Source organism: Chaetodon auriga, chromosome 13, assembly GCF_051107435.1.
Source record: "Chaetodon auriga isolate fChaAug3 chromosome 13, fChaAug3.hap1, whole genome shotgun sequence".
NCBI classification, from domain to species: Eukaryota; Metazoa; Chordata; class Actinopteri; order Chaetodontiformes; family Chaetodontidae; genus Chaetodon; species Chaetodon auriga.
In genome coordinates, this window is record NC_135086.1 from 22,425,707 (window position 1) to 22,555,306 (window position 129,600).

Sequence of the window (129,600 nt, forward strand, 5' to 3'; positions counted from 1 at the left end):
ATGCTACTCACAGCTGATTTTTCAGGTTTGTGTCAGTCAGTCTTGAGCTGAGTCTTTGTAAGAGTCACTTTTGAAAAGAGCTGCTCTCAGTAGTGGGTCGTCCCAAGCAGAGATGCAAACTCCTCAGGACGCACGTACAGTTTCTAGAACTGGAGCTGAGGGAGGTTGTTGAGCTCGTCATTGGTTTACAGCTCAATGATTTCATGTTGTAGCTTGTCAGACACATCAGCTGGTTCCACATTAAACAGCAAATCTGTTAAATTCCTTTTCTTGACTTTTCACGTCCTGAAACCTCTCACCAGATGCCTGAAGGAGTTTTCACACTCAGCAGCAGATTCACATGTCATAGCAGCTTTTGTTCTCTCAGAGCAGGAAAATGCAAAGTGTTTCCTCATTCCAGCTGCTGCAGCTTTAATTTCACTTCAGATGTTTTCACATTTGAAAGCAGAGAGCTGAGAAGCTGCTGGAGCTTCAGGTTCAGCTCTGAGAGGTTCTTGGTAATGTCCGTCATGAAGGCCAAATCACACAGAGTCTTTCTGTCACTGAGTTTCCACGTCAGGTTTTTCTTCATCTCTATGAATTATTCCAACAAACTCACACTTTGGAGCAGTTTTCCTTTGTCTGGTGCTATCAGCTCCGTGGCAGCAACAAGGCTCTCCTTCACAAATTCTCCTTCTGAAGGTTTCAGTTTCTTAGCTATTAGCTCGCTCACCTCAAAACTCGCCTGTGTAACACTGTCTCTGTCAGAATATGCCCAAACTCCTCTGAAGAGTGTTAACTGACTGTCACAGCTACCATGATGCATGTTGTAAAGATGTGACAACAAGGTGATGTTCCATGCGTGTGGCACTCAGGGGCCGCCTGGGAGGGTGTGCTAGTCTGCTATTTTATGTTGTTTTCTTTTATGGCAGAAAAAAGTAATTACTTGTTGTTCTGGGTTGCTTTTGTTGTATTTATGAATTGCTTCGTAGGCTGGATCAAACGGTCTTGCGGCGCATAAGGCCCGGAGGGCTCCCCCTACCCCTGACTTAAAGGCTTCTTAATAGGGTCCCTTGGTGATTGTGGGCCCTGGGTGGGCTGTCAACTTGAAATCTTGTTCATACATGCTGTATATTATAAACCTTGTGCCACATTGGCAGTTCTGAACCTAATTATGGTCATGCCAATTTAAAAAATTTGAATATCACACGGAGATTTGCTGCTCTTTGCACAAAACATGACAAGATGCAAATCACTCCAATCACAATGATCCATATACAGAAGCTACCCATAGTGTCAGTGAGAATGCATCCATTACCAACCTGCCAGAGCACTCCAAGCCCGTACCATTTTTGTTATTTCAAACAAAGTTATCTGAATTCACAGACGCACGTACGCTGCTGCGTGCACGGCTTTTCTCTGTGGATCTTTGCTGTTGTTTTGCATTTTTCCAGCGGTGCTTGGGCATCGCGATGCTCTTCTTCTGCCAGTAGACTGAAACACAGAGAGAGAGAGAGAGAGAGAGAGAGAGAGAGAGAGAGAGAGAGAGAGAGAAAGAGAGAGGGAGGGAGAGAGAAGGAGGGAGAGAGAGGTGGGCTGTGCCTCGCAGAGTGTCGTCGTGGGAGCGGTTTGCTCTTCCACAGCAGACTCCTTCTTACCCTCCGTGCTGGAGGAGCGAGGAGGAACCTCTCCTCTGTTTTTCCTCTCTGCGGACACACGGATAATACCGCACCACCGCTGGGAAGATGGTTTTTCCGCTGCGTATGGTTACCCTTTATACCCTGAGCGTCTTTAGCGGAGCATCCGCCGCCACTCTCTGTGAGTATTTTACCTAAGCTCACCTGTAAGCTCCTCTGCTCTCCAGCCTGTCAACGAGAGCAGATGCACACAATCAGACAGAAGCTGTTCAAAGCAGCCAAGTTTGCACGGCCGCCTGCTACCTTTGTCTGTCCAGCGTTGCAGAGCATCGTGACTATTAAGATGTAGCTTGCGCGTTTGTTGGTCGTTATGAAGTCGACTTTGAACTGTGGGCCTACTTGAAGACTTGAATGCTTCCTTTGTGTCTGTATGATGCGGATAAACAAGTTGTTGTCATGTCCTCGCCTGTGTTTCTGGACTCTGGGCGTGCGATGAAGGTCAAGCAAACAGGTTCATTTGTGTCCATTCATAAGTCCGCCTGCGCGCTCGCTCTGCAGCCTCGGCTGACTTCCACTCACACTTGGTGTGATATTTTGAAGAGTCGCTCTTTGGACATGTTTTGCTGATGTGTGTTGGAGGACAGAAACTGCTGACTGGTCACAGCTGTACTGTACAGACGGCTGCTGTTATCGGTCGACTCCTACGTGAAAATCCCATCCAGTCACACAGGCTGCCGAAGCTTCCACTAAACACAGATTGCTTCTCCCCAAGGGCTGTCCTCTAAAATTGAAGCTGGGCAGCTTGAGCTTTGTGTTTAACAGCATCACTGCCTCCAATCATGTGTGTGTTGACTGATGGACATTCGAACAGTTTTGATAAATCATCCATAAAGTCTTTTCAGGCATAAGTGACAAAAAAATAAATCACTGTTTTCAGCCTCTCCAGTGTGAAGTTAAGTGAATGTTATTGGGTTTTGAATGTTGCTGATGGGACAGAAAAAGCAAGGAATATTGCCTTTTTTTTCCCACTATTTTTTAGATTTTATGCACCTAACGATTTTTCAATTAACCGAGAAAACAATCAGCAGATTAATTGATATTGAAAATAATAGCTGTGACCCTTGTGGCAACCCTATTATCGTGATGAAGAAACTGTGTGCATATCATACACATGGTTGTTTTTAATAGATATAGAAGTGTGTTTTTTTTTTTTTTTTTTTCCATCTTTAAGCATGTTGTAGAAATCCTTCCTTTAGAAATCTGCAGTGGGAACAGTGATCACAGCTAACATCCAGGTTTAAATTCCTCATACCCAAATCCTATGGATAAATAGGCCACTGTTAACAGTTTATTTTCTCATATACATGCTGCTCCCTTAGCTGAGGTGTTCCTGATGATGGACACGTAACAGGAAGTTATTTTGTGTTTTAACAAAAAAAAAAAAAAATAATAGTATTTTTGTTTCAAAATAATTAAAATTCAATAGCTTGAGTTTCTATGGTGGCCCTGAGGGTCAAACAACATTTCACAAAACACAAGGACATTTCAGATTATGAGAGTGGGACAGCTCTGTGATTGGAGGTAACCCAGTCAATTCAGAGATCCGTGGATGTGTGAAAGTGAGCTGGTGCTAGATCAGTCTTGGAAGCCATTAGCTATTGTCTTAAGACGATTTAGCCTCCAGTGTAGCCGGCGGATATCTGGATAACAGATATGCGCAGCAAGACTTCCTCTTCTGTGAGCCATTTATTGTTAACAGTCTGATTAGCAACTTGAGACGCTTTCTGACGACATTTCTGCTCACACCTAGAAAGAGATATCTGCATATGAATGCAGATAAATAAGAAAAGATAATAAAAGCTAAACTGCCATCAGAAGATTGCTGATGGGTTCCAAGATTGGGTTCCTTCTCTTTTGCTCTCCAGAGTTCACCTGCATGCAACCAACATCCCCCCAAATGCAATTGGTCAATACTCTTCCGTCTACAAATGGCTTCCAATCTTCTCCCTTACCTACAGATTCTGCTTTCATACGCAAATATCTGTTTATATAAGAATAGTGGTAGAAGAGGTCAGTCGGAGGATGCTCTACACCCTGCTGTGATTGGTTGTTTTGTTGTCACACAACTGATGACGCTCTGACCATGTGTTAGCGTGCCAACTCATCCAGCTCTGATAAACCCTTATGATGTCACTTGCAGAAGAGCTAGTGACCTGCCTCCTTTGTCCTGATTCTGTTAGCGTGCTTTCAGGGTTCTGCGGGTCAGTCATCATATGTTGAAAGCATATGAAGAATTCCATCATACGAGTGGTTGAAATATTCTGTTTTGATTTCAATCGCCTCTTACATTCTTTTAAAAAGGAAACTGCTCAGAGTAGTACACAATAGAAGATGGAAATGTCATTGAAGTGTCACAAGGGACTTGGGTTCTGTCAAATCACAAACAAGAAGCATTGTCCTACCTTTTCTGTAATCTGAAATGTTGTTGTGTTTTCTCAAATGGCATGCTTTGTGAAATGTTGTAAATGGTAAATGGACTGTATTTATATAGCAACTTTCTTGTCTTAACAACCACTCAAAGCGCTTTCACGACACAAGTCAGCATTCACCCGTTCACACACACATTCATTCACTGGAGGTGAGCAGAGGTGCACATGCTCACACCGATGGCGCAGCATCGGGAGCAATTTAGGGTTCAGAATCTTGCCCAAGGATGCTTCGACATGTAGAGTGCAGGGGCCAGGGATCGAAGCACTGACCATCTGAAAAGTGGACAGCCACTCTGTTGTTTCGTGAAATGTTGTGCTTTCTGAAATGTTGTGTTTTGACCCTCAGGTACAATGGTTGACAAGGGCAAACACGCGGCAACAGCCCAAAGCATTTCCATTAGGAGAAATGTACTGCAGCTTCAGAAATGATGCCCATTCAGAAGCACAAACAACTCTGAAAACAAATGCAACAGAAAAAAGTCAACACACCTGAAGTCCTCCAGGCCTCTGGGGGGAGTGCTAAGTGTTTCTCCTCATGGAAATGTTTTGGGCCATCGCGGTGTGTTTTCCCTTGTTGTCCACTGTACTGAGCGCTACCATAAATCACCACGACTGAACAAAAAGAAAACTTGACCAGCTCAACCCTATATTTAATGGGATACCAAGGGATCAGATTTCCAAGACATTTCCTGTGGATAGTCTCGCTCATGTCTCCACTTTGACACAAAATCTAATTTGTGGATTGCCAAAATTTACTGATTTAAATTTTACTGAGCACAGTCCTGCTCCCCAGAGGATGAGCCTTTCCATTTTGGACACTCTAGCTCCACCTCCAGGCCACAATGTCAATTTCGTGCTCAGTGATACATTGTATGTTATTTAAAATACTGATCTTATGGTCATACCTTAGTGTTTCTTGGTGAGCACAGTCTTACATGCTTCCAAGAGGATAAACATTTTTTAATGAGCCCATAACCTCTCCCTCTAGCTGCTCCCTGAGGACAAAGTTTTCATTTCCAGTCGTACGACTCAGAATAACAAAGTCAGCAGTTTCGTGTTCGTGTCACACAGCATTTTTTGGCGGAATGTAAAAATTTTGTCATGTCAAAAATGCAAAAAGCGATTCCGAGCAATAAATACATTTGTTTGTGCTCTCTGAGGACGAGTGTTCGGCTTGTGTTGTCGTCTTCACAGTTTTTATAAAGGCGAGGAGCTGAGCTAAACTGAGCTGTATACTCATTTACTCATGAGGTTCTTAAATGTGTGCAGTGATCTGCTCTGACATACTGCGCTGAGATGAGATGGTGAAATGCTCCTGGAGGTCAAAGAGCTGCCCTCATATTTACCACTGAGAAACAAAAGACCAGACATGTGTCATGGCTGGTTTGAGTGGCTTTTATCAGGTGGCAGCCACTTCCTCTCAGAAGTCCTCCTGCACTTAGTTTGGCTTTTCAAAGAGACAATGGCAGCTACGGCATCGGATACATCAACATTCAGTCTGTCATTTTGCAGCGGGAGTTAATTGACACTGTATTGGCATGACCTTTACACTAATGGCCAAATAACTGGCAGCAAAGGAACTATTCACAAATTCACTATTCACCAGCAGTTATACCAGTGAAAGTGCGACCATACAGGGGTTGAGGGCTGTCTTGAAACATGCATTGATCTTTTTATGCAGTTCTATGCACACTCCCGCCACTGCTTCCAATTTTTCTTTTATTGACTTTACTGGCAGTGCTGACCTCTCTAGCTGGAGTGGCTTTGTATGAACAACTAAGACGACCATGTCAGGAAGTTGAATTGTAAGTCAGCACGCTTTTTACTAGTGCTAAACAAGCAAAATGCAGAATATTCTGGCAAGCTTAATGGTAGTGTAAGGGACTACAATTTGAATTGCGTTAATGACATGACACTACTTAACCCAGTAATATGCCTTCTTATAGTAACCCCCAAGTTGTGTCTTCTCTCACTAGCCAGTGGTAAACCTGTACATGAAGTTTGCTGTGATTAATCAATTAAACATTTGATTTATAGAAAATGTCAACAAAAGCACAAAAGAATCACCATGATCATGTCTTAAATTTGCTTGTTTAGTCTAGCAGACAAGTCTAAAAACAAAATGTATTTAGATTTCTATAATGTCAGATAAGAACAATCAATAAATGCTTAAAAATGGAGAAGCTGGAACCTGCAGGTGGCATTTTTTCTTGAAAATGTTTGAACTGATTAATCGATCATCAAAAGAGTTTAGGATTAATTTTCTGTTGAACAGCAATCATTGATTAACAGTTTTATCATTAACTTCATGTTAGTATTTTCAGCACGTCTAGACACAGACGTGATTTTCACATCCTCTTTGGCATTGCTGATAAGGATAATCAGCGTCCTTCACCGAGCACATCACCTTTATGCACACAGCCGAGGCCTCACTGTCGGCCAGTGTGAGGTATTTTTAAGGGAATGTTTCCTGCTCTGAGTGGAAGCGCGAGTGTTTTAAAGTTTGCTTTTGGCTGGAAAAAGCCAAGGCTTTCATTACCAGATGATATGACACTCTTCACCACAGGTCCGTGGGAGGAATATTGCTACGCTCTCAGTGATTCCCTCGCAGCAGGTGGAGACCGCTGCACCATGCATCCATCTTTAATAAGCTAGAATCGGTTTCCGATGTGGCGAAGAGCCTCACACATATATTAACTTAAAATTTCATGCTTCAAGTTAGCTCAGCGAGTAGATACTTCACAACTAATTATTTCCCATCTGAAGCACCTAGAACGTGCTGGTGCAGGGCTGGTAGAGATGACGGCTGGTGTGTGTGTGTGTGTGTGTATGTGTGTGTGTGTGTGTGTGTGCGTGATAGAGAAGATGCACCTGCAGATTCACTCAGCTAATGAATGTGAAGCAGGCGCTCAAGGAACACCTACTGCTGTACATATTCAAGGCCTGATGAATTTATCAAAAGGTAAATGAGGCAGAACACTGCGATGTGACAACGCAGGCACTTTTCCTCATGTTTAAACATACAGTACGTTTCTTCTCAGACAAAACCAACTGAAAGGAATGTGCAGTGTACACATCCAGACTGGCTTCACAACGTCATATAATTGGCATTACACCGCGTGAAGACATGATGCAATGTAGAGACAATAGATCCAGAAATAGCACAGTATGATTACATGACGAGGTTGCTCTCCGCTATTGTGATCCAACAGGAAGGTGAACTATTCCTACAAAGCAAACAAAAATTTTGTTTGATATGTATGACATGTCAGCTGAATTTGAGTGTCATTCTGACTGCTTTTAGAGTTTATTTTTATGTCTTATTAACGTCAATTTTTATGTCATCTCTGAAAAACTGGAATAAAAAAGTAGTGGCAGTATTTTCATACTAACTAGGAGCAAACTAAGTCTGGTATGAAAACAAAACAAACAAACAAACACAAAAAAAAAAAAAATCAACTGGCAGGTATGGAACCCTTAAAGCTTCAGGAGAGAGAACCAGTTTCAGAAGTAACTGGAACACAGTTGTTTCACAAATTGCCAATTTGCTAACAGTGCACATGAGTGCAGTTGCTACCCCACACCCCCCACCCCCCCGTATGTTTTACTTTTAGATGGGACTGCGTTCAAATGTTTTTTTGGTTCTGGACAGATTACTTGTGAAAACTTGTGAAAAACCAACAAGATTACATTTTCACCCCAATTAGTCTCCATCAGAACGGCTTCATATTGAATAAAGAGCACTGCTGCAGAGGGCTGTGTTTATACAGTTAAATTGAGTAAAGACAGCATTTCAAAGCTCTCTGCATGATCTGTGCCTGATGCAGCTCTACAGAGACATGAAATGAAGAGACTTTAACAGTTTTTATTTCATCTTTTCAAAGCATTTTGTATCCTCTGACGCACTTCTATTGAGTTATTTGGCTGTGTGGTGTGGAGATGAGGCATGGGCAGATGCTGCTGTCTTCACACTGTTGTTTCAGGTCTTCTGCTCATTATTTGAGTGCTTGAAATGTTGGTGGTAAATTCGTTTACTTCTACACCGCAATCAGTGTGGCATCAGTGTGTTTACAACACAGTGTTTATCTTCATATAATACATTTTCTGGAACATTTATTTTGAATGATTTTTATGAATAAAATAACCAGGCATGAATGTCTTTTTAGCAAATCGTGTAAATTAATTAAACAGCTGAAAAATTAAACTGATTATTTACTTTGACGCAATAATCTTGAATAGAACTCACTGATTTCCAGCATTGTTTACAGTATTATACCATGATATGGCAAAATGTTTGACAGAAGAAACATTTACATCATGTCACAATATTCATGATCATATCAGCTACCTTTATTGGATGTAAAGTGGTTAAGTGGCGTGCTGTTTGTGGGTCTCTACGCTCAGAATTCAGTCTTCAGAAAGCTGATGGTACAAAGACGCTGTTCCACTGCAGTGCCCTGCAGATTCAGTGCACAGAACAAAATGTTTTTTGATTGTAATGAGAAAGAAGAAAACACAATGGACACATGATATGAGACTATTTAGAGAAATAATTTCTGCCCGGTCCCTCAGGAGCAGAAAAAATCTATTGTGATAAATGTGGCGCCAGTGGAGGCCTTTCCATTTGCAGCTGTGTTGGTCATACAGTGATGCTGCAGCAGCGCCCAGTCGACAGAGTGCAATGAATATGCTTCAAATAGCCATGGAGTCTGTAAGTTTTGTCCTCTATTTATTTTCAGTGTTACTGGCAGATGGTTTGAAAGGATTATCAACACCCACTCTGTATCGACTGTACCAATAAGATTGATGCAATAATCAGCAAGAGACGGTTACAGTGATGAAAAATGAAACCCAAAAAAAAGGATATTTTTTTTAGCATTCAGACTCCAAACTTTGAAAAGGATAGATATAAAACAGATTTCACATTCTTGGCACAGTTTATTATTTCATGTAATTGCATTGTATGATTACCCGTGAATTAGACACAGGCCTTCATGTGATTCGATATTGATTATGATGCGTACGCGGGGAGCTGAAACAAATTATCTGAAGGAGCTGGTACACAGCAATATGCCGAGTTAAAGAAAGGGAAGCTGCACTTACAGAACCAGGATGCAGTGTTTCACATGTCAGCAATAGCCAAAAACAGTCACCTTTAAAATATGTGCAGCAGTGTCTCCAGTCAGAATATTACATGGTTGTACAGAAAGCATAAAAACTGAAGCCTGTGGGCGGTGCTATGGTCTAACAGATTAGAAATCAATCTAGTTTTCGGTTCAGTATATTTTCTGTTCACTATTTAGACACTGGCCATCAGGAAGTGACCACGTAGGATGTTTTCTAATGAGATAAAAGACATCCAGCCGTTCTGGAGTGCATGGAAAAACAACAAATCTTGTCATTTGATTAGAATGACTTGTCGCATTTGTCAGCAACCAGCAGTTGATATTCTTACTGTGAATGAGTATGGTTTTTCTGCATGTTGTTGTGGTGTATTCCACCCTTTTTCAGCCCGTTCCAGCAGCTTTCAACCCGTAAATATCTCAAATCAGACACTGAGACCAGCACAGTGACACAGGCATCATATCTCTAAATGCATCTTGTCTTGAGTGACTGCCCATGCACCACCACAGTCACATACACAATGCGATGTAAAGCCATAAGAGCAAAAATCAATCAACTTCTTGCACTGGTGTGAAACTCCCTGAACCCCCATGAAGCATTTACTCAAGACAAAACTGCTGCTTACGAAAGCATGCCACTCCATGGGAACCACTTTCTACTTAGACGTTTTCCTCTCGTCTCAGCTGAATTAAGCCTACTGAATCAATATGGGTTCTTTTTACTTGAAGCTAAATGATGCTTTTATATATATATATATATATATATATATATATATATATATATATATATAATTGCAAACATTACTATGATGTTTTTACTAAGATGCCCCCCCCATCTAATATTACCCTATTACTTAGATTCAACCATAATATCATCATGCTGTTCCTGTTATTAGCTCCTAATTGCTGCCACCTTTGTAATTACTACAGCCGTCCCCACTTTCACCTGTTATTATCCCTTCGTTACAAGATATTATCCATCATTACCATGTCTTTGCCAAGCTGTTATGCACACTGCTCCCAGCAATCCTACAGAAAATCAACACAAATCCTGTTTCACTACATTCCTGAATGAGGGTTGAATAATTAATGTTTGGTAGATGAGATGTGTATAATCACTAAAGCTGTCGATAGCCCAGTAAAACACTCACAGGCTGCCTGTAAATGCTTATAGGTCCCTTTAGAGTATATGCAGTGTTCAGAGAAATGAAGTGCTACAGTAAACCAGGCTGTGTTTCTCAATCATTTGTATTGATGTGTGCTTCCTTGAATTCAGCCAGCGTTTGGGACTAATTGTCAGCCGATACCTCGGCTCTACTCAGGCTATCGCTGAGCAGAGGTCACTGAGCCCCCCAGCCTGTTAGTCCATGCAAGGTATCATATGAAGCTTTATCAATACCACACAGAGGTCTGAGGCCACTCTGTTACCAGATACTATCGCTGTACCCTTTGATATTATTGACTCTGTGGTCTGTGTTGACTGAACTTACGCACCCTCCAACAGACTGCCTTTGCTCTTGTGGGGTTTATCACCGCTATAAAGGTGCTATACGTATGGTTTTGAAGTGTTTTATGGCCCCACAGCAGAACATTACACATATTTTGACATTGGTTGCTTATGTTATGACAGAATAAAAGCAAGCCATTAGCATAACAATGCTTATCTTGTGCGTATCAGTGGAGCAATGGTTGAAACCACTCCACAGGTGAAGAATGGTTGAGTAACTCATTTCTTACTTTTAATAACCTCTTTCTGGCCTGTAGACTTTACTCTGTGTTGCTGACACATTAGTCACTATAATCACTCATGGAACATTAATAGATGACAACTTTGATAAATCGCTTAACTCATTTATCAAGCAAAACAATACAAACAGTCTTTCATCTCATGGCCTTGTGAATTAAGGTTTTTGTGGACTGTGTGTCAGAAAAATGGAGCTATTTGAAAATATTGGCTGTGCCAACTTCGAACTGAGGTCACCCGTATTGCTGCGTTGCACATTAATGCTCGTTTGATGGTTTTGTTTTTGTTTTCTCTGTTTTATCGTGATCCTTTATTTCGAGTTTGTGTAAATGTTGGATTTTTTCTTTTGCTTTCATTGTCCTGTGTACAGACAGTGACCATGCACAACTGGATGCATTGGACCACTGTGTAGAAATGCAGTAGTTCTTGAACTTTTTCTGGTGTTCTCCCATGCAGAAGGTGAGAAAAGTTGCTACCTCACCCCCCCCCCCCCCCACACACACACACACAGTTTGTATCAATCATTAGCAATGACAGGGACACAACTAATAGAACAGGATCCAGGTTGAGGTTTAATGAAATAACGGTCAGCAAGTAAACATCAGCAAGCTCTGATTTGTTTATATAAATCATATATATACACAGTGGTGTGAAAAAATGTTTGCCTGATTTCTTATTTTTTTGCATGTTTGTCACACTTAAATGTTTCAGATCATCAAACAAATTTAAATGTTAGACAAAGATAACACAAGTAAACACAAAATGCAGTTTTTAAATGAAGGTGTTTGTTATTAAGGGGAAAAAACATCCAAACCTACATGGCCCTGTGTGAAAAAGTGATTGCCCCCTGAACCTAATAACTGGTTGGGCCACCCTTAGCAGCAACAACTGCAATCAAGCGATTGCGATAACTGGCAATGAGTCTTTCACAGCGCTGTGGAGGAATTTTGGTCCACTCATCTTTGCAGAATTGTTGTAATTCGGCCACACTGGAGGGTTTGTGAGCATGAACCGCCTTTTTAAGGTCACGCCACAGCATCTCAATGATGGCTGGACATTCTCCTTCAGGATTTTTTTGCTAGACAGCAGAATTCATGGTTCCATTTAGCACAGCAAGTCTTCCAGGTCCTGAAGCAGCAAAACAGCCCCAGACCATCACACTACCACCGTATTTTACTATTGGTATGATGTTCCTTTTCTGAAATGCTGTGTTACTTTTACAGCAGATGTAAGGGGACACACACCTTCCAAAAAGTTCAACTTTCGTCTCGTCAGTCCACAGAGTATTTTCCTAAAAGTCTTGGAGATCATCAAGATGTTTTCTGGTAAAACTGAGACGAGCCTTTTGTTCTTTTTGTCCAGCAGTGATTTTCGTCTTGGAACTCTGCCATTTCTCATGGTGGAGTCACAAACACTGACCTTAATCACTTTTTCACACAGGGCCATGTAGGTTTGGATTTTTTTCCCCCTTAATAATAAACACCTTCATTTAAAAACTGCATTTTGTGTTTACTTGTGTTATCTTTGTCTAATATTTAGATTTCTTTGATGATCTGAAACATTTAAGTGTGACAGACGTGCAAAAATCAGGAAGGGGGCAAACACTTTTTCACACCACTGTATATAGAAATCCTGGTCATCCACACACACCCCTGCAGTGGCTCTGTGCCCCCTCCCCCACCCCCAGGGTGCCTCTCATCTTGAGAACCACTGTAAGAATGAATAAATGATTGATTGATTGTTATGCTAATTGAAAAAATATTTGCAGCCCTAGTCATGAAACATAAACATAACACCGGCTGCTTTTAGAGGATGAAAACTGCTTTTCAGCTCTTCAGTAATGGAGGACTTTATGTGCAAGGACACATGGAGGCTTTGAGAAATCCATTTGAGTTATTCACAATTTAAATTTCATTTTCTTTACTTTAGGCTTTACTGTGCTGTGTGCAGTATTAAAAAGAAGTAACCAAATTATTCACATCTTGTAAGAATATTATGACAAAAAAAAGCACGGTTTTTCTCAGCCGCTTTGGTACATTCCTCAGATCAGAATTAAAATTCTCAATCCTCCTCCTTCAAGCTCCACATATTCTTGTTACTTGTGCACATCATAAAAGCAATTTTTCACTCTTTTGAACAAATTACAAATGCTTTAGTACACTAATACAAATGATTATGTGCAATTTTCTGCTGCTTGCCACATTATCAATCGCTTATATGACATTGATCAAAATGTATTATACTGATTCCCTCATTGAATAGTCTTGTCCCCTAAAACATGTAGCAGAAGTCATTTCATGCAAAATGGTTAAACCAGTTGTCATAATCTGCCAAGCATGTTTCCTGTACATTTCTATTCCACTTCATATGTGTTCTGAATTGATGAATTCCTCGCGGGTGAATCTTGACTTTAGCTAACGAGGGGGAATGTGTGAAGCATTACATCAACCAATGATCAACCACACATCTAAAATAGCTCACGCTTGCATCTCCCGAACCTTCAATTGGCAAGCATGTATATACAGAGCACGATGCAGAGTTACGGTATCTGATAAGAGGCTCTCCACGTTGCACTGAAGGGAAAGATATCTGTTGTGATGTGAATGAGAATCTGTGGCCTGACAGGCAGGAACGTCAGGAGGTGCAGAAAGACCGCACTGTAATTCCTGTACAGCGCTGCCTGTGCACGTCCGGCCACGGGGTGTTTATTATCTTTACATTTCTGCCTTTTTCCTTGGTGCTTCACAGTACTGTAAAGCAGACTTCTTCTTTCTGTATCGCAGTGTCGTAGTCTGACAGCAAACTCCAGTACAACCCGTAAAGAGTCTCTCACAGACAGTAATGTGTAACTTTGAGCTGTTGAAATTGATATGTACCGTACAGAAAGAGTGCAGTGTTGTGCATTTCCAATCATTGTCATCTAAACCTTTGCCATACTCAGGAAATACCTGACAGAGTTCACTGTTAAATTGACAACGCGGCTCAGCATTTTAACTCTGTTGTGTGTAAAAAGGAATTGTCGTTCTGATGGCACTGACATGTATGTAAATACATTATAATAACATAAATATTAACCTCTGAGAGATGATTTATCGCAGGTAATCAACAGTGTGGTGCTGTTAGAGGTGCACTTAGTGGGTGTGAAGAATGATTTGAGAAATGGACCAAAGCTTCTGAGAAAAAACTGTCAAATCTGTTTTCATGTAAGATAAGATTACAAGAGGACAGCAAGAATAAAAAGATGAGGTAGAAAAAAAAAATGGAAAATACAAAATGAAATCAACTCCACAGACTATGTAGATTAAATACAAAAGAGCATAGAAAATATATCCTTGTGAAGAATGACTCAATTTCACAGTGGAAAATCTTGATTTGCACTCGAGTATGATATGAATAATAAAATATTGCACCGTTGGACAGTAAAAATAAATAGTGACAGTAAAAAATATATAGCACAGTAAAAATATGTAATGTTGCAGATGTAATGGATACAAGCAAATGTTGGCATAAATGAGGGAGTAGTGCAGAAAGACCCTTTGTGATGTTGTGATGTGAAACAACATCAACACAGTGTTACATGAAGTGATGCTGGAGTTAAACAGTCTGACAGCCGCTGGAATGAAGGACCTGCGGCTGTGTTACTTCTCACACAGCGGATGCGGCATTAAACAAGCACTTCTACACTGCACATAGATACGTGTTTTTATATCTACTAAAAGTAGAAATGCAAAAACTTTAAGTATACTCCATTACAAGTGAAAGACACGGATCAATAGATAGACAGAACCCAGATGTCTGTAACAAATCAGGATGTCTCTGAAGTATGTGTTTGTACGGATATGAGTTGCATTCACATTTTGCAGCTGTAACTTTAATCACATGGGTTTGATCCACCCAGAGAAGAGGATCAGGTCAGACTGAGAAGCCTGCTCTACCCTGTCTCTATTGCAGGTTCTATTTTTAGGAAATCCCTTTGGCATTTTTTTCATATTCAACTGTTTGCGCATTTCCTGAGACTTGATATCCAAGGAAACTCAGGCTTCCTCATATCTGGTGAGCCAAGTTTATTTGGTTGGGACGTGTAGTCGTCTTCAGGTGCGATTATGCCTCTTCAGTGAGAGCTTAAAATATCCATCCCATGTGTGCTACAAATGGCACTTTGTTGTCATAATTGAGTTTGATTTCTTTGTGGCGGAGCATCTGTTTTGCACTCAGGTTAAGATGGGCTTGCTAATGAGAAGAGGAGAGAATTGGAAAAAGGCGTATATGTACAGCATGGCTTCAGTCAAGTCATCAAACTCTGATTCTTATGTATAGCGGCATAGAAGAGGATGAGTGAGTAGTTTCAAAGACCTGATGTTCTCCTGACTCAACGTGAGACCTTTAGACAAACAGTGTTTCTCTTTCACTTTTCAGATGTCTGATGGCCTTCCTTCAATTCAAAAGATTATTTGTATTAAAGTGAGATATTTTTCATTCCATATGAGACCCATTCTGATTTTGATGAGTGACTTAAATAAGTGATGAACATCTAACAGGCCAAAGAGCAGAGTGAACGCTCACCCTGAATCAAAGTGTGTGTGTGTGTGTGTGTGTGTGTGTGTGTGTGTGTGTGTGTGTTTGTGTGTGTGTGTGTGGCACTGAATGGTTAAGAAGAGGAAATCTTCTGTTTATTAAATGAAAGGACAGTAAGTCATGCGAGGATATTGACAAAGAGCATTAAAGGATGAGGCTGACAATATTCTATGTTTTCTTCTTGTCAACTAATCTTATGAAAAGACATCAAGCTAACAAAGAATAGATCCGACTAATAATTATTGTCTTTGTAAACAAGCCTGATGTAGTGCAACTTACTCCTCCGTGCTATGGAGCTCTATTGTTGTCCAAAAAAAACCCCACATCAATGCGCTGCACCAGAATATGTTCCTTCATTATGGTAAATGAAGGCACTGTAGTTAATTTTAGTTGATCCCACATCCAATACCCAGTGCTGTAAATGCTCACTACAGCACCAAATGTGTATTAATCCACTTCTGAAAATAGTCCCAAAGAAATACACCGTCTTGTTTGAGTAACCTTTGCGAAAAACTGTAGCACCCAGCTGTTTCGGGAAATTGCTGCACCTTTTTAGACACAGCACTGTATGGATGTTTGCCATATTCAAAGCATCATGCATTCAGTAGGAACCAATCATCATAAGCACTGCTGATTTTGTTTTATATGGGATGCAGAAACACTCACTTTAAACTGCAAATGCATTTGACAACATTTTGATTTGAGTCAAAACTACCTCAGGTTAAGTTTGACCACTAAATGTGCAGCTTGGAGTGAGTGTGCAGGCAACGCTCTTTTCCATCCATTATTTTTATCGCAAACACAGCCAGTGATAACCTCTGGTGCGCTGACAACCCACGAGTGTCAACACGACACTTCTGGGCCGGCCTGCTGTTGGTCATCCTAGCCCTTCTGTGACTGAAGCTGAAAGCTCTTGCTCTATAGCAGTATGCATTTATGATTTCAAGAGAGATTAAGTGTCCCTCTCTGCTGGCAGTTGTGTGCATGTGTTTATGTCCATGCATTCAGATGCACATCTGGGCTCTTTTGGCTGAAAGATTCAAGCCCCTGAGCCTTGTATAGAGATCGTAAGTCAGCTTCACAGGATTTTCAGTTATCCCACAGGCCAAGGAGCAGCTTTGCAGACAAATCTTCCATCCATAAGTCTTCCTGACTGACAGCCAGGCATTTGGCTCAAGACCAAGTCTGTAAACAACAACAGGGTCTCTAAGACACATTTTGCGCATGGAGAAACTTTCACTGCACTCGATCAGCACCTGAGATCACCTGTCCATTTGAGAACATGTTGTTTTATGTGCTGTGCTTTCAATATGTTGTTGGTTTGTTTCGGCTTGTCTAATCTGTCCAGGTCTTATATGCTCTCATACGGTTGCATATGGTCACGCAGAAGCTGGATTGAATGGAGAGAAGTGCTTGCCCAGGCTTTTGAGGTGAACCCTAGCATCAGTGGGGTTTTATCAGCTCTTCAGCCAGAGCTGCATCCTGCAGGAAAGGATGGATGGATACAGATTGAAGAGGAGATTGGAAGCGTGACATTATCCTTTCAGAATCAAAAGTAGGATCTTGAAGACTTTTGATAGATTAAGAGTGCTGTGCTTGCATAATAACCCCAGTTCTAGTAGTGGAGTGTTAAGATGGCATGCCACTGTTCTCATTTCCCCGATGAACATCTGCAACTGCATTGCAGCTCAGCCATAATTTGAGTCTTGGACAAAACAGCTTGATCCACTTTAGTCACACTTGAAATCAGGATTAGAGAAATCTCTTGGCAAGCGATCTGAGAGCAGTCAAATCAGGTCAGTCAGAATTCGGTGGGACGCCTAAAAGGAGAACGAGATCATGCTGTCAGTTCTGCTGTGCTCTTGTCTACCAGATGGATGGCCAATTGCCACTCCAGATGTGCTCAGAATCCATCTGAACTTGAAGTAGAATGGCATCCAAAAACAAAAAGCCTCTCGCACTCAACGGAGTGAACTGCATACTGATGGAGAGAGTACAGGGATAATTGTAATCAGGCTGGTGCCAGTTTTCATTACGTCGCCAGATACGGGCCTTAATGCAGCTCTGCAGTCAAGTGAAACGGCGGAGAGGCTGTTGTTGTGTGACTCGCTGCTCTTCTTGTGGCAAACAGGGTGGATCAGAGGAAGATGAGACTGACAGGTTTAGATCACTGGACTCTTAATCTGTTCCCGCCTGTTGGACGTGATGTAATCTCACACTGTGGGATTAAAAAGAACACACATGCACACAAAAGGAGCCATAGCATTTTCTGTGCTATTTTCAAGGGCCACTGCATGGGTTAATAGACTGTTTGAGGTATCTGAGAACTGGATAAGTGAGGCGGCCCTGTTATTTTTCCCACTCCTTGCTTTAAAACTCAACCACGGACAGGTAAAGATGCACTTTGAACCGACATGTTTTACTACTCAAGGACGCATTTTCTATTATTAATGTCAGATGAATAAATCCAAGCATGGCAGTCAGCGAAACCTCTTCAGAGCCATTCTCCAGATAGCCAGATTTGGTTGTGAAACACAAACATGAATAACATGCAACAATATTTAAAAAACACATTTTCATCACCTCTGAATTATCTATGCTTGTTTTTCTTTCACAGATAATTGCAATGGTCCTCTGGTATCCACGTTACCCCATTCATCCTTTCAGAGCTCCTCTCAGTCCTCCGTCAGTTATGCTGCTTACAACGCCAAGCTCAACAGAAGAGATGGTGAGTACAAGGGAGGATGTTATTGCATGGGTTCAATATTTCTACATGCTTTGGATACACGTTACCATCCACATGCTGTGCCTGCAGTGGACCACAAAATGCTCATATTAACCATTTTTGTAATGATTATACGGGTTGATTTTGAAGAAAATGACAAATTAGCAAAGAGCTATGAGGACTTCAGAGGAGCATCATGTCATTATCTTGAAGAGATGAAAAAGAGGTGTAATTACTGGTAGAGTGAAATAAAATATTGTTATACAATTACAGTGGCTGCTACATGGCAAAGAAAGCCACTTAATAGTTTTATTAAAATGACAACAAGTCCTGGCTAATAGGAAGTACTGGCTTCCATTGAATAATGGGCCGCAAGGGAGTCCAGGGCTGTTGTCACAGGGGCACTGGCCCCTCTTGTACCCATTCCAGGTGTCATCTGGGCATAAGCAAGATAAGATAAGATAAGACTTTATTGATCCCACACTGGAGAAATTTAGTCATTACAGCCAGCAAGTATTACAAAGAGCAAGCACAGTGGCATAAAGAGGTCAAAATAAAAAAATAAAAAAGTATACAGGGTACAGTAGGTAAGACAGTTTCCAAAAGACCCACGAGTCACACTCAATATTTTGGAGTACCGTGTGGAAAGGAGGCTGGCTTGTTGAGCTACAAGGATTCTGCTCTCTACAAGTTCTTAAGCGAGGCTGTACACATTCCAAAATGAATCAGCTATTTGCCAATAACCGAGGCCCTCCACTGTGGCGCCCACAGTGCAACCTCACCTTGAAGCCTCTCATACACAAACACTCTCTGTGTACACATCAGGACTTTCTACATTTTTGCTATCAGAGCCCAGAGGCGACAGAGCACAAACCACAGCAATCCACTGTTAATGGACAACATCGCTGGTCAGTGGATCTTCTGACCGTATGTCTCTGGCCTCCTTCAGGAGCAGGAGGCTGGTCTCCCATGGTGACTGATCAAGAGCCCTGGCTCCAGGTGGACCTCAGGGAGCAGATGGAGGTGACGGCTGTGGCCACACAGGGACGATATGACAGCTGGGACTGGGTCAGCAGTTACCTGCTGCTATACAGCGACACGGGCCGGGCCTGGAAGCAGTACAGGCACGAGGACGGCGTCGGGGTGAGTCTCCGCACGGATGTTTCATTTTATCAGCTTTCTGGATGAGTTCGAATTCATCAGTGAGTTGCTTTATAATATTTTACAACCAAACAGAATGGAGATTTTTTTGGCTGCTGCGTAAGGCTGTGACACTGCTGCATTCATATTGTGCAGGTTTTTTGTGTTCACTTTCAGCTCATTAATATTTACATTTGGCCTCTCTGTTACATGAGATATCATCCACTGTTAATGCTCCGTTCCACCTATTGATGACGTCGCAGGTCAGGTTGAGATAACACATCCTCTCACTTTTTCCTGACACATTTCAAGGTGTGGGAAGTGTCTGGTGTCAAGGCAATCATTAGACTGTTTTTTGGTCCTCCATGTGATGTCACAACTTGTTATGTCAGCCTGTACAAGGACTCAAGGTCTAAGAAAATAGCCCTATGTTGGCACATGTCATTAATTCTTTATTGTGTTTGCCCCAGTTATGTCAAGGGCTGCTCCAAGATGTTAAATTGTTTTTCTGGGACTTTTTCTGCCTGGCAGTCCAATTAACACAGTGTGTAGCTGCCCACTGCTGCAAAGTGGTCTTTTTTTTTTTTTGCATTGTGGTTGAAATTTAAAGAGCACAGAAATGTGGGGGTGAACATTATGTCTAGTGTTGCTTTTAATTATTTATTGTCCTCCATCTTTTTAAAAATACATTATCTACCGGAATGCAAAATTAAAGATGGAATAAAACATCATGACGCTGAATCTGTAAATAAATGCTGTGTTCAATAATATGTTCCTGTCACTAACAGATTTAATGGGGATTAATCCAGGACTGAAAATAGTCCCAATAATCCACTGTTTACACCTCTGTTTGAGGACCAAGCCTACAAGGATTTTTTTTATGTATTTACTCTAAAAAATAATTACTTTAAAATGTGCAAATATTTCCTTCTTTATAATGGAAGGTTGAAATATAACAACAAGCAGAACTCAGCACTATGAGCACAGGTTTTCATGTATGTAAATTGCCCATTTTTGGGGCCCCTAATGAGCACGGGGCCTTAAGAAGCGGCTCAGTCAGCTGATGGCTCAGACCAGATACTGAGTAGGATTTTATGTACCATCTGGCAAAAGATTGCATTTATTTATGTAAACGAGGAACATTAATTAGTGCCAAAAAATACATAGATATGCACAGTTCGCCACAAATACGCTGAAATATTTACAGAGTGAAGTTTAGTGAGACGTTCCCTTTATGTGTTATCCAGTGATGGACTTGTTGAAATATCATAATAAAGAGCTGCAGCTCCTTCCACACACTGTCAGTCCTCATGCAGTAGTTATGTCTGAAAAGGGAAATGGAGCTGCTGTGCAGTGAGAAGAGCAAACATTATGTATGGATATTACCAATGTGACCTGCAGCTATCACGCTTTGTAAGTGACCCATCAGATAGGGAAATAGAGTAAATTGTGTTATTTCAAATGATGAAATGCATGTGGCACTCACCCATCGCATACAATGATGTATCACAGCAGTCAGAACAGACATCATCCTCTGAAAATTGGCATGCATCAAAACTGGGATTTATATTTACTCATGTGTACTAAATGCACACTCACAGAGACAATTGAAACCACATGCCTCCTCATTCTTCTTTGGTGTTCATGGGAGCTCAGACTTAAAGATGTTGCAGGAAGAATGGCAGCCAATTAGTCTGCAATCTCTAATGAAACTCACACCCAAGCTGACTGACTAACGCTTTCACCAAGACCTTGCTGATAGTAACTCACATCCGTCTGGCATTTTAACAAGTGAAGCTCAAAGGTAACGGCTCGCTGCCAGAAACTGAACTCAGGGGGACTAATGAGAGAGCAGCAGCTGTTGATATGGCTGCTAGCTATAGCTCAGCCACTCTGAGCTAATGCCGAGCCAAATTAGATCCATAGAAGAATTAGCTGTGTACCAAGCTGAGCTAAAGATCGACCATCCTTCTGGCATCTCCAAGTGCTGCAAGGTTTTAAGACGAATGGTATTGAAAATCCTTCTAGTAACAAATAAATAAACAAACACACACACACACACACACACACACACACACACACACACACACATATATACAGATGATCAATGAAGCTGGGCATACACTATACAGTTTTAGGGATGTTGTTTAATTCTACCTGATAATGATTCGAGAGAAGTCAAAGAATCACCAAAATCAATTGCAGCCTCCCTGTGAGGAGCACTGATCTCCAAACTAAATTTTATGGCAGGCTGGACAGTATCTATGGACATATCTTGCTCTGCATCCATGTGTTTGGCAGGAATTACTGACCCAGTGACATCTTCATTCTTAAGCTCCACCAGCAGGGATTAAAACACTCAAAAACAATTAAAGATGCCGAAAATGTAAATAAAATCACGTATAGACTTTGACATTTAGTAAAACATAAATCCATCCAACCTTTTCTTTCAGTGCAAACATTGAAAAGTTTACGCAGTTTCTCCTTTTGTTTAACTTTGTCTCTGCAATGATTCACTTGCTTGTTTGTTTTTTCTTACCTCAGTAACAGCCGAACTGACATCACTGTACCTGCAAAGAGCCTGTTCTGAGCAAAGCCTGTTTCACAAGAGGAGCATGTGCAACAACAGGAAGACACTCCTCTACAAGCTCATAATAAGCTAATTATAATGAAAATAACTTACGTCTGTGCAAGGAATGCATCAGGTCTATGTTACCTTCATTATCCTTGAAAAGCAAGCCTTATTTGAAAATCTCTTTTTTTAATTTGCCTGTGAATCGATCCTTAAGGGGGAAATTTAAACACTGATTTTCATGGTTGTAAACTCTTCAGGTAGATGGGGATATAACAAGGATTCAAATATGTTTGCTTGAGTGATAATTTGTGTTTCATCAGAGTAATTTTCTGCTCCTGTTTTCATTTCTTCACGGGATGGCGATGTCTGTCTGTTACTGAAATATCTATGTCCAGACTGTGTGAAAATGTCGCCTGTAATGTTGTCCAGGAACGGACCGGACCCAAGCGCAGAAAACACACCACCTCTAATTTCAGACATAAGAAAATCTCTATATTTCTTTGCTGAATTCAACACAGAAAAAGAAAAGCTGTTAGCAGAATAGAAAAGGAGACTAACTAAATAAGTCTGCATGTTGCAAGATGAACAGGTGAAAGCAGGCAGACTGCGAGCCCTTCCTCTCAGCTAGCAGGACTGAGCCACTGGTGCGAATGTCATGGAATACCCAGCACGGCTCAGAATCAGCACCCTGGACAGCAGTTGTGACAGCTGCCATGTTGATGTTAACATTTAGCTCAAAGCATCATTGTGCACAAATACAGCCTCACAGGGCTGCTAGCATGGCTGCAGACTCTTGTTTTACATCGGAGAAAAACCTTGGCAGTACAAAATTCCTTCATCTCACTGAACCCAAAATTGAACTCATTAGGTAAAGTACAGATTTTTTTTGTTGAACAGAAATATTTAAGACCCTCTGTTAAATAAGATATTGAAGAAACAGCAAAGGCCTTGTTGATCCTGGTCTGAGGACTTCTCACTGACTGACTGGTGATCAGGGATTGCTGAAGTATTTTCACTCATGGCAAGGTCATGCCCCCGTAGCTGTCTCTTCACTGTGAGTTCCCGTAGGCTGTTTAACTGGCCAGTGACCTTTTTGGACATATTCTATCGTCTTCATCGCTGGCAGCAGGATTTATCCCCCAGTGAACTGATTAAAATAAACCTATGTGCCTGCGCTGTACGCAACAGAAAGGAAAACTGACTCAAGGGAACTCATCACTGGAGAGGAAGAGTAAAGAGTCTTAATGAATGAGGAGAGAGACTGTTACACAGTGACAGAAACATAAATAGAAATAATGAAGTCACTGTGGGGTTAGGACTGTTTATGTGGATAAGGACTGAACTCGGTCCTCTGGACCTCTGGAAAATCTTCTGTACCCTCAGGCCCTTTATTCAGAGACTTTACTTCATCTCCCAGCTGGAACACACAGGATGTTCAGTAGCAAGTTTTTCCAAAGTGGAAAAAAAAACATACGTCATAGCTCAGGACAGCCTCAGCGGTGTTGGTATTACTCTTGAATACTAATGACTCATCATGATGTGTCTGGGTTTTGTTAGCTAATGGATAGTTAGGATGGCAGCACTGCAGCCTGTGTCAGAGTTAATTGGGTTCATTAGATTTTCCAGACGTTCAGCTGAGAGTCAAGTGGAAAGACAGGGTTAATAATTATGAAAAAATTAAGAAGCAGAGTTTCAGGAGTTGTATAACAAATATATACCTGCATATACACTGAACATATATATATATATAATATATATGTGTGTATATATTGATTCTGACCTGAGGGAAGAGAAGTTTTTTTTCCCTGTAAAGTGCTCACTTTCTTACTATGCTCAACACAGTTTGGTTGTTTCACCTGATGGATTTTTGTATTCCTGTTCTTGTCATTTTTGCAAAAAGCTGATGTCGTCTATTAACCAATCAGAGTTCAGCAACATTTGGATCCCACTGCATGACAGTGGCCTGTTTGCTTATGTTGCCAGCAGTGTCAGTCAGACCAGTCCAACCACACCCACACAGTCCTGATGGAGGGGATCAGCCAAGTTTTTCACCAACAAATAATGACTAAGCTGAGCTTTATGTTGAATATTAATTTTGATTGTTGCCACTCTAGTCATGAACACTTTATATGAATATGTTATAAAATAATGCTGAGAATTTGAAATCGCGTTTCAGGGGATTTACAGCTTTTTAATGCAGAGCAATCAAATAGTCTTCCACTGCAGTGTGTCTCACACAAAAGCCTGACAATAATAAGGTCATGGCAAGAGCCGTGTATGACAAGCACAGCGGCAAGTTTTCATCAGCCTGATTCCCAATAAAACACGAGCGAATGCATTAGATTTTTTGGCTGAAAGCATTTAGAAAACTCAACTGTTGTGAAATATGCATGTCTTGGCCAATGTGGTTCTCTTATTTCATTTGGTCTAAAAGCTGTTTGCAGTGCTAAAGTAATACATTTGCTTTGACCAAATGTTTAAGCCCCAGTGCCATTTGTTAATCCCTCCTGTGCAGACGTGAATTACTCTGCATGTGTAAATAAGCCTGGCTTGTGCGTGAGTTAAGATTCAGCCACAAGGCTCCACTCAGGAAATGGCTCAAAATGGGAAAGCGGTGGCATAAATCACAATAACAACCTTAACAGTCGCACAGTTGCCTTGATTATCTACCAAGAGGCAGCATCCTGATGCATTCAACGCCACGTCTGCTTTGCAGTGTCCTAAAAGCACTGGGCGGTCATTTGTGCCGGTGGTCATTGTGTTCCTGTTGTTGTGGAAAGTTGAATTATTGGCCTCGTCTGTCTGTGTTGAACTATTCACAAAACCCCGGAGCTCCACTGTCACTGATCTATATTTTCAGTTCTTTATAGTCCGATTACTTATTGATTTGATATGTCACCTGCCTAGAATTTGTTATGAAGAAGCTGGTAATCAGTCATTTAAGAGGAGAGGTTGTTTGTCTCCTCTCTGTCTCCATCTCCCTCTCTCCCTCTCTTGTTTATGTCCCCTGGCTTTGTCTGGTGCAAACTGAAAGCAGGAGAGGGGTGGAAAAGAAAAAGAGCAATGCCATCTCACCGTTGTCCTCCGAGGTCTTTGTTTTTAGCTCTGCAGGGTGAAAACACAATATGAGAGGCCTTATTCTGCCTCTGGCTGCCTCAGTGGTGATTTTTCCTCACATGGACCTGTTTGAACGGATATTCTCATATTTCTACACCACACAATGATTCTTATCACTTTACATCAAGTAGTATGTTCAAGGATAGGAAGAAGACATTGCCCTTGGCTTTGCTTTGTCAGCACTTTGCTGTTGTCTGTGCTGTTCAAGGATTTAGATTTTTATTCTGCTTATATTTCAAGTGTTCAGCTAAAAAAAAACCCAGACTGTTCTACTCCCGGATGAAAAAAATATTACTACTCGCTTACTATCTGAGGCCATTTGTTGTTTCTCAGTGGAGCCTTGGTCACTTGCTTTACATCACTTTCATGCTGCCACCATAACCGCACTCTTTGTCCCTCTGTGCTCCTGCAGAGATTTGTTGGAAATATGAATTCGGAGGCTGTTGTCCAGAACAAGTTGTCCCACCCAGTGAGGACACGTTTCCTGCGTTTTGTCCCTCGTGACTGGAACCCCAGTGGCTGGATGGGCCTCAGAGTAGAGGTGTACGGCTGCTCCTACAGTGAGTAACACACACCGTGGACTGAATACCACACTCTGAAAGCACTCAGTCTCCACATCAAACATCTGTAGTTACACCACCTAGAAGGATTTGATCATTTGTACACCCGGCTTTGGTGCTCCGCTCCTGATGGAGAGTAATGAGGACTATTTTCTCTTGACTTGGTTTTAACACGCTGTTTGATACTCCAGACAGCAGTGAAATGATGAATCACAAACACGACAGCCAGGGTGTGCAACATATATCTGCAGCGATTTCACATTCAGCACTTCCAGAATAAAACTTAGAAGATTAGATCCACTAAGCCAGCAGATTAAGACAAATGTTGCAACATCTGGTGATGCTGTGGCTGTGGCTTTCAGCGGTTGGAAAAATGTTGGTACAATTAAAATCCGCATCATCTTGTCACAGTGAAAGGGAATGTGACTTTCGTTTTGGAATTTTTATGCTCTTTGAGGCTCTTTTTGTTCTTCCTCTGACAGGTCTGTGCTGGTTTAGATAACAGCTATTTTATAACTGTTATTTTATGATTTTCTGTAGCTGCTACAAACAGAAGCAGTGAGAGGATTTTCTAAATAGATGCTGCTGCTAAGTAGAGAATGATTAGTAACAACTACAGTGATCCACAAACACACAAAGTGGATACGGATAATGTAAAAACATGTCCAGTGCAGCTTTGTTCAGTACATTGCTGATAGTAATCCTGATGCCTTTAAAGATGACAGTATTACAACACATGTGAGACAATTAATGCCAAATTCATAATTTCGAATACTCTTCATCATCATAACTTAATTATCTCCTTGTCTCAATGAAATGTCTTCCTGAAATAAATGCCTCATTATCTCAGGGCGACATGCCACGACAGAAAAAGTTTAGTTACATTTTCCATGTAACTATGGAAGCAAATAAACCCTTGTTAATATTTTAAGCTCGTGAAACGGTGTTAGCAAATGATTTCTCAGCCTGCAGTTGTAAATCACCTTTTGTGTGCATGTGAAAAAGGTTGTGTGCATTTATCTGAATTTGTAAATTTGTAAAAAGTGAACTAAAACAACCAAAAACCAAATAATGTGTACAAAGTTTTGTAGCTCTAGAAAAATTTTGTGGATGTGGGATTAAAGTTTGTGCAAGAATATTTTGGATAATGAGGTTTCAGAAAGTCTGAGAGGTGGACACACAAATTGCCTATCGTTGTATGTGACACTAGCTACAAGGTACAAGCTACGAGCTTTTACCATGATCTTACAAAACTAGCCAATTAGCTGAGCAGACTAGCCAATTAGCATGTGTGGACAACATGCTAATTGGCTAAAAACATTGTCAAAATTCATGCTTGTAACTCGTAGTTTGTAGCTTGTATACTTCAGTGTCAGGTGCACAGATGGGACATTTGTGTGTCTGCCTCTCAGTCTTTGTGAAACCTTTGTTCAAAATAATCCTGCAAAAATTTTAATCCCTCATCCACAAAATATTTCTACAGCTACAAAAACATTCTGTGCATGTACAAATTACACCTGTGTGCACGAAAACTTTTCACACATGCACAAAATATTCCTACAGCTGTAAAACACAGTTGCACATTCACAAACAAATCCACACATTCAGATAAGTGTATACCATTTTTTTTTTTTTTTTTTGCATGGGCACCAAAAGTGATAAACAGCTGCGGGCTGAGAAATTATTTTTTAACACCACAAGCTCAAGATATTAATGACCCTTATTTGCTTCCATATGTAGCCGGCACAGTAACGATGACAAAGGAGTGGGCCAACTCTGAAAATTGCTAGTTCTTGGATTATCAGCCCGTGAGGATGCAAACCAAGACGCCGCTGCTGTGTGGGCTCATGTAGAAAACAGCAGCGGCAAGTGTTTTAATGCACATCACACGCCACCAGTGTGTGTTCCCTTTAACGCTTAACACTAAGTAACGTTAAGTGAATTAACTCAAGATAATGAAATCATTTTTCATTCATTTTTTTTATTCTCAAAATAACACGGTTCAATTATTATTTGGGAGTAATTTGCATAAAGTACTGAATCATAAACAAATCTATTAAAATGGCTTCATAGTTAACAGATTCCATACTTCTGTAGTGAACAAATGAGACCTCTGTGACTACGCAGCTGATAAAAGAAATGCTGTTCAGACACACAGTAACATTTATATCCTGAGCAGTCCTCTATAAAATCCATATAATGGGGATTCACTGACACAACTCTCCCACGCATTGTGAAGCAGCGCTAACTAGATGAGCCAGTGAATTAATGCACTGTGAAACACAGTCAGAATATCCCACAGTGGTCAGTTTTATGATGTCCAACCACCACACAGGAGTGAAGTGTATTAATGTTGGATAAGCAGGTATAAAACTAATACCGCCTCCTTCTTCCTGCTTTGGTCAGTCTATTTTTGGATTCATGCATCTGCCTACGTATAGAACCTACTGAAGAGATGAATTACTGATGAATGACGTACGTTACAGATGCCATTAATCTGCCAAATCAGACGGAGAAAGAGACACAGGCAGGTTACATGCTATGCAGCTCATTCTGCGGCATTACAGACTGTAATCTATACAGGAGTGTCCCTCTGAAGCAGGATGATATAGAGGTGACACTGAGAATGCCCCCATACTATTCACTGATCTCAGATGTATTCTTCAGGACTGCCTGAAATCTATTGCATATAAATGAGGAGAGTGAAACAGGCCGATTGTAATATAGATTGAGATTCTCTCCATTTGGACAGGTGGCTGGTTTTTGTGCCATGAGTAGAGCAATTTGACTGAGTACGGTCCTCCTTTCCTTTCTCCCTCAGATTACTGTTTAACAGCCGGGCTCCCAGCACTGCTGCAGTGTGACAGCACAAAGTCAGACCACTTTCAAACAGTGAGCTGCACGTCTCACGACAGACTGGTTGACCCGAGCAGTTATTTGTTATTGACTTCACTGTGCAAAGACTGTGCCGACTGTTACCAATTCCATTTTTAATCGTTTGATTGCTTTGATACTGGTGCTTAATGAATAATTTTGTATTGCACTGAATTTAATTACTGCAGCCAGAGGCTACGTTCTGCTTTAAATCAAATGGCATGTCCAAAACAATTATTGTGGGATCACCCACCCCGACTTATCACAACAGGAAGCCACTGAAAGGGTTGCAGTCATGTGCTTTATCATTTCTTCTTGTTGTTCCTCTTATTAGTACAATTGCTCAGAGAGATGTCTCATTTTTCTTCCATTTCTCTTTTGCCACATTAAATCCCACAGATTTGAGATTAGTTTTGACAAAAGTAAAGAGTATTTTCAAGAGCTATAATCTAAGTGTGTCATCTTTATACCCTAAACTGGCCAATATTATTGTAATTGATTTTAAAACAAATCCAAATTTAAGCCTTTAACATGCAAAACTTTGTTAATATTTAATGTCAAAATATAGATTGACGAACAGGAGACTGCTGAAAAATCGTGTACAGTGCAAACTTCTTAAAAGCAATTACACATATAATGTTTTCAGTCCAGTCTGATGGAAGTTAGAATATTAATCCAAAATGATGTGGACTTAATTGTGAAAGCAGTTCTTCAAAACATGACACTGTATTAATTACTTTCTAAAAACAGTGCAAGCATGCAGACCATTTTCTTAGAATTCACTGGAAATCCAGTGTTCAGTACTGATTCTTGAGTTATTCTGATTGTCTTGTAGAGTCATATGTGGCAGATTTTGACGGCAGAAGCTCCTTGCTGTATCGGTTTAACCAGAAGTCCATGTCAACGGTGAAGGACGTGATCTCTCTGCGGTTCAAGAGCCATCAGGCCGAGGGTGTTTTACTGCATGGAGAGGGCCAGAGAGGAGACTACATCACCCTGGAGCTTCACCGAGGCAGACTGGACCTCTATCTCAACTTAGGTGCTTTCCAGAACTCTCCCTCAAAATTCCATTTTTTATGTTTACAAGAATATTGTCTCAGAGAAAAGTGTGTCTTCGTGGTGATTTTGAAAATCTGTGCCAGATTGAGAAGGCATGAAGCCCTTAATGTTTATTTTGAGGTGGATGTTTCCATGACTGGGATGTATCACAGCAGTGTGGTGGTTATCACCTCATTTCCAACTAGTAATGAGTTTTCTCACAACATACCAAGACCAAATTTATTTAGTCTTAAAAGCCAGACTGCTGTTTTCCAAGCAAAGGCATTCGATTCCCAACACTGTTAAGAGATCATAAGAAAAGTGCAACTGTTTTGACATTTTTTATACTTGATTAATGATTTCAACAATTATTTGATAATGAGAATGAGAATTGCTTATTTTTCTGATGGCAGGGTTATTAACTGTACTACTATTTAAACAGTACATGCCAGCACACATCACCTGGGTGAATGGAGGACACACTAATTGTGTGTGTTCATGTTTTTGAGCGCTGCCTATCCGCCCTCACACATTTCTGGGCGTACTATTGAAGAGGAAAAGCTGCTCAGTGTGCTGTTTCCTTTGTGTTTCTCCAGATGATAGCAGGCTGAGGTTCAGCAGCAGTCGTGTTGCCGTCACTGTGGGCAGCCTGCTGGATGACCAGCACTGGCACTCTGTTCATATAGAGCGCTTCAACAAGCAGGTTAACCTCACCGTGGACTCCCACACACAGCACTTCCAAACCAAAGGAGAAGGACATTCACTGGAGGTGGACTATGAGGTGAGTTCATGCAATGATTGAGTAACATAAATTGCAGGTGATATATCAAGAACAGCCTTGTAAATACGAGTATGTCTATAATTTATCCAGTGAGGGCCAGACAACCCTATCATTACTAACACGGTGATGAAAAGTGGAGTTAGTAATAAGCCGTAGAGTACCATGTTAAATAGAGTCTAGTGTATGCAAGCCCTGGGGAAGGAGAATGTTTTGAAATTACATCTCTGTAATGAATGACAGCGAAGAAAGAACCAGAAAAGTAGCAGAGAGTTATTTTTGTTTTCTCAAAGGAATAGCAGACTGCCAAGAGGATCGTCAGTCTCCAAAAACATCACATACTTCTTTTTTATCCCAGTTCCAAACCATATTCTTGCAAAAGAGATTATGAGATATGCCCTCTTGCAGTAATTTAGAGACCCATTCATGGATTATGCACTAAACCCCTCCCTAGGACAGCAATTATCCAATCACAGTTGTTGGCAACCTTAATGAGGCACAGCAGGCCTGTCAAGCCTTGGATTTCTCAACAGGAGCGGTATGCATGGGGCGCTAAGAGCGATTCTCTGTGAAGAGTTTAAAAGATAGCACCTTTTTAGCATTTCCAAAATCATACTATGTGAGCATGCAAAGCTTGACAGGCGTAGCAGTGGTAACTAAGGGGACGGGGCTTAGCTAAAGGTCAATAAAAGAGCAAATTTGCACAATTGCAGCCAATGTTGAAATTACTCCTGGATTGACCAGATGTATGTGGATCCCCAAACATTATACCAAGATGCAATGATTGTTATTGTTATCCCAAAATGGACGTTAATCTGTTGCTGTAACTGCCTCCACTCCTCCGGGAGGGCCTTCAGAATGATTTTGGAACCTGGTTGCAGGCATTTGTTCCCATTCAGACACAAGAGCAGCAACACTGATGATGGCTGATAAGGTCTGGCTCACAGTCAGAGTTCCAGTTCATCCCAAAGGTGTTAGATAGGGTTGAGGACAGGGCTCTGCGCAAGCCGGCCAAGTTCTTGCACACCAAAATTGCAAAACTGTCTCTTTAAGGACCATTTTTTAGTGAATGGGGGCTTTGTCACATTGAGAAAGGAGGTCTTCCCCAAACTGCTGTAGCATTAAGATTTCCCTTTGTTGGAACAAAAGGACGTGCACCAAACCATGAAAAACAGCCCCAGACCTGAAGCACACATACTGTATCCATACAGTCATTGTACAGTGTGGATACAGTGAGTGGGTGGTGTTTTCCCACTTGCTGAATCACCGGCTCAGATGTTCATGCACTAACTGTTGAGAAGAATATGCAGTTTTGATGGTACAGTAAAGTACTGAACAGAATGTGAATTTCATTTTATATGTTTTTTAATGAAAATGCCATTGATAAAGATACATTTTTCACCATTATATATTTTATTATATTACTATTTTGGGTCAATCTCTGCATCTAGTGCTAAGGGGTCGTTCTCTTCTGCTTTCCTTTCATCAAAGCTGAGTTTTGGAGGCATCCCACTGCCTGGTAAACCTGGCACCTTTTTGAGGAAGAACTTCCACGGCTGCATGGAAAACCTCTACTACAATGGAATCAATATTATAGACCTGGCCAAGAGACGAAAACCACAGATACACAGCGTGGTAAGTTTAGAGTTTTCTGGTTTTCAGGCAGTGCACATGTACTGTCAAATGTGTTGGATCTTCCTTCTGATGATGTGTCCTTCAGTTTTAACTTAAAGGATAATATTAAATTTGATTACTAATCACCAAGAAATGTACTGAGCTAGACATTTAAAATGAAAATAAACTAAACTAATAGTGACACATTTCAATGTGACAGTGTCTTTATACTTAACAGCGACATATACACAGATATATGTGTGATAAGCCAATGTCAGCCTATATATCAGCCTGTTTGTTGGCTCTATTGCTAATAAAGATGAATGTCCTTTGTGCCAGTTCAGGAAAAATCTTCAACTTCCCCCACAGATCCAGGTTGAGTCAGTCCAAATGACTTCCTGGAGCTCGGTACAGTCCTTGTGCTTTTCTTCCAAGAATAGATTTACTGCCTTTAAAAGCGCAGAGATGTGAGAAAGCACTTTGCCATTTGAAAGCCATCTTACACAGCAGAGAAACTGGAAATGGATTTAATGATATTTAAAGAGAGAAAGTGGGAGAGCATACTAAAAGGAGACAAGTGAAACAGTGTATATATATATATATATTGCATAAATACAGTATACGCGCGCGCACACACACACATACACACGCACAGTATACAGTCGCATGCTAACAGTCTTTCAGTTCTTATTTGGGGGATTTTTGCGCATTCTTCCTGTAAAAGCTTCTAGTTCTGTGAGACTCTTGTCCATCTTGCCTGCACTGCTCCTCTGAGGTCTATCCACAGATTGTGGATGGGGGACGGTGAGGGCCATGTGAAAACCTTCAGCTTGTGCCTCTTGAGGTAGTCCATTGTGGATTTTTTTGCTGTGTTTCGGCTCGTTACCCTGTTGTAGTTATCGTTATCCTGTCTTCATCTTCAGCTTTTTTCCTTTTGCAATAAATGTGAGTTGACTGTACGTTCATATACATCTCCTGTCGCTAATGAGAGGTTTTGTTCAAATGACTCAGGAAGCCAGCTCACTTCAGGCAAGTATGTAGAGTATATATTATATGAATACAGTGATTGAGAGTGAAATAAAAAAGCCAGCAGTACATGAATGAATGAAGCCTTTACATAAAGGAATAGTGCAGGTTTCAAGCTGTTGCTTGTCTGTAAATGACTGTAGGGGAATTACCTCTAAATTAATGTTACATTCGTTAATATTACTAAGGGCACCAACCTTCCTCAGCTAAGAAGGATTTGTATATCATATCTTGTAATGCTGATGTAGTGAACGAATGAACCAACAGTAGATCAGTCTGATAATCTAAGGCGTGAACTCTCAGTACAGGGATTGCTTATATCCAGCTCAAAAGGACACCGTCTGACAACGACTTGTATGCAAAAGATTATTTATTAAACACAATAATAAAATGAATATGAATCGTGAATAATACGATAGATTATATGGATGAGGTAGATTAACACAAACACTGCACAGAGGAACTTATGGCAAGAGAATGGTAAAATGAGTTTGGCGATAGTGAGAAGTAGGTTTTTAAAGGGAAATGGGGACGCGAATATGAAGTTAATTTGTTGAATGAACAATTTAGAGAATTTAAACAAATTGACAATATCTCAACCTCACGGACCAACTCTTATTCAAGACCGCTTAAATATGCCTACTTTGTCAGCGACGTTCCTAGATGTCTGCTCCGAACTGACACGAAGAGGCTCCGCGCCGTGGTCCGTCACTCTGATCTGCACAGCCGTCTGCCAGGCGAATCAAGCGAACCACTGTTGAGAGCCGGTGCTGGACAGGGATGTCTCGGGAGCTGAGGGTCTTCGTTGTCAGTTACAGACGAGGAACGGCTTCCGATGGTTTTTTTTAACCCGGACCAGCGGGTTAGCAGCAGGCTACAGGTCTTCGGTGCGGTCAGTTAGTTGTTGGCCGTTTGGCAAGGCTTTTGATTACTAATAATAAGATTGAGAAACTCTTCGATGGCCGGTCGAAAATGTCTTCAAAATCATTATAACGTGACTAGACTTTAACAACAAAAATAGGAATTGTGCGGCTTGGCGTGGCGAGCAAAGATGAAAGTTTCACGAAAATTAGAAAAGTGCGTTTTCTGCAGAATTAAATCAGGCCGCTCTGTGTAGTTGTGAGCAGCAACAAAAAGACTGAGAAAATGACGGAGCGGAAAAATACTTGAAAACTAAAGAACAGAACTTAACACAAACTAAGACAAAACGAGACGAAAGAAAAACGAGACAAGAAGAAGAAGAAAGACAAAACAAAAACTGGCGTCCGTTGCACGCGGCTAACTTTATCATCGCTCCAGGGCGTGTCTAATCAACAGGACGTCACGCATGTGGGATAGTTCGCAGACACGCAACGTGATTTCATTTCACAGAGCGAGAATTAATTAATGATTCATACGAGGGCTCATCTGCTTCTCACTATGGTCAATCGAATATATTTTAAATGATCAATTTTCAATGGCACTACAACAACAACATGCGTGTTCACTACATGCGTTAGACAATTCTTATGAATAACGACAACATTAAACAATGAACATGGTAACATTTTCTAATACTAGTCCCAATAAACATGATGACTAAGGGTATAACAACTTTAATATGATGAAGGAATAAAGAAGGGCAGACTATATTTGCCGAAATGATTATCGCTATTATAGTTACGTATTAATAAATGTCTCCCGCTAAGCACATTCAACCTAACCGCTATGAACCTCTAGATGGCAGTATGGGTACATGGTAGAAACTCAGAGAAAACCTTTGAAATAGTTAAATTCACAGTTTCGTCATCCTGTAAGTTAGAAACACCAGGAAAGCATTGTTATTGTACAGATCACGAGCTTAGCAATGTAATAACGTCTACGGTTAAATCAAACATTGAGATTTGGTTAATTTGGTAGGTTAAGCAAAAAGGCACACAGACATACAGAACAGTTTGCTTCAGGAATATTTAATTTACAACCCATCAGCATTATCTGGTTTGAAGATTCCTTTGAGACATGGCATTCGTCCATCCAGGCAGTTTTATTGTCCTTAACTCCCATGGGCTATCAAGAAAGAGTTAGCACCTCCATGAGAACGTCTTGACCAGATGTAAATTAGAAGTAAAAGTGTTATCAGTGACTCTTGTTGCCCTGAAAGGGTGTGAGAAGAGGTCTCTAAACCAGACATCCTGTCTCTGCCTGGGTTCACACCTTTCTGTGAACCTTCCAGATGGTCAGTAACTCTTAAAAGTCTCATTGTTTTATCACTACACTTCTCCTGAGCAAAGAGAGGAGAAGAGGGTCAGCTACAGACCAGTTCTGCTACATGACCTTTATATTATTGCGGAAGCTTTTCCTGGTGCTACTTTGTCCTACTGCATACATTTCACAATAGTCTGTCATACTGCATGTTCGATTTTCAATGTCAACATGTTTTGGCTCCACTAGTGAATTATAGGAAGACTGACCAAGACAATACAAAAATAAAACACAGGCTGTAGAAACATTCAGTAAATTTTCTTTCATGACTCAGCACAAAAAGACTGATACTGACAAGTGTCCCATGTTAGCAGTTCTGTGAGGCTGTACTTAGGCACAGCCGTGCTTTGAGCTAAATGCTAACGTTGGCGTGCTAACGTGGTGCTGATGTTTAATGTTGTCCGTGTTTGGCTTCTTTGTTTAGCATGTTATCATCGGCTAACCAGCATTAAACACAAAGTACACAAGTTGATCAATTTGTAGGTCTTTTGTGATACAGTTAACCAAAGTGTTGGCCAAATTCAAGTTTTGACCTCATGATGGCGCTAGATCACTTAAAGTCAGCTGATCATGAAAGTTGTTATAATTCATCCAGGTGGGAAATGAATGTGTCCCAGATGTCCTGACATGACATCCAATACTCAGTGAGATGTTTGTGTCTGGACTATAATATTACACTGACGACCAGTAGATTGTTTCCATTCTCACGGCCATGCTGCTCGTGTGGTTCAAACTGATGATTTGATTCTATTTCTCCTCGCTGTGAGGTTTCACATTTTCCTCTCAGCTGATTCGTGATAATATTTGATTAGTGAGATTTAAGGCATTCTGGTCAGAAATTGGAAGGAGTGAATAATGTGAAAACAATCATGACACCCATTGTGATCCTAACTACTATATCATTAAGTCCAAGTGTGTGAATGGATTCATTTGGAGAGTCAGCCTCCCGCACAAATCAGATTGGTCGGCCAAAGAGCCACAAGCCACTTCTCATCTGAGACATCCTCTGCCTTTAAGGTCTGATTGCTGCGTTAAAAGGCCTTTACTGACAACAGAAGCAGAGAGGTGGAGAGAGACTGTCATGATGGAAGCTGTAATGGAATTTCAATGGGGCTATCTCCCTGAGGTTGATGGGAAGGAATCACATCGAGAGTCAAAGAGCTGTGATTGCTCTCTGCTGCCCTGCAGGCACCGGGGCTGATGGGACTCTGACCTTAGCAGACACAACCAGTGTGTGTTTAGATGTGCCTAACACAACCTCTGCACTGTGCAGAATTAAACTGAAATGTAAATGTAACTGTTTTTTATTTGATGTCTCTGCCCTATTGGTTTGGAGCAAAAGAATTTCATGCATTTATCTCGGATCGAGCTGTTTCTGCTTACTTTGGAGTTTAGACGGCCTCTGAGCCGGGTGGGCGTCATCACTCTCGCGGCGAAAATTGGTCCTAAGTTTACACGGAAGTGCTAAGTGACAAGAAATGGAAAATTGAAATTGAAATATGCATGTTCTTACTCTTATTATTTCATGCCAAAAGTTAGATAAGAAGCTTAATACCACTCTCACAACTGGATGTTAAATAAGAAGCTACACCGAACATCCGATTGACTTACTGATTGAGCTTAGCATAAAGACTGGAGACAGCTAACCTGGCTCTGTCAACCAGCAGCTGAAAAGCTCTCGAACATGTCAGATGTTGTTTGAGATGTAACCTGTCAATTAATGAGCTTCAGAGGTGCTGGAGGGCTGAATTTGTTACCTTGGGGCTAGGCTAATCTATTTGTTCACCTTGTTGCCAGCTTTTATGCTAAGCCAAGCAAATCATCTTGGATAACACTTATGATGTGACAGATATAAGTTGCTATCAATATTCTCATTTAACTCTTGACAAGAAACAAAACAGCATATTGTCTTTTTTCATTGAAATTGGTTACATTTTCATCGCACACACAATGTGGCAGCCCCTTCGTATCATTTTTATGAAGTGATATTTTCATTTAGGTGATATAAGTTCCTGCTTATGGTTAATTGATAGCTGGTGACAAATAATTCAGTTTAACTGGTTAAAGGTTACATTTAAAGTCAAAGTTTTCCTCATGGTTCTTTAACCATCTGCTGCCTTTTTGTGCATATCGACATTTATTTCCAGACGTATCACAATGAATTTCCCTTGACACCAGCTTACGCTAACATGTAGTTGAGGACGCATGTAAATCTCTGTCCTTGGGTTTGTCGTCCCGCAGGGCAATGTGACCTTCTCGTGTTCGCAGCCCCAGCTGGTGGCTTGCACCTTTCTGAGCTCCAGCAGCAGCTTCCTGTCGCTTCCGTCAGCAGCATCTGCCACAGGGGGGTTCTCTGTTCGCTTCCAGTTCAGGACGTGGAACCCAGACGGGCTGCTGCTCTCTGTGCAGCTGAACCCAGAGCCCCAGAGAATGGAGCTGCAGATAAGCAACAGCCGGCTGTGCCTGACCCTCCACAGCTCAGGACGACAGAAATCAGAGGTCTCTGCTGGTGAGTCCACAGGCCACTTACACACATTTAAGAAACACACATGAAAACATACAGACGATAACCATGTTAGTGAGGACCACCCCTGACTTCATGCACTCTCACAGACAGAATTCAAACATTAGCCCTATAGTAACAAAAAATAAAAATAAAAAAAGGGTATGCAGTGAGTAATTATTTTGATAATGATAATTTGATCATTATTATGATAATCAAACATTTGTACATATTATGTACACTCTAATTGGATTTGGTAATCTCCATGGATCAGTTTGGATCAGATTTAAACCACGCAAGCAATTTCATTCACATATAGGCCATTAAACAGAAAACAGTGGATTTCTTCAAAATTTACATTTGAAATATTAAAGAGTGTCCTTGATGAAGTGCGATGAACACATGCACATGAGGACGCACATGCAACGACATGTGTGACGCAATACACAGTCCTAATAATGAATTCACACTATTCCATTGATCTATAGGTGGTGATAACACACTAAGATATGCAGCAGTGCACCAACAAAGGCCTGGAAGAAGAAGATGCATGCATGTTAACAATGCTGGCTTTAAAATACCGCAGATCAGCTTGGAAAATGTTTTATAAGGAAGGAAATGCATTCAACACATTTCTTAAAGCTCAAAGACTTACACTGTTCATTTTAGATAGTAACACAGAATGTAAACATAACTTTTGTTTGTTTACAAGAAAACTCCACAGGGCCCCTTTAAGTGAACCGCTGACTTCAGTCTCTGCATTAATTAAAAATGCTTGTGAGGGAAAAAAAAAGAGAAGCAATCCGGCAATGGAAGCACAGCTCAAACACATCTGGGCTGTAATGTAGTCCTTATCCTAAATCTGACCTTAAACTTGACCTTCTAGATGTCTACACTGGAGCATTTGTTTTCATCTTGCTTGTGGGGAACTTGAGACACACACATCCACATGAGCATCGTGACCCCAAAACGCCCTCATGGCAATATGGACTGCACCAGCTCCATCTGGCTGCTTGTTTGTGTGCTTCACTCTACTGAGACAAAGTCTTGTCATCCAACTTACTTTTATTTTGTCCTCAGTAAACTCGAAAACGTTTATTTTCTCGGAATTACTTTGAGAAAAATATCATTCAATCCTCTGTATGGGATTGCTTAGCAAAGATAATAGAGATAACCATGATTGTTTGGGGAAGCCAGACTTTGAGCAGATGGTGGGCTGCAGGGAAATATAGATGGAGAAGACAACCACAGCTAAGGGACAATATTCCCTTTTATATAATTTACCTCAAGCTGCATTAAATTACCTATCTGCACCAGGGACTATCAGCCTTAGAGCTGCAGCACATGAGGAGAATGACCTGGAGTCGTCTTGTTGTTTGCAATAACAAACAATTAGAGTAAGTAAAAGTTTCACTGCAAATTAATTTTGCAGAACAAAGACGTAGTCTGATAGTTTGATATGAATTGACTTCTCAGTACTTTGATATATTTGTATGTTTATTTACCCACTTAGTTTCATTAGGATTCCTACTCCTTCCTCCTTGGGTAGATTTCTGGAGGTCACAGCTGAAATTATTATTGAGCAAGAGCTCTGATAGCATCTTGGTCCAGGGGGCTCATCTAGCTCCTCAGCACAGAGACCAGGAACAGTTTAAGCACACTGAGAGATAATTCCTGGGATCTAGTCTGTAAAATGCAGATTTATCCTGCGTGAATATGCTGCATCAAATAGAGACATGGGGGGTAAATCTCTTAATTTCATTAGGATCCCACACTAACACTAATCTCATGTGAAAGTGTGCATGATACTGAAAACAGCTGCAAATCTTTCTATGATGAATGTGCTGAATCACAACCAAACACTGGGGTCCAAGCAGAGAAAACTTGTCTCTAATAAACCTTTATTGTTCCTGTGGTGCATGAATATAGGCAGGGTCAGTGAGCATGAGCGTGTCATGCAGAAGTTTATACAAGAGTTACCTGTTGCTGCCATTTGCAGCCATAATGTGCAACAGTCCCCTTTTTCAGCTGCAGAATCATTAGAGTCATTAGTAACATGACAATTGCTGCACCAGTTGTGAAAATCTGTGTATTTCTGTATGCATAGTGTGAAGTTGTTAATTTCAAACGTAATTAAAGTCAGTTAAATTCACAGATTGTAGAGTATTTTCATCTGGGGTGGCTGTGGCACAGGAAATAGAGTGGTCATCCACCAATCAGGAGGTCGCTCGTTCGATCCCTGGCCTCAGCAGTCCATATGCCGAAGTATCCTTGGACAAGATACTGGACCCCAAAACTGCCCCCAGTGCTGTGCCGTCGGTTTGTGAATTCATATGTACGTCGCTTTGGATAAAAGCGTCTGCCAAATGACTAATTGTAATTGCAATCACCTTTCTGACCACCTTCCTTCTGTGGTACAACAGTGTCACATACCTCAGTATCAAACGCAGTGCAGCAAAGCTCTGAGCTGCAGAGCTCATCAGAGTTTTTGCTTTTATTTTTTTCTAAACACAACATCATGTTCTTCTCACTTTTCTTTTTCTGAGAAACATCACCTCATTGTTTAAAACAGTATCTTTTTCAGTTTGACAAGTAGACAACAGAATAGCTTAAGGAGAAATGCAGTTGTCCCCGTTTGATGAAGTGCTGTACTTGAGCTAAACTCACAAGAGAGTTAATGTGGAAAGAATATTGATCCGTATCTTCCTCTGTTCAGCCCAGAACTGATCTGCGCTAACATCTGCACCAGCTTGATTTTCACACCAGCAAACATCTGACTCAAAGCAGGAGATACACAACTCTCTACAATGGGTAACAACATCCGAAATGAACTTTTGTTTCATTCACCTCACTCTGCATCTACTGCCAGTTGGGGTTGTCAAGGACTTGAGGCAGCTGCCACTGCAGTGTGGTGCAGTAATGACATGACATTGTCACATGAAACTGTGTATTTCCTGGAGGCAGCACTGGGGCTCGGCGATGGAGTCTCAGACAGACGTAGAATAGGCAAATGTTTTATTTTTCTTAACAGCTGAGCAACTGTCACACAGGTCATAGATGTGAAACAAAAAGCATTCTTTCCGTGTCCTAGATAGGAGTCTGACACTTCAAGCTTGGCCAGCAGCAGGACAGCAAGGAGGTGGTGAGATATATACCGCATGAGCTGAATGGGGGGAGGGAAACTCCCACTGATGCTCACCAGCAGTCCCTTGTGGCTGCGCTGCTTATTCCATGAAACAGTCAATGGGGTGGAGAAAAAATGCCAATGGCGTTCACAGTCTGCTGGGATAAAAGGTTGTGCTGTAAGCGAAAGGCATCATTGGATTGCAAGGGAAATTTTCTCTTTTCCCAAGAGGCTGGACAGATCTGATTTTAGACTAACTAAAGCGACTCCCAGTGTGCACTCTGCATGACCGTCGCGTCCCCTCTGAGATCCCACACCACAGCACACCACAGCCTGGATGCTAATTTAGTCCAACTCAGTCAGAATGGAGGCGTGGATCAGTAATTTCCATGCACAGCTGCCATTGTGGCATTGTCCTCTTGAAGGCTACAGCTCTGAGATGAGCTGTCACCGTGATTTAAAAGAAATGATTTGCAGATAAAGCTGAGTTGGCTCATCTTTTTGGGGTTTTAATAGATTTTTGAACAACTGAATGGGTTTAAACTGATTTACAAGTGATTTTTATTCCCAGGTATCAAATTATTGGGTTAAGCAAATGGTCAGGTTTCTGCTATTTTAGCAGAAGGGGAGTTATGGCACCATTTATAATGAGAATATCTGAGCCAATGTCATACCTTTTATTCAGAAACCAGACTGGAAATTTGTCTAATGTCTGTACTTTAAATGTGTCTCACATCTAAAAAAAAATCCCAACTCACAGTACATTCACTACATCCTACTCTTAATGGACCCTTATTCCAACATAGCTTCCACACAGTCCAGGTGTGTTGGAGGAAGTATTCTGTTCCATTAAAAAGTTGTAAAAGTATTCTAAAAGTAGTAATACTGTGATATAAAACATACTCCACTACAAATAAGCATTGTGCATTCCTTTTTTTAAAGTATTATCTTAAAAAAGCATTTACATTCACTGAAAAGTGTCAAAAGGTGTATAATTTGCAAGCAAAAATCGCTCTTTATTAATTATTATTATTACTGAGGGATAAACATGGGAATGTTGCAGCAGGTCAAACTATTTTATATAACAATGCATCATATTTTCTATGCCCAGTATAGGTTTCAGACTCTAAATTCATTAAGTAACTAATAACTATAGCTGTCAAAAAACTGCAGTGAAGTTAAAAGTACAATGATTCCCTCAGAGGTGTTCAGCGTAGAAGTGCAGTACAGTGTGTATGTTGCTTTACACCACTCACTTCACAGTGTGTGTTCACACTAATTAACAGATATGAATAAGCTGACATTCGAGTCATTCCTCCTCAGTTTCACATTAATTTCATCGAAATGATAAAATGTGCTGCTCTGTGACTCATCTCGTCTCTCGTCTCGTGTGTCTGGGGGGAGTGCCGAGAGGAAATTCGGGGGGTTTGACGCCAGTATTGGCAGCTATTCCAAAATTAAAAGTGTGTCTTTAACTAATCCCAAACACAGCTGAAATGAATAATAAAATCGTGTTCTTGTGTGGCCATTGTTTGTGGCTGCTGAGAAGACTAACTATGACCATGTAACACTCCGATGAAGCAGAATGCAGCAGCAGAAAACCCTCACGGCCTCCAGGTCTGCAGGAAAATGGACATATCGGATATCTCCTTCTCCACTAAACTGTCATTTCTCTTCAAGCCTTCACATGAAATGTTCTTCTTTAGGTCACAGGGTCAACGATGGTCTGTGGCACTCCGTGAGTCTCGACGCCAGGAATCTACAGATCACTTTGACTGTGGACAGTGAGCCGCCCTCCACAATTGAACTGTGGGACCAACTGGAATCAAGAGGCAACTTTTATTTTGGAGGTTAGTAGTCGTGTTGAAATACATGAATTCTTTCTCTTTTACACACACTATAACAGAAGATTTCTTGAAAGTTTCATAGTGCTTGTACTTTACAACTAAAGGTGGCATCATGTGTTTCCATCCAGGCTGTCCCACCATGGACTGTCAGCACCTGACTCTGGCCTTCCAGGGCTGCATGCGGCTCATATTCATCAACAGGCAGCCGATGAATCTCAATCATATACGGCAAGGGTTGCTGGGCAATTATAATGAGCTTCAGTTTGACACCTGCAATATAAGAGACAGGTAAAGTAGTTAGAATTTCTGATTTACACTTTTATTAATTAGAGGGCAGTTCTCACAGAGATCTTACAGAAAACTTTGACAGTCAACAGTCAAAATGTTTCAAATGTGAAAGTCTGTAAAACGTTATCCAAGCTGACAGGAGAGAGTTATTCATGCCCACATTGTTAATTTGTAGATGGCAGTGTGTTGTCTGCAGAGCTGCCTGAAAGTCACTGACATCTTGTCCTATAGAGGCAAACACGCTGACAGAATCATCCAATTAAATTGCAACAGAAACTCAGCAACACCTTTTCTGGCAGAGGACTATGCTAACAAGCTGCTCCCTACTGGCCTGTGTGGCATCCCTCCCTATCCCTGTCCCTCATTACCCTGCACAGCTGTGGGCCCTGTGAACAGGATTGGCAGACCTATGAGCTCAATGAATGTCTGCATGTGGCTTGGAACATTTAGAGAAACAAGACAAACATGCAAACTGAAGTTTTTTTTTAACTTGTATTTACCCCGAGGAGAATTCCTCCTTTGACAGATTTTAAACTATCTGCTTTCTGGTCCAGATTGTCCATTGTCAGAGGATATGCAAACACAACAGTGCTGCCAGTCTGTTGTGTCAGTGGGTGAAGGGAAGCACTGTAGGATGTGACAGAACAATGAAATGAGATGTTTTCTTCTCCTAAACTGGAATGAAAACATCTTTTACATGTAAAGTGTTGGGTTTTTTTTCTTTTTCTGCCAAAAAACAAGTGCTGATGGATGGGTGCATAAGTGGTGTGGGAACTGAGGTGAAAATACTTTTCACAGTGTGAATTACTCCTGGTGAACTTTTCTGATTGTTTAAAAGACATTTCTAGACAGTCTGATCTTACAAAGAAAAATCCTTAAAGCTATATTGATCACTTTTTGGCCACTAGGGAGCAGAAGAACTCAACAAGCTGCTAGGTCTGAAGCATCAAGCACATATTTACAGCACAGGCAGGAGTTTAAACCTTCATTAGCAGGTTTTTTGGTCATTTTTGAGGGGGTAGGGGGTTGTTTACCTTTATACGGTTTTACAAAGTGTTCCTGAGTCCATGCAGTAATATCCTTTATCCAATCATGTGTTCACAAAGTGGTGAACCTCTTTCCATCCTCGCTTGTGAACGACTGAGTCTTTCCAGGATGCCCCTTTCATACCCAATCATGATACTATCACCTGTTACCAATGAACCTGTTTACCTGTGGAATGTCCCAAACAGGTGTTTCCTGCTTTCTACACCAGACAGAAGCTAACTTTGCTTGTGTGTTGATTGGTGCTGGGCAGGTAGTGCACAGTGGGTTCACCAGAGCTGAAAACAGCTGTCTGCTGCTGCTGGAAACAAGGTTGATAGGAACGGTGAATAAGTCAGAACACCAAACCAAACAATAACAAAAAGCTCTGACTTAAAAATGACTTCAAAGTTTACTGTTAAAGCAAAACTTTATGTGAAATGTTGACATTTAAATGTATTTTTTATCTTAAAATTTGATAAATGTTAATAGTCTCTGTATAATGTATTTGGTAAAAAAAAAAGAGGATAGCAAAGTTTATGATGTGTCCTACAAATGAGACAAGCGTCTGCTTGCATTATGCAGTCTACATACACACAGCAACAAAGAAACGTCTGTAGAGCTAAAATGAAATTTGTGAGTGGGTGACATCCTCGCTTTCTTCTTCTCGGTGTGACATTGATGTCTTTGTAGCATCCTGTGCTGTAATCTGTTGTGAGGACTTGACACGTGAGGCTGCTGTGCTCAGCTTTGCAAATGTTCATTGCATTGATGTTAACTTTAATTTCACTTAATGTGGCCCAGTTAACGACCCCTGAGTAAGAGAAAATTAACTTTTTCATCTCTTTTTCTCTGCGTCTGATTAAACCTTGTGACTCAGTTTATGGTCAGTGTGCAGTTAGGTGTGCTGGCTACTGTAAATCTATGACCTGTAAGGGCACCCATGAACACAACAGAAAATAGCTTGATGGTAATTAAACCAGTGGCTGCAACCTTATCCTTGTTGCGGCTGGCCCGCTCCGCTGCAGTTAATAGGTGAGAGATGAAAGTGTATGAAATTATAGATGCATGCTCGAAAGGCTGGCAATTATGTGAAACTGAAGGAGGCTTGAGGAAGGGACTATTAATCAGAAGAGTGTGGTTTGAAATTTCTGTGAAGCGCTCATTGTGTCAAAATCCCATTAACAGGCATTCTAGTCTGAAGGTGACAGTAAAGCTTTTATTTTTAGAGAAACACCTCAACGTGTCAGCCTTTTTAAATTCAGACAAGGGCACGCTATGAGACACTATCATTTCACAGTTGTTTGGGATTTTTAATGAAACATGAATAAACAGCAAATTAGTCTATTGGGTGAGTTCCAAAGCGGCTGTTCATAATTGCATACAAAAGAATAAAGAGAACAGTGAGCAGGGGTCTTGCTTGCCTGATAAATAAAAGATCAGGTTTGCAAACACTAACAAAAGAAGTATCTCTATTGGTACCTAATACAAATGCAAAAAGGCTTGTATGATGTTTTGTTTTGCTGCCAAGGAATTGGGATTGTTTTGTGCCGCTCCGAAGATTAAAGTGTATTAGAAGTAAACTAGAGCTGAAAGAATATTTCCATTTGTCAGCGTAATAAGCAACTATTTGCAACTATTTTGATAATCAATTTTCAGGTTCCAGCTTTTGAAATGTGATCATTTGCCTCTCTTCTCTTTAATATCATCGGAAATAAAAATGTTTTTCAGTTTCAGATCGCCTCCTAGACAGAGAAAGCACTTATGTTGTTTTTTAAAACCTCTGATGTTCTACTGACAAAATGATTATTTGATTATTTGAGAAGGTAATGACAAGGTTGATCAATAGTGAAACCGATCTCCTGGTAGTAATCAGTTTTTTCTTTTTTTTTTTTTCAGATGCCTTCCCAACCTGTGTGAACATGGAGGCCGCTGCTCTCAGACCTGGAGCTCCTTCTCCTGCGACTGCTCAGGAACAGGATACTCTGGAGCGACCTGTCACAACTGTGAGCAGTTCATCTCACTTTCATTTCTTCACCTAGCCTCAAACCTGCTATTACACCCTCTGCTCCTCCCCATATATTCAGGGTCTACTGAGCTGTGTCATTTGATTCAGCACACACACCTGTCTTGCACCTAGCTTTCTTCACTTTGTACGACTGAGCGAAAACTTGCCCTTCCTCAGCCTGACATGACCTCACAATCATCACCTCCAGATTTCTGAGAATCTGTTTTTTTTTTGTTTTTTTTTTTGCTATATCCTTAAATAGCTTTAGAGCTGCTGTCTTTAGACTGACTACATGTAGCTGTGTTTCCTTGCGGGTGTCATTTTTTGACATCCTCCAACATTGCCTTGATATTTGTTGTGGAGACGGCTTTTGGAAACTGTGTGAAATTCTGCTGCCCCAGAATACTGATTTCTTAGACGAACGCAGTTTTCTTTGCATGTTGGAGGATGCATGACAGATAAGAGCAACTGCTGAATTAAAAATATTCTAATTTAACTTCCGTAAACACAGAAAATCAACTTTTTCCATCTACAGCTCCCATCTGTAACTGGAGCATTTGAAACCCATCACATATTGAGTGTTGGCTGTAGTATAAGCAACACTCTGTATGTAAAGCGTGGAGGGTGGTGTCTTATTTACCCTTTCAAAACTGCAAGAAAAACTACAAACATACACAAACAGGAAACATGTCAAGAATGTGTGTGTGTGTGTGTGTGTTTCTACTCTGCTGTGAGATGCTAAGACTTACTGCCTATAGTTTAACCTAACTCAGGACTTAATTCTAGATTATTTTATGAGGTTACGTAAAAAATAATGAAAAAAAATAAATAAATAAAGTGCAATAGCACATCTGCTGATTAGTATTTCCCCACAGCTGTGAAGCTAGCCCTGCATGCTGCCATATCACAGTGCAGTATAATAATAATAAAAATGATAACGCAGTTTATTTGTATAGCACTTATGAAAATCAGCATTACAAAGTGTTCTACAGAAAAAACACAACAATAAAATACACAGTAATGTATGAATAAACAGGCAGGCATGAGGAACAAAAGAGGTCTAAAACTTCAAAACAACGGATGAATAAAAACCATAAATAAAACATCAAGGATAAAATGTAAAAAGAGTGGGTGAATTAAAACTTAAAATAGAGCAGCACAAGTGCTCTGCAACATTCAGAATAAAGTACAGTGTAACTCAATAGTTAAGAATGGAAAGTAAAGTTAACAATGTAAAGAAAAAACATATGAAAACTTTGAATAAAATAAGTCTTGTATGTAGTCTTCACAGCCTTGGAGCCTCTTTAGTCTGTAAGTGAGGGTGGAACAGTCAGCAGGTTGATGTCTGAGGATCTCAGGCTGGCAATGGTCGGTAAAGACGCAGTAGTTCAGATAGTCCGGGGCCGGGCCATGGAGAGATTTAAAAGTAATAAGTAAAATCTTAAAATCAATCCTAAAACAAATGGGCAGCCAGTGTAAGGCCATTAAAACTGGAGTAATATGTTCACTCTTCTTGGTTTTTGTTAGGAGTCTGAAGTCTATTCATTGATTTCTGACCTGTTGAAAGACCATTACAATAGTCCAACTGTGAGGAAATAAAAGCATGAATGATTGCAGCACCATTTTCTATATTCCTCAGATGGTAGCAGCATGAAAGAATGATGTTGGTGTGTCCGTCAACGTGAGGTTAGTGTCAAAGCGCACAGCCAGTTTCCTGACATTTGGCTTAACATTAATTGGTAAGGGGCCAAGAGAGGACTGGATACTGGGATGTAGATTGTTAGGACCAAGGTTAGGACTGGTTTGAAATCTCAGTAGGCTTTACTGGGAGATAGCTGCGCGTCATCAGCGGAACAGCAGAATGAAATTTTGTGTGAGTGTATAATTTGGTCAAGTGAGAGCATTTATAGGAGAATAACATTTTTCAGCATCGACTACGGCTGTCAAAATTAAAATAAAATTTTAGTATTCCCTCTAAAAAGCCACATGGATTTCAACCAATTGAATACCTGTTTTTGCATATTATGACAATACAAGGGAAAACCACAGCAACGAGAGACATCCAACCTGTATATTACTTTAACATCAACGTCTTTTAAGAGATCCACATACGTACACATCCCAAAATGAACAAAGAAAAAAATGACCTGCACTGTCTTCTTGAATTATTTGCTCATTTCACCTTGACCTACATTTGATTTTCAATCATTGACTGTGATGTCTCTTATTATCTGATTATGGACTCTTATTTCCCATGTTTTTGTGTCCAGGTGACTGATCCCTCCTCATCAATGTACGTCAATTAAAAGTGTTTTTGCCACGGACAGACTCAGATTATTCTAAGTGTTGATACCTTTTTTTAAAAGTGTATGGTCTGTTTTGTTTAACCAGAAACAGCTGGTTTAGTGCTGTGGCCAAAGCCGACAGACTCACACTTAATTCAAACATGACAAAAACAAAACAACACTCACCAAAACCTCGTTTCACTGTTCCAACAATCATCACGAACTCTGGTTTGGTTGAAATAAACTCTTAATTGACTGAATCAAGAAAGGAGCGAGAGAGAGAGAGGGTGGACATCAGAGAAGCAGCAGGGGAAACAGCACATGGAGCTGAAATATTTTCACATCTATCTCACTGGATATTATGACCAGGGAGACTTAAACATGCTGAACTTCAGCAGATTTTCTGCATTTTCCGTTTCAGACACTTTAATGTGGAGGACTATGTGTCATTTAAGGAATCAGTAAATGACATTGCATACATTTAGAGATTTAGAGATGTAGAGTTTTAACTGGACATTAAAGGTTTTGTGGTGAATAAATTCTGATCAGGCCTTTGGTAGTCCTATATGTAATTGTAGTATCCAAATAGGATTGTTTGTTGTAGCATACTTTGAACCAGGGCAAAAACTGGATACAGATAGGACAGAAACATATGCCACCAACAGCCACTACTTCACTTTTTTTTTTTCTTAGGATGAAAACAGTAAACTTATAAACAGTTCATAAATAAAGATAGATTTTGTGCAGTCAGATGACTCAGCCAGTGGAAAGCTGTTGGAGCGTGGGCTGATTCTTGGAGGAATAACTGATTTCTGTCCCCACTCTGCTTATTCCAGCCATCTACGAGTCATCCTGTGAGGCCTACAAGCTGATTGGCAGCTCCTCGGGCTTCTACTCCATTGATCCAGATGGGAGTGGTCCCCTGGGGCCCACACAGGTATACTGCAACATGACAGGTGAGATCATTGTAGTTCACATGCTGTCACCTTTACTCTTTTTTAGTTCCATTGAGATCTGGCAGAAAGCTCAGAGTAAAGAGTCCGCTCACGTAGAGATCGCACTGCATCGATCCGTAGCCGGCTATCTGACAGTGAACCGTCCAGTAATAAATCACTAAGGCCACTCATGGCAGTTCCTGAGAGTTTAGAACATATCTGTGAGAAGGCAGTATCTTTCGTAAACATCCATGTGGTTACTGCAGCAGTTCATTGTCTCAGGGTGCTTTAACGTCTAACCTTTGGTTCGATTAAATCAAGCCCTAGTGCGGACCAAACAGCCAGGCTGAGACCGTTTGAAAAGCAGGATCTCAATCTGTTTTTCCGGTTTTTCCGTGGCGTGAGTGCTAATGGACCAATCACGGTATTTTTGATCCTAAGTTTTAGCATTATTTCAAAAGCTATTAAATCTACTATAGTAATGAACTACTATGAAATCCATCTGCTGATCAGCAGTTGAGGAAGCCATCCCATAATCTTTTAGTAACCATGGTGACATGTATGTGTATAATACTAATAATCCTTAGAATCAGTTATTTCTTCATGACAACATACAGTAAATATACCCCTGAGATGCATTCAGGTGCTGTCAGTCACTGGAATTTGATGATACAGGATGACAATCACCAGAACTCTATCTAGTGTTTATTTTACTTCATGTTTACTCCTCTGGGTTTGTTTGTACAAAGCCAGACCAGACCTAGATCAGAACTAAAATGCAATTCCCTTGGTCCAGACCAAATGTACCAAACTACAGGTGTGAAAGCGCCCTTAGGTAGTCACTTAAGCCATTATTGGGTTCTAAACTCTCCTGTCTTGAACGTTAATTAAAAGGGAAAGTTATCATAGTGCCCCCATCAAATAATAGCCACAAAAAGCATCTTGTGCTTTTCACATTTCACTAAAATCATTAGAAGCTGTGGCTTCTCAAATAAAAAAGTATCATGACAAGATTACAATTTAACAAGCTTACAAGTCTAAAGCCCCACTAGTGGCCTCTAGAGGCTGTAATTTCCATTAGAGGACAGGGTCATTAAAGCCAAAAGGTTTAATCCCTTTGGTAGCACTATTATGCTCAGTAAATTTCATGGTGGTCTTCCATTAAATTATGAGAGGTTTTGTGTGCAAGGCTGACATTTTGAACTGCGGATGAAAAGTGTCCAAAATGGAAAATACATCTCTCAATATATTCCACAGCAACCTGCATATTACATTTAGATTTTCTGGTGTGCAACTTGTGAATTTGACCTGATTGTCATGCAAAAGTCAGGGTTGCAGCAACTAGAAGGATTCATCCCCTGGGGACCATGAATATCCACATCAGATTTCAGAAATTTGCCCATTTCTTAAATACCATATTGTGATATTTATGTGTTGCTCAGGGAGAAACAATTGACCTCTTTCTGAAGGAAAGTTAAGAGAAAGGAGTCAAATCTTTACAAAACATGCTCTGGGCAGCACAAATACCCATACTAAATGAGTTTTGGAGATGATAGGACTTACATTCCCATGTAAGCTTTAATTATTTACAGTATACAATTATAAGCTCTCAGTTGGATCTGTGTAATTAGTTTCATGTTAATAGTGTAGAAGCAATGGTCTTTGAAAATTGGGCCTTTCATGTTATCGCTCCATCAGACCTGTTGTGTCACTGTGATCTGCTGATGCCAAGAACACGTGCTCTGTGTCCCCCGAACTGTCACCTGAAATATGACATTTGACAGACAGGGAGAGGGACACAACCTGATCCACAGTCCTCATGACAAAACATATTCAGTGAAGTTCTGACGCTGTCGAGGCAGTATTCATGACTGAGCTGTCACAACTTCCTCACTTACTTTGTCCTTTGCAAGGTTAACATAGCGTTGATATTACAGAGGCGAGCGCTGTCACCTCTTGCTGTCTGCTTCTGACATTTTGTGTTTTCAGTCTTCCCCACGCAAATCTGAATCATTCAGCAGCAGATATACCTCAACTTGACCTCAATTAAGGAGTCTATTAGAAATGTAAATAACTCTAAGCCTGACAACCTGATGTGAATAATCAGAGAGTGGAGAGGGATTTTCTCCAACAGAGTAAACAGGAACTCATATTGAAAACAGAGTGGGAATGGAAATAGGAGAGACTCCTCAACTGATTTCATTTTACAACCTCTTGACTACCTTTTGTATGCAAATGTATATGAAATCACTCAAATTCAAGTGTCTCATGCTATAAGCAACAAATGCCGACTGTTTGCAAAGCAAGTCATCATCTGCTGTGATGAGATTGTGTCTTGTGGAACTAAGGGGTTTATTTTCAGGATGATAGAGGATTGTTGCTTGGAAACAAGTGCATTCATTAGGTTTTCAGGCACATAAAACTACAAGGATTTGTGAAATGTCACCGTCAACACCGATGTTTCAGCCAGCAACACAGAATGTCTCACTGACTCGCAAATGAACTTGGCCACGATGCTGAAATGTACAGTAAAATATGACACACAAATGGGTCATAGCAATTTCTTAGCAACATGATAGAACAGCTACTGTAATATCATTTATTTTTATCAGCTCATTAATCTAATGTTTGCTGTGAACTTTAAAACACAGCTTTGAGCTTGCTTGTTTACCTCTGCAATCTACATATGATGCTGTGGTTTGCCATGTTCTATTACATAAAAGCCTTTTTGCATATGTTGGAACATTTTCTTTGATGGTAGCGCTCTATATAGCTACAGGGAATGGGAATGTGACTCTTGGATGATACGAAGTGTCACCTGTATACCGTCACCAAACATCTAGCTCGGTTTTCTCAACCTGGCCAACTTGGTGTCGCTCAGTTAGACTTCAGTTTCAACATGATCGGTAAACACTGTTGTATGGTGAAGTGTAACAGTCAATGACACAACCAGCAAACAAACAAAAATCATGCTGAGGAGCAGCGAGTGCAGGAGTTAAAGACAGACAGCATATATGTGTGACTACAACTTCAACATACTCCACTTTTAAATAGATGGGAAGAATATTAGAGGCAATGCTCCTTTTCCTCTGTCAAGACCGTCTCTTTATATGGGCATTTGTCTTTAATGCTCCTTCATATGTTTCTAAAGATGATGGAGTGACAGATGACAGACACAAATGACTGGCGACAGATAATGACAGCTAGTATGCTATCCTCCAAATATGACACATTTTTGTTTTTTGGTGGCAATTCCCATTACCTGAAATCCTTCAAATTGCTAATTATGCAGCTGTATGTTTTTGGGTTGCCCATCCATTCGCCCCATTCTCATGAAAGGGATGTATCCCCGGAACGCCGGGAGGGAATTTCTTTGAATTTGGTACGAATGTTTACTTCAAGTCAAAGACGAACTGATTAGATGATATAACTTCCATTTTGCCTATTAAATTCCTTACAGTCTTCACTTCATATATATATGAGTCTGGACAGACATGGATGTAATGGATGCAGCTTCACTGCTTGGTGGAGGTATACAGCCACAAGATGGTTAATTCTTGTTAGGTTAGTCTGCTAATACAAAATTATGAATGTAATTGTAATTGCTGAAATGTAGTATTATAACATGATTTTGGAAAACATCAGGGTTGCCAACAAGCTCTCCTGCCGCCTGAACAAATCGCACACCAAATAAGAGGAAGCCTCAAAGCGACTCCTTCATGACTCCTCTTGCTTTCTCTCACACAGGATGAAGTCTGAATATCACGCTTTTTTCCAGAGCCCAAAGCACTGTTTGTGTGACAGAGGCACACGCATACACACACACACACACACACACACACACACACACACACACACACACACACACACACACACACACTGCTCCAAAATCAAAAAACACCTTTCATGTAGTCTAGGTAGAGTTTTGCCTCACTTTGCTCTTCAATTTCACATCTATGACAAATTGAAATGTTAATAGAAAATACAACTTTTCACACGATTAATACAGGTTAGGTTAGATAAATCAGGCTCACCATCGTTTCCATCATCCAGTGACATCTGCATTTTGGTTGGATTGTGTTGAAGTGGTGTAGTGCAGTGATTCTCAACTGGTGGGTCGCAGAACAACCAAGCTTATTAATCACTGACCATAAATCAAATAATTGATTTGGCTTTTTATCTGTAAATTATCTATAAATTTAAATTTGTTAATGTTTTTCCTGAACCTTTTCAAAAAGAATTCCCGGGCGTTGAGGAGAAATGACCCCAGCCCCTACGATGGGTAATGTCCCAGCAGGCCTGATCGTACCATGCACCAACTTCACTGATACAGAATCTCACTGCAAACCAAATTGAAAAGTTAACACCCCTGATGTATTTAGAGAAGGTGTTTGCTAACAGGCTGACCTTTAAGATGTTTTTTCTTTGTAAAGGAAAAGCTGTGGATGAGATCATGCTAACAATCTAACGTGTATTTCAAGGTGTTTGCATTGAGTTCATGCTAACAGGTGGACTTTTTTCTTTTAGAGGAGAAGGTGTGGACGGTGTTGACGCACAACAGCACAGCTCCAGTTACAGTCCAAGGCTCCTCTCTTCACAAACCTCACATCATGAACTTCAACTACAGCGCCTCAGCTGAACAGCTTCAAGCCATTGTCTCAGGGTCAGAGCAGTGCCAACAGGAAGTGGTTTACAACTGCAAGAAGTCCCGTCTCTTTAATACAAAAGGTGAGTCTTCTTTTCCTCTGAATCGTGGGCGCAGGTGTCCAGATGGTCTCAGAGAGCGGGAGGGGAGTCAACAAAGGTTGAAAGTCACAATGAAACAGAAATTAGAATGTCTTTATCTCCTCTAATGAAGATGTTGCTCCACAAGCTGCTGCAGGCACAAGCTAACAGTCAGTTCATTCAGGGTTTATATGGTGGACGGGTTCACTGGTCTGGTCTTAAGTCCACATATTTTTTGTTTTTTTGTTATTTAGCTGTTTACCGAATCATACCGTTAGATAATTAATATGTTCTTAAAGTACTGCCTCTTAGCTTTATTATGAGTCGGTATGGGCAAATGACTCAAAAGCTGTTTTATGGACAGGTGTAGGCTATTCTTTCTTATTCCTTTATCAAGGTCTGGGTTAATATTAAAGGTTAAAGGTCTGGAGTTGATTCCAAGTGTGGCGTTAGCATTAGCTTTGATAGAAGAACATCTAAAACTAGCAGCATGAAAATGGATAGAACCTGTACGAGAATAATGGGAAAAAAATGTATGGCAAAGGCTTGGAAAGGCTCATGATCTGAAGCGCACCTGTGGAGGCAGTGTGATGGCATGGGCATGCATGGCTTCCAATGGTACTGTGTCGCTAGTGATTATTGATGATATGACAGAAGACTGATGTGAATTCTGTCTGCTCAGGTTCAGCCAAATCCAGCATGGCTGAGTGTACGGCGCTTCACAGTTCAGATTGACAGTGACCAAAAACAGACTGCGAACGTAACCCAGGAGTTTTTTTAAGGCAAAGAAGTGGAATATTCTGCCATGGCCGAGTCAATCACCTGATATCAACACAATCGAGCGTGCATGTCACTTGCTGAAAATACTAAAGGCAGATAGACCCATGAACAAACAACAATGCATTGGCTCTGATGGCTGATCTGACAGGTGCTGTTTGGAGGTGCAGGTAGAAGTGCACAGAACAAGATCTATGGAAGTCTTACCTCTTAGTAACAGGTGCAGACACTCAAACCAAGGCACTCCATCTTGAGGTGAAATAATGAATGTATTCCTTCAGCATACAGGCAAACAAACAGACCTTCGAGTATCGACTCTAAAAGGCTTAAGAGTTGCCTTGTTTTTTGCTTGTCTTGACCACTGAAAATTAGGCCATGCGTCCTGAATCATTTTTCTCATTAAAAATGGACATTTTCTTTAGGACTGTGTTCATTTGTTCAAGTAAATTTGAGCCCCTGAAAATAGGGCATACCGCATTAAAAGAGTCCAGGTAATATTTTTGTTCAACCTCTCAAATTAAAGGTGAGGGTCTGCTCTTCAGTTGCACCTCAGTTGCCAACACTGCACAACGATTTCTAGTACTGAAAAGTGTTCTACCAGGAATGTAGGCTTGTGCGTGTTTGATTGGCCAGTGAAGTGCCTTGCCAGATGAGGTTGCCTTGTGTCCTTGTTCAAGTTTTTTTGCTGGGTAACCCTGCAGTGTTTTTTTGTTTGTTTTTTGGCAGAGCCTTCTGCATTGGCACCCCCACTGTGTTGCAGGACTGGCCTCATTCAGATGAATGAAAGGCCTTCGCTTCTCAGGGCTCAAGTCTAAGTCATGGCTTCAGTGTGGATGTTGTGTGTCTTGAATGTTCTGTGCTTTGCAGCATCAGGGGAGTGTTTGCCGTTACAGTGTGAATTGAAAGTCAGGCAGTTTGTGCTTTGTCACATTGGGAGCTGCTGCCCCTTCGACACCCTGCCTTCTGCTTCTCTCATCTTGTTATATTTTCACAATAACTTGAAGGGCGGTCTGCAGTCTTTTTTGCATGCGTTCATCTTGAACTGCTCTGGCACCTATGGTGGCCCAAACAACATTTGCTCTTAAAATGATGAAACATTCATGAAGTCCCGGATTCCACTATTCCCTGGGTGGCATGCATGTGAAAACAAACAAGTTCATTATCACACCAGACATCAAAGAGAGACCGAAAACAGGCAATTTTATAGCTGCATGAACACAGTCTGAATGTTTTGATGGTGGCCTTTGTTGTTTGAGCCAAGACAACTCTTGTGGAAGAAGGTAAATGTCTCTTTGCATCTCACTTTCCTCAGCGCATACATACAAATATGACTTTTGACAACAGACACACTTTACAGCATATTCAGATTAATTATTTGACAAAATTGTGCTTACCGTGCTAATTTACAGGGATAAAAACAACAAGCACAGCTGTTTGAAGCCTACTGGGATCACAGATGCAGGCATGTGCCAAGAACTTCTGAAGTTCACCTCCAGTTGTGGAGTCGTATAGCATGTCCCCTCTCTGTCATCTTGCCTGTTAGTCCCTGCTCTGCTGTTACTGTCACTTATGACACAGATGTTCAGTCATTTACTCTGCTTGTAATGGTGTTCAACTGTGGTCTAATTTGCATTATTAAAGGCTTGTTTTTTCCTGATTTAACACCAATAATGAAGTTGGCTGAGAGGAGAACTGATAACTCTGGCTTTTAACAGTGCAGTGACATTCACAGCAGCAATTTAGTGCTCTTCTTGGTGTGCTCTTCAGTCTTCTTTTCACATTCTTATTTTTATCAAGCAATATTTAGATTTTGTCAGTGTTGATACATTTGTTCAGGTACTGAACAGGCATCTTGGCATTTAGAAAACCTTCATCAAAGCTTCCACCACACTCGTCTTTGTCCATCTGAGCGGTCTGGTTGGTTGTAGGTCATGCAAACCAAGAGCTAGATGGGGTCTCAGAATGATGATGTTGGCCTATTCAGCCAGTAGCTGCTGAAATCTTTTTGTTTTTTGTTTTTTTTCTTTCTATTAAAAAAAGCACTTGTGCTTTAAGGCTCTGAACACACTCCTCATTGTTTGAGATTGATGAAATACCAATTTTTGAAGACAACCAGCATGGAGTTTCAAAGAACCAGACTTATGAACTGAAGAGTTTCAAAGCACCAGACTTATGAACTGAAACTAATTTAGTTATTATTACCATTTCAGTTATGACTGTCAGAGTATTCCTCTGGCACTGTTTGCTGCTTGTTCTCAACTCTGTTGCACTGTAGAAAGACGTGTCATTCACAGTCCAATTTCCAATTCAAGCCGGGGGGGGGGGGGGGGGGGGCAACATGTCCAGATTTGCAGATCTGGACAGTCCAGATTTGCTGAATGCTGCAGGTCTGGAACTTGTGTATTTTTATTTTATTGCAGATTTTTGTACTACTATTTTCACAACATGTACCTGTGATCATATTATATTATATTCTTGTAACTATGTCATGGCTCATACCTCAAAGTCACACCCCACCCTTTTTTACAAAGATACTGGCTTCTTCCAAAAGTTGCAGGATTACAAAATGCTAAAATCTGCAGTTCCTCAAATGGCCACTTGAGGGTGGCTCCAAAAGCGAGTCAATCCCCATAGACCAAAAAATGCCCAACATTACAGCAGACATAAACGTTTTCACAGCCTGGTCCACAGACTTCCTAACTCCGGGTGGTGAATTTTTATATAACTCACTTGTTTAAATTACAGTGAGGCTTAAAGGGGGTCATGAGCTTCACAGAAACTCTTCAGAAACCTATGGGTGACGTCACAGAGACAATTTCCATGTTTCATACAGGCTATGGATGCCCCTGACCAAAGACGTAACGAACATTGCAAACTCAAGCAGCTGCTTGTGGGGCTTTAGGAAGCAGTTGTCAAAAATTTGGTTTCCATTTATTTCTGTTAAAGAGAGAGTAAGATGCATTTGTTTTCTTGCTGTGAAAAAGGTCCTGTCAATATTGAGCCAATTTGGGGGAGAGAGTGAGACTCACCTCTCCTTCAGGAAGTATTGATTGTTGCCTTTTCTTATTTGTGTACCTGTTCAGTGTCTGAATAGTGTCTTAAACAAGCAGCAGAATAGGGGAAAAGGGATGTGGTGTGTCTCCAGCGAGAACAAGGACAAGGATAGAGGGTAAAGACAATAAAGCACGTATTATTTTCAGCCTTTGTAATGCAAATGTAGGTTGTCTGGCCTGTGTTGTTCAAGTCCATGTTATTTCATTTCTTGCCAGTGTTTCACCATTGAATACAAGCAACTTTTGTCCAATTATGGTAAGACTGTGGTGTTAGACTGTTCATCACAGGCCATCAGCTCCTGTTTGGAGAAGATTTCCAGGGCTGTTATCTCCACAAGAGCAGAATTTCACATGGGCAAACAGAGTGAAAGGATGGAGATAGGATATTCTCTGCTGTCTCATACCCACTTGGTGACTTAGACCAATGTGACATGTATATCCATACGTGTCAAAAACCTTGCCTAATGCAGCTTTAATGTATTCTGGCCAAGAAGAAAGCACCATAGCATGTGACACTTGATTATGTATTGTGACATGTAGCTTAATGGGCTTTTCCTTGCTCGTTGGCCTCATCTCCAATGCAGGGTCACGTTGTGTGACAGATGATTGAAGCTGGACCACTTAACCCCATAGTGGAGGTAATGACTTGTGCCTTTATGGCTTCGCTGTAGCCTCATTGACAGTCACAGGCAATGTGTCATGAAATGCCAGCAGAGAATCAAAACAAATGAATTTATGCAATGAAGAAAATAACCGTTTTAGTTAAAGAACAAAGAGCAAAATTCATGAGGCAATTGGAACATTTAAGAGATTAATGGGAAATGCAAACTGTTTTGACCTGAACGCAAACCTATTTTGTGATTGTTTCATTGTTCATTCTTCTCTTTCCCTGCTTCCTTCACCCTGTTTTACTTTCTATGCCTAACTATATTGCTTGCTATATTTAAATTTATCTTGGTTTGAGTGTTGTGGAGGTCTCTGTATAGCCCTCAGCTTCCAGCACAGGTATTCTTTTTATTTGCTCGTGCATTAACAGAGACCATACAGATAAACATTGTTACATACGAACAGACAGAGCAACAGATGTGATGTCTAGCTCGAGCTAACATGCAGCACCTGTCCCTGGTTTGGCTTTTAAATCGAAGTTGAAAGAGTCAAACAAGTGAAATAATTAAACAAGATCAGGATAACAGGATTGCTAATCATGTGTATGCATCTATATGCACGTCACTCTGACACCAAGGTGCCAGAGAATATGTGTATGAAGCATGAATACAGTATAACATGTAAACATGTTTTTTATGCGTGCGTGTTTATATAGCTGCGTTTGTCTACATGAATATCTTCATGTATCGAGTATATCTTGCATATTGCTCTAAGTGCAATCAAATAGACAAAGTAAGTGTGTTGGAATTGTTTTTTCTTTTTCCCTGTGTTTGAGTACTTGATCTGTTGACTCATGACCAAAATGTTCTAAGTATCTAAACCTGTTTGTGAGGTTGTCTTACTTACCTTCATTCCACGTTTTATTTGTTTGATTTTATTCTCGTTATTATGTCTCGTCTTATGTAAACCTCTCTGCACAGCTGCCTCTGACAGAACAGGATTTCTGTAACGAGCTTATCTATAAATCTCTCATTTTTTCCATCTTTTTTTTTCAATGTGCTTCCATTTATACTTTTTTTTTAGATAAAGCCAGTGAAGCAAAACAATGTGCAATCCTCCAAATATAACCCGTGACCTCGACCTACTTGAGCTTGAGCTCTGGCTCTGGCAGGCATCAGGCCGTTGTAGCGGTCACTCATTGTCTGGTGTGTTGTTGCAGATGGCAGTCCGATGTCCTGGTGGCTGGACCGGGAAGGAGAGAGACGAAGCTACTGGGGAGGATTCCTGCCTGGAGTTCAACAGTGCTCCTGCAGCCTGGAGGAGAACTGCGTGGACATGAACTACTTCTGTAACTGCGATGCTGATACAGACGCATGGTAATGCAGACGCATTGTCATTTGGCATTTCTATCCCCAAAAGAGTGTTTTGTTTGTTTGTTTGTTTGTTTTTTTCATTTTTTGCTAAATATTTCTATTGAAAGAGATGTTGATATTTTGTCCACCCTCTTTTCTGTAATTGAGGATAGGTTAATAACAATAATAGCTCTCTGTGTAATGCAACTTCAACAGCACCACAAACTACATCCTTCACAGTGATCATTAAGTTGAATCAACACCTCTCTAAAACAAAAACTGAAAAATTAGAACCTTCATGAAGACAGGATTTAGAGCGGGACTGCTGTATTAGACTTCATTAGTTTTAGTTAGATGTACCTAAGTGGGGTGTATCTAACCCACACCCATAGTACCCCACACAGTAAAAATATGTAATATTGCACAAGATAGTTGCACAGATGTAATGGATATTACCAAATGTGAACATAAATAATAGAGTATTGCAAAAGAAAGGTTTGTGACGTGAAACAATGTCAACGCATGCTACATCAAATGATGCTGGAGTTAAAAAAAAGAAAAGTACTTTTTATTTGGTAACATGAACTTGGTCAGACTGTGTTACAAACACAAACCTTATTTACCCGAGCAGCTACCATTAAAGCAAGATATGAATGTGATATAATGATGGACATATCCATGTAAAACAGACTTACTTTTTTATTGACTTACCTGTTTGGACATAGTCCGTCCCCTAATGGCTAGGTTTTAACTGCTGGAGGGGTGGGCCCTGGACAGTAGGGGCAGGTGTTTTCAGAGGGGACACCGTCGTGGTTATACATCATGACTTCTCAGCCCCACAGGTAATTCCTGCAGGCATGGGATGCACAAAAGGTATTCTGCCATTGCACAGATTGTTTTGAGTGTTCACATTGTGTGGGTCACAAGTGATGCTGTTTTCAACTGAAATGATTCAACAGATTATATTTTCATCACCATCATCAGTATCTAGTTATGATTAAATGTCATGTTATTAATCACCACTGGAGCAATAAAGATTATTTCAATAATGTGTAATGGAAAATGGATGGCATATCCCATCAGTACATACTGCCGAAAGTGATGCTTCAGTCCATGTGTGCCATCTGCCAAGACATAGAGCCTACAGTGCTAGCCAGTAAAACTTCTTTAATTGTTGGCAATGTGCTTTTTTTGCCATGCATTTCTATCTTTCTGTATCATCATCGTAATTGATCATGAGTTTAATTAGGAATCAACCGGACCATTAGAGTCCAGAAATGATAATAACATCAATGATCGCTCGTAATTGCTCCGTGGTACATCCATAAACCACCATAGAATAGATAATCCATAGAAGAACTACAGAGACAGAACTTATAATAAATTAGTCAATTCATTGATAAGACAAAAATCTGTTCATAGAGAATGTTACTAAATCACTAGACCCACATAGAGAGCACCGAGAGCAGCTGAGAGTCCGGAATCAGTTTAGTGTTTTTCTCCTGCATCCATCTGCATCTATGTTCAATAATTTCATATAGCAGCGTTTCCTCTAAAATGATTAATTACAGCCCATACATAACATTACAGTCATGATGGTACAAATCATCTGAATGAAGAAACAAAGGCTGCATTATAGTTTGGTGTATTAGACGTTCTGAGTGTGTTTATTTCGGGTATGTTAATCCACTCCAAAGCTTCTCTCGATTCAGCTCAGTTTGCATATTATCCAGCGGCAGTTGTCTGCATTGTGATAGATTGCTCCCTTTTTAATGTGTTTACTCTGCGTTCTGTGCTAATGCAGAAGAATGGATGCCTTTATCTGGACCCCCATAAAGGCATTCAGCCCCAAGGGCTCTGTGTTACTATTTATTTATTTATTTTTATTTATTTATTTATTTATTTTTGTCTGCCATAGGGCTAATGACACAGGAGTCCTCTTCTATAAAGACCACCTACCAGTGAGCCAGATAGTGATTGGAGACACCAACAGAACGGGCTCACAGGCCGTCTACCACATCGGCCCGCTGCGTTGTTATGGAGACAGTAGGTGATCACCTTAGTGTTGAAGCTGTGCCAGATTTGGTTGCAGATGGAGTCCTTGATTCCCGGGCTTAGTGTTGATCAGACACAGACTATTCTCAGATGATGCCTTTATTCCTCATGTGTTTATCCAGGGATAGAGAGTTAAACTTCATCTGTTCTGTTTCAAGTCTGGCAACTGGCTGTATGGACTGTAACCTCTGCAAATCTGCTGGCCCTATCAGCAGGTCTGTTCTTACTCACTCATGTTGTGCAGCCAGGCAGAGGGGTCAAAATGGGGAGAGAACTTGGAGGGGGGGCAGAGCTGGACAGCAGCACTGGGACATGAAAGCAATTGTAGATATTTACTGCTTCATGTCCCTGACTGAGCTGTGGACACAGAGCAGGGAATTTTTCGCAGCTCATCTGCAGTCAAATGTGGTTGAACTACCCAAGCTTTTGTTTTAAAAATCCAAGTGGAGATACCAACATTTCTTAAAGACATCCAATGTGTCAGGCTGAAATATATTTAGAATTATGCACACAACATTTATAATATTTCCAGAAACAATAAACCTGTGATGTGACCCATTCGATCTGACTGCTTAACAATCTCGAGACAGTAAGACATTCTTGTCATAGTCTGGACTGTTATATAATGATGCTGTGAGCATGTGATGAAACAGAACTAATAAAAGCGGGTGCAAATAATTGTGCGGCAATTACTTTGCTGACAGTAGAAAATAGAAATAGACAGTAGAAATGGCTGAGGTAATTTGCATTTAATTTATAATAACCCTACAAAATTGAAGACTATTATTTTCATGAAATAATCTTCTGTTCCTGTAATAAAAACTTCCCAGGCAGTAATATTTATTTATAGTTTATATGATGAAGTGATTTACTTTTGATGGTATTTGTTTAACCCTGGTACCACATGGCAATGAGCACTCTTAACAGCTCAATGAAAAGCTCACACCTGGTGGAAAGACTGTGTCACCACCACAGAAACAACAGCACTGGTTGTTGGTTGAAGTTTTTAAAGTTCTTAAAACAAACTATTAAAACTGTAATGTATTTTGATGTTTTCCTGACAATGGACCTCTTGCTATTCTGCAAATAATGGCTGTACACTTTGAGTGGAGAAGGAAACAGATTGATGTTGTTATACCATTTGGAAAGCTCTTAGGGAGGAGGTTGAGACAGATGATCGTCATACAAATTGCGTGAATTTTGACACCAGATACCACAGTTTGCTTCCTGTTTCCCACCAGAAGTCAACATTGGAAACACTGGTGACGGATCAGATGTCATGTTTCATTATCCTCCTTTCTTGTATTTCATTGTTGCAAATGTGAGGAAAAGATGCAAGTGAGGGAAAGAAAGGCACAATTGAGACAAATGACACTCACCTTTTTTTGTCCACAGCCTCCTTCAGTCACCTCCACTTTCTTTTCATCTTTCCTTTTACTCTTCCCGTCTCTTGCTTTCCTTTACTTTCAGAGTCCATATGGAATGCGGCGTCTTTCTACCAGGAGTCCTCCTACCTCTATTTCCCCACCCTACAGGCTGAGCTCACCTCTGATATCTCCTTCTACTTCAAGACTAGTGCTCCTTCAGGAGTGTTTCTAGAGAACCAGGGCCTCAAGGACTTCATCAGAGTGGAGCTCAGCTGTGAGTCAACGCTCAGACCAGAATAAGAGAAGTGCAGCATGCACAAAGTACATGACAAGGACATGAATGCAGAATGCAAAAAAAAGAAACAGCCATACACATGAACATCCATAAAACCTGTATATATATATATATATTTTTTTTTTTTTTTCTTTTTTTCCTCTCTCTTCTCAGATGGAAGTGCTGGCTGCACTGTAGTTGACAGTTTAATTTCCCCAAGAAGCAGGCTGTCAGGGCTGCACAGCATGACGTAATCCTAATGACACAGTCAACAGCAATGGCATGCTGTCATAGGAGACATTAAAATCATTTCCTTACCAGTGTTGACACTGAAATCCTTATTGAATACACCAGATGGATAAAGAAGCAAGGGTTCATCAGATTACCTTAAATATTTAAAGTATGAATGAGGAAAAACAAGATAAAATGCTGCACATCCTGGATATCTCCACAAGAGATTGACCCGTTTAAATGAGCACCGATAAAGAAACACACTGCCGTAATGAGGAATTTAGCATTGCAAGAAATGAGCATGTATTTATCAGACAGCACAGACTCCACGTCCAGTCCTCAGAGAGCCAGTTCCAGAAGCAGTGGGTTAGTTTATTTATTATAGGTGTTGAAAAAGGTGTGAAACTGTTGATTACACTGTGTTGTGTTCGCAAATCTGAGGGAGGAGTTCTCCAGATAGTTGGAGCCATTATGTATTACGGCAGCATCAGAGACATTGTGAAATATTGACGAGCTGTCAGCTGAGCCCCTTCATAAATCTATTCAGGTCATCAAGTTTTCCCAGTAGCATTGTATCACATTGCATCAGAAAGGGAGGACAAAGAAGACATGAAACACCTAATATCACATTCAGTCTGACCTGGCTGTCGTGTGTGTGTGTGTGTGTGTGTGTGTGTGTGTGTGTGTGTGTATATGTATGTGTGTGCATGTGTGTATATGTATGTGTGTGTGTGTGTGTGTGTGTGTGTGTGTGTGTGTATGCATGCATGCATGCATGCATGCGTGTGTGTGTGTGTTTGTGTGTTTCCCCACTGACCTCCCAGCTCCCTCTGTGGTGACTTTCTCCTTTGATGTGGGAAACGGTCCGGTGGTCCTGTCCGTGAAGTCCCACCTTCCTCTGAATGACAGACAGTGGCACTACGTGAGGGCAGAGCGCAACGTGAAGGAGGCCTCCCTGCAGGTCGACCAGCTTCCCCTCCGCTTCCTGGAGGCGCCAACTGACGGACACCCTCGCTTGCGGCTCAGCAGCCAGCTGTTTGTAGGTAGGCTTGCCATCAGACTAAACATCTCCATCTAAGACGGCGAATTATTTAGACCTATATTAATTGATTTTTTTGTAAACACATTGTCATATTGTCACCTTATTAAGTGGTATGATTAAGAAGTTAGCAAGTTAGTTGTCTGTTTACACATCAATAGACACAGACTAACATTAGCAGTTATTGAAAATTGTGTTTCAGGTCGCCTGATGAATGCAAGTCCCATATTCACTCTCTTTTAGCTCTGTTTTTGGTCTCCACCATGTCCTGAGGGAAATATGTGGCTCTTTATCTGCTAAATGCTCCACTATGTTCACCAGCTAGTCGCTAATTTTGTCTGTTCTGCTTGATATGCAGTTTGTATGCAGTAGAGAGTAGAGAGCTTTTTTTTTAATATACTGAAAACCACTGCCTGCTGATGGAAATAGGGTTGAGGGCATTGAGAGTGAACCAAAACAGTAAATCTATGGGCAATTAAAACCAAAACAATAAGCTGACAATAAAACACTCCACAGAGCTGAGGGGGAGCTGAGCTGAGAGCTGGGTGACAGGTCTCTGTGGGTTTACAACCAGGAGCCACACATTGGACATCCCACACAGTTATTTTTTTTTCCTTTATTAATATAAAAATATTGATTAGTGCAGCTTTAAAGGGAAGCTTCAGAGAGTGTCTTAATACCACACATATGTGCTTTGATTTTGAAAGAGTTATCAGCTGCTGTAATCAGTCCTCCTCTCACAACTGGCCTTGAAGTGAGCAAGAAAAGGGAGGGCCTGTTTTGTGCCAGAACGCATTGTAAAGTACAGCTGAAGCTATCATGAGGCTTCAGCTGGCAGCGGTAGTCAAATCAAGGGTATCTTCTGACATTGCAGTTCTTTTAGTACAAATGTTTCGCTTTGTGTTTTTCTCTTGTGTATGCACAACCACCAGGACAAAGATACTCGATTTGGCTTACTCAGACTACAGAAGTCTCATATTAGCTTTGCTTGAACTTTAAAGTGCGTTTTTGCACAGAGCAAGGACTGTGGATTTTGTCCCGTATCTCTTACAAAGCAGTCGCGCTACAAAGGTTTCTCTTCAAAGCCAGCATGGAGGGGAGAAGTGATTACAATAGCACTTTAAAAACGCGCATTTGCCCTCTGAGTATTTTGCTAATATAGACTTGAAAAAATACAAACCTATCCTTTAAGCTACTGTGAAGAACTAATGTATTTTATTATTTTTTTCATTATTGCTGTGACTCAGGAGCATAGCTGCTCTCCTTCTCCTCTTTCCCCTCTGACATTTTAATGTCTCCTTAATAATACACCATCCCTCTGGAGGTGAAAGACACATCATTAAAAAAGTGTGTTTTTTTTTCATGTGTTCTCAATTTTAGGCCTCAGTTCATGCACTTAATGGATCATTTACTTTAAGGAATAATTTAAAATAATAATTTGTCAGAAATGACAAATGGAAGCAATAATCCTCTGTGGACCTCAGAAGAACTTGTCATTAGCTGAAGATTTAATTGTTTCATAAGAAGGTACAAAGGTGTCATTTAATGAAAGTTTAAATGTTTGAAAGTTTTAATGAATGAAACAAAGTTGATATGAATGTGTGAGTATGTTGGTTATATAAAGGGCTTTCCCTGACATTTCAAAACTAATGAGTAGATTGGAACTGTAGATAATATAAAGTAGTTTTAATTACATTTTATAAAATAAGGTGTCTTAATATAACAAAAAATAACAGAAATATTTCATTTGTCAAAGTGCACAGTGCACAAACAGAACCTGGTCAGTAAAAGCTCACACTATAGAACTAATGTATACAATAACATAGCATGTAGTCAATGAATCAAACACAATATCATCATGTCATTTACTCTAAATCTGTTTTATGCAAAACCTACCTTGACAAACCAGACAAAAATAGCATTGTGCTAGTTCCACCTCTGTTGTAGTGGACTACACTGAACTAAATGTTGAATTTCTCACCCACTCCAAATTGTCTTAATACTGTGCAAATGTTTGAACTATACAGTAGTTGTACAATATATTAAGCAACACAATATTAATTATTTATTTAACACATTTTTACCAGATTTTAGTAAACAGTGACAGATTGATCCTGTTGTCTAAGTAATAGAAGTTGAATTTTACTGTCTAATGTTTCTGTTTAACTACACGTAATTACACTAATAGGCTGCAACCCTAAGCAGTATTGAATCCCTTCATTCTGATAGTCAGCCTGGACACAGATAGACAAGGTTCCAGTTTTCAAAAAACGAGAATGAATGCAGGCAGAAAGAACACTTAGCTTATATGTAGACATTTTACATGTACACAAGGAACAAAGCAACTTGACGCTGTCAGCAGTTATTTTCTCAGATAAATTATAGCCATAAGGATGTGATATATTTCCATCCAAAGTCATCAGTCTCCCACCTCTATGAAGCCTAAATTAGCAGCTGTCAGCATGCCACAAACGTTTATTACGCCTCCGTGCCAGTGACAGCCAAGGCCGGAGGCATTTGTTTTCGGGTTCGTGAACACGATACCTCAGGAACGCTGTGAGCAAATTTCTTCAAATTTGGCAGAAACACTCATGTGGACTTAAGGATGAACTGGTTAATTTTTGGTGGTTAAAAGCCAAAGGTCATTGTGACCACAGAGAACACGTTTTTGACCATAACTCAAGAATTCTTACATGAAATATGACAACATTTCACACAATATATAATAAAATCCAAAAGGTCAAAGGGCCACTTAATATATTTAATTCAATTCCTCCAAAGTCTTATATATTATATGACTCCAGACAGACTTGGATGCAAATGCAACTTGACTGGTTGGCAAGGCATTAAGTCTAGACTTATAAATGTTTTCTGTGTTCATCTCACAGTGATGACTCTTGGAAACTTGTCTAGTCCATTACATTGCATATTTAGTGAGGTTTCACACGCTTAAGTGTCTACAGAGTTGCCCTAGATGCAGACTGGAATTAAGTAAATGTTTGTTGTAAATCCTCATCAGCCTTAAAGGGAATCATAATTATAAAGCCATCAAAGAAGCTTTCTAGCACATCCTGGGAGCATTAGATGTGACTTATGGCCGTCCTCGTCTCAGGAGGAACAGCGTCCCAGCAGAGAGGCTTCCTGGGCTGCATCAGGACTCTGAACATCAACGGCGTGAGCTTTGACCTGGAGGAGAGGGCCAAGATGACACCAGGGGTGAGCTCTGGTTGTCCAGGCTACTGCAGCGGCTCCAGCAGCCTCTGCCACAACAGAGGGAAGTGCATCGAGAAGAGCAACGGCTACGTGTGCGACTGCTCCCAGTCCGCCTATGGGGGAACCACCTGCAACCAAGGTGAGTGCTGATCAACAAAAAACCACTTAATGCAATTCTTTTAATAGATTAATGTTGAGTACGACAAACAAATAATCAATCAAGTCAAGGTTGTTCCATTACAGAGCATCAATAAAAATGCGAGTAATGCAAGAGGCAATTAATACTTGTCCTGACTCCAGACTCCAAGAACATTTAAAATGCATTAGACCAAATTATCTCCTGCAATATGTGAGCACAGAACAGAGCACAGACACCAACGCAGCCGAAACCCACAAACACCCAGCACAGATAGAAGAGCAGGAGGCTGAGCAAACAGCCATGAAGACATGGTGGAGAGTTAAAGAGATTAAAATTCTGGCTGCAGCTGTAGCTAACCACTCTGCACTATTTACACAGTTTCATCGTGCTCAGTGCGTTAAATATGAAAGTGGCACCCATGCCAGGATAGAGCTAATCTGACTGCTGTTCAAAAATATTTCTTGCTTATTGCAACTTGAATCTTTCCACACAGTGAGTTGTGTTATTGTGGTGAAGAGCCTATCAAATATGTCACCTGTAGCTTACAGACACTCCCTTTCATCCACGTCTCTATGGGGGATAAACTTCATGAAATTTCAGGAGTGAAATGCAGTTCTTACATAAATGATAGTATGATGGCAGGTTTTCAAAGCTGTGTGTGAAAGTTTTGACATAAAGGCAGTACTCCACATTAAATCAAAGGTATGATTAAACAATGAACATCGCCACTTTGCAAAGCAAACTGTCAGTTTTATTTTCAGTTATTTGTATGAATATATTAGTACTTTTGTGAAAGTGGGTGCTTTTGTGGCCGGGTGCTGAACAGCAGTAGCCTAGAGATTACCTACTTTAGTGGATGTGCTGCTAGCAGAAACTGTGATACTTCCGAGGCACTCTCATTGTAAATGTGTTATTGCAGCAGTGTGAAACCAGACAGTGATGTTATGGTGCTTTGGTATGTTGCCATGCTGCAGCTTCCATCCCTTCCATGCCCTGTAAATCTTAGCACCTGTTAAGGTAACAGCGGTCTGAATGGCATTGATCGACAACACTTCCTGGGGTGCTGTTGCATCCCCCTTTTTGAATGAAGTTTGCTAGTGTGATTCGATATGTTGTCAATTAGTAGTGTGTGTGCATGATTAGCTAGCTACTCGTTCATTTGTGGGTTACAGTAAGACAACAAGCGAGAAGGCTTTTGTTCCTCGAGTTTATCCTTAAGACAACACTTCTTCTGATGCTCAGAGCCATTTATGATGGTGCACCCGTTGCCTGGGAGGAGGGACTGCCTTAAAGTGAGAGACTGAAAGTGGTGAAAAACCAGAGAGTGCATGACATTTCATAACATGTTTTGCTACAGCATTGCTCTGCAAGCTGGACATTGTCTGACTATTTTTAAGTGGGTATACATTAAGCCCACATGCTAAGAGAGTTCTGCATAAACACATACTGCTTCACCTCTAAAGAAAGATAATACTTTTAGATTTTCATTGAAAACACTGACTTCCCTCTAGCTGTACCCTCTGGGCAAACCCCACTTTTAATAAGGGTGTGTTGATTTTTCCTGCTAACCCTTTTATTTTATGAGACATAATGAACGTTGCTGCCTCTGGAGGGTGTGAGCCGTCTTTTAGTCTTTTCATCTTGTTTCAAAAAGAGCTGTAACGGAGCTCCCTTTGCTGAAACCTTTTTTTTTTTATCCGTGTCCCTGTGTGTGCAGAGGTGTCGGTGTCCTTCGACATAGAGTCCTCAGTGACCTACACCTTCCAGGAGCCCTTCTCAGTCATGCAGAACAGAAGCTCGCAGGCCTCCAGTGTTTCCACAGAAAGCAGCAGCAGGGCCAGAGAGGACGTAGCCTTCAGCTTTGTCACCTCCCAGAGGCCGGCCATGCTGCTGACTGTCAGCACCTTCAGCCAGCAGTATATCGCTGTCATCCTGGCCAAGAACGGTACATACAGCTTTTACATTAATACACAAGTATCAAATATACATATATATATGTGTGTGTGTGTGTGTGTGTGTGTGTGTGTGTGTGTGTGTGTTTATATATACAGTTATAAGTAATTGCATACTTATTTGAATGTGATCACAGACATGGAGGAAACAGTAACTGTGAGCATTAGAATGCAGTCGGCTCAATACATTTAGCATCTGCATCGTTAGCAAACACATCTTCCACTTGCATACATCAAAACAATGCTGCTAAACAGTTCCATTATGAACTGTTGTTTTTATGTATTTATATTCTGTTATGTTCATGTGAAAACACCATATCTATGTCTGCATTATACAGTTGTTTGTCCACAGCCATTTGAAATCCTGTCAGATAAAATGCTGTATAGTTTACATCAGCACTGCAGCAACAATGTGGCTGGAAACATACTGTTTGATATATGAAGCCCTCAGTGTCTCCAGCTCTCAGTTGAAATGACAGTGATGTGATTGAACATGATGACTGTGAGGTCAAGTCCCGGGCCTGATTTTGTTTTCAACAAAATTCCAACAGAATTATCACAATTAGTGTATTCTCTGGTGGCTGCCATTTTCTGACACAACCAGGCCTCAAAGTGCTGTCACAGCTGTAATTTGGTGCAATGTCAAACAAAAAAAAGTTGCCTTTTATTTCTATTTCACCGCACTCAACCTGATTCATTACAAACAAACCAAGAGGTGTGAATGTTAAGTCATTGGGAGGTAACTCTACCCATTCATGCCATATGCATTGCTCGTATTCAACATCCCTTCAGGATAACATATAGGGGGGGTGCTGAGTGTTACTAGTCACAGCTTCACCTTCAAATTGTAACTTATGACGAACCCCTTTCCAGTATCTGGTTATCATAGAAGATCCCTGCACTCACGGGCTGACACAAATGCGTTACCATGGCGACCAAATGATCTTGCATGATTGCTGAGCGATTGCCTCCCTGACAGTGGGCTTGTCCACTGTACGTTCAAACCACCGATGAGATGCACCATTGTTGACTTGGAAATCGGACAGAGATTGTCCTGTGTAGGCAGAAGAAAATGGAATCCACTTTAATAAAAATGATTCAAATTTAATCCCATTGCGCTCCAGTTACCATAGTAGGTTATTTTTAAACTACAGCAAGAACCAATTGCGAGACGTACAAGTATGCCTGTCAAATAGTGTCTAATTTAATAGGGGTACTTAAACCTCAAGATCTAATTTTCAGGAAACCTTAAGTTTATTTGCATGTTGAAAGGTGTTGAGCAGAAGAGAAAATGAGGCTGACAGTACAGGCAGCTAATGTGTTCCATACTGGTGCCACAGCTGCCAGCATGAATATAATACCGCCCCCACAACTTTGTGCAAAGTGACTATAGGCTAATGAATAGATTTAACCTCTGCGGGTGTGCTCCTCCTCTGCATCTTTGAAAAGCCTGTTTCTTCATAGGGAGTCTTGATGTCCAATAAACTTAAGACAGCCCATATGCAAGATAAGAAGCCCATGGTTATCTAAAGGAAAACATTAACCATACCTTCGACAGTCCTTACTAAACAAACAATAAAAAGAATAAAAACAAAGCTGGAGAGTATTTCAGAAAAATGTCCTCACATTTGTAACACTTGTTACAGCTTATTTCTTACTGTCAACCAAGTGTCTGAGCTCTTTCAGCTTCTGACACAAGAAAGGCCTCAATGCTTTAAGCTGACGGCCTTTAAGCTGAATCCAAACTTGAGTATTATATTGAGTGACACCTATGTGCAGTTGTTAGTCACAGTCAGCATCCTAATACACTCTTTTGTGTTAAATCAGTACGCCCATGTTCCTCAGGTTTATGTAAACACTGAAGGGCAGAGGAGACACTTCATCCACAGTGACCTCCATCTATAGGAGCACTCTCAGGATTTGAAATGAATCACAACACAAAGCCCTTCACCTACAGACCGGGAATTGTAATATTGACCCAGCTCCACTTGACAATGCATATCTTTCTGACTCTGTGATCTGGCAGTGATTGTGTGTGTGGGAGGAACACTGAGCACATATTGACTGTGGGAGCAAAGAGCTATGAGATAGAGATCTCAAAAGGCAATTGAAGAAGTTTAGATGTAGTGCTCTATTTATAAACAAGCAGCCACATCATTTCAGTAAAGCAGTGTATTCTCTCCTCCTACTTGGCATTATCATGCAGTGTGCGCATTCTTGAAGCTAAAGTAGAATGTGTTTAATCTAAGATGCGGTGTTCATCTCAGTGGACTGGACTTGAGTCTTTGGCTCTTAAATTTGCATTGAGCAGTGAGCTCCATCGCAAATCAATTACCATAAAGTGCTCAGATGGGGATTTCTACAGAGGTCTGTTTAAAGGAGAGTGCTGCATGCCTTTCCATGCTTTCTGTCCAGGGAGTCTGCAGATCTGGTATCACCTTCAAACAGACAGGAGTCCAGATGTGTTCAGCCCCGCCCTCAATAACCTCGCAGATGGACGACTCCATCGAATCAGAATCCACAGAGTGGGAAAAAACCTCTATGTACAGGTGAGCAGTACCCTCAAATGTCAAAGAGGAACTTTTTTTTTTTTGGTTACTTCACAAGATACGTACAGAACTAACTAACAGCACTAACTACATGCACGGGTTGTATGTGTGTGCACTCAGTTGAAATGGTTGTGCCAGCTGAACATTATATTCAAGCTTCTCTGCTCCTGAACTCCTGAGGTGCATTTGTCACACATCCGTCATATCTGATTGAATTTCAAAAATATTGCAAGGGAAGAAAAAAATGTATTGCAAGGGAACACAAAAGTACTTCAGGAAAAGAATTCCCACTGCGATCCTGCTCCATGGAGCAGGGAAAGTCTTGCATGTGGAAATGCAGGATGCTGCCCCCGTCTCAAATTATGCTGATCTGCAACTGTTCTGCAGAAGTGAGTTCATTTAGCAGCATCTATGCTGGGTGTATTCTGTTGCCCCAGTAACCACACCCAGCAGTGATGGCGTGATGTGCTGGTCAAAAGACGCCTCGACCAAGCTAGCTTTGGTTGAAAAGTTAGTTTAGTTAGGTTAGATATCAATGTTACATGTGTTAATATTTCAACAGTATCTAACTGACTGTTTCAGTGTGAGGCAGGTCCACATTGCACTTTGAAATACTGGCAAAGTGAAGTGTGGACCTGCCTCACTATGGTGTTAAAAAAAAAAAAGATACAGTATCAAATCAAATCAAACTATTTATATAGCACTTTTCATACATAGTGCAACACAGTGCTTTACAAGAGTTAAAAACAATATAAATAAAAACAGAATAACACGAAAAACCCAACCCTCCCACCCCCCATATGTAATAACACACACCCTCAACCACATGCATACACACACACAGAAACACACACACACACACACACACACACACACACATTCTCACCACAGACAGTAGCAGGAGTAATGAGACATGCAAGGCACTGAGGATTGAGGAGAATGCCACCTTTGGGGCCGTCCACACTGAGAGGAGTCATCACGGGCTGTGAGCACAGGGGCCACCAGCACCCGGGCCCCACCGACCCTGACGTACCAGCGAGTCCCCACACCAAGGTAGGGAGCCCCCCCACCAGCCGGGCCGATGGGGCCCGAGGACAGCACCCCCAGAGCAGACCAGACACAACTCTTAGTGTGGAGGACCCCCCAGAGGAAACACTGGAATTAAAACAAAAAATAAATAAATAAGTAAAAAATAAAAAATAAATTAAACACTTAAAAGAAGAGAATTTCATAAGATAATAAATAAAGTAGATAAAATAGGGTAAAATAATGCAAAATATAGGACATCAGAATAAAAGACATCAACAGTATAGCCTAGATGTCTACATGTTTAGCCCGCTGAGCTAAACATGTAGACATCTTTTGACATAAAAATCACAATAAATGCTTCCTGTGTAGCCACACATCTCAAAACCATTTTAGAAAAAGTTCATTCATAGTTTGACAATATAATCTTAAATTAGGGTCTACTTACTAGCTTTTTGCTAAGCTTTCAGACTGATCTGACAGTCTTCATTACCAGATGGAATTAGCTCTACACTAAAAAACAGTATTTTGTGTTGCAGTCTCCCCCTTATATAGGACTGACTGTTATTGCATGTCTGAAGTGTCACGTTCACTGCATGTGCTGACAATTGAGCAAGACCCTTCTGCTGATGAGTGTTGAGTAAACACATAACACATATAGTATTAATCCATCTAATGCTGTACAATGTCACGTCTTATATGAGCAGGAAGTAGAATTCAATTTTCTACATGCTATCCAAACACAATAGAGAGATGATGTTAACATTTTTCACTGCAGTGAAATCTGTTCGTAGCTGGCTCATCAGCTGGTCTATAGATGTACCACTGTGGGCATTTGAGAAACGTCAGTGGACGTCCTTCAAATCCTGCAGTGTTTTATTGCAGATCATCAAGTTAAGTGATGCAACTGAGTCACCATGGTAGGCCAGAAGTGAAAGGTCAAAAATCACTTCAAAGCCAACTGTGGGCGGATATGGTTTTGTGTGAAGCTGTAGAGAACACAATTTCTCAATCTATAATGTATTGAAATGTGCTGCTGCTGGTGGTGTTGCTGTTACCTTGGTTTAGATTTCTTGTAATCGGCTTGTTATCTGATTTCTCTCCACTCAACCAGATCGACCAGGACATCCACACCAAGTACACACTGTCATCTGATGCAGAGCTGATCTTAATCAGATCCCTGACATTGGGCAAAGTCACCAGTAAGTCCTCCCATGATGTTCAGAAAATTGCTGAAAAACTCCCACATCACACCTCTTTTGTACTTTTATTCTAACCATTCAGCATTACCTGTCACCATTCTTTTGTCATGCTTGACTCGGTTACTCAGAAATGACTGTAATTCACAAAATCCATCATGTCACTATCAGTAACATGTACTTTCACCTATCAACTGCATCCCTTCAGGGAGGGAGAACTTCAGTGAGAAAGTGATGCAGGCAGCTTCTAAAGGCTTCAGTGGCTGCCTCTCCTCAGTCCAGTTCAACCATGTGGCACCACTGAAGGCGGCGCTGACAAATCGAGGAAGTTCATTGGTCACCATCCGTGGTCCCTTGGTCCAATCAAATTGTGGTGCACTGGCAGAATCCACCTCGCACACACTGCAAGGTAAAACCTCCACACACTCTTCTGTTGAACTCGCCCACACACACACCGCCACAGTAAATAATCATTTCCAGGTTGAGTTGCATGCTGAGAAACAGTCGCTGGGATACAGGATGTAACTGTAGACTAATCTTAGACGTGGTGTTTTTGATGCCATTCTACATAGTTTTTCATCAGGCCTGCAAACTCAAGTGAGATGAATAAGGTGGCTGTTCTGAAACTCCCTCTACAGACATGTCCTACAATTTTGAAAATCAGTGAATCTTTCCTGTGATTATTCAGCATTTTGAAAATGTGCTGCTTTTCTTCATATGTTAGTATATTAAATATCTCTAAACTGAATGAATGACTGGCAACACAGAGTATTAGAAGATGTCACCATGAACCCGGAATGGCTAGAGTGAAACTCAACTCACTGCGCCACTTAGTGTCACGTCATTTACAGATGCTTGTAGCACACATAGGACACACCATGCAGTCAGAAACCAAGACAGTCAGTGTGTCTGGGATTTTACACAGAAAACAAAAGGTGTGGGTGTTTTGATGAGCATCAAACACAAGTAATTTGCTTGGAGACAGCAGCTAGTGTCCAATGGAGGAGCTTGTTGGAGCCACTTGTTTGCAACAGGAGGATCCTGTTGCAGTTATGTAATTACTTTACAAAAGGTGTTCACATTTTGATCTAATCCTCTAAACTCAACCATCTTTTGAGCGGCTTACCATGCAGCCAGGGGCATTCTGGTGATCTGTCCCGGTTGAATGTGATCTTGTCTTGTGATACGAGAAAAGCAGAGTTATGCCTCAAGAGCAGCTGCTAACCCACTAACCTTCATTTATGGTGCAGGCCCCATGTATTCTGAAAATGAATAAATCAACTCAAAGCATGTAATCAGTCTAACTGGCGTCCTGTTAATCTGTGACTGTCTTTAAAACTGACTTGCAATTAGTGACTTTTGAATTTAGATAATTACAGTATGTTGCGGTGTGTTTTTCAGATGTCTGACAGAACAGATGGACTTCTGTTTTTACCAGTGGAGCTGACTCCACCAGCCTCTGCTGTGACACAAATGTCTTTCTTACACTTTCAATCTTTTTTCCCCAATAATCCCTGTATGAACAAAACTGTGCATTTATTTTTTCTGAACAGATGCACTTTAATGGAGCACACTGTTATGGTCAGGGTTTGTTTATTAAGTGCAGTAATTAACTAAAGTTAATGTCTCAACTCAAAGCATGAAGTCTTCATTAGAGTAGCTATACTTATATACTTGCTACAACGTATAGAAATACACATCATGAAACACCATAGAGACCGTGATTGAAAATGCCCTACAAAAATAATGTGAAACAATAGAAGATAAATTCATTTCAAGGACCAATTTGAGTTGGTTGATACAACTCTCATCCGGAGTAATAATGGAAATTTTGTTAATCGCTGTTTTGGCAGCTACATTAAACAGCTCATTGTGTGGAGCTAAAACATGATATGAAACCACCAGCCACTTGCTTCAAGGTTCATTCACTATCACTATCCATTCAGTCTGAAGCTTTGACACGGGTTAAATGGGTCAACACACATCATCGCCTCATCACCACGCTCCTTCTGACCTGGGTTTAATGCAGGTCAGATTCTGCCAACCCTCACTGAGTCACTGAGCATCTCTATTAGGGTTGGAAACTTAAGTCGATGATATTGAGATGAGATGATGTCGAGGACATTCAAAAGTCATTTAACCAACCAGAGAGATACATAGAAAGAACAAGACATGTTTAGTGAGAAGGGGAGAAACTGAGCTTATCATGGAATTCAGTTCTGTGTCATTCTTGAGCTCAGCAGTCAAGCGTAATGAACATAAACTTCACAGGTAAAGGTGACAGTTCTGAACAGAGAATGCAGAGGTCTTAGTGTTATGCATTGGTGTGCAGTATGATGGGGACATTAATGAATTTGTCTGCTTCTCGCGTCTGCTTCTCCAGATCAAACTGTAACAGCAAACAAAGATAAGGAGGAGCTTGGCAACGGCACCCAGAAGGATTTGGCTGTAATAGCAGGTCTGCTTTTCTCTCTTCTGTGCTGGTTTATTTTTCTTTGCTTAATTGAAAATGAGTCCCAGCTGTTTATTTGTCATTCTCTCCATTTGCCTCCATCTTAATTGTTATTTTCTGGTCTTGGAGTAACGCAGCCTGAGCTCAAGCTCATTTTCATTACTTCCACTTACACAATTTTGTTTGAGATTAAATTGAAGATGATGATGATAATGTTTAAGGATTTCTGTGTGCTTTCTAAATAGGTAACCTTTGTATTGCATTTTACTTCTCCTCCATTTAACACTTGAACTGTATTGTTGACAATAGAGATGCCCCAAGATGATCGGCAACATCAGTATGAGGAAAAAAATGAAATTATTTAATGGAGTAGTTTGATGATGTAGCAACACAGTGAAATATAGGACGGAGGGATAATAGTTTTTGAAGTGGAAAATAGGTGCCATGATATTGTCACAATGGCCCATTGTTCTAAAACCCCAATATTCTGAAAAATGTCCCGTTAGACCAAAAGAGCCTGTTATCCTGAAAAGTGATGCCCACTGATCTGAAAATGTTTTTGTTCCATCCATATTCTGCAAATACCTGCCCCTACTCTGCCGCTGATTGGCTCTGACCCTGAAATGTTTTTGTAACCCTAACCTTCACCAACCAAAACCATAACCAAGCAACGAAGGAGAAGCCAAGAACAAACTAGCCAATCAGCGGTAGAGTATGGCGGGTCTTCGCAGAACGTAGGTGGGAAAAAAATCAAGAGACAATGTGTATTTTCAGAGCAATGGGCCTTCAGAGAAATGGCTGTTTGTTTTCGGGATAACAGGCTGTCAGACAAATGGGCTTTTGGTCCAGTGGGACATTTTTCAGACTATTGGGGTTTTGGACTAATGGGCCGTCGGAACAGTGGGCAGTCTCTGGAAAATAAAGGTCTTCAAGCTAACGAATGGCCAGGTGTCTGCACAAAATTTTGTTTTGAGCCCAAAAGAGGCTGTATCTTTTGTCACTAAATCAATGTTGTGATGCTGTGACTAGATGGAGAATGGAACTGTGTTTAACGTAACATCATGTTTTAGATTAAAGCAAGAGCATTTTGATTAACATGCTTATTCACTTCCTTGCTGAGAGTTTGATTAGACAGTCAATAACATGATCAAGCCAGCAGATAGTTTGTTTAGCATAAAGACTAGAAACAGGGAGAACCACCTAGCCTGGCTCTGTCCAAAGGAAACAAAGGGAGGCTTATGTGCACGACTGTTTCATGTCCAAGTCCAGTTACTGGTCTCCCATATTTACCATAGAGACATGAGAGTTGTATCCCTTTTCTAATCTAACCCTCAACAAAAAAGGGATTTTTAATCATCACTTCAGCGTTTGCTGTAATCATCTATAAGAGAACGCATAAACACTAATGCCAGCAAAGTCAAAACAATCAAGGACACTGCAATTACATTGTGAGTATAAAAAAAATAAACCACGACTTTGTACTAACAAAACACCACTTGCCTCTCAACTGGGGAGTGTTATCCAAGTAACATTACCTGAGAGTGATTTAATGATCTCTGTGTCGACACTTTGTATCCAAGCACAGCTTTTTGTGTTTAACGATAAGAATTCTTGCACAACTAAACTTTGTGACAACCAAGTCAAAGCAGGTGGATGTTACCGTACCCAGTTTAGATCAGGATCACAGGTCAATAACAGAAACTTGATGGGGACAGTCCTGGTTGACAGCATTGTCGCCTGGTACCTACTAATGCATCTTCCCTGCTGTGTTCTCAGGTGTGGTCACAGCGGTGGTCTTCATCGCTGTGTGTGCTCTGGCTGTGATAAGCCGCCTCCTCTACCAGCAGCGACGGGCCCAGAGGAGCAGCAGCATCAAAGAGGAGAACAGACACAGCATGTACACAGACTACAGGACAGAGATGCACCTCCACAACTCAGTCAGGGACAACATGAAGGAGTACTACATCTGACTACAGGGTGCACTCTGAGGACCTAAGACACAAACTTACCTCTCTCTTATAAAGGACTAACAGGTGGACGTGCTGCTGCAGGATTTCATACAACAAAACATCTCTGTGCCCTGGAAGTCTCTCAGGAACACTGCAAAAGCCTGTAGCCTATAGTCCACTCTCGTAATGCTCCAGTACAAGCAAGTGGCTGAATCTTTACAGCTGTTAATGTATTTGATGTTGGTGAAACTGTCAGACTCTGCTGCTGTGGTTTCTGTCGTTGCAAATTGTGTAAAGCAAAAGATGAATGTTCTGCAGTGGTGGACATGAGTGCAGTGAGTGAAAGCTGCTGTCCATCCTGAATGCGCACAATTTACAACATTTTGTTTGAAACCTTCAAATAATGAATATTTCCACATTTCAGTGGGATTCACTAAATTGTACTTGCAAGTCAGGAAATGTAGGCCAGGCCTGTAAGATATGCGTGCATTCGCTGCTGTCTTTGTTTTGTCAGTGGTGGTGAATGTTGTAGATGAAGAAAAAGGGACTATACTGCCTATATTGTATGAGTGCCTAATTTGCATACAAGTTTTTATTTTAACATTTTAGAAGTTATTCATGTGATATCATTTGCACAAAAGCAGTCACATTTACATAGAGATGAGCTTATTGTCATTCAGTTCTGTAACCCACACCACATAGAGTAAAAGGATATTTGAATTTCCCAGTCATGCACAACATCTGCTCGTTCGACCATTAGTAGTGGGTGACTGTCAGTAATGTTTCTTTCACTGAGTTGTTTTCCACAGCACTGTTTGAAGTAGTGTGGAAACTGGAAAACCTAAAAAGTCCATCAAATCCAGGAAGTTGTAATCTATCATTAACTGGACATGTGCTAAATCCGTAACTCTCAACACCTTCAAACATTTCAGGTTTTCAAGTTTTGTCCCTAAGAAAGCATTGTACACCATTCAAGCCGCATATATTTCATTGTGGGCAATATTTAGCTCATGGCTTATGAAATCATGGATTTTCCCATATTTAATTGTGCAAATTCTATGTGTGTATTATTTTTCACTCACATAAAAATCCAAAAACGTGTGTTTATTGTATCATGAGAGTAGCAGAAGTTAGAAATTAAGGGAGAGGATTACAGGATTTAAAAAAAATACAAAGCAGTCATCTACACCAACATGTACAGCAAGGAGTCTCAACTGTGGTTGAAAATCCTGCCAATAATAGGGAAGCCAATAATAGTGTCTACAGGCTAAAAAACACTGCATATACAGACAGGTGCTGGTACAGAGTATACAAATCTGGCAAACCACAAAGCTCATGCGTCGTATCTTTGATGTTCTTTAGCATACAGGCAGCAGTTTGGTGTGTACAGGTAGTGTGAAACTGGTTTAACCAGCATGTGAGTGGAGTCAAGTTTGCAGTAGTATAAAACAATCACAGCAGCAAGTTTACTGGGGCTTGTACAGCGACAGTAAGATCTGGGGTTAAATGTGTCAGCCACAACCTACTTTACTACACTTTGTCACAGTACTTGAGTGAGTTTGCACCACTGTTTAAAGTTGTAATGCTTGTCATCTATATTGCTAGCTCGGTGATATGCAAAAGCCAAGCAGGAAGGCAAAGATAGGCCTTTTTGTCAGTGTCAGATTAAGACTATCAGGCTGCGATATTGCTTAGAAGTATTGCGTACCAGTGTAGACCTGGTGCCTACCAAACTCAAAAAGTACTGGTACAAAGGTCAAGTTTGTCCATTATTTTTGCAGCGCTATTCAGCAGTGCTTTGAGCTTTTTGCAACCAAAAAAAAAATGTTACCTTGTTTATTATTTGGATTACAGGGATAACTGGTGTCTCCTACTGTCCTCTGTTTCAATCAGAACACTTTTTATATATGTACATCTTACACTGATTGATCCGAAGAATAAATCCATAAACACAACAAGACAAAAAGTCTACAGCCAAACAAATGGTCCTGTGAGTCTGAATACAGCAAAGCATAGATGGAAAATAAAGATAACTTAGCTTAATTTTAGATCCATACTGGAGGTCTTCATGGGTCCAAAAATTTGTGCCAGAATCCCAAAAGACCCAGAAATATAATCCTGGAAATCGAACCAAACCCATCTTTTATTTTAAAGCTGGGATTTGAACCAATGGCGAACTGAGAAATGTCAGTTTTGAAATTAAAATTTTATACAGACCCCAAACCCACGGAAATGTAACAAGACCTGATCCAGACCTGATTCAGTGTATAAAATGTGAATCCAAACCGGTACGGGCCTTCAGGGTCAGGTCTACCTGTGAAGACCTCTGTGACTTACCACTAGCAGGGCAAAAAATATGAGTTTCACTGAAGGTGGTAGCAGAGGAAAAATGATACTACCTAAATTTCAAAATCAGCTTGTCAGGCCCAACTCCACATTATCAGATTCATTATCCATTGGTGTCAGCTGCTCTTATGCAGATTAGCTGTATTTGTCAGTTGTACTTTGAGCTTAACATGCTAAACAAAATGGATAAGCCCGACAAAAAAAAAAGGTGAATCTGAGGCTGAAAGGAATGTGGTAATTGTTTTTTTTCTTCTATGTGCTGGAAAAGTCATTCTAATTCATCCTCTTACAATCATAAATATCTGTACAAAATTTCAAGGATAGCAATTGAACAATTCTGAAGATATTTCACCCTGATTACATTTTTTGGACCAATGGACTGATGGATGAACAGATGGATGAAAGACTGAGAAACAATATCGCCCTTCCTGGAACCCCACCGCTACCATGGCTGAAGATTACATGACTGAAAGTGAGAGCGGCATGGTCAAAAGATAGGGTCTTGATCCAGTGGACCCCATCTGTGCATGTCCTTGTTATGTCTCAAGATGTGATCTCTAGTATCAGTGAATGAATACATACCTCTCAGAGTGTTTTGGTTATATTGCAATGGGTAATATCACGTGGTTACTTCTTCTTAATGATTTGTATAGCTGCAGTTTTATTAAGGATCTATTGCATAGATGTATAATTTAATAATAAAAGTAAATATATTGTTAATCCTCCATTGGAAATGGCTTGACTTTAAACAGGGTCTTGCGTTGTTATTTAGATTTTTAAAGGCTCTCTCATTTTGACCTTTGTGTCTTTTTTACATGTGGCAGCCAAGCAGTAATTTCAATCAAAGGTCCAGTATTGTTCATGGTGTTCAGAGGTGGAGGCCAATGAGGGATTACATATGTGAGTGGGGACCTGGAGAGGGAGTGCAGTGACAAATGTTGCATAAAAGTTTCTATATTGCAACAGTTACTACTTTTGAGGACTAGACTATTCAGAATGTCATATGTTGTCATTGATCCAAACACTTGGTATTTGAGAAGTTCGGATTTGTATCAAAAAAAATCACCTATATGTCAGAAACAAATGAGATTTTGATAAGGATGAATTCTCCCAAACAGCATCACATTGCAATAAGTGAAATGACTTTAAAGTTTGATGGATTGCTTGAGGTATGATTTGGTTGTAACAGCACAATATGGTCATGAGTTATGGCAGTTTATGTCAAATAATATGCCATATATGGTAATTTGGCAATTACATGAAAAAAAGTCTGGATTATTACAGGACAAAGGAATTATTTACAGTACATATATGTCCACAAATATATCCTGTGCTAATTTTGATGAATACTGCATTCATTTTGCAAGAAAAGTGGTGAAAAATAATTGAAGATGACATAAACATTAAGTGCTGTATACATGGTCACATGGTTGCACTATTCATTCACTACTTGACCCATGGCCTGACTTTTTGCCATATGGCAATGTAGCTTAAAGGAAAAGGTAGTTTTGAGCATATCAATAAAAACTTAAGTGGGTTGTTCATACCCACAAAGACCAATGAAATCAGTGGCAGATACATTATAAAACCAATCAGTACCCTCTAAGCACACATGAGGAACTGGCAAATGATCTAATGACCTTTTAAAAGCAGCTTTCATGAACGATTGTTTATACAAGCTGTACCTTCTGCTAACAGGATATTAGGAATGACAGAGGGACTTGGGAAGACCTTTGACATTCCAAACCAAGTACTATTTGTAGCTTATGTAAATGTATTTATTTTAAACTGCTTATCTATTCAAAGCTGGCTGCATAGTTATTTTCAAAGAAGTGTGCCAGTAGCTCACCTGGTAGAGTGTGTACTGTGTATCAAGGCTGAGTCCTTACTACAGCAGCATCAGTTGAAATCCAGCCTGGTGCAATTGCTTCATGTCATCCCTACTCTCTACCCTGCCCTTCCTGTCTCTTTCTACTATCAAACAGTTCTTAGGCAGTGACCTCATTTAGGAGCTTAGTGGCCTGAGGGTCGAAGCTCTTTCTGAGATTCTCAATGCTGGCCTGGTGTATCTGCTACCATCTTCCAAACCGCAGCAAGGAGAAAAGGCTATCTGGGTGGATGGGATCTTTTAGGATTCTCTTAGCCTTATTCTTGCAACATTTGTGTAAATATCCTTTAGGCAGGATAGAGCCCTGCTTATTGTATGTTCAGCCGAATGAACCACCCTTGCAGGTAAGATGCAGGCAGCAAAACAAGCATAAAAGTTGTGAGTTCACTTCCTACAGACGCATCAGCACTTGACAAGGAGGGGGCTTTACCTTATATGCTTCTGGTATTGCCTTCGTGGAACCGTAGTTCTGCTTTCTTCTTGTTCCCTTTTGCCTCCTTTAATTAAGCTTTATAACTAAGTTCAGGAACAAAGGCCACGGCCCAAACACATCCCATTTTCACACAAGTATTTAAGTTCAGATTCATGCATTTCCCCCTCGACTGTCTTTGCACGACACGTGACAAACAAGATGGTCCAGGACCTCATTTTCAACCCTTCAGACAGCAATCTGTTTGAAGATCAGCAGACTCCCAAAGTACTCTCCATCTCCTAACATCCATATCCTCCAGCACACTCGACTGTGCTCAGCAAACCAAACTATTCAAGCTCTCCTCGTTTCAAAGTTGTCTCATCATCTCCCCTTTTTCCCCCAAACTTCACAAACAACCTAAGCACATGCATCCCTCCATCCCAGCACCTTTCCCTCTTCTCTCCCCTCTTTCCCTTTGTATCCCATCTTCCTTAGCCACCTCACCCCCTCCTACCTCTATACTGGTCAGCAAAGCTACTCAGTCTGCTCCCTTAACAGCGATACACAGTAGCAACTTCATCCAAACCCCTTAACATTCAGTCAGCTCACCGTCCAAACATTTCTTGTCATTTTTTTCTTGTCTAGAAACACAAATACTACAGTCACATTTATGCTCTCTCCCACAATATCCACAAAGGTTCAGACAATCCACTGCAGTTAAGATATTTGGTCCAAACAAGATGGTAATCCACAGAAAGATGTCTTCTCCTTTCCAGTTAGCAGGTGATATGCTTGTTTTCTGCTCATCTTCAATGTTTTTCCCATTACAACTTCCAGTAACATGTAGAAGGGTGCTATGTTGCCTCCAGTTACTCTCTGGTGACTCAGGGTTCATATGACTCCTCATTTGACCAATCACAATCTGGCACATGAACCTTAGCAACCAGAGAAGTCAATAACCAAACCAAGGTCCTCTTTCTCTTCCCATGTGCAAAGATCACAGTCATTTTCAAGGATGACTTCCAATAGCCAGTGAAATATACATTGATATGCCACTTCAGCATGTTATTTAAAGTTCCAGCACCTCAAATCCAGGATTTCTGGGATAATGGCAATATTACACAGATTTGCAAGTGATACATGTATATTACATTATGTACATGTGCAAGACAATATAATATAGGTTTTTATCCTTGATTGAGCAGCGCAGCCCAGTGGTGACAGATTTTATACATACCACATTATCGTTGCGTTCAAATCTGCAGGATGCCCACAGCAAGTTCAACCAAGGAACTTACTGGGGAGCACTAGATCATGAGCTCTACTGTCGTGTTTCGCTGCCCACACTATTGCTGAAACATGACCTGTGCTGAACACCATCCCATCCAGCTACAGCATGCACTCTAACCACTTCTCTCAGTGGCTCACTGCCTCTCAGCCCCAAATAAACGAATCTCCACCACCTTCTGTAGCCTGCTCCCTGCAGTTACCCTGCCATCCATCGCCCCCAAACTCTGCTGGATCTCAACAACAACTATAAACTGCAATACGTCATCCATCTCCTGAATGACTTTGTCATTGTCATGCCACCATCAAATTCCCCTCTACCCAGACAAGCAGAAGGTCTTACTAATTTCTCATTTCCTTCTGGCCCAAAAACGCAGCAAAGACTAACTCCTCCACTGCTAGGCCACCTCAACTACGTCATCCACATAATCCCTCTCGGTCAACACTTTTGCTGTACCTCTTTTCCATTGCCACCTCTGTTCCATCTTTCCAAGGCCACATCACATTCAATGATGAATGCAAGACAAGCTAAAGCCGTGGCACCAGCTCCTATCTCCACAGATCTCTGTCATTTATGACAACCACGTAGGCATCCACCTGTTCACAGGTACAGCCCCTTCCATTGGCTTTCGTGACTACCATGGTGGAAGGTGGTTTTCAACAAATTCACAACTCTAACTCCCTCCTTCACCATCTGCAAAATGTACCCAGTCATCATGTCAGTCATTCTTTTGGGGCAAGAATTATCCAAGAAAAACATTTACTCCAAGAACAACAGTTCATCATCAATGACTTCCACATCCCATTGCTGTAAGCCTCTGACCCTTCTGCGATTTATTCTCAAGATTAAAACATTCTCTGTACGTCTACATCAGCAAAATTAAGTCCCTCCCAAAATCGCCCATGGGTGCCCCATGTCCCTCCTCGTCCTACTCTTACATCAGCTCGTTAATCAAAGGTCTCTGCAAGGCCAAACCACTCTTTACATCTAAATGTTTGCCCCTCACCTTAGGCCTCCTTGCTTTCCGCATCACTACACCACAATTCATAGACAAAATCTTAGAATCCATGTTCCTACTAGGGTTCTCTGGCCTTCTACACTGCAGAGTTTACAGCCACTATCCTCTATTCTTAACCATCTCGACAGACAACCATGTCCTAACATCTCCATCTATTCCTCCAACACTTGTGTAACACCTCTTATACAGCTAGACTAACAAGTCCGGTTCACTAATCTGTCCACTTCCTTGTCTAGTTTAATTCTTAAATCCACTTGAACCTATCCATGACTGGATAAACTATGACTAGCCAGTCAAGCTTTCCCCCAAGATCCTCTGATGGTCACCAAATTGGCCGCTGGTTTCCCCCCTTCGAACCTCACATACATGCACTATGATCTGACAGACATCAGAAATGCCCATGAGCAGCTTTTCTCTTGAAGTTCCGTTGGCACTTTTATTGGGGCTCCCCCAACCTCAGCCTCAGCACTCCATCCATCCATCCATCCATTCATGGCCCGTATCTCTCCCTTCATCCTCTCATTCCTCACCCTTCTTCCCCTACGCCGCAATCCTTTGTCCCTCATCCTCTATCCTTCACTTCTTTATCCCTTGCTCCTCATCCCCTCATCCCTTCATCCCCTCATCCCTCCATCCCTCACCTCTCATCTCCTCATCCCTCATCCATCCCGTCTCTACACCAGCAACTCACACTGGTCCATCATCACACTCCATCCACCTATGGCCTGGGTTTCTCCTTTCAGCCTTTCATCCTCTCATCCCTTACCCTTCTTCCCCTACTCCATCATGCCACTACCTTCATCCCTTCATCCCTCCTTCCCCATCCCCTCATCACTTTATCCCTGGACCCTCTTCCCTTCATCCCCTTAACCCTCATCCCTCAACCTTCATCCCTTCATCCCCTCGACCCTCATCCCTTTATCTCCTCATCCCTCACCCCATCCTCTCATCCTTTCATCCTCTCATCCCTCACCCCTTATTCCCTCATCCCTCGATCCTCATCCCTTAATCCCTCACCCCTCATCCATTCATCCCTTTCTCTCCTCATCCCTTCATCCCTCCTTCCCTACATCCTGCCTTCCTAATGTATTATCAGTCATCATCTATGCTCTCTTCCATCCATAATATGTATTAAACCATTGTAAATCTGTATCTTATCAGCATGGTCTTTGTCAGTGAACTGGTCTTCTGACAATGTAGGCTACTGCTTTGAAGTCGTCCATGTTTCAAACCCTAGCCTTAAGTTTGTAGGCTGCAGGGTGTTTTTTATGGCATCCCAAATGGTTTTGACCTGCATTGTTAAATAAGAAAGTTGTGACACTCCCACAGACTGAAGATTAAGATCAGCATCATAAATGTAGATGGTCATGGTAAAAGAAAGTAGAACTGCACAGAGCTAATTATTTAATGTATTTTTATGTTAAAGAGCTGGCATGTGAGACCATGGTAGGCTGACGTTGATGAGTCAGTTATCTACAAAGGATCCAAAGAGGTATGTAATTGTCAGAAAAAGCGCTCTGTATCCTCCATAATAACCACAGAGTTGAATCAATGGCTCTAAACAACAGAACAGATAACCTTCATGAAGAGAGGATTTAGTGCAGGACTGTTAGACTGAGTTAGTTTTATCTTGGTTTACTTAATAAACTGGAAACTGTATGTATGGTTATAGGCTTCACAGAGACATGCCAACATTGTGTATTTTGAAGAGTAGTGGGGTGCAAATACCATATCCCACCAACAATAACCCAGACAAGCTCTCCTCCACATTTGCAACAAACAACTATTTAAATAATTGGTAATAATCTGTTGATTATTACTAATTAGTAAACAATTATTATTCATACAAAAAGAAAAAAGCTAGATTTTAATATGTCCAGCATTTCTGAAAACAAAACAAATTCCTTGTCTTATTGTACAATGGTTCTTTCAAACAGCTTGGCAAGGCAAGTACAGACAAGGCCACAATAACATAAAATAAAAAGTTTGTTGCTAACTGTTTTTAGAATCGATTTGAATCGATTGGTGGTTGCAGCCCTAAAGAAGTGTACAAGGGACCTACAATAAATTTTAGCTGCAGAGGCATTTACACATCCTTTCTATCAGCTGTCGGTCGACACTTGCGTGTGTGTGTGTGTGTGTGTGTGTGTGTGTGTGTGTGTGTGTGTGTGTGTGTCAAGGGACAGTCCTAATGCAGTGGAAGAGATAGAAGTCTTGTCCCAGCCTGCACAGCCTTGTGTTGGGACCAGGTCTAAGGACTTGTTACTGAAAATGATCAAGGCACATAGAATTGTATACACTGTCTCCTACACTCAAAACAGTCTCGTAGTCCAGCTGCTTCTACATGTTTATGGCTCCCAGTGATTAAAAATGGTGAAAAATGACAAGTTATTTCCCAGAAAATATGGCTTGTAGACATGTGAATGTCACAGAAACAAGAGAAAGATTTCATGCTGATTCCAACTCTCTCAGCAAGAAACTGCTTAAGAGACACTTTGAACATTCAAAGACACCAGCGTGAGATCTCTCTCTCTGTCGTCAGTCCCTTGTGTGTAAAGAAATGTAGACACCTGAAACTAGAATATCTCTTGGTAAATAGGGCAATTCTACAGTGGAGTTTGGATTGAGGCCCAACTTTGGTTAGACTGATGAAAACAATGATGACACAGTTATATATGAACATAAAGATTTTGTTGAGTGTTTGTTGAACTAAAATCTCCTTGTTTTTTTGGATGACATTTAATTTTACACTTTTGTTCTCCCTCTCTTTTTGGATGTGATAGAGATGTGTTTAACAGCTCTGCAATTAATTCTCGTTTATGGAGTTGGAAATGTGTTAATTCAATTATATATTTATCACTGAGCTCATAGTTAATGGTGGTGTTGTGCTGCACTACATTACATTGACAGATGTTTTATTTTTTCAGGGGACAGAATATTAGAAACACCCCTGGATATATTGCAGCTCAATACGATACCAACACCAGCTATGAGCTTAATGCTAAAACATAAAGGCAACATAAAAGCAGAATTTATGGCTGAGCTGGTATATTGGATTACATTAGATTGTAGTGTAATCTAATGTAATACAAGTCTACCTAATAAAGTGGCCACTGAGTGCATATCCCTGCACACTTAAGTCAAGGATTCCTCCGTACCCTCCTCCTTCTCTGTTATGTCTTTTGTTGCTAGGGAGACTGCTTGCCACCAGACCCATCTCAATGGTGTTGCCTAGCAGTGGTTGAGTTGGGCTAGCCTACAGGTGTTTGGTTGGTTTGGTATTTATGCAGATAGGTCAATATGTATTTGGACAACGACACAATTTTTGGTTATTTTGGCTCTGTCCTTCAGTACATTGGATTTGAAATGAAACGATCAGGAGTTTAAAGTGTCGATTTTCAGTTTCAGTATGAGGATATTCATTATAAATTCATTAAATTCAATAAAATCTGCAACCAAGTACTAAACATTTTGTTTGTTTTTGTGGGAACTTGTTTAATAACTTGTGGTCTTCAGAAATTAGCAGTCTGTCAAATGGCGACAATTACTACTCAGTTTACTTGATGCATCTGAAGACACCCACAAATTTAAGATGAGCTTACACTTGAAGTCCGTCGTCATTATTTCATTTCAGATCCTGTGCTGGAGTACAGAGCCAAGATAACTCAAATCATGCCACTGTTCAAATATGTATGGAACAAACTGTAGGCGTGCACTCTCACTTCTGTACTCTTAACCTCATGAAGATGTTTGAGAAACATTGGCTTTGCATGTGTATTTATGTCCTTCAGTGAACACTGTTTCATCTTTCTTGACCTCTCCCGGTTGTCTCAGCAGTGACAGGATCAACTTGACTCTGGTCTCCTCTGCTGTCTATGACATGGTCTGCTTGTGACAATGGAATTCCTGTAGCATTACTTGCTGAGTGGACTTAGAATGTGTTTGCTATTATTGAATGGATCAGCACTTGACTCTGTGATTCTTATAAGTGTGTCTGGAGATGTTTTGAGCAGTGATCATCCAGTGAAGTTTATTGAGGTGTCCATGTAATGTAATGGCTATTTCAACCACTAATATGTCTGTTCTGACCTGTTTTCTGACATCTTTCTCTGCTGTTTATTTTGCACAATTGACCAAACTCTTTCTCGGCTTAAATTGAGCAGTCATTGGAGTTCATTAATATTTACTTGTTAGGTATGTTTATGAGAATGTCTTAACATTAGAATGTGAGTAATTATGACCACAAAAATATAATGCATACATACTGTAAATTAATGGTTGAAGAAGTACTCACATCTTTTACTTGAGTAAAAGTAACAATACTACAGTGTCGAACTACTCTTGGATAGGGGTGAGTGGCTTACCAGTTTCATCACCGTCACTGGTGTGAAGTTCTGCCACAATGTGGTTTTCGTCGTATGTGTGTCTGTCAGTGTTGGGCAGTAGTGACATTACTATTTTAACTACATTTCAGCTCTGAGAATGAATCACATTGTCAACATTATGGGGAAGGTTACTCCTTACAATTTTCATTCCTATAAATACATCCATTTTGAATCATCTTTTCTTTCCTGAGATGTTCTCCATTTTAAGTTAAAGTACAAAAGTATTGGGATCAAAGTATACTTACAGTACAAAAAGTAAAAGCACTCATGCAGAATGGCCCATTTCACAACAATGCATATTATGTTACTGAATTGTAATTATTGATGTATTAATACCTACATTACTTTAATGTTGCAGCTGGTAAAGGTGGAGCCATTTTCTGTTACTAGCTATAGCGCTGGGTAGCTTTTTAATTTCACCTTGGGGATCATCTTATTCTATCAATAATATTACAGCATAATGTACTTGTTTATTATATGTTGTATTATTAAAATCTGAATCTGTAAAGTAACTTAAGTTATCAAATAAATGAAGTGGAGAAAAAGTACAATATTTGCTTCTGAACTGTAGTGGAGAAGAAGTCAAAAATAGCAGACAAAGGAAAAACTCAAGTAAAGTACAAGTACCTGGAAATTGTACTTAAGCACTTGATTGGTTACTCTCCATCACTGTTGTAAATGTATTCTACATTATGAAGTAGTCCCCCTTCCCTCCAAAATTAAAAACAGAAAAACTGAGTCATCCTGTCTCTCAGCCACTCCTCAGGAAAAAATGCTATACTGAATGAAAGTGTAGTCAACAACATGTAGTAATCGAAGCAAAATTGATGGAAAATTGCTGTGAATATAGTTGCTGCTGCTGCTGTCCATCCCACTTGAAACCAGTCAAACAGGTTGACAGTGCAGATTTGTCACCCAACGTGACCAAAGAGTGAGATCAAAGAGTGTTACAACTGTCTTATTCAACGGCTGTGGTTCTGGTAATGTTGTGTTTCTAGTCATGGAATGATTTGCTTCTGTTTCCTTAATGAAATCCAAAAAGGGTCAGTGAATCCATTGATGTCATCACGGAAATCGACAGTGGTGTCCTGGAGGTAATCCAGTCTTTAGGGCGGCCTTAGTTTGGCCTGAACATTCCCTGACCTCTCGTGTCACTGGAGACATGCATCATAGTTTGCTTGCATACTTTGACCTGAGAAAGATGGTCGTATGGCTGCTCTTCCCAAAGGCGGGTAGCGATTCCGCTCAGTAGCCATTTTTAAATTGGATATAGTCATGATCCAGAGTGTTTATTCCCCTTTGACGAAGTCAATATGTTGATGGAAGTCAGAAATAACTTTCTTAAGGTTAGCCTGATTAAAGTCTCCATCAACAATGAGCACAGCATCAGCATTCCGGGTCTGTGAGCAGTTCTTTTCAAAGATTCGACATGGCAGCCTCCGTACTCATGTGTGGTTGGATATAGACCACTCGGCTAATGGCTGATGTAAGTTCCCTTGGTAGAAAGTCTGGTTTGCATTTGATGAACAATGCTCCAGAGCAAGTGAGCAGAAACGGGCTTGCATTGTGATATTCCCACTGTCACACCATCCTGATTCACCATAAAACACACCTCCCTCCTTCTCTGTCCTGTCAGGTTGGTGGACAGAAAAGTCACTTGGTTGGATGGCGCTGTCCAGGGTTTAGCCTTCAGTGAAACATAGTTCCTGATATCCGGTTGGAAACAGATTCAGTTTATTATCCAGTTTGTTGTCCAACACCTGGACACTGGCTAGCAGGATGCTTGGCAGACAGGACCCATGTGGCCATGATTGCAGCTGGTGTTTAATCCCCCCAAATTTACCTCAGTGTTTCCTCCTTTCACTTCCTTAAGATTAAAACCCCCAACGAACAGTGAAATTGTTCCCAATATTACTGTTCATAACAGTTACACTGTGACAGGACATAAAATCAGTCAATTTGCCTCATCATAAAAAAGCTTTTCAACTTACTTTACTCCAGCACAATGATGAACAGCACTGTGCCAATCCACATGAACCTGTACCAACTCAGCCTTGCCTTCTACTGTAAGTAGACCTAATTTACCATATAGACAGTAAGATATCAGCCACAATATATTCCTTTTCCCTGGACCTGTTTGTTCCAAAGTAAAAACACAAATGTACCCTCGAGTTATTTAGGAAATATGTAGTCTGTCTACCCACATTATCATCTGTATCCTTTCAGTGTAGGTAAGTAGGATATGGTAACTTTGAAATAAATTACAGCAGATTTATAAAATTCTACAAAGGACTCTTTATCCCATCTTCTTTTATCCAATTTGCTATGAATACTTCCTTCAAAACACACCACTGCCTTCAGCATTCTCTGGTCAAATGATACTCTGCATACTTGCCGTTTGTGACCAAGTCTTCTGCTTACATCAGAGTTAAACCCAGCACATCCTTTGGTCTGATGTCATTCCAGTCTGCTGCTGCTACATGCATCTATCAGTACATACTATGATGGTACACCATAATTACAAAAAAATTACCTGCAAAATTGCATGCGATATGAAAGGTACTTTCTTACTCAGCAGAGGTGAAAGCAACTACAAATCCTAACTTTCCATTTTATACCATTAGTGCAATATACTGTAGAACCCACCTGTTCCCTCTGAGTGCACATGAGGGACTGGCAACTAATCTAATGGCCTTTTTGAAAGCAGCTCCCATAACTATTTCTTATATACTGTACATCTCATGCTGCCACAGGCTGCTAGGGGAATAACATGCAGAATGACCTTCTAAATGACTGAGATTTCAGTTCAGGAAAAAACTGGGAGGATCAGTGGTGGACTCAGGCTATCTGAGAGGCAGGGGCGAAACAAATAAAAAGGGCACCTTAGAGGCCACGTCGTCACATTTTCTCTACTGGAAGGGTACTTCGTCATGTTTTCTCCACTGGAAGAGCACCCTACAGGACACTTTATCATATTTTCTCCACTGGAAAGGCAACTGTGCAGGCAGCGCAGAGCACCTGCTGCAGTATTTTGGCCCATTTAGTCGCATTGTGCCATGTACAAAAGGATTGGCTGTTGGGAACCGCAGTCATCATTGTTGGTGGGCGTGTACTATGATTATGACTGTTACAATGTCATTAAACAACTCCATCCATAAATAGAATATAAATTAGAGAATCATGGCCATTATTCATCATCCTGTCATATTACTGGTTCAATGGTAATCTTCTAGAACTGTGGAGGGCAGAGGAGAAAGAGGTGAGAAGAGTTGAAATCACAAGTACAGATTTATTTATTTATTGTTGTATGTTGTTGCATGTGTACTTATATGTATATGACTGCAATTTTACACATTCTCCTGAAAATTCTTGACAATTATATTTGGAGATGTCAGTGGTTAACCATTAATCTGTGCGTGTCAACCTATAGGTTCATTTGCATACCCACACACAGTGTGATACAAAGGCATCACCCAGTTGGTGTGCAGAATAATTGGGACCCATATGCTGCAAATTAGTGTAGGAGAGAGCGAGGGATTCAAAGCGCTAGTTCAGTAACTAGAGCCCAAGTACTGGGCCATCGAGAGGTACTGTCAGGGCAGACAAGCTAGCCCTGACCACCAACTGTGGGACAGCTCTCACAAGTGAATGCTACATCACAACTACTGTTTTGCAATGAGAAAATAGTTCTTTCTGTAGATGGAGTCTGGTGGTTTTGGTGAGAATGATACAGCAGCTGTTTCTGGTCAAACAACATGAATCTTACTCATTAACAAAAGGTCTGTTTCTGTAAGGATCCTTTCCATAATGTTGTCAGACACTTAGAATAACACCCTGAGCCTGTCAGTGGCAAGAACAAACACTTTTAGTGGATGTATGTTGATGATGTGCAAACAGACAGAGGGATTACATTGGAACCTGTTCAGTGTCTGACCAGCGCCCCTTGTCACAGAACAAGGAGAAAATAGGGTCCATAAACACAGATAATATTTGACAGTAACTGACTAGGAGATGCAGTCCAGCATGCGGGTTCATGGCTGCCAGGCAACCATAAGCAAAATTAACGAAAACTAATCCTTAACATATCCTTAACTTTTCTTATGTTTAAGTATTCAGTGGCGGTGTAGAGACATTTGTTTCTATTGCTGCTAATAGTAATCAGCTATTGCACAGCAGGGCTGATTATAGCCATAAGTACGTTGACACATAATTCACTGGCTTATACCAAATGTATTTTATGTATTATGTATGTATTATTTATTTATGTATTTTTTTTTTTTTTTTGGTGGGGGGGGGGGCTTTGAAAAGCGTCCCTGTTCCCATCATTGGTGCAGAATTTTTAAGCTCCTGGAACCACCAAACAATGGTTTGCAATAAGATGTGGGTGCACTGGATAAAGTATGCTGCATTGCTTACATGACAAAACACTCAAATGTATTACATAAAATATTATGGAAACATTGCATGCACATTCCTGCTACATTATGAATTATTCAGGCTGCAAATGGCAAAACTATGCTCATCACAGAAACTTTCAATAGTATTTATTGATCTGAGGTCAAGTGTCCTCAGCTTTTTGCCCTCCACACAAGTTAATTCTTCAAGTCTCAAGGCAGTGGAGTCTCAGTCAAGTTGCAAGTCCTAATATTCACAACTCTCTCAAGGTCTCAGCTCTTCATTACAGAAATAAAAGGTAAAGGATAACTACTAAACACAATGTTTTTGAATATACATGTATAATGACTTCGGACCAGTGCTCTGTGAACCTGCATACAAGTGTGTGCGTATAGGCAGACATAACAAGTTCGACATACATAGACGCACATGGTAACACTTAAGGTAAGTTTTGCAGATATATGCACTATATATTCTAAAGTTACTCTGGTGACAAAAAAACGTAGCCCATGTGTGGCACTACATAACATGCAATTATACATGTCAAGTCTTATACTTTCATTCTATAAGCGCTTTTTTTTATTAAACAAGCCTGTACACTGCAGATGTGATTTGTTGTGTGCTTTCAATCTGACCCTCTGCTGTGCTTCTCACCTTATGCATTACACAAGTGTTGATGCCACGGCTGTACCATCAGGTACCAGTCTCATTGTGCCCATTGAAATGCTGTGTGGATACAGAGCACCCTGTGCCCTATGAATTGCACTTGTATGCAGCTATTATGCATAGCATAGTAGGTCATAGTATGCATTAGCAATTACATTCAATGTGGTAACATCTGGCAGTGTGTAAAAGTCTGAGTGAGGAATGGGTCACTAAGTGCTTGCGTCCAGCACTGCTGCAGCAGCTTAACATCCAATCACAAAGAGTCCCTAATTATCATTTAACCATGACCCTCATCTTTCCCTGACCTTGACCAAGAGGTTTAAGTATTCTATCCAAATCAACAATAAGTAAGAACACCCAGTTGACCATTGGCTAAGACCTGGTCCCCTGATTAGTGCAGCTACACCTTCGCAGCTTTGCGGTCTTGCACGGCATCAGTGCAGTCCACACTGATAATGATGTCAGACGTGCCACGCACTTTGCAGTATATTTTGAAAAAAATTGTCTTTGATTTAAAGAGGACATATTAAGCTCATTTTCACCTTCATACTTTTATTTTAGATGCCTACTAGAATAGGTTTACATGCTTTAATGTTCGTTTTAGCTCCAGCCTTCCTTAAAGCCCTTGTCATTACCCTAATTGAGAAGCTGCCTGATCTGAAAAGCACATGTCACAGTGATTGGGGATTGATTAGGGTTAGGAATACCCATTGGTCAGGCATTAGTATCTGACCTACGCACACGCACTACTCAGATTGAGCAGTGACTCAGCCCCCCTCCTGAAAAGCTCAGTCTGCTGCGATTGGTCAGCTCACACAGGCTTGAGCACGCAACACTCATCGTGTTTTCCGTCAGCTCTACTGGCGTTTTTAGCTTCCAGCTAGCTAATCTTCTACCGTGAATGTCAGCACAATAACTGCTTCTAAAATAAAAACATAGTCACCGCACTTTTGAGCAGGAATCTGATCCATGCTAGCCTCGGTCTCACTGCCCAGGGGGCCACTGATTGTAACAGTCTTTGTATGGTCTGAGCAAGTCAGCTGCTAGGTACCAATCAACGTTCTACAATGTAGGCAAGGAAATTAATTGCTGTGCCATTTCTTTTTCACATGTAGCTATATTAACACCTTTAGGGCACAACTATTGGGTAAATTTACATACAGGGGCAAAACACCCACACATATCAGTGAGGGTCCAGGAGCAGAATGGGCTTCATGTAACCACAATGCTAGCTGAGATATCATTGCAGTGTAAACACAAAACAACAACATGACACAGTTACTGGCTTCAAACCTAGCACTCTTGATATTCGATATCTCGATATTGACTTAAAAAGAGGCTTGACATTCACAGTTTCTCATGTCCCTCAGTATTACAACATTAGTGCAACATCACTCTAAATCTGTGGGAGTAGCTACATTAGCCACACAACATGCTAACATCAAGTTTAATAGGCCATCTAACAAAATATACAGTAAAACAATATAAAACATTCCAAAACTTACAGCTTCAAGTTTGAAGTCAGGTCATGGACAGCAAATATCAATCCATGCTTGAGCTGATACTGTTAAAGGGAAAACGCAAAAAGCATAATGTGGCCTTCAAACAGAGGCAGTGAAAAACGGCTTTTCATCTGTTGGCTGAAATTACAACCGTCAGATTGAGAGGGACCGGTACATTTAATCAGCTGTAGCTTGGAAGCTAAAGTAATTAACATTAATTCTGTATGTTAGTTAAAGCTGGTTCATGCTCATTTTTTCATGTTCCTGGTTGTTCCTGGTATCAAATTGAGAACCCTGTAAAATGGGTGGGAACATGTATTTGATGGTTACATGCAAGATAATATGATATAACGATGTTTAGTACCATGTTATGATGGAAACAAGAGTGAGGGCAAAAGCATACATCTGATCCATAGAAGCATGGACAGACAGCAGCAGATAGATAGCAGCAGATAATCAGGAAAAAATGTAAGACCACATTTACTGTTATTTCTTTTCAGCAGCGCTCGTTTGGATGCTTTACGTTGTACATCATGTTTAGATTCCGATGCTCTATTGTTACAAGGCTTAATGAGGATTTATCAGCGTGTTCTGTAAAGGTTTCTCAGATACAGCTTTCAAATCCAACAAAGAGCAGGACAGCATCATTAATGTGACACTGAATTCTGATGTAGAATCACAGTGAATGTTCAGGCCCTGAACAAGCCTGCTGTCTGTATCACCTAACCAACAAAATAATGCAGTTAGCAGTGGTGGAAAGCCAGTTATATACTTTATATGTACATTCATTTAACAGCTTTAGTGATTTCAGATTAAGATTTTCCATAAAAACACATATTTATGAAAAGAGTGCAATGTTAAAGACTAAACCAATGGTTTCAAACATTTTTGGCTTGTGGTTCCTGACAAAGAGCCAGTGTCTGGTCAAGGCCTCTTCTGATTTTCTAGATGTCCCAGAAGTTATACCACAGACATTTCCCTTCTAAGCTTCTCAGATGCTTTCATTTATGCTTGGCTGTAGAAGGCCCAAAGAGTTAAAACTCTCCAACATTTGACTAAAAAAGTAAAGATTAGAGAGAAGTCCAGAAAGTGAAAACAGATCTGTGTGGCAAAAAGTTGCCTCACAATAAAATGCTACTTGTGCATTGATGCATCAGTATCAACAATCTAATAAAGTCACATGTAATTTCTCGGTCACATATCAGTCTATGAGATTGCTCCATCTGTGTTTATCGAGATTACCATAATTATCCATACCAATCATGCTAAATTAGGCAGAAAATATATAGTACCAGACACAAGTTGTGATAAGTGAACCTCTATCAGTTTGATGCAATGAAATGGTACAAGTAAAGTAATGACTCCATGTTGGTAACAGCCTCACAGCTGGTACTCATTTTAAATCACCCCAGATGGATTTACATGTATCCCATTCACCAACTGTTGCCCTCCATGTTTTTGAATTTCTCCCTCCTTTGTCCCCAAGATGCTAACACATACACACACAGACACACACAGACACACACACACACACACACACACACACACACACACACACACACACACACACGTTATACAACCAGAGAAATGGGATGAAGTGGTTAGAATCACCTCCACTGCTTATTCATTAGTTTCAGTAGGCCTACTTTCTGTTTTGACTTCAGGACCACCTACACAAACTCCTGGGAGCACAGGTACTGTTTTTAGCATTAAGAAATGTTGGAGACAGAATTTCTTTCCATCAAACTTCTAAGTTAATGAGCTGCGGTGTATGGGATTCTCTTTTAAGCATACTTTTAACTCTTACCTGAACTTTTAACTGAGTTTGCAGACTGAAATATTACAAGACCCAACGTAAATATGTGTATAATGACAGCAATACTGCTGTATTTTCATAGCATGAACCTCTCAGTGAACCGGCACACATATAATGCAGCAGCACTATATGTGCAAGAGCCAAGCGGTGTGTCTGCTTTTCCACAATTATTTCAGATGCTTATTGTACGTCTAATGACAGCCTGCAGACAGTGAGCCAACAGATTTGAGAGTGGGGCAGACATTTTCAACTAATTAGAGTATATTAAAAACATGCCAGAAGAAGTACAGCTAATTCTGTCTTATCTAGGCTTCTAAAACATCAAATACTGGACACAGATAGGTAGAAATCCAAACACATTTATTTCAGCTTTTCAGGAAGAATGACAAAAGATACCCTCTATACAATGATGCAGGCGGAGCTGAGTCGAGCCTAGTGACAGGGTGGGACTTGAGTACTTTTCAACAGAGGCTGCCTGCAGACATCCACTGATGAAATGCTTCCTCTGGATGCTCCATACTCAGGGTAGAAATACACAGAATGCTGCAAGGCCACCATGAATGTCTGACAACTCCCACACTTGGCTGCCTGTGGGCAGATCCATCGAGCTGTCAATCCAAATACAGTTCACTGCTACCTCCACTGCTGTTTTTTTCAGCTCTCGGTGAAAACAGATTAATGCAGGAGTTGCATCTGATTGGATTTCTTTCAGGAGCAGAATACTAAGCTGTAAATTACATTTATTTAAACCAAAGTACTGTATATGAGAATCTTTTGCCCTCATTATGTGCGTAGGTGCAAAAGATGAGATACCAACAAGAGTTAGACAAATGATATTGTAAAATTGAATTAGAACATAAACAAGGGAAGTGGATCTTCCAAAAAGTATACTAACTGTCAAATTACATGCATTATCCCTCATGCCAAGGAGAAACAAAATATCACCACTAGGGGTGGGTGAATTTTATATCACCAAAATCTTATAGCACAGTATATGTCATTTTCTATCATGGTAACGTGGTAGAACAGTGCAAAGACAAAATATTTAATGTTTGACCTCATCAGCTTCATCTTCATTTGTAAATATCTGCTTATTCTGAATTTGGAGCAACAAAAGACTGGGAAAGATGTGGAATGCTCCAGAAACACCTGTTTGGAACACTCCACAGGTAAACAGGTTCATTGGTAACAGGTGATAGTATCATGACTGGGTATGAAAAGGGCATCCTGGGAAGGCTTGTTGTCAAGTGCAGTTTTATTTACAAAACGGTGGAGCAAAAAAAAATGCTGCTGTGCTGAAGAAGTTGGCTGAAGAGAATGGGATCTCCATCTTGAATCTGGGGAAGTTTCACAATATCCAATGGTCTGCATGGAGACATGAAATACTGTTAAAAAAAAATATCAGGATCATTGCCAGCCATTCAAATGCAACTGCCCACAAGGGATAACAGTGACCTGCAGCACATCTGCACAGACATGCTTCACAGTGGCAACATTTTGAAGACTGTGTCCACTAGGTAAGTTGACCGTTAGAGAATGGGGCAGCTGTGGCTCAGGAGGTAGAGCAGTTGTCCACCAATCAGGAGGTCAGTGGTTCAATCCCTGGTCTCAGCAGTCCACATGCCAAAGTATCCTTGGGAAAGATACTGAACCCCAAAACTGCCCCCGATGCTGTGCCATTGGTGTGTGAATTCATATGTATGTTGCTTTGGATAAAGGCGTCTGCCAAATGACTAATTGTAATTGTAATTGTAAAACATAAAGATGAACTCATGGTGACCATTGGACAGGTCACACTTTTGCTTGATAGTGAGGGCCACAGAACACACACTGTCTTTAACTCTGATGCTGACAGGGACAAGACACATTTAGTCAGGGGTTTAATTGAAATCAATCAGATATGACTACCTAAAGTCATGTGATCATTTTTTAGTTTTTGATCCTTCAATTTGGCCTTAGGCAATGCAAGTTCTCTCCCATCTTGGCAGCAAAATTACATGTGCCATTCTTCAGAGGTATGAAGCCACCTTGCAACTTGACAGAGACTCCACTGTGAGAGAACGGATGTGCTTAAAGAAAGCAGGAAAACGCTCAACAGCATCCTCTGAGTACGACTTGGTCCAAATGTTAAATACAAGCAATCCAGAATGTTTCTCCAACATCAACAAGGTGGTTAAATTGTCTCTTATGCTGCCTTTGAGCAGTGCAACATGTGAGAGGGGATCCTCATGTCTCAACATAATAAAAACTGATTCCAGATCTCATCTCTCAGCCCTGATGCACATTCACCTGACAATGACAACCACACAGACGTTTAACCCAAAGCCAGCTGTTCACCTGTGGATTGAGACTAATCTGAAACTCAACCAGGGCCTGGGAGGAGCATCTTCATCACCTGTCATGTAGGAAGCTGAAGTGGAGGACAGTGAGGGATACACCAAGAAGGAGAGTGATTTTTAGTTTATTAGCACTTTGTATAAGGTGAAGACCAAACACTATCTCCTGGTACTCAGCCGAGTACCTGACTAAAAAAAAGTTACATGCACTATATATAGGGCCTCTGGGACTGTTGTGTGTGTGTGTATGTGTGTAATATGTGGGCTGCACTACACATTAATCATGCAAAGTGATTAAAAGTAAGAATTACTCAACACCAGAAAAGAAAGGAAGTTGAAATCAAGATTTTATTCTTTCTCCATTAGTGTGTGCACTCCTCCAAGTAAGAGCGGGGTGATTGAAAACTTTTTTTTTCAATTTGATCTTTTTACATGAAAGCCTTTTATGTAACCTCAAATTATGTTTCTTCAAAAACTGGTAATTAAATCAAAATTAAAGCAACAATTCAGGGTCAGAGTGGGCTGCACATCCAGAACATGAGTTCTGAGTTATGAAAGTGGAGCTGCAAGGTTTTCACACACAATGCATTGTGTGCGACGTCTAATATTAAATTGCACATGCATGTGCAGCACTGAAAGCTAGAACTACAAATGCTTGAGAAGACTGATACATCCTCTGATCATATTTACAATACAGTCTGTGAATGGTGTTAATGGTTCTGGCTCTCTAACCTGCCATTCACATCAACCCCTCATCAACTCCATCACCATAATGATAGTGATTACAAGCACAGAGTTCACAACAATAATGAGCATATTCTCAAAGGCAAATGCTAATGACTCTAGTATGCATTTTGTGTGTGTGCGTGTGTGTGTGTCTGTGTGTTTTGGTGTGTGTGTGTGTTTGTTTGTTTGTGTGCCCTACCCCTGTCACAAGCCTGCATGTCTCTTTTGCTGGCCAAGGAAAAAAAAAATTCCAATTAACCAACAGCTTACAGTCGAGTGGAAGTGAGAGATTGAGAAACTCAGACAAAAGCACAGGCACAGAGCAGACTGGAATAACAATACAGATCACTGAAAAAAATGTAGCAGCTACATCACATTTCTTTAACAACTAACATTGTTTACCTAGGACGAACTAAAAATAACCTAAGCTGTACTTACAATGGCTATGGTTACATGTGCATACTGAGCAATCATTGTGGTCATCAACCTTTATTTTACCTCCAAACACCATTGAGGAGGTATCCTCATTAGCAATGATGTAAAACAGTCAACAATAAAAACAACAATGAACGTAGCTAAATATTAAAATACAGGATAAGAAACATGGACCAAATAATAAAATAGTATAACCTAGAAAAAACTACTAAAAAGAAGACTAATAAAAAGATATATTTACAGTATAGTTAAAAGCATTTCCAATCAAAACAAGATCTGGAATGGGGCATTTGAACAGCTGTAGTGGCAGCAGACAGTCCAAATTTGAGGCCTTTTGCAGATTATTCCATGTATAATGTGGAAGCATCTGTATTAGAGCTTTATAGATGAATTAAAAACAAGAGTTGGTCCCGGCTCACAGCCAAGGATGGCCAGCTGGTCTTTTGGCAAAGATGGCAGTGGTGGGTGCTGAAGGTATCGCCAGTTACAAACATTAGGACTGAGTGAGGGAAAAAACAGGAAAGTCAACAGTGGTCAACAGTATCAGATGCTCTAGACAATGCTATAAACAGAGCAGCAGGGCCAGTGCAATTTCATTTAAAACCATAAATGGTACTGTGCACAGGACTAAATCTAGACTGGAAGGGAATGAGTACAGAAAACAAAGAGAGATAGGACCTGAGCCCATTATTTACCAAGGATTCCAAGATTTTAGTCATGCAATACAGTTTGGAAAGAGGCTGATAATCATTTAAATTTGTTTTGTCACCACCTTTTTATGAAGGAAGGACATAAGCTGTTTTCCAGGCTGTGGGAATTATTCCAGTGGAAGGTGTCAAGCTGACAATATTGAGTTGTGCACTATGTCGCATATTAGCTCTGAGAGTTTAAGAAAAAGGGCATCCAAATGATCAACACCATTTGATATTCTCGTATCAATCGCAAGAACAGCATCAATAGCTTCCCTAAGACTAAAGGAGGACATGCTGAAGCTTGGTGGAGACATAGTACCATGTGGTTCAGCTTGTGGTTTGAGGCTATGATTCATTTCACTCATAGTGTTATCAAAAAGATGCCCACAGGCAGTAAAGTGACTGTTACAAGCAGAGCAAATTTCTTTACGGTCTGTTAATAGACTGTGCCCATAGCTAATGTGAGCTGGAAAGGTGCTATTATTGATATCAAAATGATTTAACAACCTTACAAAATTTACTCAGATCATGAAAGGAGCTGGTGAAAGAGTGAAGGTGGTAGTCAGAGTTGCTTTTCTTAGTGCAGCAGTGCAGAAGGTGTCTGAACACAAGAGAATGGTAGGGGGTTTGACCATCTAGTTTGAGCCCATGCGTTGTTTCTAGAATTAAAAAGGGCAGCTAATTCAGCTGAAAACCATGGACTGGCCATAAATGTAGCTCTCAAATCCAAAGTTTTGAGCTCTATATTGAGGCTGAAGCCTCTCATGTAGACTGAACAGCCTGCTCAAACACCCAGCCTCCCAACCCAGTGTTGGAAGGGGGCCTGAAATAGAAATTTTCTTACCAGAGTCTTCAAAAAGATCAAAAAGTGCAGTAAAATCCATTTCCACATTTCCATCAGCTCAGATTGTTGCCAGACAGTGTTATTTGTGCCAACATGAACAACAACCTTCTCAGCAGAGGGGTGTTCTGTAAGCAGGCTGGAGATGACACACTGTAGGTCAGAGACTTAAGCACCAGACTGACCCCTCCCCTGAGCAGCAACTGTCCAATCATAGCTCAGTAACTGTAGCTTGGCAGCAGCAGGCCTGTCAAGCTTTGCATTTCTCTACATGTTGCTGTGATGTGCATGAGGCTCTGAGAAGAGTGATACTGTGTATCTCAAGAGTTCGGAGGGTGGTGTCTTTTTTGTAGTCTTTCACAAACCTAAAACAGTGTGAGGAAAGGATGAAACTTTGTTTTTATCTGCTCTTACGTAAGATGCAAATGTTAGTATGTCTGGCTAACTAGCTTCCTATACAGTAGTAAACATCCAAACAATTCAGGGAATGCAATAGACAAACAGTGCTGCTCGCTTGTATACATGACATGGATCAACAGCTGCTGAGATGCAGATGTTATGGCTGGTACATGTAGCTTTTATGTACTCTCCCCTTTTGTTGAGCTCTGACATTTAAAGGTCGCTAAAAAAAACAAAAACTGAAATATTGAATAAACAGCAATACCAGACTGCATTTTTTAATTACTTGCGTCTTTATCCAGACACGTGTAGTGAATAAAACACACACACAGCTGGGTTCTAAGGCTGGATTTGTCATAATTAAAAACATGGTTTTCTTACTTCTGTTTCACTGCAGCTCTCTATGGCTGTGTCCACAATCACTCCTACTTACTGTATCATGCACTGTATGTTCTGCCCACCCCATCTGAATTGAGTGTCAAAATGTATTCACCATATAGTGTTCTGTAGTGTATACTGTAGCCCACTTTGTGCTAACAATGCCACCACAGTGCATGCATTATATGCGATCTGTAGCATTTTACAGATGTGAAAATTATGATTGTGTGACTGCCATTATATTGGTAGTGGTGAATGAGTGAGCAAGGTTTTTTTTTGTTTGTTTGTTTTCCCAGACACAGCCTATGTTTGTGGAACTGATTTCTACATTCTTACAGAATATTATACCATTGATGGCTTGTCACAGCAGGAAAAGCTCAGGTGTTACTAAGAATGTTTTCAATTGCTCCATTCTATTCAAGTCAGTAAGCCATGACAGTGTGACAGTGAGCCAGCAAGACTATTGGCGACAATACTAAGACCTGGAAACTGAAGCAGCTGAATGGAATTCAGCCATCATTCAGCTTTTTACAAATCAAATGAAAAGCCTTTTTATTCATTAGTGTAGTTTGACATCTGTTTCTCATTTATGTAATATGTATTTAGAATGTACATTCTGGATCCAGGATAGGCGAATAATTAATTAAGTTAATTCAGGATATTTTCATTTAATTATTTGTTTTCTTTTATTCTGAGTTAGTATCCATCATGTGTAGCAGGTAGCTTCATTCCAGCTCCATGCTGGAGACGTGTAGGTGTAGCAGCTGTTTATTTGTGTGGAATGCCAAAGTATGCCCACAAGAAAGTCATTTTGTTTGCGCAACAAGGTTGCTGACCTGAGATAGGAGGAGAATTATTCTGTGACCAACACAACACGCCATCCAGCAGTTTTTCCTGATCATGAAATCATTTTGTTAACTCAAAGTGAAACCAGACTGTTTTACTGTGATCACGACACAGCAAGTGGACGGAAGACCAAATTAGACGACCTGGAGCATGGACAGACTAGAGCTGGGTGACTTTGACAAAATAAAAGATTTTTAATGAAAATAACAAGTGCCATCATACAGTCACGCAAATGAATAATAATCAAGTGAGTATCGTGGACAAACAGAGACATTACTGTTAATTTCACTTTGCTGGAAGTGTCTGACTTGAGAAAATGAAAGCATGAAGGACCATGAAAAAGCACATTTAAAAGAATAGATTGACATTTTGGGGAAAACACTTGTGGGGAAGGCACCTGGCTAGATGGCTGTGGGAGACTGTCAGGATGCAGGCTCAGAGACATTGTCAAACATCCTTCTCTCCTGACGGACAAACAACAGCTTCCTTCTACAGGCCCTTCCGTCTACTGCACATCAGTTCAGGCAGAACCGTAGTTCTCCTCAGGGCTGAGTCCCCCACACCTCAAACTGGTACATTACTAATGTTACTACATTATTCCAACAAACTTAAAATATCCCTCATCATCCACCAAGTAACAATCATCATCAAAAAAATATACTAGTCAACATTTAACCCAATACAATTCCTCCATATCGATGTCAGCAAGAGGACCTTAAAAGCACCACCTTTAAATGCCTGACAGCATGGTGAGCATGAGTAAGTTTGCCTAATTTTGCTCTTTGTTTCGCATTGCGATATTTCAAAATGTGCATAAAAACACCTTGATGGAAGCACGGCTATTGTGAGAGTTAGATAAGACGATCGATACCCCTCATTTGGTAACTTAAGGCAGACAATCGTCTCCTGGCTGTAGCTTCATACTGTGCAGACATCACAGTGGTATCTATATTCTCATGTTACTCTCGGCACAAAAGCAAATAAGCATGTTTGTCAAACTATTCCTTTAATTGAAAAATGTTCAATTTTTCAATCAATGTTGACTGACTTTCATAATTCAACTTATTTGTTGTGTTTGGCTTTGCTGACTAAAGATGCAGTGTGTTGGTCAGCCTCTTTTTTATTCCTTTTACACAGCCACCAGTTCATTCGCCAGGTCCTCAGGTTTCACATTGGCTTAAAGGCCTCTGCTTTTCAACCCAATCTACCCTCGAAAGCTGTTATCCCTTCCCCTTTACCTAACTTTATTGTCGCATTGTGGTTTAAATCGAGATTGAATGAAATTCTAAGTAAATTCAGCCTAACTTTGTTATTTAGACGGATGAGATTTCACCTAAAATTCTTCCCTTGTGCAGTTTAAACAAGATGAAGCACGTCCTTGTGCTGTCTAATTCCCAAACTTGACTTCTCATTCTTAGTGAAAGGGCAGTAGGTCCAGCAAGATAATTCCAGCTCTCACAGGGGAACATTAACAACCCCACGGAAGGCTCGGCTGTTGCTTGTCAATCAGGAAACTCACTGCTCCTTTTCACTGCTTTGTTCTTTGAGCTGATGCAAAGGGTACCTACTCATTTCAGTCACTTGCAACTCCCTCAGAATATCTTTGCTGAAGTGCTCCAAGAAAAAGAATTGAGAATGAAAAAAACACCAGCACAATTGTAAGACGAAACAAAAGGATAGTTGTCATTCATCTCATGATGTTAATGCTCCACAAGTATGAGAAGCAATGCTTTAATAAGGGAAAGCAAGGCAAAGATAAGGAAATGGCGTGGAAATACCATTTTCTATACAACCATTTGTACCAGTCACAAGATAACGATGGGAATTTCTATTCACATTATCGTCCTCTGCAGACTTATCAAGAACCAATTGCAAATTTATTCTGCAAGCCTATATCATGCACATTAATTAGCAGAAGATTCCAAGACAGGGAGTACGTGTATAGTATCATTTGTTGCTGTGCAACGAATGTGATTCTCTCTGCTTCAACTGTCAACACCTCTGAAAAATCATGAGAAAAAGTGGCAGAACAAAGAATTAAGTCTTCGCCTGAGTCCAGTTTTCTTTGAAAACACCCAGATGATGCATTGTGTTATGTTACGACACAGTAGTCGGTGTGTTTGTACAATTAAAAACTGCACATCAGTCAGTCTGCTCCAGTCCCATTTTTTCCATGGACGTTTGCCGTCCTCCAGCCGAGAAGCACCTGATTCAGTTGTATTTTGCTGGAGGATGAGCAGAAAACCTTTCATTATGTGTCAAAAAAAAGCTTCACAACGCACTGACTGAAGCAGCTCAGTGACAGACGGCACAAAAGACTGGAGGACAATTACAGTTTGAAAATGGCAGACATGGCGGTGTTTTGCACAAAGAACTAGTAACATTTAGCCCATTCTTCCTATGTACTGTACATCCTGTAGAGCCACTTGGGCACCCTGTTCCTTTCTTGCCGCTTCATGTTCACTGTTACACAGCAGGCAGGAAGTCAACAACAGTGACAGATACAGAAAGAAATGTGTTGTAACACTTATTAATTTATGATGTTGGTTTAAATGTTTTTACCCAGGAACTGGCAGCAGATGCCCAGAGGGGAAAATATCATTTCGGAAAAATAGACGCTGCAAGTTTTGACATAGAGATAATAAAACCAAGAATATGGAACACAACAGTTTCTTTCTTTTTAGTCAAATTGAAAAGCAAAGAAAGTTGCTTGAAACTAAAAGCTGTTGGCTGTGCATCTTCAGCACATCCTCCCATAGTCAATCCATATCTGGTTAAGGTTAAGGTTGCACTTTGCTCCTATTCAACATTTTGCTTATGTTGCCTGACCCAGTAGCTGGCCTTGTTTTTACATATCAGTAGTAAGCCCACACATCTCTTCAGGCTCATATATTCTGGAGAAAAATACTGGTAACACTTTGGGGAATCAGACAGGATCAAAATAGCAGGTCAGATCAATGGTGCACGGCATCAATAAAGTGTACAGTAGAATGCTGGTGGAAACATCCATTAGTACTGGAGGCTCTTTCACTCAAATATCATACTTGAACCACAGCAACACATAAAGTACCAGAGGCGGCAGGTTATCAATAACTCTGTTACATGACTTGTCAGGAGATATGACAGAGAACCCTGCCAAACAGAAGGATCGTGTTCACATATTCACACATATGTGTTAGGTGCCTGTGCACATTTAAAATTAACTGAGCTTTCTGTGATGACAAGGTGAGGTGTGAAGGTCTTAACTAAGTGCAGGCACCTTCACTGGATTCACATTTGTCAAAAATGAGCCCAAATAGAGATGTAGAGGGGTGTTATTTGGGGCATCATCTGGAAGTACAAGTTTCATTCATTTTCTGCAGAGACAATGGTAGGTGCCTGGCTTGTCAGAGCACTCCCAAGGCTTGGATGAAAATTAAACTCATCAATACAAAAGATAGAGAGACAATGATAGAAAACTTCTTGTATGATAAGATGTCAAAGGCACAAGCCTGTGGACAGCAAAATTTACAGGAAAGGCTGGCAAGTGCCTGCGACGAGTAGTCAGGCTGATAGAGCTTATTCCTCTGTGTCACGGACCCCATTGTTGTCCAAAAACTATTAAAAATACATCAATAAGTCACACTGTTACTTTGGGTGACACGGTCTTTCATAACCATGAACACTGGCAATGTAATTTATGTTTTAGTCAATCTAACATACACCAACCGGCTGCTCACTAGTGCAACAAATACACATTCTTGTTATATTCTCAAGCTGAAAATAGTCCCCAACAAATACATTATTCTCTCTTGTTCAAGTGCCGTAGTTTAGCAAATCACTACAGTGCTCTGCTGTTTTGGGAAAGAAAAGTTTGGCGTGTAGGTATACCTGCCTTTTCTTTAAACATGACACTATATCTTTGTATGGTCTCTTTCTATCTTTGTTACCCTTTTTAAAGATTTACATCTTCAGTGGGAAATAATGGGCACCACAGACAGAGTGGGGAGGTTGGAAAGCACTGATATAGATTTTGTTTTTTGTCTTTTCATGAGATTTATTGACAATAGGTAAAATATAAAAAAAAACAACCAGCTGCAACCTTTAAGGAGAGAGGTCAACTATAACTCCGGGGAGCATTTTGGTGAGAAAGAGAAAGAAAATCACCAATTACAGCGAGCGGAAGCTAAAACCTACCCTTTGTAGAAACCAGATACAGTGTTAAGTAGTTTAAATCAATTAACTTTCAGATACTTGGTCAGTTTTGGATGAAGTCAGCAGCTATGGTGCAGTGTTTTGTTACCAACTGAAACAATGAAGCATACTGAAATGCTGCACCTGAACTCACCAACAACTGGCTATAATAGCAGCTGCTATGGTCAATGTATTGTGATCCAGTATATTTTAGCTGTAGTATGTAATGTATTGCAGTTGAAATGATTCAGCCTGATAGCATACACCTATAGTGTTGTTAATCATTCAGGACACCACCCGTGTTTCTGTCTATCCATTCATCCCATTTCTATACCCACTTCTTGTGTTTCTATGTTGATGAAAACTTTACGCTGGGAATATGCAGTGGGGAAAATATATCAGTAGCCAGCGGATCCTCTCATTTCGAAGCTCTACACACCTATCTTGCAGCCAAAGTAAGGAGAGGAAGGCGTTCACACAAATTTCACACTCATGTATCAGAGGCACATATACCCAGGGCTACTGTCAAAACAATACCCTTTCCTAGACACTGCCTTCTCACTGCAGGGATCCAGATAGCAACACTGCCATCTGCTGTCTCCAGACTCAAGTCTGATGGGTTATCATCAGAGCAGCTTCCTTTCACAGTGCCTTTCACAAGCACCCTGAAAAGGACATGAAGGGATGATTTTAATAAGCTGTTATGTCGAGGTGCTTAATGAATGGTAATAAGCCTCGTTGATTACAGTGACCTCCCCTTCCTTTACGCTCCTGCTCTGGTTTTCTGTTCCAAGCTCAGGGGCTCCGATGATACAGAGCAGCAGCCACAGCTCACTGCAGCTGAGAAATCAACTCTAGCACTAATAATCTTCCCTCAGCTTCATCACTGAGTCACTGCAAGGCTTCCCAAAGCATTTCTATGGAACAAAATTTGCTTTTTGGTGCAACATGTTCAATATCAGTCTGCTGGATAGCGTTAAATTAGTTTTAATCCTGGAAGCTGTGACTTTTAGATGAAAGTTTAAAGTCGGCTTTTAGTGAAATGCTCTGCAGGGATGTCAATTCACCAAATCCCTAACACATGACAAAGCTTTTTGTATTCATTTGCCTCCAAAATCCAGAAAGCCGTTCAGTTTCTTGATTTGTCCTCAGGCTACTGATTAATGACAGGATTTTTTCAAATCTCCAAAATACTAATCTTCATTTATATTTAACTGTACGTTGCTGAATCTCTCAGGCCAAGGAACGACAGGGTGGGATTAGATGAAGCAGGCCTACAATATATTCAGTACGTGTGCAGTTTGGTATTATTTGTTCAAAGTGAAATAACTTACATGAACAAAGTATGTGATTGGATTCTGTGAGGTCAGATATCACTTAAACCTCAATAATTGGAACTGCAATGCCCAAGGACACAGGATAAGCAGCTAACAATAACTGGCAATGTTGAGGGGGGTATTACATTTTAAAAACAATATAAGTCATTTAAATTAAAGCAGGATATATTGATTTCTTTGGCGACTTTGGGGCAGGGAACCAAGCTACATCACCCCATAAAGTTTTATTGGCCTGGTGATGAGTCCAATATTCTCTCTGTACTTTTTTGGTCTCCACCTGTGAAATTTTTGACTTTAGCTGCTAAATGCTCCACCATGCTCATCAGCTAATTGCTAACTATGTCCTCTGTTGTTTGCTGCTGAACAGTTAGCGTACAGAGGGCTGAAAACACCTCCTGCTGTGGCAGAAACAAGGAGGTGAGAGTGGTGAACTGACCCAACCCTTTGGGCTTCTGTCTAGAAACCTTTTGAAATGCTTTTTGTAGTTTTAAGCAGAACACCTTACCTTGGCCAGATCTGTTTTGGACCAATCGGTGTCCTGTGAGGAACATCTGGCAGCTACGGGCGTAGAGTAGATGTGGCAACAGCAAGAGCACCAACAACAATAGTGCCTCCTAAAGAGGTTAGCACAGATGCTGCTGTAGCATCAGTTATATCAGAACTGGAGAGCATCTATTCATTGAAAGAAGAGCAAAGAGCGGCACTGAAGGAAAAGATGTTTTCACGCTTCTCCCAACTGGCTTCGGCAAGACTTTTGCTCTCTTACTACATCATATGGTTTGTTGATCTGACTGGTTGACGTTAGCCTGTGATAGACTGTGATAGACAGATGGTTCATCATTCAATCACCTGCCAAGTATCTTTTCAAAGTGCCTGCTCTTTTCCAAACAGTTTCCATGGACGACTTCCCAGATGGTTCTGTGTAACAAACCATCTGCCGCGTCAGGTCATGGCATGCCACCATGATCTGAAAATGAAACCCAAAAAGAATCACTGTTCCATTATGTAAATATTACAGGTTAATCTTACCCTATTATACGTTGCTGGTTGCCTGTCCCCAGGGGTGTAGGATGAGAGGGACTGAGTATACAGGGCCCTCAAATATACAGGAATGAATAGCCTTGGATGTGGGGAGGGGCCGATGGAGAACGCCTTAGTACAGGGTGCAGGATTTTATGCTACGCCCCTGCCTGTTCCACTCAGGCCCTCACACAAACTTAAAGTGACATGCTGCCTTTATTTTCTCTTCAGTCTGTGGGTTTCAATACCAATAAGTGCCAATAAGTTGTTTCTCCTTCCAGATCAGTTCTACTTCTGAAACGTCTATACAGTTACAACTCCATTCCACAAAAAATTCCACCGTTCCCCTGACTGATAAGACCTCTGTGTTACATTATACCAGACAGGACACTGTGCCAACTTGCCTTCTCTCGAGTTCATGTTTTCCATCCTCCATTAGCTCACTGTGACTGCACTAGGCTGCCGCACTGTCAATTATTCACACTCCTTTTGTCTGAGTAGCCCTGATGCTCTGGCACTGGGAGTGCAAGTAGACAGCCTCTTTTCAGCTCCTGGCAGGCATCTGGCCTCCGTTGTCTGCTGACTGTCCAGGCCAACTAAGGGTGGATTTCTTACTTTGTTACACTTTGAGTGACCTGCGAAGTACTTGCTTTGTTTTGTTCACACTGAACTCGCAACGCTGTTGTTGATTGAACCATTAGATTGCAAGGGAGAGAACGGTGTTCACACAAATACAGTACAGTCATGGAGATTTTTAGATACATGCTGGTTTTGGATATTTTGTAAGTTGGGAAACTTTGTAACTAGCAACTTCTTTGTTTTTTCCACCTTTAGGTTACTTTTCCTTCACTATGATTTCTTGAGTCGTCAGTTGCAAGGGAAGTGTGAACTTGTTATAAGAGATGTAACGTTCTACCAGACCGGATCTATAACAACTGCTCAGCCAGAAATGTCTCCACTGCTCTCGGCAACTTCCCATTCAGCACAGAGTATCTGGATCTGTCCAGGGACCGTCTGACAGTGCTCCCCTGTGACACCTTTGGGGCATTTTGGGGTCTGAAGTGTTGCAGAGAGAATAACATCATTTCTGTGGGAGGCAGAACTTTCATCAACCTCCAAGGTGCACAGAGGCTGAGGTAGCGGTCTGTCCCGGGGAGATTTCTCTCTGGCACTGGACTTCCTCACAGTGCTTGTCCTGGCTCAAAACTACTCTACCTCGCTGTTGTGGAAAGCAGAACTTTCCAATCTTGTGAAGCTGGACTTAAGTGTCTGCGTCACCCAGCATGTCAAGTCCAGGCATACTGTGATAATAATGAGCCAGTCATTATATGACAGGATAATGAAGGGATTGATAATCACCACTTCTTTTCACACTCCAAGACTGCCCTTTGATATTTTTAGGCCCATTATTATTATTACAAATAGCAGATCCCTACTTTATTTTGTTGAGGACTCATTTATGGTGAGATAATAGATCTAATTTTAAATTAACTGTGGGTGACAGAGTTTTCTTTTACACTGCAATCAGCACAGCAGACTGGTCAGGGAGTCCTGTCAGTACATCATGCAGTAATTCAGTAGGAAAGGGTTGCTTTCAGCACAATACAAATTGGTGACAGCGACAGCAGCTTTAATACCTTCTCTCTTCCCCCCAGGCAGCCATGCTGGAGAAAATCTGGGTTCTGGATTCAGACAAGAGCAGCTTGGTTTGGTTCATCAAAGGCTGCAGCATCATGGTCGGGAACACATTATGGTACATGAATGAATCCGTGCCCTTCAAATAAAGTGGTGACCTGAACCATCTTCAATGCTGATAAATAACACATGATTAATGGTGGCATGAAATTAAATGTATCAAGCATTAATGGAGTGGCTTGGCAAAATGATACTAAGGTCACAGAGTTTACACAAAATGCACTGCAGTTCACAAAAGCTGAGAACAATGGCCAAAAGTAGGATATTTAGTTTAGTCAAAAATGAGAAGAATAAAAGAAAATCGTTAATCATATTTTATTTATGAGTGTTTCAGACAGACATGGTCACCGCTTTATTTGACAGACCACAACCACAACACAGTCTATAATTTCTGCTGCCAGAGGTCTCTCTTTCAAAACAATGATTACAATACTTGGAATTTAGCAGAATACAACTGCTGCTGAGTTTTTTTGGTCAGTGCCTTTAACTGCAGAGTTACATCTGGAGAAGAAATGAACATCATCAGTAATCCTGCTGATTGAAATATCTTAGTTGTTGTATTAATGTATTGCTCTTGCATCAAGTCCTCTGTGCCACACTGTTGATTTATGCTGACTTAATTCATGCTTTTTCATGCATGAAGCCATGATAATTAATATACCCTTGCCATAAAATATTACCAGCACTGAAAGGCCCAGAGGCCCAGCACAGGATGTACTTCCTCTGCCAGCTCAGGAAGTTCAACCTGCCTTAGAGGCTGCTGATCCAGTTCTACACTGCAATAATCCAGCCTGTTCTCTGTTCATCCATCACTGTCTGATTTGGACCAGCCACCAAACAGAAAAGGAATAGACTACAGTGGACAGTCAGAGAAAATCCTTAGTGCCAACGTGCCCTCCAGTCAAGACTTACACAGCTCCAGTCAGGAAGCAGGCAGGAAACATCACTGCAGACCCATCACACCCTGAACACAACCTGTTCCCACTTCTCTCCTCTGGTAGATGCTGCAGAGCTTTGTGTGCCAAAACCAAGACACAAGAACAGTTTCTTCCCACAGACCATCGCTCTGATGACAGTTAAATCAGTCAGAGAGTGTTAATAACCCTGTAACACCACAACATCCACTTACAACAGCCAACAAATTATATAGCCAAAGTTGAAAATACACACTGCGCTTTAACAGGTGCATGTTCACCACTGTCAAATATAAACCCTGCACTGTATACTGTACATAGACACAAGCATATACTGTACATAAATATGCACGTCATGTGTATAAAGTAGTCTATTAATCATTCAATATTTATTTCAGCACTCTTTGCACTTTGCAAATCATATTCTTGATTAGTTTACAGAAAGCTCCACTTGTACACAGACAGTGTTGTTTACTTTTGCTTTTCTTTTTTTATTTTTCATTTTCATTTATACAAACTCACTCATGTCACCTACTTGCATGTATCTAAGAGATCTGTTTGTTATTTTGCATAACAAATACTGTGAAGCAGTCACTGGCAATTATATTTGTTCTCAGGCTCCTGAATTCTTCACACATCCAGGTTGAATTTAACATGTGTATGCTGTTGTATTTCTCCTACTTGTGTGTTCTTCACCCTCTGGGCTCCAGAGGAGGGCCCGTACCTCTACAGGCCTGTTGACATGCAGGGTCCTGGCTCTGTTCCAACCTGTTCACTATCTAATGTAGCTAGACTGTATCAGTCTGCCTGCTGTGCTGGACCGACTGGTGTGGAGCGTCAATGTCTTCCTTAATTGTGGTCATTTTGGACTTCCTATTTTTCCTTATTTTTTTATTTTTGGCAGATCCAGACAGACATTTCTTACATGTTTTACATGACAGCGTCGATTTTAGAAGAACTGATTATGGATCTGTAATTATGGAAGACTTCTCCACCTATCTTTCCATTAACACAAAGACACGTTGTAGATTCAAAATTTATTCTTTTAATACATACATATTATTTAGGATGTACAACAGAAGACGACTGGATCAATAATGGGGGAGTTATTCAAACTTCCCTCAGAGAGCTGATTAGCGAGTGATGAGAGTTGAATTAATGACTCGTTTACTTCAGCCAGATGTATTTGTCCCCGACGTCTGCATTATAACCAGGGGCGTACTTCTTCCCAGGAAGCTACAAGGACAGAAAAAAAACAAAAAAAGTCAATTTCAGTAAAAGGAGCACTGAACAGAAACACATACAATCAGCTTAGGCTTAATGGTCAGGTTATGGAGAAGTACTGTATTTAGCAGAGGAATCATTTTGTATTTAAATTCACTTATTCTAATTGAAAGAGCTGAACCCGTCTAATCAACGGAACAGAGCTAAACTTGCTGCTTTAACAGTAAATATAAAGGTGTTTATTAATAAGTATCACAGGTAGGTTATCTGTTTGATCGACGGGAGGTCACTTCATTCACTTGCTACAACTCCCGATGGAATATCTTCATCTTTTGTCACTGTTAAACAGGAGTTTTTCATAAAACGTACAGTGGAAGCTGCAATACATCAGCGTTCCGAAAGTCCTTCCATGACTTTACTTTGTCATCTCAAATGTGCGGAGGGAGATTACGCCACCACGTGCCACAGTTCTCATTCCGTCCGCTGAGAGCCGGGCTCAGAGCTAAATGTCAGGTCACAGCCTCCTGTAGCATTACGCAGCCTCATTTTTGCAGCAGGGGGAGACCAAAAAAGTCTCCAGTCAATAAACAGAAAAGGTCACACCCAAATGTTCCGCTGAAAGACTGATGATACCAAAAGTCTTGTAGAATATTCCACATCTGGTATTTGCCTTCTTGTAACTACGAGCCGTTCAATATTTCAGTGGAAGAAAATGAGTTCCACGGCGCTGACAGCGCAGCCAAGGCGACACGTGGCAAAGGGTAGAGAAATAAAAAAGAGAAGAGCGAGGATTACAAAGGCGGCAGTCCTCCGTGTGATTTTGGAACTTTAAATAAGGTGCTCTTCACAAGATAGTGCAACATCTCTTCAGATAATAACAAAGCATGAAGAGGAAAAGGCATCTCTGCTCCTTCAACGCAGCTAATTAATGTTAGCAGCCAACAGCACCCAGCGGCTCATTAGGGCTGTCCCCAGCTGATCTGCAGGATTAGAATAATGATCACGCCTCACAGGTGTATGAGCACAGCGCTCCGAGCAGAGCGGGGGTGCATCCAAAGTTCAAATGTGTTGAACTTTGAGATTGGCTTATCCAAGCTGCTCTGTCCTTCACTGGATGGGATTAAAAGATTGAATTTGCAAAAGCGTGCAGTCACAGATGAGACCAGATTTAAAAAAAAAAAAAAAAAGATGCTCGTTTTGTAAAATATCACCATGCAGATTCAGATACCAAGACACTGGAGCAAACTACTTTTAGAAACATTAGCATACCGCCTATCAAATGTAAAACGCCTGCCTCTGTGCATCCCTGCTGCTTTTTTTATTGCCCAAATCCAAAAGGTACCTGTGGAGATTTCCTGTTCACAAATGCAGCCATGTTTACACTCCAATCCAAGCCGCTCTGTGTGTGTCCCTGAAGCCTGACGAACATGTCGTCTTCCTCAAAGCACATCCATGTTTGCTACCTCAGTCTTCTTTATACTTGTCTTTGTGAGCACACTGCCGTCTTTCTTTGCGCATCGCTGCCACCGACTGTCCATCGGTGGAACAGCACGAAAGCTGCTGCAGCAGTGTGCACTGCGTCACCTGCACCTGTGTCCTCCAGCGCAGCCCACAAACCAACGGGGGCTTGCTCAGAAAGACTTTGTTCCATGTCACTTCACAGCAGTGAACATGCACAGGGGGTGCAGGTTCAACATAAATAGAAAAGGATGAATATTGGCTACATAGATAAATACCAGCATTCACTTTGCTTACTGCACTCAATAAAAACACACATTCTGTCTCAATTTCCACATTTCTCAGATGACACTACAGAACACACACAGTGCCACTGACAGGACGCCACACAAAACCCAAATTAAAGGACAACCATTAAAACAAGGCTGTGATGCAGGCCATATTTTCCTGATTCAATGTTTTTCACCTCTTAGAAATACATCCCTCAGTTGGAAGGCTTTAATCACTCTAATACGGGTCAATCACTCAGGACGTCCACTATGTCCGTTGCTGTTCTGCCGCATGTGGCAGCTATCCATCATGAAATATGTGCAACCTCGTCTCTACATACCGATCTATAGGCATAGTAGTTTTCATCGTACTCGTGGGCCCCGATGGTTATCTCGGGCAGAAACTTAGGTATGTGGGTCAGGGTTGCCACTCTGTGTTTGTCTTCCACTCTGAAAAACGCAGAGAAAAAGCAAAGCGTTAAAATCCTGCATGTAGAAGCTAGCACACAAAAGACAAACGTGCATTTTCAGTTCTCCACATGACTCATTTCAGCCACTTGATTACATATTTATCTACACTGAGCAGGAACAACAGAGGCGGAGGTTGTGATATGTTGGTGTGAATCAGACTCCACCGGTTGGAGATCCTCCTCTGTGTCATTTGCATTTCAATGAGGAAACGTATTATACTAATCAAGAACTCACAGAATCCTCATGTGGTGGTAGGTGACGTCATCCTGCTCCAGCCACGGCCCTTTGTCAAACTTCAAATACTCAACGTCTTCTGCCACCTGTGGACGGCACACAACCAATAAGCTGTCTGTCCACGTAAACGGTTTGTGGACTTCGGGTTCTGCGGTCCACTACAGTCTTACCCTTTCAACATCCTGGGCGTGGGCTGCATCATAAACAAGCAGCTCCGATGTTTTACTGAAAGGAAAACACGGAGAGCTCAAGTAATCACAGACTGGCTCGGAGTTACACAAGAAGCATGTGTGCAAGTTGACAGCAGTAGGAGATTTAGAAGTTCAGCTAGTCACCTGATTTGGGGCAGGAAAGACTTCTTGTAGCCATCCTCGATGCCCTTCAGGTAAGTCAGGGGCACGTTCTGAAGATAGGACTGAGGATAAAGAGATTCCATTTTAACCAATGATTAACATCAACCTGATAAAACTTCCTGTGTCACACCGTCTTTTTTTTAGATCAACATGTTATTCGGGATCAGCTTATCCAACCCTCTGAGGTGTTTTCCTCTTCGGTGGTTTCAGCTGAAAAGGGAAGATCACGCCCCGCGCTCAGAGTGAACGAGTGAGGCTGAAATGATCGGACAGGATTCCAGGATCCCGCTGAGGTTTCAGTGAGCGCGTCTCACTAACCTTGCCGCTCTGTTTTAGCTTCTTCTGCACCTCCTCAGCTGGCAGGTCGATATAGATGGCGAGGTGTGGAGGCAGGAACTCACAGATGCTAATGCCTTTGATCTCGTTGTAGTGCTGCACACCTGCAAGCCAAAGAACACATTTGCTTTTAACAAAATGTGGAATATGTGGACCACAGTTTGCTTTTGCAATACACACCATAACCAATCTGTATTTAGCAGTTTATCTTACTGAAACCAAATGAGACTGAACTATCAGTGCTTCAGGGGCTTGTCGTTCATGACGCTGAATACTCACATTCCTTCCTGATGTATCCCTCTTTGAACATGGCCTCCAGGAAGACCATGTCACTGAAGGGAGAGCGCTCCAGGACCACTCCTTGGCCTTGAACACAGAACATCAGGATGCAGATGAGTTACTAAACTCTCAATAAAAGTCATACATACACACATTTCCAAATAATATTCCTGAAATCAATCAAACTCAAGTACTGCAGACTTGACTTTATATAACAATCACAAACGCCATATTCAACATATATATGAATCCAGTGCTCGGCATGCAGGTGACCTGACAGGAGAGCGCTGTGCGTCTGAGGTCTGACTCCCTACCTGTGCAGAGCAGGTGTTCGATGGCGTCAGAATAGTGAAGCAGCCTCATGACGTACATCCACAGCTGGAGTCTATAGCTGTTTCCATCAGCAGCTTTGGGGTCTGTGTAGAACTTCTCCAGGCTGCACATCCCGTTGAAGGCTACAGGAAGTGGCTCCTTCTCCTTGGTCATCTTGTCCAAGTAGAAAGTGTCAGGCTCGGGCATGTAGAGCATCCCTGTGCATGTGGAAATAGAAGTTATTGTTTTCAGTTCCCTTTTAGTCATCCACTGCATCACGAGAACCGTGAGGGGATCACTGGTTGAGTGTATGCTGGTGCACACTCGATGGTCAGGTAGTTACCCAGCCTGTCAGCCAGCTTCTGGGCCACTGCTCCTTTCCCTGAGGCCAAGTTGCCATCCACAGAGATGATTTTGCTGTACTGGCTAAACCGTGGCGTCGTCCTCTCACCCAGTGCATAGGCCCACCAGCCGTACCGTAGGCTTCTCACTGAGCTCGTGTGAACGCCCGCCTGGATGACACACACAAACACACAAACAAACACACACACACACACACACACACACACACACACACACACACACACACACAAACAAACCAAACAGTCTATAACTGATAACAGGGGTTAACACAGAGCATGAGCCTCAAATGCAGTGGGAATGCTAATTTTTGCATCTTATTTTCCCTGAAAGAAAAAAAAAAGATGTGTCTGTTCCAACAAGCACGTTCTCTCACATACAGTGAATTTGATTTGTAGGCTGAGGAACCTCTGCAGCTCCACAGTGCTTCATTTATATGCTGTGACACGTTTTACCTTTGGCAAAAAAATTGCAGCTCCTGCAATTTGGATTTTGCACTTGGCCATACTGCTATTTCCATAGTATTTTAATTTATTGTTCCGCCCCTGCATATATTGGTTTTGCGACCAAATTTTACATTTCCTGATATCATTTTATCGAACTGAAACCAAATGAATTCAGTAAGCAAGACTAAAACAAGGAAACTAGTTTGTCGACTCAACTTTGAGAATATGCACGATGTAAACATCATTTCAACGGACGTACTACAGGCATTAAGACTAGAGATGACTCAAGATCCCTGTGCAAGACAGGGGCCTCAAGATTAGGTAAAGAATCAATCAACAGCCTGGGGCCTGACGTATGTGCCCACTGCTCAGGTGGAAACCCAGCCTCAACACGGACTATGAAACAGATGTGTCAATGTTGTTATTCTACTCTTCTCCCTGTGAACACTGACCTGTAGTGACAACAATGAACCATATGCAATAATGCTCAGTGACAATGTGAAGAGGAATTACAACAGGCAGCGAGAACAAATGACCTGTGAGACTCTAATGTCTGGTTCAGACTCCACGATTCTTGCCCGATTTTGAGGCGAGTGAGTCATGGCCAACCAATTACCAGTGTCATCGTCGACTGTGAACGACAAAAGGTCATCTGTAATCGTGTAGTGTGACGTGCTAAACGACCTGCCCTGCAGCATCTGGGACGCCCCACAACACCCCAACAAAAAGATCAGCATGTCAGAATTTTTTTTGTCTTGAGTCGTTTCATGTGACATCTCCCACAACATGGTCCTGAGCACTGACCAATCAGGTGCTCCCTCCAGAGCACAGTCAGGACAACCATGACGAAGAGGAGCTCTTCATCAGGCCGGCGAGTAGATGCTGTGCCATCATCACATTATGCTCGGTCCTAACAGCAGAAATATGCCGATCATGACTAACTCCAGATTGAACGTTAACAGAGTCAAATCTGCTCCTTGTAGAATAAATAACTCTGGAAACAAAATGACTATATGTGAAACTCGCATCTGTCCTAATTGTTATCTGGATGCTGCTCAGCAGATGTAGAAATAATGACTGAATGGGCTGAAGTTTACTCCGCCTCTTGCATTTGCTTTTAATGTTAAAGTGCATCTACTGACGTTTTCTCTTTCTCTTCTTTTTTTTCAGGGTACACAAGACCACCAGCATCACACACAACGCTTCTGTCACTTTGATTGACAGTTGCTTCATCCACCTGCAAGATGACAACTGAACTCATGTGTGATCGGGGAATAAGACGTGCTGCGATTGGTGGGGTGCAGTCTTGCAAGTCACCTGCCCGAGACACGACAACAGTTTCAGGCACTGTTTTCGTTAGATCTGACACGGTGAATATCGTTTAATTAAAAAAAATCGTGTAGTCTGACCCAGGTGTTAGACAAACTATTCAGTACACTGTCAAGTTGCTAGTTCCTCAGGTGGTAGATAGACGGAGACTCCCAACTGAGTTCGCTCACGGACGCGTAGCCCCAGGTGGTTTAGACGATCTATCCCGCCGGATTATATTTCACGTATTATCATATATATACACTGCCCCCTGATTATATTTCACGTATTCTGGCTAGCGGGAGAGTGCCGACCGGGGATAGTCCCGCGTTGGGGTCGACAATCAGGGAATCCCTCAGGTGCATCTAGCTAACTAATGCAGTGCAACAGCAGTCTGTGAAGCTTGACTAATGTATGTTGAGCTATAATGAGAGAGACGTTTCTACTACTTTGTCCATCATATGTGTACCTAATTAACAGACAACCGAGTGTGATGACTGCTATGCCAGCAACATCATATATAAATCAGCAAGTAGCGTGTGAACGACCGACTGTGATGCTAGCAGCTAGGAAGCTAGTTAGCAACGTTAGCTTGCCCTTGTAAACTTGAGACGTTTCGCAGGACAGGTAAGAGTCCGTGTCCGTGTCTTTACCTTCTGCCCAATGTTCACCGATTTAAAAGCAGTTCCTCCCGATGGGATGACCAGCCGGATCACCCTCAGGGCCATGATTAACTGTCCTCCAAAGACCCTCCGATCTGACCCGAAAAATCACCGCAGCCCAGCGCCTGAATAATACGTCAGCGGTAGGATGGACTTTTACTTAGGGTTGTCGCATACATTATACGGTAGCGTCTGTCTAATCGTTGCCTGAATATATTGCTTTTTTTTTTTTTTTTTTTTTTTTTTTTTTTAAATCAAGTGAATGAAAAAAGCATCCACACGCTCAAATTTGTGGAACAATGCTTTTAATTATCGAGCTTTCAGTCAGAGACCTCTTTTCATTCCATTTTATAGTTTTCGGTTCACTGCAGTAGCGCAGCTAAGTCTGACCACAGGTGAGTGCGTTTCTCTCTTTTTTCTCTCAATTTACTGTCTATAAAATGTAAGAAAATAGTAAAACAAAAAATTACCCATTACAATTTCCCTCAGCCCTGTGTCACATATTGAAGTTGCTTTTATCCAACCAACAGTCCAAAACTCAAACACATTCATCTTTAAATCCTTTGGTTATCTGGAGAGCTAAAATGCAAACAACTAATCATTCTAGTTATCACCTGTTATCATTACATTTCATAATTTGATGAGTGCATTCATATACCCATGTGAGGACCCACAGGGACTACAACATTAGCCTATATCCATGCTTGGTGTGTATCTTTGTCTTTTGACCAGCAGGTAGCAGTATTGATTTGTTGTAAACAGCCCTGCTTCACCATTGTTGTCAGAGACTGTTAAAGTTGTTTATCCATTAAGAAAAAACAAAAAAAAAGTTGAAAAAAATATGACCATATGCAATGGAAAAGCAGGTGGGAACACACATTGGCCCCTTCTTTGACAGGGCCAGGAACAGCACTGGCTTGTACCAACCTCATGAGACAAATGGGATATAGAAAAAAATATTTGTGATGTTTTGTATGTGATGCAGTGAACAGCAGGATTCAACACACATCCCCCTGCCAGAGACAAACACAGTGTGTATCTGAGGGAGGTGATGCCCCCCCTCCCATGGAACCCGGAGCAACATGATCTCAGTTTCGACTTTCGCTTCTGCAGCCCTGAATTCAACATTACATCAAAGGGAAAATCCTAATTGTACAGTCATTATTTTACAAATGTTTCTGTTGTTCTTCTGATCCAGTGTTAGGAATTGTCATGATCCGGACTGGACTTTACATAATGTCGGTTGAAAAAAATGTTTGACATCTCAACACGTCTTTGTAGTACAGTCATGACTCACCAATGGGGCAGGTGCAGTGAAAGAGGTGTGGCAGAGATGCAGTTGATTACATCGCCATAAGCAAGCTGTCATTGTAACATTGGTTTACAGAGAGTGATATAAAAAAAAAAATATTAAAAATCATTCTGTTCTCTTAGTATTCTCACTGGCTTCACAGTGATAGTACTGACTATACTCATCAATATGCAGTCGCCTTCTGTTTCAGCTACACTCATCTCCTCCTGCCCTTGCACTTTCCCCTACAGCTACAGGCTTGCTACTTTCACACATGAATTCTCAAGATTTTATGTAACACCTCCTGCCTGTCAGTGTACAAGTGTGACTCACTTGCTGTTTCCTCTGTAGGCAAGGAAACCGCCAATGTAAACAAGGCTGACGGTCAGCTACACCACTTCAGATTTCATAGACTGTTCAGTGCGAGCACCAAAGTGTTTCATCTTTGGATAGTTAAGTCTGTTCAGACGCAAGATTTCAGATGCTTTCAGTTAGTGCTGTCACCAACAATAACTTTCTATTGTTTGCATCTATTTCTTCCACGTTAGATTTTGGCAAATGCACACCTTGCATGGTACATCATGTTTTAGTTGCCAGCAATTTTCACAATTGTGCCTCTGGAACAAGTCTAAAGCCTCAGTAGTGACCCCTATAGACGACAATGTTTATAACATCCTGCAACATTAAAGTGTTGAAGATTACAGTATTTAGCTGCCTTTGAGCATTAATATGAGTGAGGTTACACTGTTTTTGTAGCTGTAAAACATTCCCTTGCAGCATATTTTGTTTATTTTATCCACTTATTAAAGCACCATTCACTTTAAGGTTATGCTTTGGAAAGTCAAAGCGCTTGGTTAAGGTTTGGGAAAAGTTTGTGGTCTTGTTTGGACAGCATATGTTTTCTTTTTAAATATTTAACCATCACCACAAATTTCCTCAACCTTAACCAAAGTGTCTCCACTGTCGAAGCCCAACCATCTCTGTGACTTCTGTGCAGCACAAGAGTATAGCTGTTTGTGGGCTGGTGCCATTGAACTTAATCAACACAGGAATTCTGTTTTCCACAAAACATTATTGGCAAATATACTACTTAGTAGTGTCTAAACATAGGTTTAAGAGACAGGGTTCCATGGGGGTCATCATAAATTTATCTTCTTAGGAAGTATAGCACACTCAGCAAATTTCATCCATTGAGATGTAGCAGAAGTTTCAACCGATATTGACACCAGAGGAAATGTCACCATGAACACTGGGGATTAGACTGACACATGATTTTTGTCAACAAAGTGTGAATGTCTGTCTTTAATCCCAATTCCACTGCTGAAAAGAATCAGCAATAGTTTACTCTAACGTGGGGTTGGGTGGGGGTGGGGGTGGGGGGGTACGGTGAGGAAAAAGTCTGCAAGCAATAGATCTTTGCAGCCAGCATTGAGAGATGAATTCATTCAACACTCACGCACATGCTAACACACACAGTTACAGTACAGTACCAACACTGCACACACATCCTGCCACACAAAGACACACACACACACACACACACACACCCACAGGAACCAGAGTAATTAGTCAACAGTAAAACAACAATACTCCACATTCAGGTCTCACGGCTGCAGCCCTGTGAGGCCAACTGAGGGGTTTGGCGAACCTATCTCTGCCAAATTTCCCTGGTTTTACAGCAGGTTTTATTTCACTCCTCTGCAGTTTGGACTGGCGTTAACAGTGCCAGCAGGGAGGAGGCTCGCCTGCATTGTTTACCATTAAAACAACTCAAAATCATGGCAACCAAAACAGTAGCATGCATTTTCTGCTGTACTCTACACCTGCCTTAAAACACACAAAGAAGCCTACAGCAGCAGTAACGTGCTTCACCTGGACTTTACAGACAGTTTACAACACAGTATTTGGACAGTAAATGCATCACTGTCTTCTTTTTTTATGCCTGTAACACAACCTGCTTCATTTTTCTCTGTGTGGCAGCCTGCGATCCAGTGTTTCTTACTGTGATATGTATCTGCATCTCACAACTGGAAAACAATGACGAACTGGCACAAACATGTCAGCACGCTGACTACACTCTCTGCGGCTGGCTTTACAGCGCAATGCTTTGGAAACAAAATAATGCAACAACAATTCTTTGAAATACATTCTACTGAACATTCAAGGATTTGAGATTGGCAGCAGTGTTTCAAAGTCACCACTTGACTGACATCCGCTGGCTCGCGCCTCGGACCATTTCCTGTTGGATCGTTTCTTGTGGACTGACTGCCAAAATGCCACTGTCAATGTTAGAACATGTGATGTTACATAAAGTCTTTTGTTTGAAAGTGAACAACACAGAGAAACCACTGCAGGCAAGGTGCTCAGCATGAAACCATTTAGCAGAGTTTTGCAATTTACCGGGTCGAAAAACATGTTGTTGTTTTTTTCACATTTTGCAAGTCTGTGAGGTATATTGACTGGAGCTGAAATGATTAGCTGATTAATGGTTTAATCCACTAACAGGAAATACCTGGCAGGTAATTTGGTAATTGACTAAAGAAACAACTGTTTGTGTCACTGATCAAGCAGAAACGTCAAATTAGCTTCTCACTTTCATATTTTCTATTTTCATTTCAGCAAATTGAATATTGTTAGGTTTTGAAGTGCAGTTTGATGACATCGTCTTGGATTTTTTATTTCCTGGAAGGACGTGGTTGTCTAAAAATATACAACCCTGATTCCAAAAAGGGTGGAACACTGTGTAAAACATTAATAGAAACAGAATGCAGTCATCTGCAAATGAACCATGTTTATTGACACCAGTTTCACAAAGTGTTCCTGAGTCCATGCAGTAATATCCTTTATCCAATCATGTGTTCACAAAGTGGTGAACCTCTCTCCATCCTTGCTTGTGAATGACTGAGCCTTTCCAGGATGCCCCTTTCATACCCAGTCATGATACTATCACCTGTTACCAATGAATCTGTTTACCTGTGGAAAGTCTTTAGTTGCTCCTGGTCCAACTTGTTTGTAACATGTTGCTGCATCAAATTCAGATTTAGCAGATATTTACAAAAGTCACTGAAGCTGATGAGGTCAAACATTGAATATATTTAGACTGTTTTAAGTCTGTGTCATGAAGGATTAGCAAATGATCACATTCTGTTTTATTTATGTTTTAAACAGCATCTCAGTGTTTTTGGAATCAGGGCGGACAACTGACTTGCACTGGCTAATACATTTCAGATTAGATGTGATGGCGCTTTGATTTGTTATCATCACAGTGAAACATTTATGTCAGTGTTTACTGTCACTGCAAAACATTGAAGATACAGTATCTGTAACTGTGAAGGGCTTTCTTTTGCTTAACTTCTGGTTAATGAAGCACATCATCGATCTGTATTCTGCAGTTTACAGTGCAGCATGTGGTTAAAATTAAGGGAGGATTGAGTTCTTGGTAACACATTTAGAAAATTAATTCTTCAGTATCAGTTTTCAGCACTGATCCAGGGATCATGATCTTCCCATAATGTTGACTAAGATTTTAAGCAGCCAAAGTCAAACCACATATGGGTTATAGGATGAACCCTTGAATCTGTGTGTACTTGTGTTATGTACTTCCTGTGAAGGGTACTTCTTTCTGACAGTGTGGTCTCTGCCGCTGGCTGCCCACCAAACACACAGTAACTTCCATACCTAACTAATAACGTCACACTTGAAACTATCTGACCACACAAGTGCAAATGAACAGAAATCCTGACACTCACAGGGCGCTTTATACGACCTGGTGTTCATTTTAATGGAGCTGTGGTCGAGGGTATAATGGATCTCAGTTACATCTCACTGTGTTAAAAACTGCCCTCCTGTCCTTCACACGCGATTCTTCCCTTCCCAGAGGGCAGCAGTCCTGCTTCTTGTCAAGCCTCCGCCTGTTTGAAAAGGACTCCACAGCTGAGAGGGAAATGATGGCCAACAGAATATCAGAACTGTCTGCTTTCCCACCGGTTACTGCAACTGCAGCATCCAGTCTTATGGAAACACACTCCTGCCACCCAAAACAAATACACTGATGAAATTCAGGAATGAAAACTCATGTGTTACAGTAAATCACAATTAAGACTTCGATAATGTTAAGTCCCAGAGCTTTTTCATCTAAATATCTGACAATTGCTCTCAAACTATGAGACTGGGCAGGTTTGCTGTGGGTGATATGAAACAATTCCCTGCACACAATTGTCATCAGATGGCATCTCATAATTACTTCCTAAGCCACAATCATATGTTATCCTCTGTTTATGACTCTGCATCTTATGATTGAGTATATCATGATTGTGATTTGTGCCATGTCTGTTGGATAGTCTTAACTGTGACAGGAAGTCATGTATTTGATTTCATAGCAAGTCATCATTATCCTCAGATAATGTTGACTTTGAGTCCTAATTTTTTTAAATGAAATATGTATCTCTGATCATTCTTTACAAATGTGTTTATTCACATAAATCTTGCTCAGAGCAAAGGAAGGACTATCTGAAAGTGTTCAAGGCTCAGTCCTTCAGATTCAAATACTCACCTCAGTGTGCTTATTTGAACAGATGGAAATCTTCAGATAGTGAAATCAAAACAGTAAAAAAACACCTTGTAATACATTTTGAGGAGAGCGGGTGGAGAACAGTAAAAGGCAGTGTGGTAGCTGACTTTCCCAAATGAAAACCACTGCTGTGCTGAATAAAGTATTACTCTAAAGTTGGTGTGAGATAAAGACATTGGGCCAGGGGTTGATGGCCGTTCACTGGCGGCTGTCACACAGGAATGCACCGGGGCCAAATAAACAAGCACACAAAGTGGCTGAAATGCATGGGAACAGTTGCACGGTGCTCACCAGCAACCACACGCCAGATTCTGTGGTAGGGCAGCTGCCATACTCACATTTGCCATTTCCCTCAGTGCTTGGCTGCTTGTTATCCTGCTCATCGTGGGGGTCTCTCACCACACGCAGCCAGTTTCACCATAACTGGTCTGAATTCATCTGTTGAACAAAGCTGTCTGGTTCCTAAGCATCTTAAACTGGACTCATTTGAATTCACGGTAAGGTCGGACTTCTTTCACAAACAATACTAAACAAAGTCAGCGATGGTGATTGATGGCGATCGATGTCCTGACTGCTGCTCCTCCACCAGGTTTCAGCTGCCTGTTGAAACTCCTTTCTTTCTCATTACTCACTCCACAGCATGGTGAGAAAAACCACAAATTAAGAGCCATGTTTTGTCATTTGGTGCCACTGATTGTTACCATTGAAGCAAGGCTCTTAGGCCTGAGCTCACAGGGTGGCAAACCTTTTAGTTTTGAGGAGTTTGCAGCTGTGGACAGATTGTTACAGTTATCTTTAACAATGTTAGATTTTTATATTGGATGCAGATATTCTGTTCTGTGTTTTCCCTCTCTGCTGTTTTGTACTTTATAAACCTTGAAGTAAATGCCTCTTGTGCAGAGGCTGAGTGCTCTGACAGTGGAAGGTAGAATGAGCAAGACAAAGGTCATATGATTCCATACAGATTACCACAACACTGGTGCTGAATGTGTGAATGATTAGTGGCATACAAAGTGTGATAATCAAGACAGTTTAACCCACCAACAAACAAACAAACAAAAAACATTTCCTGCAAGTCAAGTCATGCACCAGACTGCTCTTATCTTTTTTTAATGTTTTGCCCTTTAAAGTTTGCTGCTTTGTGTCTGTGCTGCAGTTTTTCCCAGTTTATTCAGATGCAAATGTATAAAACAACAGTGCATGTTTTGACAATAGTGACACAATCGACCGTGTCTGCAAAAACGCCCGCTCGCAAAGACAGCAAAAACAGAACACAAGCCTCCTTTTTCACAACAGCACATCAAATCATGCAT

At 40.9% G+C, this 129,600-nt stretch overlaps 2 protein-coding genes across 2 annotated transcripts; one reads left to right on the forward strand and one right to left on the reverse strand.

Moving 5' to 3' along the window:
- The first annotated feature begins 1,508 nt into the window (after positions 1-1,508).
- LOC143330292 (contactin-associated protein-like 5) lies at positions 1,509-82,272 on the forward strand. The gene is made up of 24 exons (XM_076746743.1): positions 1,509-1,797; positions 18,165-18,275; positions 19,222-19,415; positions 25,517-25,664; positions 29,374-29,577; positions 30,173-30,357; positions 31,846-31,989; positions 37,477-37,744; positions 42,569-42,712; positions 42,838-42,997; positions 45,920-46,026; positions 49,150-49,269; positions 53,776-53,976; positions 59,629-59,785; positions 61,680-61,807; positions 63,287-63,457; positions 64,513-64,731; positions 67,840-68,079; positions 69,797-70,024; positions 72,447-72,580; positions 74,721-74,808; positions 75,014-75,214; positions 77,189-77,263; positions 79,034-82,272. The coding sequence occupies exons 1-24, from the start codon at positions 1,725-1,727 to the stop codon at positions 79,225-79,227; spliced, it is 3,894 nt and encodes a 1,297-aa protein (XP_076602858.1). The 5' UTR covers positions 1,509-1,724; the 3' UTR covers positions 79,228-82,272.
- Positions 82,273-115,743: 33,471 nt separating this feature from the next.
- ndufa10 (NADH:ubiquinone oxidoreductase subunit A10) lies at positions 115,744-122,576 on the reverse strand. Its single transcript, XM_076747595.1, has 10 exons — positions 122,418-122,576; positions 119,994-120,162; positions 119,653-119,868; positions 119,339-119,425; positions 119,042-119,163; positions 118,706-118,785; positions 118,541-118,595; positions 118,371-118,456; positions 118,007-118,115; positions 115,744-115,950 (listed from the first exon to the last, which is right to left on the reverse strand). The coding sequence occupies exons 1-10, from the start codon at positions 122,490-122,492 to the stop codon at positions 115,882-115,884; spliced, it is 1,068 nt and encodes a 355-aa protein (XP_076603710.1). The 5' UTR covers positions 122,493-122,576; the 3' UTR covers positions 115,744-115,881.
- Positions 122,577-129,600: the final 7,024 nt, after the last annotated feature.

Coding starts and splice junctions, on each gene's coding strand:
- ndufa10 (XM_076747595.1), bottom strand. CDS start 122,492: ATGGCCCTGAGGGTGATCCGGCTGGTCATCCCATCGGGAGGAACTGCT. Junction 118,786..119,041: donor AGCTAAAACAGAGCGGCAAG/GTTAGTGAGACG, acceptor CTTTATCCTCAG/TCCTATCTTCAGAACGTGCC. Junction 118,116..118,370: donor TACCACCACATGAGGATTCT/GTGAGTTCTTGA, acceptor TGCGTTTTTCAG/AGTGGAAGACAAACACAGAG.
- LOC143330292 (XM_076746743.1), top strand. CDS start 1,725: ATGGTTTTTCCGCTGCGTATGGTTACCCTTTATACCCTGAGCGTCTTT. Junction 1,798..18,164: donor AGCATCCGCCGCCACTCTCT/GTGAGTATTTTA, acceptor TTTCTTTCACAG/ATAATTGCAATGGTCCTCTG. Junction 30,358..31,845: donor CACTGGAGGTGGACTATGAG/GTGAGTTCATGC, acceptor CTTTCATCAAAG/CTGAGTTTTGGAGGCATCCC.